The 137,181-nt window shown below is 35.3% G+C and overlaps 22 protein-coding genes, 1 long non-coding RNA gene and 1 pseudogene across 47 annotated transcripts in view; 12 read left to right on the top strand and 12 right to left on the bottom strand.

Annotated features, from left to right (window-relative positions):
- LOC140811668 (protein BPS1, chloroplastic) overlaps positions 1-1,294 on the top strand; it is a 2,444-nt gene extending 1,150 nt beyond the window's left edge. For all 3 annotated transcript variants that reach the window (XM_073169700.1, XM_073169702.1, XM_073169701.1), the window contains exon 2: positions 37-1,294. In XM_073169700.1, the coding sequence (XP_073025801.1) occupies positions 37-1,116 (1,080 nt within the window). In that variant the 3' untranslated portion in view covers positions 1,117-1,294. The remainder of the gene's footprint in view (positions 1-36) is intronic.
- Positions 1,295-2,607: 1,313 nt separating this feature from the next.
- Positions 2,608-10,669, bottom strand: LOC140811586 (mechanosensitive ion channel protein 1, mitochondrial-like). Of its 6 annotated transcripts, none has more exons than XM_073169565.1 (7): positions 10,623-10,669; positions 9,447-10,320; positions 9,092-9,369; positions 8,347-8,447; positions 4,197-4,304; positions 3,568-3,789; positions 2,608-2,880 (listed from the first exon to the last, which is right to left on the bottom strand). In XM_073169565.1, the coding sequence occupies exons 2-7, from the start codon at positions 10,214-10,216 to the stop codon at positions 2,782-2,784; spliced, it is 1,578 nt and encodes a 525-aa protein (XP_073025666.1). In that variant the 5' UTR covers positions 10,217-10,320; positions 10,623-10,669; the 3' UTR covers positions 2,608-2,781. The 6 variants fall into 6 exon arrangements, with proteins under 6 accessions (XP_073025666.1, XP_073025669.1, XP_073025668.1 ...); XM_073169568.1 differs by having other exon boundaries at positions 10,570-10,626; XM_073169567.1 differs by lacking the exon at positions 10,623-10,669 and adding an exon at positions 10,494-10,615.
- A 10,501-nt stretch (positions 10,670-21,170) lies between these two features.
- On the top strand, positions 21,171-23,654 carry LOC140811732 (uncharacterized; annotated as a pseudogene).
- Positions 23,655-23,974: 320 nt separating this feature from the next.
- Positions 23,975-25,393, bottom strand: LOC140811735 (uncharacterized). The gene is made up of 2 exons (XM_073169790.1): positions 24,982-25,393; positions 23,975-24,285 (listed from the first exon to the last, which is right to left on the bottom strand). The coding sequence occupies exons 1-2, from the start codon at positions 25,328-25,330 to the stop codon at positions 24,221-24,223; spliced, it is 414 nt and encodes a 137-aa protein (XP_073025891.1). The 5' UTR covers positions 25,331-25,393; the 3' UTR covers positions 23,975-24,220.
- Positions 25,394-25,547: 154 nt separating this feature from the next.
- On the bottom strand, positions 25,548-29,257 carry LOC140811733 (sphingoid long-chain bases kinase 2, mitochondrial). Of its 2 annotated transcripts, XM_073169789.1 has the most exons (12): positions 29,025-29,257; positions 28,794-28,870; positions 28,299-28,352; positions 28,164-28,223; positions 27,556-27,633; positions 27,387-27,433; positions 27,235-27,275; positions 27,036-27,120; positions 26,819-26,933; positions 26,592-26,714; positions 26,413-26,513; positions 25,548-26,025 (listed from the first exon to the last, which is right to left on the bottom strand). In XM_073169789.1, exons 1-12 carry the CDS (start codon positions 29,170-29,172, stop codon positions 25,896-25,898), a joined length of 1,059 nt encoding a protein of 352 aa, XP_073025890.1. In that variant the 5' UTR covers positions 29,173-29,257; the 3' UTR covers positions 25,548-25,895. The 2 variants fall into 2 exon arrangements, with proteins under 2 accessions (XP_073025890.1, XP_073025889.1); XM_073169788.1 differs by having other exon boundaries at positions 27,036-27,275.
- Positions 29,258-30,210: 953 nt separating this feature from the next.
- On the bottom strand, positions 30,211-34,167 carry LOC140811929 (C-terminal binding protein AN-like). Of its 2 annotated transcripts, XM_073170057.1 has the most exons (8): positions 33,503-34,167; positions 32,723-32,891; positions 32,509-32,639; positions 31,220-32,023; positions 31,014-31,061; positions 30,604-30,717; positions 30,354-30,467; positions 30,211-30,270 (listed from the first exon to the last, which is right to left on the bottom strand). In XM_073170057.1, exons 1-7 carry the CDS (start codon positions 34,073-34,075, stop codon positions 30,396-30,398), a joined length of 1,911 nt encoding a protein of 636 aa, XP_073026158.1. In that variant the 5' UTR covers positions 34,076-34,167; the 3' UTR covers positions 30,211-30,270; positions 30,354-30,395. The 2 variants fall into 2 exon arrangements, with proteins under 2 accessions (XP_073026158.1, XP_073026157.1); XM_073170056.1 differs by having other exon boundaries at positions 30,211-30,467.
- Positions 34,168-37,834: 3,667 nt separating this feature from the next.
- LOC140813263 (heavy metal-associated isoprenylated plant protein 39) lies at positions 37,835-40,357 on the top strand. Its single transcript, XM_073171760.1, has 3 exons — positions 37,835-38,036; positions 38,402-38,477; positions 39,774-40,357. Exons 1-3 carry the CDS (start codon positions 38,031-38,033, stop codon positions 40,160-40,162), a joined length of 471 nt encoding a protein of 156 aa, XP_073027861.1. The 5' UTR covers positions 37,835-38,030; the 3' UTR covers positions 40,163-40,357.
- A 1,635-nt stretch (positions 40,358-41,992) lies between these two features.
- On the bottom strand, positions 41,993-45,006 carry LOC140812505 (1-aminocyclopropane-1-carboxylate synthase-like). The gene is made up of 4 exons (XM_073170783.1): positions 44,748-45,006; positions 44,536-44,667; positions 44,109-44,269; positions 41,993-43,115 (listed from the first exon to the last, which is right to left on the bottom strand). Exons 1-4 carry the CDS (start codon positions 44,907-44,909, stop codon positions 42,107-42,109), a joined length of 1,464 nt encoding a protein of 487 aa, XP_073026884.1. The 5' UTR covers positions 44,910-45,006; the 3' UTR covers positions 41,993-42,106.
- Positions 45,007-52,559: 7,553 nt separating this feature from the next.
- On the top strand, positions 52,560-53,445 carry LOC140812143 (desiccation-related protein PCC27-45). The gene is made up of 2 exons (XM_073170356.1): positions 52,560-52,809; positions 53,029-53,445. Exons 1-2 carry the CDS (start codon positions 52,607-52,609, stop codon positions 53,279-53,281), a joined length of 456 nt encoding a protein of 151 aa, XP_073026457.1. The 5' UTR covers positions 52,560-52,606; the 3' UTR covers positions 53,282-53,445.
- Positions 53,446-59,060: 5,615 nt separating this feature from the next.
- On the top strand, positions 59,061-59,931 carry LOC140812063 (RING-H2 finger protein ATL67). The gene has a single exon (XM_073170244.1). The coding sequence runs from the start codon at positions 59,190-59,192 to the stop codon at positions 59,769-59,771; it is 582 nt and encodes a 193-aa protein (XP_073026345.1). The 5' UTR covers positions 59,061-59,189; the 3' UTR covers positions 59,772-59,931.
- Positions 59,932-62,021: 2,090 nt separating this feature from the next.
- On the bottom strand, positions 62,022-67,032 carry LOC140812639 (U11/U12 small nuclear ribonucleoprotein 59 kDa protein). 2 transcript variants are annotated; one of them, XM_073170960.1, is made up of 8 exons: positions 66,625-67,027; positions 64,831-65,173; positions 64,646-64,729; positions 64,468-64,533; positions 63,628-63,700; positions 63,064-63,449; positions 62,678-62,718; positions 62,022-62,385 (listed from the first exon to the last, which is right to left on the bottom strand). In XM_073170960.1, exons 1-8 carry the CDS (start codon positions 66,822-66,824, stop codon positions 62,301-62,303), a joined length of 1,278 nt encoding a protein of 425 aa, XP_073027061.1. In that variant the 5' UTR covers positions 66,825-67,027; the 3' UTR covers positions 62,022-62,300. The 2 variants fall into 2 exon arrangements, with proteins under 2 accessions (XP_073027061.1, XP_073027062.1); XM_073170961.1 differs by lacking the exons at positions 62,022-62,385; positions 62,678-62,718 and adding an exon at positions 62,743-62,962 and having other exon boundaries at positions 66,625-67,032.
- Positions 67,033-67,841: 809 nt separating this feature from the next.
- LOC140812606 (uncharacterized) lies at positions 67,842-72,501 on the bottom strand. The gene is made up of 11 exons (XM_073170916.1): positions 72,441-72,501; positions 72,168-72,339; positions 71,733-72,041; positions 71,338-71,541; positions 70,650-71,129; positions 70,333-70,533; positions 69,678-69,866; positions 69,188-69,351; positions 68,764-68,916; positions 68,600-68,678; positions 67,842-68,386 (listed from the first exon to the last, which is right to left on the bottom strand). Exons 2-11 carry the CDS (start codon positions 72,333-72,335, stop codon positions 67,961-67,963), a joined length of 2,373 nt encoding a protein of 790 aa, XP_073027017.1. The 5' UTR covers positions 72,336-72,339; positions 72,441-72,501; the 3' UTR covers positions 67,842-67,960.
- A 2,625-nt stretch (positions 72,502-75,126) lies between these two features.
- Positions 75,127-76,253, top strand: LOC140812886 (eukaryotic translation initiation factor 1A-like). The gene is made up of 2 exons (XM_073171263.1): positions 75,127-75,493; positions 75,875-76,253. Exons 1-2 carry the CDS (start codon positions 75,239-75,241, stop codon positions 76,055-76,057), a joined length of 438 nt encoding a protein of 145 aa, XP_073027364.1. The 5' UTR covers positions 75,127-75,238; the 3' UTR covers positions 76,058-76,253.
- A 1,094-nt stretch (positions 76,254-77,347) lies between these two features.
- Positions 77,348-79,349, bottom strand: LOC140811906 (protein CURVATURE THYLAKOID 1A, chloroplastic-like). The gene is made up of 5 exons (XM_073170029.1): positions 79,067-79,349; positions 78,255-78,349; positions 78,041-78,148; positions 77,860-77,931; positions 77,348-77,674 (listed from the first exon to the last, which is right to left on the bottom strand). Exons 1-5 carry the CDS (start codon positions 79,203-79,205, stop codon positions 77,609-77,611), a joined length of 480 nt encoding a protein of 159 aa, XP_073026130.1. The 5' UTR covers positions 79,206-79,349; the 3' UTR covers positions 77,348-77,608.
- A 7,972-nt stretch (positions 79,350-87,321) lies between these two features.
- On the top strand, positions 87,322-91,275 carry LOC140812515 (common plant regulatory factor 1). 6 transcript variants are annotated; one of them, XM_073170798.1, is made up of 13 exons: positions 87,327-87,524; positions 87,590-87,681; positions 88,527-88,657; positions 88,740-88,784; positions 88,889-88,981; positions 89,080-89,160; positions 89,339-89,499; positions 89,787-89,841; positions 89,927-89,975; positions 90,054-90,250; positions 90,364-90,441; positions 90,520-90,645; positions 90,722-91,275. In XM_073170798.1, the coding sequence occupies exons 3-13, from the start codon at positions 88,598-88,600 to the stop codon at positions 90,935-90,937; spliced, it is 1,161 nt and encodes a 386-aa protein (XP_073026899.1). In that variant the 5' UTR covers positions 87,327-87,524; positions 87,590-87,681; positions 88,527-88,597; the 3' UTR covers positions 90,938-91,275. The 6 variants fall into 6 exon arrangements, with proteins under 6 accessions (XP_073026901.1, XP_073026899.1, XP_073026896.1 ...); XM_073170800.1 differs by lacking the exon at positions 87,590-87,681 and having other exon boundaries at positions 87,322-87,524; positions 88,889-89,003; positions 89,038-89,160; XM_073170795.1 differs by lacking the exon at positions 87,590-87,681.
- A 1,717-nt stretch (positions 91,276-92,992) lies between these two features.
- LOC140811477 (ubiquitin-conjugating enzyme E2 28-like) lies at positions 92,993-97,457 on the top strand. Its single transcript, XM_073169377.1, has 5 exons — positions 92,993-93,041; positions 93,194-93,284; positions 94,628-94,755; positions 95,270-95,374; positions 97,090-97,457. The coding sequence occupies exons 2-5, from the start codon at positions 93,215-93,217 to the stop codon at positions 97,231-97,233; spliced, it is 447 nt and encodes a 148-aa protein (XP_073025478.1). The 5' UTR covers positions 92,993-93,041; positions 93,194-93,214; the 3' UTR covers positions 97,234-97,457.
- Positions 97,458-99,364: 1,907 nt separating this feature from the next.
- Positions 99,365-101,179, top strand: LOC140812239 (ethylene-responsive transcription factor CRF1-like). The gene is made up of 2 exons (XM_073170465.1): positions 99,365-99,545; positions 100,001-101,179. Exon 2 carries the CDS (start codon positions 100,014-100,016, stop codon positions 100,974-100,976), a length of 963 nt encoding a protein of 320 aa, XP_073026566.1. The 5' UTR covers positions 99,365-99,545; positions 100,001-100,013; the 3' UTR covers positions 100,977-101,179.
- Positions 101,180-102,814: 1,635 nt separating this feature from the next.
- On the bottom strand, positions 102,815-105,655 carry LOC140811528 (pyruvate dehydrogenase E1 component subunit beta-like). Of its 3 annotated transcripts, none has more exons than XM_073169461.1 (5): positions 105,522-105,655; positions 104,924-105,033; positions 104,526-104,629; positions 104,391-104,434; positions 102,815-103,910 (listed from the first exon to the last, which is right to left on the bottom strand). In XM_073169461.1, the coding sequence occupies exons 2-5, from the start codon at positions 105,018-105,020 to the stop codon at positions 102,938-102,940; spliced, it is 1,218 nt and encodes a 405-aa protein (XP_073025562.1). In that variant the 5' UTR covers positions 105,021-105,033; positions 105,522-105,655; the 3' UTR covers positions 102,815-102,937. The 3 variants fall into 3 exon arrangements, with proteins under 3 accessions (XP_073025562.1, XP_073025565.1, XP_073025564.1); XM_073169464.1 differs by having other exon boundaries at positions 104,924-105,079; positions 105,522-105,650; XM_073169463.1 differs by having other exon boundaries at positions 104,924-105,066; positions 105,522-105,649.
- A 41-nt stretch (positions 105,656-105,696) lies between these two features.
- On the top strand, positions 105,697-107,902 carry LOC140811529 (uncharacterized). Of its 4 annotated transcripts, XM_073169466.1 has the most exons (5): positions 105,697-106,149; positions 106,606-106,717; positions 106,860-106,952; positions 107,079-107,279; positions 107,487-107,894. In XM_073169466.1, exons 1-4 carry the CDS (start codon positions 105,848-105,850, stop codon positions 107,262-107,264), a joined length of 693 nt encoding a protein of 230 aa, XP_073025567.1. In that variant the 5' UTR covers positions 105,697-105,847; the 3' UTR covers positions 107,265-107,279; positions 107,487-107,894. The 4 variants fall into 4 exon arrangements, 3 of the variants coding, with proteins under 3 accessions (XP_073025567.1, XP_073025568.1, XP_073025566.1); XM_073169467.1 differs by having other exon boundaries at positions 107,027-107,901; XM_073169465.1 differs by having other exon boundaries at positions 107,079-107,895.
- Positions 107,150-108,769, bottom strand: LOC140811531 (uncharacterized). Its single transcript, XR_012113476.1, has 2 exons — positions 108,638-108,769; positions 107,150-108,489 (listed from the first exon to the last, which is right to left on the bottom strand). It is a non-coding gene; the product is annotated as an uncharacterized lncRNA (long non-coding RNA).
- On the top strand, positions 108,498-109,608 carry LOC140811530 (uncharacterized). The gene is made up of 2 exons (XM_073169468.1): positions 108,498-108,884; positions 109,094-109,608. The coding sequence occupies exons 1-2, from the start codon at positions 108,648-108,650 to the stop codon at positions 109,511-109,513; spliced, it is 657 nt and encodes a 218-aa protein (XP_073025569.1). The 5' UTR covers positions 108,498-108,647; the 3' UTR covers positions 109,514-109,608.
- A 934-nt stretch (positions 109,609-110,542) lies between these two features.
- LOC140812918 (CMP-sialic acid transporter 1-like) lies at positions 110,543-114,506 on the bottom strand. 5 transcript variants are annotated; one of them, XM_073171303.1, is made up of 9 exons: positions 114,372-114,506; positions 114,148-114,231; positions 113,506-113,720; positions 113,288-113,366; positions 112,810-112,979; positions 112,222-112,408; positions 111,535-111,612; positions 111,255-111,414; positions 110,543-110,792 (listed from the first exon to the last, which is right to left on the bottom strand). In XM_073171303.1, the coding sequence occupies exons 1-8, from the start codon at positions 114,420-114,422 to the stop codon at positions 111,271-111,273; spliced, it is 1,008 nt and encodes a 335-aa protein (XP_073027404.1). In that variant the 5' UTR covers positions 114,423-114,506; the 3' UTR covers positions 110,543-110,792; positions 111,255-111,270. The 5 variants fall into 5 exon arrangements, with proteins under 5 accessions (XP_073027404.1, XP_073027402.1, XP_073027403.1 ...); XM_073171301.1 differs by having other exon boundaries at positions 110,543-110,909; positions 111,262-111,414; XM_073171302.1 differs by having other exon boundaries at positions 110,543-110,813; positions 111,262-111,414.
- Positions 114,507-117,639: 3,133 nt separating this feature from the next.
- LOC140812084 (uncharacterized) lies at positions 117,640-118,712 on the top strand. Its single transcript, XM_073170281.1, has 3 exons — positions 117,640-117,837; positions 117,912-118,274; positions 118,477-118,712. Exons 2-3 carry the CDS (start codon positions 117,928-117,930, stop codon positions 118,493-118,495), a joined length of 366 nt encoding a protein of 121 aa, XP_073026382.1. The 5' UTR covers positions 117,640-117,837; positions 117,912-117,927; the 3' UTR covers positions 118,496-118,712.
- A 910-nt stretch (positions 118,713-119,622) lies between these two features.
- Positions 119,623-125,647, bottom strand: LOC140811689 (mitochondrial adenine nucleotide transporter ADNT1-like). Its single transcript, XM_073169740.1, has 8 exons — positions 125,293-125,647; positions 124,659-124,707; positions 124,306-124,469; positions 122,192-122,229; positions 121,558-121,670; positions 121,348-121,461; positions 120,485-120,829; positions 119,623-120,074 (listed from the first exon to the last, which is right to left on the bottom strand). Exons 1-8 carry the CDS (start codon positions 125,448-125,450, stop codon positions 119,991-119,993), a joined length of 1,065 nt encoding a protein of 354 aa, XP_073025841.1. The 5' UTR covers positions 125,451-125,647; the 3' UTR covers positions 119,623-119,990.
- Between the last annotated feature and the right edge of the window lie 11,534 nt (positions 125,648-137,181).

Below are 137,181 nucleotides of genomic sequence, written 5' to 3'. Positions count from 1 at the left end.
GCTGCATGTAATCCAAGTGTTGCTTTTACTTTGCAGTTAGTTTGTGTGCAAATGAGCCGTGCACAGGAACCACACAGGCCTTTCCTCCCATTTGGAAATCCCTTCCGGATGATTTTACCGAAAGGCACTCACCTTTCCCCAAAGCTCCTCGCTTTGTTGAATAATTTCGAGGACACATTGGCAACGAGGCTTAAAAAGCTCAAGCCAGCTGATAAGGAAGATGTGCTCCGTGTATCATGGATGATTTCTGCAATGGTGGCCTTGTGTGAAATTCATACTGACATAAAAACTCTTATAACATCACTTGAGCTCCCTGTCTCTGATTGGGAGGATAAGTGGATTGACGTTTACTTGGCCAATAGTGTTAAGTTGCTAGATATGTGCATTTCTTTCAGCTCCGAAGTTACCCGACTGAAACAAGGTCACCTTTATCTCCAGTGTGTTTTGCATAATTTGAGCAGTGCTTCATCTAATCAGTTTGTTCGGGCTCGTTCATCCCTCGACGGATGGAGTAAGCATATTGCTTCGAAGAATCAAAGACTTGATAACTGCTTTTCGGTAATGGACAGTCTGGTCAAAATGCTAGATGAACCTAAGGTTAAAAACTCTTCAAAGGGAAAGGTTTTAATGCGAGCTATGTATGGAGTCAAGGTTGTGACCCTTTTCATTTGCAGCATTTTTGCAGCTGCATTCTCCGGTTCTCCTAATAAGTTAATAGACCTTCCAGTTCCCGAGTCTTACTTGTGGGCGGGTGAATTTATGGCGATTCAGGCATTCATAAATACTGAAATAAGAAGCATATATTCCACCAGAAGCTTCACCATATTGAAAGAACTTGAAGCTGTGGACATGGGAGCAAAGAAGCTGTACCCTATTGTGCAAGAAGATGGGGTAGACCCTCCTGAAACTGGAGTATTGAAAGAGTCGACCTTGGATTTGAAAAAATCTGTAGAAATTCTCTCACAAGGACTCGATCACCTTGCAAAGGAGGTAGACCGGTTCTTCCAGATTGTTTTGACTGGACGTGATACTTTGATTTCTAACCTTAGGATTGGTGGCGACGCCTTTGACCAAGTGCGGGGTAGCAACACTGGAAAAGACCAGATGGTAAGGTAAAATAGAAGGTGTAAATCTTCCTTGTATACAAATATGTGTAGTTTAAGGAGTGTTTTTGTTTTCTAGCTCAATATATGTAATATATGGTTGTGCTTTGTGGTACGTTGATGTAATAGTGGTTGACGAAATGTATGGACCCTTATGTAAGGTTAATGGAATGAGTTTGGGAATTTATGTTGTCTCTATGAATGTGTTAATTTTTACATCGGTGGTTTTGTTTTTTTTTTTATCTGAACGCATATCATAGATGGTAAAAAAAGAGAATACAAATATCTTGGATATATTCAGGGATTACATAATCAGTGTTCGAAAATCATAATCGAAAAAAATGGTTATTTAAAAAAATAGATACATCCCAAGAATGAAATCTAAATACGTCAAGGTGGTTTTGTTTTTAGCCTCTATGGTGGAGGATTTTCTCATCTTTCTTCCTTTGCAGCCCCTGGCCCACTCGGCCGGTGAGGAAGGTTAGGGATGCGACTTGATCTGAACAGAGTAATACTCGTGCTTTTGAATTCAAGCTCGAACCCGATTTTTATTGGGTTGAATTGAAGCTGAAGCTAAAGCACTTGGAATGAAATGAATTATTTTTAGCTCTAGCTGAGTGAGTTGGAATTTAATTTATTTTGTTAGAGGTTAATTTTTTGATATATGAAGCTAAAGTTTAGATAAAGTTTTGAGTTTGTGAGTTTCATTTATTTTATATTGATGGTAAACTATTAATAAATATATATTAAAAATCATTTTATTTGCGACTTAATGAGGAATATTAATCTTTTGCTTTGTGTTCAGCTCCAGTCATTGTTTAATACAATACAAGTAATTTTGAATACGAATAAGTTAATTTATTTGCATATTAGGTCGCTCACTCCCAAATGTTCATGTCAAGGACATCCGATGTTTATTTCTAGAGTGAAGAAATTTGTTAGTTCTTTGAATATACGCGTTTTACTCGGTCTACCGAGACTTGGAATGAAATGTGATATTAAAATGATAAGATTATTATTCAATTTTAAGACATTTGGTGATTCTGACAAGTCGCCTCCCGCAGTCTAAGCACGTTATTTTGTCGTTCAACAATGCTGAACAGACGTGCACTTTTAATGAAACCCACAAACACTAATGACCATGGGATATATTAAGGTCCTGCCTTGTAAAAGAATAGAATATGGAAAATTCCACGAAATGAGATTCAATTGATCCTTACTTTAACGATGATGATAGGCACCCTTTGAGTTTGCAATGAAAACTTCAGATAAATCATTGTTAGAAATAAATAAAGCCCCGTAATTTCGATCCAAGAACCCATAAAAAAAATAGCTACCCAAGATAATCGTCAACTACTCACCACCCCACCAAAGTTCATTTGATACAGTTCGAGATCTCAATATCACGATTATGAGTTTCTCAATGTTTTGTTCCCATTGTTTTGATGGATTGACACGCTTTCAGGACAACAAAACCATTGGATTATACAAAAAACGTTAAAAATGTCGACAGCAAATTAATTTCATTCACTCCCAAAATAAACTCGCAGAGTCACGAAGTGTTAAATTCCAAATGCTTTGAAGGGTAAAACACACAGAGGAATCCAAAATGGTCTTTGTGAAAAACATCATTTTGAGTCTTATGTACAAAATGCCAGAGGATGCAACAATCAGTGTGTCAATGTAGAGTGTTTTCCTGAGTTCTGCCTAATGCAGCACCGTGTTGTTGGATTATTCGGACAGCCTGCAGAAGAATATCCTGATCCGCCTCATTGCCCTACAACCATCAACAACGTGAGGACCTTGTCATCAGCTAAACCGAGTTATATATAAAACTTACTCATTATGCAAGATCTTGGAATGTCTGTACGAAAGAGTATCAGGAGAAATGGAAGAACAACGATGACCATTAAGCGATGTCCATCATTCGATTTAAATACGAAACTTATAAATTTAACTTCAATGTTAAAAGATTAAGAGAGTCTGGATTCAACCGACTTGACAAGTGTTATTAAAATTTAAAAGATTCGGAGAATGAGAGAATTCAACCATCACTGAAAACCTATTAGAAAGTGATATGCATCTAGAGTCAATCATGGTATCATGGTTCATCAAAAGAACTGAACTAAATATAAAGTTACATAATGACCAAATCCAATGTCACTAGAAGAAATTCATTAAGTTGGTTGTGAATCAGAACAATAATAAAAATCAGAAAAAGCATAATAAGGTTGGGCTGTTTTATAAAGCGAATCCAGCAAAATCCACCGGTGTTTTCAATTTTATAACTATAATAATTCGAAAATGATAATCACTGTAAAGGCTTTCGGAACTACTCTAAAAGTATAGCTAAATAAAAAACAGATAAAATCTTGTCCAATCAAGTGGTTATGTATGCTTCTTTGTCCAATTAACTTGTTTTCAGATCATAAAATATTTCAAATGACCAAAAACAAGGACATACCACATTTTTGAGATTGCATCCAACGGTCAAAACGGCATATGATCTCTCAATACAAGACAAGAAACAATATGGTGCCTCCTTCTCCAAGAACACATTTGGATTAGATCGGAGCATGCTTTTTATATCCTCTGATATCTGGGAAATCTTGTCTAGGTCATCAACTTGTATCGGGATCTTCGTGGACATGGTACGCCATTTGGCCCGTGATTTATTCACAATGACCTATAATTGGCATAAGGATCTAGTTAACCTCTACCAAACTGAAAAAACTTGAACTCCACCATCGACCTTTGCACTTGCTATATCGACCGAGTAATTTTACAGTTCGCAAACGTACATCTGGAAACGATTCATAAATGCATGCTAATGCAAAGTGTTAAATATAAGAAGCCGGGGAAGCTGATATTAATAGAAATTCTAATCACGATGTTTTCAAGAATGTGACATAAATGATTCATCAACTACAGCTCTATCCATCAATCAATAATAAAATTTGTTGATGTAGACAAGTCAGATGACTGTTAGGATAACCTTTGGTGGTCATTATATAAACTAAAACAATATCCGAAAAAAAAAAACAAAGCAAGTAATTCAACAAACGAAAACGAAAACGAAATAAATATGCATACCTGACTGGAAAACAGAGAATTCGGGACAATAACTGGAAACTTTTCTGCAGTCAGCAACGACGTAGTAGTAAGACCCATATCTACCACTTGACCTTCCACAGATCCAGCCTGCAAAACAAAGCGCAAAAGGATGAAAGGGATATTGAAAAAGATGACAGACTGTCTGATCTGTAGAATGCAATTGAAGTTTGAGCCATAGGGTGCCTGTGGACTCGAGACTGTGAGTCACTAGATGCAAAGTATTTAATTCACTTCCTCCATAGCTCTCAACCACCAGGAAAGGATATGGATAGCCTGCATTAGTTCTAAAAATGTGAAAGAACAAAAACTATTCCCTTTTATAGTGTTTTGTTTTTGACCTTGACAGCAACATAATTTTTCAAGACGGAGGGAATGACAGGGATATTATGCAGGAGGTTCTCTTTTACTACATACTATAAATAATTTGTTGAAATCTCACTTAGAGCATGGAATGAAAATACATGCCATCCGCGATAAATCTGCTGGTATGACTTATTCATTTCTTTCTGGAGACTAACAAGCTCGAATTGAGAAAATGTATTGAGATGATTCATGGAACATGGGAAAAAAATCAAAACATGATCACACATCTATTATCTATTATTATTATATAAGTGAGTTTTCATTTTTTGTTTACTAAATTGTTTCATGCCTTATGTTTGTCTTTTGGTATAATTATGATAATTTTGTCATTTGCCTATTTAGCTTTGACTTTTCTTCTTTCTTTGTTTTTGATTGAGCGATTTAATCCCAGAATTACATCTCGAGGTTCAATCTTTGCATCGCCACTCCCTTTGACAACATCCACTAATCGAAACTTAATTTGAAACCCAAATTTCGACCCAGACGTTTTTGGGATACCGCTAATAACCAACGAATGACAAGTTTTTTTCTTTGTATGGATCATATTTCAATAGAAACTTGATGAGTTGATCCAGTTACATGTATTGCTTTTACTGTTATATCGTACTTTTGTAATTTTGTCATTTATCGGATATTGAACTTTGAATTTTCTTCTTCCTTCATTTTTGGTTGGAAGATTTCAAGTCTCAGAGGTTCAATCTTTTTATTATATCTGTTGCTTTAGAGACTTGGAAGTTTTCCGACTTCTAACTGCTGTGAATTTCAAGACCAAGCATCGGGAGGACGATTGGTCGTGCTAAGGAAAGGTATTGACTCTACTACCTTGACTGACCAGATAATCTCGATTTAGTTCAAAATGATTCTTTCCATTCTGCTTTATTATCAAATAAAGAGGAAATATAGCTTCAACATCGTAGATTTGGACATTCATCCTTCAATCCTCTCGAAGTCGTGTTTTTTAACCTATTTAGAGGATTAGATGTTGAGTTTTTTTTTTCTTGTGATGTATGTGAATTTGCGAAACACGAGGGTGTATTTTTTTCACAAAGCAATTAAAGATGTTCTACTAATTTTTAACTAGTCCATAGTGATGTGTGAGGTCCCTCTAATGTTACAAACATTTCTGGAACTCATTGGTTCATCTCTTTAATTGATGATTACGGTCGAATGTGTTGGATTTATTTGCTCAAAAATAAATCCGATTTAAGTTCTATTATTCCAATCTTTCACACCATGATTCAAAACCATTTTGAGGTCAAATCAAACGGTTTAGGTCCGACAATGCAAAGGATTATTTCAATTCTACTTTACAATTTTATTTTCAAAAGGATTAATAATCCATGAATCTTCTTGTGCTCATACCCCAAGATAAAATGGACTTGCTGAAAAGAAGAATGACTACTTGCTTAACATTCCCTAGCTTTTCTTTTACAACACCATTTACCTAAATCCTATTTGGGGGGATGTTTTAACGGCTACTCATCTTATCAATCGACTCCTTTCTAGAGTCTTAGGCAATAAAAGTCCTCTTGACATGTTGTCAGAGTCATTTCCCAATCTGTACACTAATCAAGTGCCACTAAAAGTGTTCGGGTGTGTCTGTTTTGTTCATGTTCGTAGTCCAAGTAGGAGCAAGTTTGATCCTTGAGCCCTTAAATGTGTATTTCTGCGGTATCTCTTACCCAAAAAGGCTGTAAGTGCTATCATCCACCTTCTAAGAAAATATTTGTTTCTGCTAATGTTACCTTCCATGAAGCTCAATCCTACATCTCAGCCCCTCATCTTCAGGAGAGCCTTCTATTGAAGATGAGGATCCATTTACCCTTCCATTCCTAACCAGCAGCTCTTCCCCAAGTGCTGCCTCTCATCAAGCCCCTCAAGAAACCAACTCAGCCCTTAATGAACCCAATCCTCCTCGGACTAATACGACATTGTTTGGTCAGGTATGTTCAAGGCGGACAGCTCCTTCAATCCCTGAAACTGTGCAAGACCAAGACTCCGAACCAAGTGATGGAACTGAGTTGAACACGACAAACATGCAACTAATATACTTATTGCACTTCACAAAGGAACAAGAGAATGCACTAAAAACCCGTGCTACCCATTGTCTAATGTTGTCTCACCACCACATAGAAGCTACTTAGTAAACTTAAATAATATTCATACCCTTCCAGCTTATCTGAAGCATTGTTCAATGAAAACTGGAAACAAGCAATAAATGAGGAAATGAAAGCATTAGGGAAAAATAACACTTGGGAGATCAATGATTTACCTGTGGGAAAGCAGTCAGTAAGGTGTAAATGGTTATATACGACGAAATATAGATCGGATGACACATTTGAAAGAGATAAGGCAAGATTGTTTCCAAAGGGTACACACAGTCGTATGGTGTTTCCCCAATTGTAAAAATGAACATTTCAAAATATTGTTGTCACATGCAGAGACATGGAAGAGAACATAAAGTCAAGGAAAGAGACAGTTGTAAATTTTATAAAATATTATGTGTTCAACAATACACATAATTAGCAAACCTCCATCGGGTCCAAAAAATTTCACTGCAACTCGTCGGATTTCAAACGAAACCGCTCTTGGGTACACCTGCTATGCTTAAAATTTATTTTTAGATTCATGAATAAAATTTACAGAGATTCAGATTTTACCAGAGTGAGTGATGGAGGCGAGGCCCATGAGAAAAATAAAAAATAAATAAGATAAGAGAGTGATGGGGGCGCATGAGACTTATTTCAATTTTTATATAAAACTTAAAAATGTATAATTCTACATTAATTTGGCGGGCTTTGGCGGGCCAGCCCGTCTCGTTTGGGCCCAACCCGTCTTGGCCCGCAACCCAAACGGGCTCAACCCATTTGGCCCGCCTCCAGACGGGCTGCTATTTTATCAACCCAACCCGCTCAATTTTTATAGCGGGGCGGGCCGGCCCGACGGGCCTAACCCAATTTGACAAGTATACATGCAGCAAATTATAGGTGGATATTACAACAATTTGATGTGAAAAATACCTTTTTTGCATGAAAATCTTGATGAAGAGATCTATATGAACATTCCACTCAGATATGAGAAGAATCTGAGAAAGGGACAAGTTTGTGGATTGAAGAAAGCTCTACATGGACAGTTCCCAAGAGCGTGATTTGGTAGACTCACGAAGGTCAGGCAATCTATCGGGTACAAAGTCAGGGTAACCATACTTTGTTTGTGACACTTGAAATCAGGGTTAATCGGTACATTACTTGTCTATGTTGACGACATAATTATTACAGGCGACGATGAAAAAGAGAAGCAAGGCTTTCGACAACGATTACCAACAGAATTTGACATCAAAGATCTCGGAAGGTAGAAATAATTCCTTGGTATAGAAGAAGCATATTCGAAGCAAGGAATCTTTATCTCTCAACAGAAATACATAACTTATTTACTATGAGAGACATGGAAATTAGCTTCTAAGCCTAATAGCCTATGAGGGGGAATGTCAAAGAGAAGAGATCAAATCAAATTTCATTTAGTATATCTCTATAATTGAGGATATTATTATAGATGATTAAGAAATCAACTAATTTATGAGATTGAATACTCAGCTCTATATGGTGTAGGGTTGTCTATATATTAGGTGATTATTGATTGTAATTATCATTACGAAATAATGGAATTTACGTATTTTTACAACCAAAATATTATGTTCTCTTCCTCCAACACAACCTGCACGCCAAAAATCCATATATTTTCTAAGACTGCCAAATATTTTACGTACTCTGATTGTGTCTCCAATTGAGAATGGTCGTGATATCTGCACGGTAAGACCACTGAGAACATTCCCAAGTATGTCCCTTGCAGCAAAAGCAGTTGCCACTCCTGATAACATATACAAGATGATGCTGTCAGATTTAAATTTATTTATTGACGAGAACAAAATTTTATTCGTAGATATAAATGTAGAATTGAAGATAAGACATCCTTGAAACCAATCTTCCAAAATTATCAATTGACTTATATGATTTGTATAGTACAATTGATTGTTGGAAGAAATCACCAACAAGAACCCCCTCCCAAAGAGAAATATAATATGGAGAATGGAAGACAAAAGAAAGCAGAGGACTAATGGAACCATCCGGCCAGTGGTCTTATTGATAAAACCGTAGCAATTGTCGATTATCTTAATCTGGTAATTGCATCACTTCCGGGCCAAGATATTCAACGAGGTGCTCTTTTAAATTAATTATACCTTCTTGATTAAATGTAAACTGGAGACAGGTCCTAGTTATTCTGATATGATTCTCGCTGTGGAGATTTCATATCATGGCAAATTCGTCTCAATTTTGTTACAGTCATTAACAAAGTCAAAACAATAAAATAATCTGGTGACTAAAATAATTTTAATACAAAAAGATGACATATGATCTATGGACGTTTTATTTTCATAACTCAGAAAAAAGTTATTCCTTGAAATATACTCCATATCATTTCTATCATGAACCATTATCACCAACAAAACTCACCTCCTATTCCTCCTACGGTAATAACTGACTGCACAGCCACTCCACATGCCTCTGCTAAAGCCATCAACCCAACGACAAGGAGTCCAACAGATGAGATTTTGTCCAGAGTTACCAACTTATCCCTGTCGACATGTTCCGTGCTCTTAGTCGCCAAAGCTCGAGTAATAACATTTGTTTTCCAGCGATGCAGGAACCAGACAAGTGAAACAACAAAAGCACTCCTCCAAGCAGGCACGATGTATTGTGAAGCAATAACCGTTGGAGCTACCATTTCACCACTGCGGAAGAAAAGAAGATTAAATCCATTTTTCCTACATAATCAAAAGAACCTCAAACCAAATATAGATACACTAACATTTGCAAAAATGCCATGAACGTGATAAAATATCGAATTGGGTCCTCCATTGCACTCCAAAAGCTTTTCTCATAAGGGACAGAACCCCACAGCGTGTTCCTAGCCAACAAAGCAACCGGATTTTGTATAGAGTATCTGTGAAATCGCCTCAAGATACTCGGCAACAACGACCATGCCAGTAAAGTTCCGACCAAAGTTCCGCCTACTGGTACAATAACATCTCTAAGGTAAGGATTGGTATCAAGAAACTTTTGAACATGAGGAGCAGCTTCATCTGACACCGATTTCGCCTTTTCCCCACTATATTTCACAGCTTCAACCGTCGATTGCCAGATGTCATTTGCTTTACCAATCCAACCATCCTGTCCAACACCACCATCAGTCACACTGCTCCCACTTGCACCCGAATTAGCAATAACATTTGAATCACGAGTAATGCTACCTTTACCCCCGCTAGATGAGGAAAACAGCCTATTACTAGCCAAAGAGCTGATCCCTACAAATGAAAAACTACCTCGAAAAAACGAATTCCCCAATAGCTTGTTTCTATAACAAGCATCAAAGTAACCCCCTCTTGAGCACCGTGCAAAAATAGCAGAGTTCAAACACAGTATTCTATAACTATTGCGCTCAAAATTCTGCACATGCCCAGATTCTCTAGTGTGATAACATTTACTTGTGTATGCAAGAGACGGTTTAATATCAAATCCACAATTAGCTTTTGCAGCAGAACATAAAGGTGTCAGCCAAGAAATTCTCACCGCAGCCATACAATAATTTTCGGCAGAATTTTCTACACAGTCACTTAGTAATCAAAATCTTCACCTAAGCAAAGTCCAAGTCCCAGCACTTTAACATGAATTACACTCCAAATCTGCAATAAGAAAAACAAAGCAAAGTCGTGGAGAAGTGAGAATTTACAAATTCACGTATTACACTAATATCAATAAATCTTACGGAAAAGGTTGAATCAAATTAACACACAAAAAAACAAGAAGAAGAGGAAGAACAATGTTTTTGAATGACCAGCTTTCTAGATTTCAACACCTCAACCAGCTTCTGAACTTTAAATAAGAGAAGAACTATAAATTTTTTTGGAGGAAATGAAGAATCTAAAGAACACCTGTGCAGGGATCAAATTTAAATATTTGGAGATAGGGACATTCGAAAGAACACCTGTGTAGTTTGCTTGGGTTCAGGGGCAAAGCACAAAACAGAGAAAATAGTATATATATAATAAAAATAAAAACAAAGGAAAAAGAAAGGTTAAATTCCATCGACGTCCCTAAACTTTCACTTATTCACAATTAGCCCTTCGGTATTTACCAATCATATTACTCTGTTCCCCGAAATTTAATTTACGACTAATATTGATAAGTACACTCAGAGTTTGTTCACCACGTATAACGCACGTGCTTTGTTATTAGTTTTGATAAAAGTATGGTTGTGTCAAGTGTCTGAGCGATGAAAACAATAAAAGAAAACTGACTTCTAAACAAAGCGTCGTGAATTCCTGAATTTATCTTTTGTTCTAGTCTCTCCAGATTTAGATGCTAAAAAAATGAAAGCGTTTAACAACAATAAAAACAATGAAAAATTGATTCGCAAACAACATGAAAATTAATTATATTATTTCGAACGGCAATAAACATATCTATAAACTGAAATTGAACAAAACAAAGTAAAATGATCATTTATAAACGCCAAGGCCATGTAGAAAAAATAATGGAAATTAAAAAACATGAATTGACAAAATAATAGTTGTTGAAATTTGAGAAATTATTCTGTCGGCAGGACTAGGGGTGCAAACGAACCGAATATGTTCGCGAGCTTTTCGAGCTTGCTCGAAAAATATTTGATTCGTATTCGAACTTATCGAACTCGAGCCGAACTCGAACATGTTCGAACTTTTTTTCGAGCCGAACTCGAGCCCATATTATTTTGTTCGATAGTTCGCGAGCCTTAATATTTTATTAATATAATATAATTATATAATAAATATATATACATTTCGAGTATTTTCGAGCTTTCAAACCTTAATATTCGAGCAATAATTCGAATAGTTCACGAATATATTCGAATATTTCGAGCCGAACTCGAACTCGAACTTCATTTCGAGCCGAGCTCGAGCCCAAATATCTGAAAATTTCGAACTTCGAATCGAGCTCGAACTCGAACACACTAGATTCGAGCCGAACTCGAGCCTGAAATTTTTAGCATTATTCGGTCCGATTCGGTTCGTTTGCACCCCTAGGCAGGACCATGGCAATAAATGCACATGGCTGACAGCAAAGCTGAATGAAATAACAACGTGGGTTGGCCGGAAGCAAAGTTTCGTAAAGAAATTGAATACGCGTTTTTAACGCGTGTTCACACGGTCAGGGGGCTCTATAAATAGAGCTCCTCCCTTCATTCTGAAATCATCCCTTCTTCGAGTTTTCTCTCATCTTATAAGCATTTGAGTGTTTAGTTCTATAATATTTGTGAGGTGTTTGTTCTCCTGTATTAAGAGAGTGTGTGTTCTCTTTGGAAACACAGTGAGTGAGTTGTACACCACAAAATATTATAGTGGAAATTCTTTTCATCTTGCCCGTGGTTTTTACCCTAATAATTTTTAGGGGTTTTCCACGTAAATCTCGGTGTCCAGTTTATTCTTTATTTTCGGGTTTTATTATCTCAAATTCCGCACGTGGGACCAACAAGTGGTATCAGAGCCTTAGTTTAAAATTTCTTAAAATTCTGAGTATGCTCTGTGGTTGCAGCCTAGACTGATCTTCCACATCAGAAAAGATTTTTTGAGATTTTTTATTTAAGGCGGGATTATTTTGTCCGGTCTACTAAAATTGTTGTAGACATAATGGCGGGAAGGTACGAGATAGCAAAGTTCAACGGAAGCAATTTTATGCTGTGGAAAATAAAGATACAAGCAGTTTTAAGAAAGGAGAATTGCTTGGCGGCTATTGGAGATAGACCGGTGGAGATTGCGGATGATGGAAAGTGGAACGAGATGAATGAGAATGCCATTGCCAATTTACACTTGGCTATAGCTGACGAAGTTTTGTCAAGTATCTCTGAGATAAAAACAGCCAAAGTTATCTGGGATACTCTGACAAAGATGTACGAGGTCAAATCGCTACACAATATGATTTTCCTAAAGAGAAGGCTTTATACTCTTCGGATGGCGGAATTCTCATCGATGACCGACCATATCAATACACTAAATACTCTATTTGCCCAACTCACTTCCATGGGGCATAAAATAGGGGAAAATGAACGTGCGGAGCTTCTACTTCAAAGTCTACCAGATTCATATGATCAACTTATCATCAAAATTACCAACAATATTCTTATGGGCTTTCTAAGATTCGACGATGTCTTAACTGCGGTTCTCGGAGAAGAAAGCCGGCGCAAGAATAAGGAAGACAGGTTGGTAACTTCGAAGCAGGCAGAGGCTTTACCGATGATAAGAGGAAGATTCATGGACCGTGACTCCAGTGGGAGCCAAAGACGAGGTAGATCAAAGTCTAGAAGTAAGAAGAAAAATATTTACTGCTTCAAATGTGACGGTAAAGGGCACTTCAAGAAAGAGTGTACGAGTATCGAGAAGAGTTCTCAAGGAAATGTGGCCAGTACTTCAGGCGGTGGTGAAATATTATTCAGCGAAGCGGCAACTGTTGCGGAAGGCAGACACAAATTTTGTGACACATGGATTATGGATTCAGGAGCGACGTGGCACATGACGTCTCGGAGAGAATGGTTTGACCATTATGAACCAATCTCAGGTGGATCTGTATTCATGGGAAATGATCATGCCTTGGAAATCGCTGGGGTCGGTACTATCAAAATTAAAATGTTTGATGGCACCATTCGCACCATACAGGAGGTACGACATGTGAAAGGACTGACGAAAAATCTTTTGTCCTTGGGGCAATTGGATGACATCGGGTGCAAAACTCGGATCGAGAACGGGATCATGAAAATTGTGAAGGGAGCGCTTGTGGTTATGAAGGCGGAAAAGGTTGCTGTAAATCTGTATGTTCTTTTGGGAGAAACACACAAAGAGGCAGAACTAGCTGTTGCATCAATTGGTTCAGGAGAAGAATTAACAGTGTTATGGCATAGAAAGCTCGGGCATATGTCAGAACGAGGGTTGAAAATTCTCTCAGAACGGAAGCTGCTGCCGGGACTTACAAAAGTGTCACTACCTTTTTGTGAGCATTGTGTTACCAGTAAACAACACAGATTAAAGTCTGGCACTTCTACTGTCAGGAGCAAAAGCATATTGGAGCTGATTCATTCGGATGTTTGGCAAGCACCGGTTATATCCCTAGGAGGAGCGAGATACTTTGTCTCGTTCATTGATGATTTCTCTAGGAGATGTTGGGTGTATCCAATCAAGAAGAAATCAGATGTTTTCCAGATCTTCAAAGATTTCAAAGCGCGGGTTGAACTTGATTCAGAAAAGAAAATCAAGTGTCTGAGGACTGACAATGGAGGAGAATATACCAGTGACGAGTTTGATGTATTTTGTCAACATGAGGGCATCAAGAGACAGTTCACGACGGCTTACACACCTCAATAGAATGGAGTGGCGGAGCGGATGAATAGAACCTTGTTGGACAGAACAAGAGCTATGTTGAGGACTGCGGGTCTAGAAAAGTCATTTTGGGCGGAAGCAGTCAAAACCGCTTGTTATATTATCAATCGTTCTCCTTCAGTGGCGATTGATCTGAAGACTCCGACGGAGATGTGGACCGGGAAGCCGACAGATTATTCTCATTTGCATACATTTGGAAGTCCGGTGTACGTTCTGTGCAATGAGCAAGAAAGATCAAAGTTGGATTCGAAATCCAGAAAATGTATCTTCTTGGGTTATGCTGATGGAGTAAAGGGGTTTCGCTTGTGGGATCCTACTGTTCACAAGCTTGTCATCAGCAGGGATGTTATCTTCGAGAAAGATAAAGTAAAGGGAGACAAAGGCACACAAAATTCAGAAACTACTATTTTTCAGTTGGAAAATAAGACAGACGAAAGTCAAGTTTCTTATGAAGCCGTACCAGAGCACGAATAACAAGAACATGTTGAGTCTGAGGTTTTCAATGTGAGGCAGTCAACTCGAGACAGAAGACCACCAGGTTGGCTTTCAGATTATGTCACTGAAAGCAACATTGCATATTGTCTATTATCAGAGGATGGTGAGCCATCGAGTTTCCACGAGGCTACTCAAAGCTCGGATGTATCCTTATGGATGATAGCAATGCAAGAAGAGTTGGAGGCATTAGACATGAATAAAACTTGGGATCTTGTTACAATATCACGAAGGAGGAAAGCCATCGGAAACAGATGGGTCTATAAGATCAAGCGTGATGACAATAACCAAGTAGAGCGGTATCGTGCTAGATTGTTGGTAAAAGGGTATACTCAGAAAGAAGGCATTGACTTCAATGAGATATTTTCTCCTGTGGTTCAGGCTTACAACATTCAGAGTGGTGTTGGCATTGTGTGCGGTGTTTGACCTATATCTAGAACAGCTAGATGTGAAAACGACATTTCTTCATGGAGATCTTGAAGAAGAAATCTATATGCTCCAGCCAGAAGGTTTTGCGGAAAAAGGCAAAGAGAACTTGGTTTGCAGGTTGAAGAAATCTCTGTACGGTCTCAAACAGGCGCCGAGGTGTTGGTACAAGAGATTTGATTCCTATATCATGAGCCTTGGATACAACAGATTGAGTGCAGACCCTTGTACGTATTTCAAGAGGTCTGGTGATGATTATATTATTTTGCTGTTGTATGTGGACGATATGTTGGTAGCAGGCCCCAACAAAGATCATGTCCAAGGATTGAAGGCTCAGTTGGCTAGGAAATTTGATATGAAGGACTTGGGACCAGCAAACAAGATTCTAGGGATGCAAGTTCACCGAGACAGAAGTAACAGAAAGATTTGGCTTTTCCAGAAAAATTATTTGAAGAAAGTCTTGCAACGCTTCAACATGCAAGATAGTAAGCCAATATCGACCCCTCTTCCTGTTAACTTCAAGTTATCCTCCGAGATGTGTCCTAGCAGTGAAGCAGAGAGGGTGGAGATGTCTCGAGTACCGTATGCATCAGCAGTGGGAAGTTTGATGTTCGCTATGATATGTACAAGACCGGACATTGCTCAAGCAGTGGGAGCAGTTAGTCGGTATATGGAGAATCCTGGACGAGAGCATTGGAGCACTGTTAAGAGGATCCTTCGATACATTAAGGGTACCTCGAATGCTGCATTATGTTATGGAGGATCAGATTTTACACTCAGGGGCTATGTCGATTCAGATTATGCAGGTGATCCTGATAAGAGGAAATCTACTACTGGTTATGTGTTTACGCTTGCAGGAGGAGCAGTAAGCTGGGTTTCAAAACTGCAGACAGTTGTGGCGTTATCTACAACAGAGGCAGAATACATGGCAGCTACTCAAGCTTGCAAGGAGGCAATATGGATTAAAAGGTTATAGGAGGAGATCGGGCACAAACAAAAGAATGTTCTTTTGTTTTGTGACAGTCAGAGTGCCTTGCACATCACAAGAAATCCAGCCTTTCATTCCAGGACGAAACACATTGGAGTACAATTTCACTTTGTGCGGGAAGTAGTAGAAGAAGGAAGCGTGGATATGCAGAAGATCCATACAAAGGACAACATAGCTGATTTTCTGACCAAGGCAGTGAACACTGATAAGTTTGAGTGGTGTAGATTCTCAAGTGGTCTAACGGAAACGTAAGCAGCAGGGAATGCCAAGATTGAAAGGATGTGTGGAGATGTGTTTGATTCTCAATCAAATCTCCAAGTGGGAGAAATGTCGGCAGGACCATGGCAATAAATGCACATGGCTGGCAGCAAAGCTGAATGAAATAAAAACGTGGGTTGGCCGGAAGCAAAGTTTCGTAAAGAAATTGAATACGCGTTTTTAACGCGTGTTCACACGGTCAGGGGGCTCTATAAATAGAGCTCCTCCCTTCATTCTGAAATCATCCCTTCTTCGAGTTTTCTCTCATCTTATAAGCATTTGAGTGTTTAGTTCTATAATATTTGTGAGGTGTTTGTTCTCCTGTATTAAGAGAGTGTGTGTTCTCTTTGGAAACACAGTGAGTGAGTTGTACACCACAAAATATTATAGTGGAAATTCTTTTCATCTTGCCCGTGGTTTTTACCCTAATAATTTTTAGGGGTTTTCCACGTAAATCTCGGTGTCCAGTTTATTCTTTATTTTCGGGTTTTATTATCTCAAATTTCGCACGTGGGACCAACATATTCAATATTAGTAATGTTTATTATCTTCTTGATATTTTCATATACACCGTGGAATTCGGTAAATAGAAGCTTGTGTGCTGGACATTTGATCTTTTGTTTGCTGCCATGGGTGATTAAAATCAGTTGAATTCGAGTTTTCTTTTTGGCCGACTCTTTGTATCTTGACTAATTCGGTGTTTTGGTGGGATATGTAGGATCTTTGTTGTGTTGTATCTGGATCTTCATATGTAGACCGACTATATTTCCTTCTCGAAACGTGACACTAACAACATCTTGCATGGTTTGGATTTTTTACCTGTATTTTCATTTGCTCTTGTACATGTGCATTTAAAACATAATTAAGTGTATGAATTAATTGTTAATGAGAAATAATATATGTCTGAATTTTGAAGTGTAATAAATAAAAAATCTGAAAAAAATGGAGTGATGTATATATTGTTGGGTGCAATAATTGTCTTTGCTTGGTAGAGCGATCAAACCGTGGTGCTTGAGTTGCTGTGCAGTTTAAAAGATTTGAGTTGCACCATTACCACCAACTATAGCTTTTGGTAAAGCGGTAAGCGCTCGGTCCTACAATTGGTATCAGAGTCAAGGTCACGGGTTCGATTCTCATTGATTGCAAGGAGTGCAATTATTGGGAGGGAGATTGTTGGGTGCAATAATAGTCCTTGCTTGGTAGAGCGATCGAACCGTGGTGCTTGAGCTGTTGTGCGGTTTAAAATATTTGAGTTGTACCATTACCACCAGCTATAACTTTTACACTCGATCCTACTTATATTAATTTTAAAATTATTGATAAAATTACTTGATAGGCTAAAATACTTTTACATTTATAAAGTTACTTGAAATCCTAAAGAAAAACCATAAGAGTGTACAAAATAAATTGGCATATCATGGTCATGGTTTGGCCAAAAGATTTTTCAAAAAGAGGCTTTGTCACGCCCCGAGCCCAGGCCCGCGCCTGCGTGACTGTACAATAGGGCCCCTATAGCAACTACTTCGTATTCGTCCTCGCTTTACGAAAATGATTAACCCAAGTTGCTATAGAAGTCCATTGTAAGCCATTATAAACTCATTTTAAATCTTGATTTTTTTCGATGTGGGACAAGGATATCACAATCACCCCTCCTTCAGAACGCGACGTCCTCGTCGCGGCCTGACCACTCGATCCACCAGCACCGAGAATCTAGAGGTGGCTCCTACAGGTTCAAGAGGTGGCTCCCGTCATGTAGTACTTTGCCCCGCAGGTTCAAGAGGTGGCTCCCATGCACGTAGCACTTTGCCCCGCATAGCACTTATTTCCCAGTGTTCCATGCCGGTGACCGGCTCTGATACCATTCTGTCACGCCCCGAGCCCAGGCCCGCGCCTGCGTGACTGCACAATGGGCCCCTATAGCAACTACTTCGTATTCGTCCTCGCTTTACGAAAATGATTAACCCAAGTTGCTATAGAAGTCCATTGTAAGCCATTATAAACTCATTTTAAATCTTGATTTCTTTCAATGTGGGACAAAGATATCACAGGCTTATCAGCCTACTTTTGAAAATTAATCGGTCACTTGTAAGAAGAAAAATTCAACCTTGGTTTGGATAATCAACCCCTAATTGAGAGAAAATTTTCTGAACTACCTATGATAGCTACAATGATATTATTTACCATTGCTACATATTTTATGTGGTTAGTGATATATACTGAATAGCCAATATAATTCTCATACAAGCCACAATGAATTTTAAACAGTTCTTCCTAATTGGGAGAAGATTTTCTGAACTAGCGATCCTTTGACCCTACATGTTTCACTATTTTCCAGCCTATATATCTTTTGTATAATTCATTTGTTCTTTATTCTTTTATTTTAACTACGAGCAACCTTTGATTTTTGTAATAATAAAACAATATAAGTTTGCATACTTAACTTCTGACTAGCCACATGATATTCACGAGAAATTTATGGTCCGATCCCAGCAAACGTCACTAGTCCAGACGCGGGTTTCAAAATTACCCTGGGCCTGAAAATCACAAATAAGACCGTTAGAAGAGGGTCAGGAGGGTGTCCTGGCATAGTCCCTCCGACGCTCAAGTCAGAGAATGATGATATATGAGAGGAGCAGCTAAGGGTGCGGCTGAAAACAATATATTGAATTCATCAACTGAACACTCAAACTGGTATTTATAAAAGAATACTTGGGCCCTTGATGGGCCTGTCTTCCATTTAGACTAGAGATGGACCAGAATTAATGGGCTCATCCATGAGGTATCACCACCCTTAACGAGGGGATTACTACCTTCAATGGTAAAATAATATTTTAGCCATAAGACAATTTAAACGGACTAATTTCAGTTGCACTTCTTTTCGACCTTTGATATACCCATAACGTTTCTGACAATAATCTATGTCAATTTATGGGGTTAACTCCATAATCTTTCTCAAGATTTTAATGAAAACTTTGTTTGAAGTCTCGGTTTTTCCATTAATTGTAGAAAATGAGGTGAGGAATTTATCAACTTTATACCATAATCATCTGCAGATTCTTTAACTTTTTATCCTTTGAACATAGTTCCTTGATATGAGGAATTCTGAATTGATGAATAATATGTTATTTAAAGAACTCAATAACATCTTTTTGCTCAACTTTCTTCATGGAATCAGCTTCCACCCATTTAGTGAAAAATCTGTAGTCAATATTATAAAAAAAGTGACCTTTTGATGATGATGGATAAATTTTTCCAATTAAATCCATGGTGTTTACCACCGTCATATTGCCAAAATCCTAAAATTTTTCTTATTCAACAGCATATCCAACATTGGCTGGATACTTGATATCAACTCAGTATTTCAACCATCCTCATGCAACCTTGCCTCATCTATCACACTCTGAACCAATCATACAACATTCACTTTCACGATCCTTGTGCTCTAGATGTCTTTCTTACTCGATTTGACTGTTGGTTCTAACCTCTTCACATTTAAATGCTAAAAAAATGAATTACCGTTTAACAAAAGAAATGACAAAGAATCGACTCGCAAAGAAGACAGAAAATTAATTATGTTAATTTGAATGGATTAAACATATTTATAAACTGGAATTGAGTACAACAAAGTGAAAATATCGTTTATAAACGCCAGGGACTTGTAGAAAAACTATTGGAAATTAAAAACATGAAATTGACAATATAAGAGCTGCTGAAATTTTAGAAACTATTTCTGTAAATTTTAAAAGATGTTGCAGAGAATATTTTAGTTGTTTTTTTTTATGAATTGAATCCATTAAAATAGGTAAAAAGTTAGTAATACAAATACACTGGGCATCCCCAGGAGCTAGACTAATTACCAATCAAAAACATACCATACATCCCTCAGAACCACTACCACATATATCAATCTACATCAACACATTTGTCGCTTCTGGAACACAACGGTATGTATGAATCTTAATCTTCATGAAAATGGCGTCAACATTAGGCTTCTCATTGTCGAAAATTACCTTGTTCCGAAGATTCCAAACCTGGTAAACCGTTGTAGATAGTGCTGTGATTCTCATCTTCGCTAAAGTGGATGTCCCTTTGTAGTTGTTTCGGAAGGCTGTAAGTATTGAATTCGGAGTTGCCATGTTCTTCCTCATGTCAAGCCAATTGCGCACATTGTTCCAAATAATCTTCGAAATTTTGCAAGAGAAGAATAAGTGATGTACCGTTTCAAGATAATCCTTGCAAAGAACACAGCTACGATCTGGAAGAAAGCCCATTCTATCCCGTGTCATAAGCTTCGAGTGGGCAACCAACCAAAGAACAAATCGATGTTTCGATAGGATGCAACTCTTAGCCAACAGTGGTTTCCACGGCCACACACCCTTTTGAGCGCACAAAGTAGTGATATGCTCTTGAGAGGCCCCCACTCTGACCAAACCAACTTTGATGATTGCTTGTGTCGACCTTTTCCTCTCCAGTTTTGTTCAAATTCCATGCAGTGACTGATTTCCATTTCGATCGTGGTCGGTTGAGGGCAAATGGGCCAAAGTGGGTTCAATTCTCTCTGATGGGCTCGGCTTATTTAAATATTTCGGGTCAACAATTTCATATGTAGGATTGTTTCGTTCTCAATCCTGGGCCGTATGCCAATCCGTGCCAAAGTTTTCCAGGCCCAATAAAAAACTGGTATATATAATGGACCAAGCCCAACAAGCAATCCGATTAGAAGAACCTTACAATCCTGATACATTAAGTCTCCTACTTGGACAGTAAAATCTTAAAGCTAATTCCAGATATTTCAAACTTCTTCACTGCAAATCTTCATTGATTTGTTTTTTAATCGTAAAACATCATCTTGAACACTGATTGATTGTGCAAGGAAATCACCTGAATGCAGTTGGATGCAACAATGTCATCAAAACGCCAAAATTGTTCATCAAGGATCATCATATCGTTGATGCTGGCCAACTTCATCGTCTTCTCCTTCGTTTTATTCATCTTCAGATCAGCTTCAATTGTCATGCCCCTTTGTTTAAGAGATCACTACAATAACAACGATGCTTTAATTAGAACAGTGGATTCTCAAAACCTTGTTGATCCCCTTTCGAAAAACCAGACAGAAGTTGCACTTCAAAACCCTGGTTTTCAAGAGAGAACCCAACTCAAACACGTTGTTTTTGGCATTGGAGCTTCTTCTAAACTATGGCACAGGAGGAAAGAGTACATTAAAATATGGTGGAGGCCGGAAGAGATGCGAGGTTTCGCATGGCTTGATAAGCCGGTCGACGGCGATGAGTCTCTTCCTGAAGTGAAGATATCGAGCGATACATCAGAGTTCCCGTATTCCCACATGGGTGGTGACCGTTCCGCTTTAAGAATATCACGTATAGTGTCGGAGATCGTTAGGTTGGAGTTGGATGATGTGAGATGGATCGTGTTGGGAGACGATGATACGGTTTTCGTGGCGGATAATCTTGTTAGGGTTTTGTCCAAATATGATCATACCAAGTTTTATTATATTGGTAGTACAACGGAAAGTCATACACAGAACTTACGTTTTTCATACAATATGGCTTATGGAGGGGGAGGGTTTGCCATAAGTTATCCATTGGCTAAAGAACTTGAAAAATTGCAAGATAGATGCATCGAGAGATACCCTGCAATGTACGGCTCAGATGATAGGATCCACGCCTTGCATGTCTGAACTTGGAGTTCCTCTCACCAAGGAAGTTGGATTTCACCAGGTTTGATTTGGATTTTATCTGCTTCGGATTCGGTGGCTAGTAGCGGGCGGCATACCAACTTATCTCGTGCATTTTTCAAATAATGATGTCAATAATAATTTTAAAAAAATTACAAAAAAGTTTGTTGTTTTTAATTAAAAAAATATTTTTAAAGAAGTAACATAAATTTTTTATACATAATTATATTTGAAGGATGTACAAGAATCTGATTTCTTGATCCTTTCAATATTGAAATTTTGTAGTAGTTAGTTTCATTACAGGATCTCATATGCACAAAAAAAAAAAAAAAAAAAAAAATCTATTTTGTGCTGTAACCTCGTTAAAGCATATCTTTTTGAAACTCTTCTGTTATCACAGACAAACTGTGTGAAACGATCTTATTGTGCGAGGATCTCTTTTGTTCACCATAAAAAGTCAATTTAGGGTATTTTTTTATGTGAATAGGTAGGGTTGACCCGTCTCAAATTATATCGTTCTCATATGAGATCCTAATCACAGCCTATGGCATTACATAGATCATATTTATTTTATGACATATTGTTAAAACGCAAAAACACTGCCAACAGATTTACGTTTGTGATTTAAATATATATTTTAATCGACTGTTTATTTTACATAAAGATGTTTCGAGCTCTTTTAATATACTCGCCATGATAGAGATTCTAATTTTTCTATTGATCTTATTAAATCATGAACCAAAAGATCAAACTATATAGGTATATATAAGAATTATAATTAATATGAAATGCTAATTTGACTCTGACTGCAGCTGGACATCTACGGCAACCCAATGGGCCTACTATCTGCGCATCCAATAGCACCATTAGTTACACTCCACCACCTCGATGTAATGGACCCAATATTCCCAAACGTGGACCAGTCCCATGCCCTTAAACGTCTTAAGATGCCCATGAGACTGGACTCAGCTGGGCTCATGCAGCAGTCCATATGTTACGATAAAACCCGTAACTGGACGATTTCGAACTCATGGGGCTACACAGCCCACATCTATCGCGGCCTTATCAGGGCCATCGACATGGAGATGCCCACAAGAACTTTTCTGGATTGGTACAGAGTAGCTGATGGTTCTGGTTTGATATTCAACACGAGACCGTTGGGAAGGAATGCTTGTGAAAGGCCATCAGTTTACGTGTTATCCAACGCCGTGTTTAACAATGCAACAAACAAAACGGCTAGCGAATACGTCGTGTCGAAGTCGGAGACGAGCTGCAACTGGAAGATGGATCATGATCCTTCTAGTATTTATAGAGTGGAAGTTTATAAGAAGCCTGATCCCAATTTATGGGACAAGGTAAACGGACTATATCTTCAGAACAAAATACATTAACATGGCTAGACAGTGGTATTCTCTCGTTTGCTTCAATTGTACTGATTCTCCATTTTCTTTTTATTTGCAGCCTCCAAGGAGAAATTGCTGCAGAGTGCTTCCAACACAAAAAGAAGGGACGGTCGCAATTGACGTTCATGAATGTAAAGAAGGCGAAACAATAGAAATTTGAAAATCGATTGCAACAATACAGATTATACCTGTCCTTGCTGATTATATTATTTGTTGTAACTTCTTCCGGAGATTTTTCAAATTTATTTCTCTTGGTCTGAAGTTTGCTAGACTTGTTGCTAAATAATCCCTGCTAGGTTTAAAAATTTGCTTCAAAAGTCATTTTGGGTACATTCCAGTGTTCCACATGCCTGAAAAATATCCAAGCAGGATGTTAGTTATTTATATACAAAGATGCAGAATTAAAGCTCGGAGAAGGGTAATCGCTACTTGCAATCTTGACTTCATGGTTTTTCTAAAAAATAAAAAACAAAAACTTGAATTCACACGCACATATGTATCCAGATTGTTCACCAAAGTAATACACATGTGCTATTAAATTATTCAGTAAAATCGCAGTTTTTTTAAAGGATTTTCAACCCTGAAAACAAGGACAAATGGAACAGATTTTCCTTCAGTTTGGTATGATCACAAGCACGTATAAATTTTCAATAATTCACCTGCACTAATACGAAACCTCAAAATCCACCAGCTTTCTATGTACACGGCGTCTCAAAGACAAAAGTATGAAGTGCCAAATTAAAAGGTTATGTAACAACGAAAAGTTGCTGGAACTTAAAAGGGGGAGCGTATTGGGACAAGTTGAGCTGTTTGGTTGTTGACCTGACCTCAAAGTCCTCCCATTTCATGAGTTTATATCTCACTTTTCAAGTAGATAACCAAAATGGTACAGTTTCTTTTGAATTCACTTAGACCTCAAAAGGAACTGGCTGGATCAGCAAATTCACAATTCTCTTCGTAAGCATCAAGTGTCAGTTTTCCTGAAGCATTAAAGAGCAAGATTAGTTTTTCCCTGACTCATTCGTTACCTTTAAAAATGAATAAAGGGATGTCCATAGCTCAGGTGATTTCAAAACACATCCCACAAAGAAGCCAAACATTTTCCAACCCCAAGGTCCCAAACGTTGGTGAACTGCAATCTTTTTAACAGCATACGAAGAGGGATTCAACTTTGTCACCAGGCCATACCATCAAAAGGAAAAAAAAAATATTTATAAATGTCTAAAGCACATATCTGGCTACCAAAAACACACTTCTCCTTGTCAATAAATGATGTGTCAAAATGACAAACTCACTTTCTCGAGGGGAAAAAATGATAAAATTCCCTGTCGCAAAACCTAAAGTCGAGGATTATCCCTGTAAAGGGTTACACTGGGAAAATTCTATGCTACAAGGGGTCAAATTCATCACATTTAGTGTGGCAAGATTTGGACCTTTGAATGATGAAAATAAGTAGTAGATGCTCCAAGAAATATGTGGACTCACATGGTCCAATGACTTTAAATTAGAGGGTGTTTCTACAGGCGTAAGCACAAACGCATACTTACATTGGTGATAACCCACTTATCTAAGTTAAATTTGCACTTTTTTAAGTAGTCCACTAAGACAAATCAAACACCAATCTGCAGATGCAGATATATTCAAGAGCAATTATTTCATAAATATCAGTATTTTACCAGTGACAAAGTATGATCTTTGGACGTCCTCTTTGATGACTGCCACAACCACAGCCCGATCAATCTTTCCTAACCCATCAATAGAAAGCTCTGTGACACCTCCTCCTGCATCCTCGGTCCTCGTTGGAGAACGGAGGAAAGAAGCAGCTATACCAAGAAATTCAGAGCCATACCAGGCGATTTTGAGCAACACATTTTCCGATTCAGAATCTTGATTAGTTTTACTCTTTGCACAGCCTCGGAATTTGTTCACTTTCTGGCAATAGTTAGGACTAAAAATCAGATGGTTAGAATGGAGGTTTGGAGAGGGAGGGATAAGCACAGGTTTGAATGAAAGAAAAGTGTCCATCGCAAAAAGCTTGCAGAAAAGAAGAGCAATATCAGCAGCAGCTTTCTACAAATATTGTCCATAAAATATTATGGGCCAATCAGACGGAAGACTTGGCACTCCTGCTACCAGATGTAGAAGCAAACGAAAAATACGAGGAATTTAAAAATATTCAATATAAAATAAGGTTTTGATAAACAATATTATATTCTGGTTGGCAAGAAAAATCACAGAGAAATGAGGCGAGCTCGCATCGCAATTGATAATCCATACAAGGGTGAGAAATAAATATACACTGATAGAATAATGTCAAAGAAAATGATAACACTACAAAAAGTTCGAACTTTGTTTCACAAGCTCGACCCCATTTTACTCGACCAGCCACGAAACATCATCTTAAATCTAGTCGACAAAATGGATTTGCCAAAAGGACTCCTTTTTTCTTTCTCATGTTGAGCGCATCTTCTTTCTTGTGATGTTGATTCTGGAGAACAGCAATGCGGCAGGCAATAGGAAGCTTGCATTTATTGTTGTGTTACAGAAAGGAGCAGGTTTCTTCACTCATGTTGAGTTATTCGGGAGGAAGTTAGCGTATCATTTCAATAGCGCCAGGTAATATGCTAAATTTCCTTGGAAGGAAGCCTAAATGTTCCCCGTCCGACTGGACAAAGATGTCGCCACTTCTTACAATTTCCTGGACTTCAATTGAACATGCTCTGGAAAATAGAATAAGCGTTAAAGTTGGTATACCAGGTCATATAAAGCCCGAATAAATATACCAAACGAAGCTAAAAAAAATTGTTCTATCAACGTAAATAAATCAAGAAGAAGAAGTCAACGTGCAAGCTTCAAGCAATCTAAATTTCACCAAGTTAAGAACTTTAAAACTGCCACTAAGCCGCTAAGTCGGTTATTAAAAATAATTGTGTTTCATCTTAGTATCAAGTTCAAACATTTCTCAACAGCTTGAAACCTCATTTACTAGCCCGAATTACAACTTTATCAGATACAGAACACTTATCTTCAAAGTCCACGACAGTGACCAATGAGTATACAATACAGAGGAATGTACAAATTATAGTTTTCACGTGAGAGATGGGTACCTTCTTGAAGATACATTGTTCACTGATAAGTGTGTACCATTGTATAGCTTATGCAGTTTGAGAACAAAGTCATACCATTTGAAATCCTGAAGAATGACCACCTGGACAGGTATGCGAAAGTAAAGTTTTTGCGACAAAAAGCTATAGACGTGGATAAATGAATTATGTCAACATTTCACCTCAAAGTCCCCACTAGAGGGGTCGGCATTTGGGGAAATCTTCATTCCACCACCAAAATATTTAGCATTTCCAATGCAAAGAGCGGTTACTTGGGAGAATACTTCCCAATCACCATCATCAACCTTGATGAAATTAACAAAATGTTAGCTTGTCCTAAGACAAGAAAAACTTAAGGCAAATTGTCTAAGATTTTTGTAGAGGTCTTGCACAGGGAATCAAAATAAACCTTAATTCTAAGGTCTTGGTTATGATGACTGAAAAAAGCTTGCAAAGCTCCAATAACGTAACAGAGATTTCCGAACTTTTTGTATCTTGAAGCATAATAACCAGCCTTGGCACTCCTGCAAGTTTAGAAGTACAAGAAAGAAAATCAAGATGGATTTTTTGGTACAAAACCATAGTTTATTACACTCCATAATAGATGCACACAAATTCATCCTTACAAATGAGCATCGGCAACATTTATGAAATAATGTGGTTCGCCTCTTTCTCCACTAATGAATCCAACATCTATGTGAGATCTCATCCCTGAAAAATTACTCAATAGAGGAGAACAAAAGGCACATAATGTGGTAGAGCTGCAACTTATTACAATGTTGACAAGAGTAGAAATCTGGTAAAGCGCTAGCAGACAACATATACCTTTAGCAATTCGGTCAATGGAATCATAAGGATCATTTTTCCTGATAACACCAAAAAAAATAGAACATCTGTTTCTTTCTTCTCATGTGTGCATGAAATTAAAAGTACAGAAAGCCAATCAGAAACAACCAGCTACGGGAGATTGAACTGACCATCCCAATGTTCTTGCAAAATCGGAACCAGTTCCCAAGGGGATAAGCTGCCGAGAGGACAACAGATAAAACTTATATTCCAATGATCAAGTCAAAAGAGATTAACGCATTAACTCAAATCCAAAAGAAACTCTACATGTTAGAATTTAAACACACAAGTATCACTTACACCAAGAGCAGTGGTGTGGAGAGCAGTCGAATCATTATTAGCAACAGGTTTACCTCCCCAGAAAAAGCCATTTACAACCTACAATTTTCAAATTAACCGGGTCATACTTTGTTATTTTGATATTAGAGGCCACTCTTAAAGCAATATACAGGATGTCCTTACAATGAATACATGATGGTTCGTGAGATATGATGTTAAAAGAGTTAAATAGAGAAAAAAATGTGAGATGTCAAAAGCCCATATCCAGGTAAGAGAAGCCATCCATTCACATATTATTAAGACGAAAACAACTATATTTGCATCAACATATGCCACAAATGGTCATACAAATAAGGGCTCGTGGTATGAACTAACAATATGGAACATCGAACAATCTTGCAAGCTCGTCTATTAACCCCTTCAGCTATTTCTTTACTCCAAACCTCTGAGTTATTTCAACACTTAAAGAGGAATTGAAATTCGTGAAGATAATGTCCTGTGAGTTAGTGGCCAAAAGATATCAGAGATAACATGATGATGTCACCTACAATGTAATTATATCGTGGCAGCAAGAAGTCATTTCATGCTGTAGCCAACTAGAATCTATCTGAAGTATAAATAAAATATACCTCGTGAAGAGTTCCATCACCTCCAACAGCAATTATCGCATCAGCACCCTCACGTATAGCCTGGTTATAAAATAAATTTCTATTCAAATAATTGATTATTATGAGCTTATACATACATTAGATAGTATTTCTCACCTCCCTTGTGATGTCTATCGCATGACAAGGACCAGCAGTCAAAGATTCACATATCTGACCATAAGAGGGAAAAACATTCTAAAATTACTCCATGGAAAATTGAAGAAGCACATGAGTAAAGCTATGATAACCCACGCAAAAGTAAGTTACCCTTCTGTCTAAATAAAAATAGCAAACACGACAATATATTAATTTGTATGCTGTGACACAGAGATAGCAAGGGCCACTGAATTTTTTTCCGAATTCATCGACTGAAAGTTTATGGTAAAGCCAACCGGACAGAACCATACCGCAGAAGGGATAGGCTATCTGCCAGATACAAGCTAAACCAGCAGAGTTCAATGTAAACAGAAAAAGAAACTTAAGCGAAAAGAAAGACCAACACCACCATTGATCATTATAGAGGATAGAAATTAAGCTTATCATGAAGCAAATCAGTAGTTAAAATAACTCGGTATTTGAATTAATAGTTTTGAAAAAAAAAATATTTCTCACATTGCATTCAGAACCAAGGCGAGACTGCAGGTAAGGCAACAGCTTTTTCCACTCCTTACCCGTCCTTCCATTAGCTCCTGCTCAGAGTCATCAGTTCTAAATTTCAGATTTCAGAAATTTCAAAACTCAAACTGCAAACAGTGCAACTGTGAGCGAAACAGTGTGTCCAAGCCTACATCCATTTTTTTAGCAAGTCAAAACCTGACAGAGCGTGTGTAAAACACGAGATACCTCGAGGATTTACTACGAATACGATGTCGCGGCGGCGAGAAGCTCGGCCGGTGCGGAGGACTGCACGATCAGCAGCGAGATCTGGAGCCAGAGGCTGTTCTGCGCCGATAAAGGAGGCTTTAGCCATAGGCACGCTTGCCAAGATCATTTCCAGACGCAGCAACTTATACGGTTGTCAACAGATAGATACGTGTAAAACAAAGTGCGCGTTAATTAATTCAATAGAGAGAGATTAATTACGGAGAATTGGATAAGCAAGAGACCGATTCAGCATATTAAATGCACAAGTTTAATGTTCTATATCATAATTTGCAATCAACGCCATGTAACAAGTCACGAGTATTCGCTAAAATTATCGGACAAAAATTTGTGTGAGACGGTCTCACGAGTAGTATTTTATGAGACGGATCTCTTATTTGGATCATCAATGAAAAAATATTAATTTTTATTGTGAATATCGATAGGGTTGACCCTCTTACAGATAAAGATTCGTGAGACTATCTCACAAAAGACCTATTCAAATTATCGAGTATAAATCATTATGATTATTTCAGGTAAATGGATTTAAAAGATTAAATTTTTTTTAATACAAATTTAAAAATTATGAAGCAGAATAATAATAACATATAATCAGTTTTATTAATAAAAAAGAATTTTGATGATCCTTTTAGATTAGGTACTAGTACACTACATTTCAAAGATGTTAAATTACTCAAATAATTAACAATATTAATTAAAACATAATTTTTACCAAGAATATTGAACTTGAATTAAATCGATTCAAAGTTATACAAAGATAATTATTATAATAATTAAATTTTCTTTAACGAAATTTTTAACAATTTATCGAATTATACATACAATCATCCAACAATTTTTATCTTTTGTTGAAACATAAAAATTGATTCTCGCTTTAAAATAATCAACTTTTTTTTTTAGTTTGTAAGATCCAATAAATAAAAAACAAGGAAGGATAAGATTGAAGAAAAATTAGATTTATACCTAATAGTTTTTTTTTTCCTTTTATGAGATCTGATAGGTTTTTGAATGTGAAGAAATGGAGGTGGTTTCATACACAAAGTTCGGTCTTCATGCTTGCATTCGATGGGTAGAGACCCAAAATATTCACCGCAAGTCATGGGTCAAAGCAAAAACTCAGGAGGAATGAATGGCCAACACCCAAAAGTGGAAGAATTAGATATCATTGAAATTGAGCAACATGGCTTTTCCAACAAAGCAGGTGCATCTATCATAAAATTGCATCCGTGATTTCAGCACAAGCATTGAATGCATTACAAATGATAAGATCTTCTCAGACATATTACAAACCTTGATCAAATTGTTAAAACTGATCGTTCCAACTCCAAAGGCCTAGTCAAGCCAGCGGGTGATACCATCTTCGCCTATGGATGCAACAATTTCAACACGCACATCCAATATGGCCTGCAAATCATCGCGAATAGAACATATTTCATGGAAAGTGTGACATAAGAGAAAATATAATACTTCATAAAATCAGGATTTGTATAGCAGCAATTCAAAAATTAATAATACGGGCACCGTCAAAATGAGAACTTACCAAAGGATTTCTGCAGTTCACCAACTTACAATCTTCCAAAGAACCTTCAATTGTCCAACTCTCCCAGACATCGAAGCTGTGGCTAGCAAATACAAATTCCATTCTTCTATTGATCTGCAAAATCCAAGTTAATATTGAAATAATAAATTTTCTAATTATTTCCTAATTGTCATGTCAAGAACCACGCATTATTTGGAAAGAGAACTTGGACAAACTCAATTATACGATAACAAAAGTCAAATATACAGAACTTGATTAACGTTTATGCTTTTAAAACCACATATTTAACCATTGGGAGTAGATTAGTTTATTTTGACAGATCCTAAATATATCATCACATCCTATCCCTTCCATCATTCTTAGACACTCGAGAAGTGCATGACAACATATTTACAACTCAATCGCAATACCTGTAACAGCTTTCCTCCAGTTGTAAATGATCTGAACCCCATTGAATCCTGTAAAGCATGGTTATCAAAGATAAAATAGTTAGATTTCTTACATACCATTCTCATTCACTATGTTCTGTAACTTTTAGCTCTTATACATCAACAACCACAGAAAGCAGATCATATCAAGTACAACAAAAAACAAAAGAAAATCTCAATCTACATACCTTGCTTCTGAATTCAACGAGGAACTGTGCAGCAGGATCTCTTTTTGTGACATTTGGCAATGTGTCAAGGAACCAACCACCACCTTGAATTCTTTGCCTAGAGACATGAAGCGCAAGACGATCTTTGGCATGTAAAGCAATAATACAACCGTCTTTCAGCAGTTCACCAGGTTTTTCACAGAGTTCTAAGTATGGAGTCAGGATAAGCTCTGGAGGTGATTCTGCTTTTGAGTCAATTGATGTCTTCCTGTTCCTTGAATCCTCGGGAGAAGCAAAACGTGAACTGGAGCTCAACACCTGATCTGTGCCACTCATATCAACGTCATCTTCTCTGTAAGAAGTATTTACTTTTTCAAAAGTCAAAGAATCATCCGTTTTATGCTGAGATTTTTGGCGCCCATGCCTCTTTTTAGCCTTCTTACTCGATCTGCTTCGCTTTATTTCAGATCTACTGGAAGTATTTTGAGACAAAACAGAACCTTGGGTATGGGATGATGCCTCTTTTGACGGATTTAAAACCTTTTTCTGGGAGCTTTCAGCTGGTGACTGAATATCTTCAGCCACTCTATCACCAACAGAACCTTGGAATGAAGTTTCATTGCCAAGCAAATGATGGTGTTCATTCACAAACCCCAGATCACTTTCCAATTCCTCCTCATCATCAGATACAGCATTTTTTGGGATGACATTATCCATGAAAAATTTCTGTAAAATGGAAATTGCCTTTTCTCTTATCTCCATCCATACTTCTTCACTATAATCTGCACTTCGAGGAAGTATCAGAACATTGGGCATTTCCCTCACCTGAAATGTGGTGATAAAATTGCAGTAAAATGCTAGAGAAAAGGCAATATGATTATCCTGATTCCTGAGAGATGTCAGGGCTTATATTCTCAGTGGTGGCAGTTACAGTATGCTAACAAATGACCACGGAAACCATATTAGTAATTTGAACCCAAAAAAATGCAATAATGCATCACCCCGTCAAATCCTGTGTACAACCCTTCCTTTGGTTTTCTGAGTACTTATACCAAATTTTAAATGTGATCCCACACATACACCCCAGTATGAAGGACAGTAAAAATCAAAATACACAAGCTTTCAGTTAGAGGGGTTGCTACATTTGATATGGGCAAGATTCGCATTCAAACAAAAGCAATAAAAACCTTTGAGAAAAAAAAAGTGATCATAATAACAATCATACCCAAAAGAAAAATGCAATTTCGTATCTCTCTAAACCACATATTTATTACATCCATAGCCTAACAGGCTAACACTATTTGCCATACCCATGCTTCCATCCACTGTGGCCCTTCAGCACCATCCAGGGCACAGCCAGCAAGCGTGCCATCAATCAACAATTGTTTCACAGCACAATCATCCAGCAGCTGGCTGCTACAAGTATTCACAAGAAATGCCCCTTCCATAGAAATATCATCCTTATAAGACACGGGGTTCAAAAATCAAGGACCACAGAATCTCACAAGCAATTTATTAATTTACCAGGCTTTACTTGTTGCAAACAATCTCCATTGATAATTTGAGTTGTTTCATTAGTCAGAGCACAGTGCAGAGATATGAGGTCGCTTGCAGCAAGCAAGTCATTTAGAGTATCCATTCTTCTCGCTGCAGCTGGGAATGTCAATGAAGATCTACTCATTCTACCATTGTCCTAAATAGGTTCCAGAAACAAACACCTTAATTAGAAGATGATACAAGGAGAATAAACACATGTAACTGTATGAATGTCCTACCAAATATGCAAAATAGCTAAAGTCAATGAAACCAAGACATAATTTTAAAGTACATAACTTTATACTCGAAAAGTTAGCATATTAATCAAAAAAGAACTTTTGGCTCACCGAAATATTGATACAACTGTTGGTAGCCAGCTTAGCTAATATGCGGATTAAGCATGCAACACCTTGAAATTAGCAAAAAAATGTATCTAAAAATAATGTTAAACTAGGTAGAATCAACAAGAACATCACATTGCATAATCGAACTGATTGTAAACTACCAAGTACAATTAATCACAACTATTTAAAGTGAAACGGTAGCTTAACAAAGCAGTGAATGGCTATACTACACAGGGGAAGATATACAAAATTATAAACTGAATAACAGTTTCCAGACCTCCCTTAGCTGTAATCCATGCCGATAAACCAATAATAAACCAAGTAAAACTACAAGAAACAATTACAGTCCGCATAGTTCGGAAATAAAAATACGATAGAGCAATGCAAACTGCCAACACAAATACAATTAAGTAGTTCAGCATACCTCGTGAACATCAAAATAGAGCACACTCATCTTAAACGCCAAGCTCCTATTAGCCAAAGACGTTGCAGAGGCAGATCTACCAACAATCCCCAACACCAGACCACGGCATCGGCGCATTCCACGACAAAGTGGCTGCACTGAGCCGAGCCACCCCGAAGCCGAGAGCGCGCGTCGCGACAACAGATGCGTCCGCCTAAGGAGTCCCAAAATAAGCGCCATCACGGTATCCGCCACCTCCTCCGCGCGGCTGACGTCAACGTGGATCATCCGGCTCAAGCCAAGGTCGGAAGCTAAGGCTGAATCAACAGCACGGTCGGCCGAACCGAGGCAGAGAATCAACTGCCAAGGGCGGAGTCTCCGCTGAGCAGCGCGCGGGAGGAAGGCGAGCGAGTGGAGAAGCACAGCCGCCGCAGATTCGATCCGAGACTCGGCCAACCTGCTGAGAGGCACATGCTCCACGCGCGCGATTCCCGACAAGCATTGCTGTTCAAGTGCAGCGTCCTCGATGCAATTGAGCGTTACCAGCAGAGGGAGGGGATGAGACTGAGCAGTGGAGATGTTGCGATGAGGCATTGCTGCAGGAGATCTCTTACTCTCTGCAAATCTGCGTAACAGCAAGATGTTAACGAAGCCAAAGCATTTCTTTTGTTTGAAATTTTGCACTGGGAGCGCTGAAGTATTTATTTATTTTAATCTCTACTGATTCGTCGTCGTTTTATTTTATTTTTTTACCATAAACAACGCGAACAAATTTCAATATTCTGAGTACAATTTTTTCATAAATTTTCAGTTATTGTTTTCGAGCCATAGTTTAAATAGTTAATAAATATGTTCGAATCTTTTGAGACAAACTCGAACTCGAGCTTTAATTCGAATCGAATTCGAACATAAAGTTTTAGAATTTTCAAACATCAAATCGAACTCGAACACGAATATAATTAATTCGAGCCAATATCGAACCTTCAAATTTTGTATTATTTAATTCGACTCAGTTCGTTTATGCCACTAGTTACAATGATAGCAATGAAGGTTAGGCTCACAACATGGCTTAACATACTCAATAAACAGTAACATGACGGATGACACATGGTATCTCCGAAGTCCTTTGACAAACCAAGGTATGAAATGGCTCAAGTGAAGGTATACCGAGATGGTTGTAAGTTGAAGTAGTTGAAGGAGAACCCCTAGGCCCGGTTCCCAAGTTCGGAGGATTGACGAGCTCAGGCAAAGAGCTAAGAAGTCTAGTGGTCAAAAGAATACTAGATTAGATCCAATAGGGCAGGAACTAGACTTAAGCAAGGGTCCTTGTCTCGAGGATTAGAGTTTTCTTAGTTTGCGATCATGAGCATTTCAGGTAACGCGATAATGAACTAAAGTTGACTTGATAAAGTTAATGATAGGAAAGATCTTTTAGGCTGTAGTACAGAACGTAGCCTTTAATGTGGTATTTAGTGAAAAATTTAACGAGACATTTAAATAAGCATTTAAAGCAATTATGTTTGGATTTCGGGTTATTAGAGACTCTCTCTACGGATTCGTGTAGGATGGTCGGAGTCTTTCTCTACTGATTCATCTCAAGAAAAGCCAAAAACTTGACCGCCCGACGTAGAAGAAGTGGAATCACACATAGTAAGAGGGTATACTTACTTACATATGGCCGATATAAGCTACATGAAAGCGGGATAGCACTGGAATCGAGGAAGCCTTGTAGATGGGAGAAATGTGAAAGAATATAAAGTAGGAAATGGTGGAAGGGACGGTGTATATATAGACAAAGAAAATCAATCTTGGTTGTGGGCCAAGATGAATAGTGGAGATTATCCATAAGCCTGGTGTCATTATTTTTTCAGCCCTAACTCAGTTCATCATCCAATTTAGAGAGCAAAGTACTTGAGGTCTAGGTCATTGGCAAAGACAGTACAGGTCGGGGTAGGGAACTATAATTCTAGCCTGACTAGTAAAGGAGGGTCTAGTGATATCTTGGATAGCTGCTAGGCCCCACTAGGACCTAGACCGAGTTCCTGGAATTGGCTCAGAAAGTGACCTAGATAATCCTTGCTCAAGGAGGAGGTCAAACAATTTATGAGTCATGATGAGGGGATAAACTCGGGGATTTAATGTGCTAGTTCAAGGAGTCAGTAATTTGGATTAAAAGCATGGCAGTGAAGGTTGAGATCACAACATGGATTACCATATACTCAATAAGCAGTAACATGATGGATGACATATCGGGTATCTCCGAAGTCCTTGAACGAACCAAGGGGAGAAATAGCTTAAGCGAAAATATGTCGAGGTGGTTGTAAGCTTAAGTATTCGTAGGTGAACCTCTAGGCCACGTCCCGAATTTGGAGGATTGACGAGCTGGGGCAAGAACTAAAAATTATGATAGTATAATAATGCTAGATTAGACTTAAAAGATGGGAACTAGACCCAAGTAGAAGTACTTGTCAAAAGGGTTGGAGCTTTATATAAGAATCGACCTAGTTTGTAATCATGAGCATGTCAGATGATGAACGAGTCAGTCAAAGTTGACCAGATAAAGCTAGTGATAGGACAGATCTCCTAGACTATAGTACGGATCGTGGCCTTTAATGTGGTACTTGATGCGATATTTAGTGAAACATTTAAAGGAGCATTTAAGAAAGTACTTAATGCAAGCATGGTCAGATGTAAGGTCGTACCAGACTTTCAGATTTTACGACCGAGATCATCATTATTTTTTTCCTATAAATATTCAGGTTTATGTATTCATTTGATCCATTCAGCTCGTATTACATCATGTGTACACTTATATCTTACGAGTTTTCTATCTTCGTTAGCTCAACGGGGACTTGAGCATCAAAATGGTCATGTCGAAAAATTCTTCCGAAATATATTATTCACGAGTTTGTGTTTGAGTGTGTATACGAGTTGTTGCCAGAAGTCTAACTCAAGGAGCTCAGCCATCTTGGCCGAGCTACTGTATATGCATGTATTATGCGACAATATTGACTAGTAACGTATTAATTCTAACAGAAATTGTTAAAAAAATATTTAAATGAAAATTCCATTTCAATTTAAATTCTTTGGGAAATGATTTACATGTTTATATTCAAATGTTGCAAGAATTGCCATCCGTGCACCTTTTCTTTCTAGAAATCTAAGCACTTTGCCAAAATCTGCAAAATCAGAATCCTTCTTCCCGTTTCTATTTAATTGTTCAGATCACATAATTTTACATTTCAGCCGTATTTTATATTGACCAAGTTAATTTCATAATATATTATGAAAAAATTTAATGACATGTACGAGTGTGCTCGACAATTGATTGCCATGTCCAAAATTCATTACGATCGGGAAGGTAGACATCTCCTTGACCATCGTCCAACCTAATACATGTGAATGTCATGGATCTCTGTTTCTTGGATGACTTTTATCACATTAATGTTGTTCCCGCTTTCAACAATCAAATTCACTAGGGTTGTACTATATTAATGGATTTCGATTGTATTTTATGGTTAATAATGAAATAATGTATCAAAATTCTAAATCCATACATTTACTTATAATGTTATTTATTTAGACAACAAAAATATATTTGAATATATTTGAAATCCATTGATTTGAAATATTTCTATCCAGGGACGACCTTAAGTTGGATTCGAATTGATGGATTTTAAATTCATGAATTTCAAATATATCCGAATGCATTTTTGTTTGTTTTAGTTAAGCAATACTATAAACTTCGAATTCACTCATAACATATTTATATAGTTTTTATCTTAATTAAGATGAATTTAGAGTTCAAGAATTTGAAATTTTTCTACGTTGTGTAACTAAAGTGTAAATAAATAATATATGAATTTAAAATTTAATCTATTGTTTAGTCGTAAACAATAAAACTATAATCGAAATTCATAGATTTAGAACATATCTCTCAAATGCTTACTAATATTACTAGTGGATGAGTATATGAATAGCGGAAATTTATATTTGTGTGAAACGATTTTTTTTTATAAGATTTAATCTTTAGAGAAAAATATTCATCACATGGATGGATTTTTCACAGGATGCATTTTGTTTTTGGGATTCTTTGGGACTCGAAAACACATGACAGCAAGTGAAAAATGTCACATTTCTTGAATATATATATATATATATAAATATATAATACTGCTCAATATGATTTTATTTTATGAGTGATAAATAATTGCATTGATTTTTGTGTTTATCCAAAAATACATCAAATACAGCGACTTTGTACCAAAAGTAAATATAAAAAAAACACACGTACGGGCGACAGGACAGGACTGAACAACAATTCTATAACTTTTTAAAAAATTAATTTCATATTCCTCTTCAAATACCCATGATTCTCAGCATCTGTCTTTCTCTGACTCTGATCTCATTCTCTTGATCTATTCTTCTCAACTTTTTAGTTTCACCATCCTACTTTCCCTTGTAAGGCTAACAACAGTGAAATTCTTTATTTTATCTGAGTTCATCTACATTTTGAGGCGGATTCAAGACTCTTGGAACAACCCACAAAATGAAGGTCTGATTCTTAATCCTCTCTCTGTGTTTTCTTGCTGCTGCGCTTCTGACGATCGAGTTTCAGTTTCCCCTTTTGCACATGCGTATCTTTTGGCATTTCTTTTTGTGCTTTTTAATCAGTATTTGATTCTCTAAAATACAAAAAAGGTTGATGTTTTGAATCCAAGTGGGGTATTGATTTCTTGAAGAAAATAGCATAGGTATCCACTTTGGCTCGAGTGGGATTTTTGAAAAGTTGCATTATCTTTTAGTAACGTGTTTTTTCAATTGGTCTGGCTGGATGGTTTTGAACTTGAATGCATAAATTCATTCAGTTTTTTTTTCTGGGTTCAGTTTATTTTTATACGATCTTTGGAAACTTTTCAGAAGTTTGTCTTGAAATTGGACTTACAAGATGGCAAAGACAAGAGGAAGGCTTTAAAAACTGTGTCGACTCTTTCGGGTACGAATGATTTTTTGTGCTGTTTCATTATCGCCATGAGCCAATTGGTCTGATAGTTTATTATACAAATTGAGAATTTTCCCAATTTGGTATAACATTTGTTTGAATTTGTCATTATAGATCTACTAATTATTTATTACATAATTAATTATACCTAAGAAAATAGATGTGCGTTGTTATCCTGCCATTGCTAGTATAATTGCTTTGTTGCTAAATTGCATTGCAAATGCCACACATGCTTCAAAAGGAAGGTAGGGTGATAAATGGTGTGATTTTGGAGGAGAAAAAAAGAGATTATTTTGGAGTATATGGTGTTAAATGTATTTATTGTTGCAAAGAAAAGAAAATAGAAGATTGCCAATATGTGATTGTAGGAAATAAGCAGACAGTTGTGCAATGTCCCTTTTGAGATTACAGTATAATGTATAGATAACAACTTTGGGATAGATAAATCAATTGATTTCACATTCAAGTTCTCTAAGAATGACCTTCGCTTTTATCTTGACTCTAATAAGTAAACAGTAAGTTTATGCTACAACAGTGAAGAACACGAGTAGGATTTATTGAAATAGCCATGTTTGTTTATTTCACCGTGATTTATGCATTTGTGGATCAAAAATTGAAATTTTTATTTAATACAAAACTTTTTTTTTTTAATTTGAGGGGTGATTGCCCCCATCTTGCCAAGTCTACTGCCTTAGTAGTCTGTAAGCAAAGTAGACATGTATTCACATGTGAAAGAACGAAGTCGCATGCTTGTAAATATCTGTCGTTCTGTCCAGAAGTGTACTAGTAGATAACTAAATCATAAGAGTTAAAAAGATTTGTAAGATCATTGATTTAAATTCTTTTTCTTGTAGAACTTTACGTGATGGTGTTTATTATGATGCAAACGTCGTGGATTGAGTCGAACTAATTCGTCAAAGTAGCGTGTCTTTCATCTTTCTTATGAAATGCATAAACTTCAAAACAAATTTGTTCAAGGAGACATTTTCTGGTTGGCGTGTTGTTTTCCCCTTTCGTCGGATGCCTAGCCAAAAGATGATGGTGTTCAAGATGATTCTCACACAGACCGTTACTTGTCACATCAATTTCACTGGCAGTTGTTGATTTGTTCATTAGTTTAAGAGACACTATTACTTAGACGCATTATTTAACATAGATAGGTTAGTGTGTTGGTACTCTTCTCTTGGTTTTTATCCTAACTCCGACTTAGAGACTGACAGCCATTGCATGTTATATACGTCGATTAATCATGCTGAACTTGATAATATTTATAATTCCATTTTGTTGTAGGAATTGATGAAATCGCTATTGATGTGAAAGGAAAAAAACTAACAGTAATTGGATCGGTTGATCCCGTGAGTGTGGTGAGCAAATTACGAAAAAAGAATTGGCCAACCGACATCATCTCCGTTGGACCAGCCAAAGAACCTGAGAAGAAAGAGGAGCCAAAGAAAGAACAACCCAAAAAAGATGAGCTGAAGAAAGAAGAACCCAAGAAAGAGGAGCCAAAGAAAGAAGAGCCGAAAAAAGAAGAAGCCAAGAAGGACGAGAAAAAGACCGAACCGGAGGTATTAGTCTGGCCAGTAATGCCACACAAGGCATACTACCCTCCGATGAACACCTACTACTACGTGCATCACAGCATGGAAGAGAACCCGAACGCCTGCGCTATCTGTTAAAATGGGAAAAAAATAAGTAAAGGAGAGGTTCTATTCCTTTTCTATTGATCATGGTTTTGGTTTAAAACCAATGCAAATACCAAGAAAAACTTCTTTAACAGACCAATTCTACTCTCATGTTGTCATCAAAGGACGTTAGATTATCAAGGACCTTTTTATATATGTGTATAGAATTGAATAAAGTTTGGATTATTATTCTTGGTGCATTGTTTACGTGGAACTTGTGCACGTAATTTTCTTAGTTTCTTTCTTGTTCAAGACAAAAATTGAAGGGGCACTTACCACTGAGGCGGCTTTGTATGAAAAAATCGCTCTTTGACCTTAGGTGCCTATATTTGTTGGATTTTGACTTGAAAAATATATGGCGCAGCGGTTTTTTGATGTTGTCGCATTTACATTTAATAATTTGGCGAGAAATGATAAAAAAAAAATAGTCAAATTATGATATAAGAATGTATATATGTTATATTAAAGATCAATTAAGCTAAAACTCCATATTTACTTGAAAATTTCAGTTAAAATTGATTTGAATATTTAATGAAGTAGCCTATATAGAGACTTGTGTGTCTGTGTCATAAGAGAAAATCTTTCAATAAGAGTAAATACTTTCGATATTTGTATATAAAGACAATACATTATTCAAGTGTAATTATTTACTTTATAAATTTACTAGTATTTACTTACTAAATTATTATTTAGAATAATGTTTGGACAAAAATGGGGAGAAATTGAAATTATATGAATATAATGTTACATGTATTTTTAGAAGCTATTATAACCATATAAAATTAATGGAAGGAGAATGTGAACTTTTTTTTTCCCTTTTTACATAAAATCTTACAAACATAATTAAGGTTGTGTTTAGATTGAATCATTTGAAATCGTTGTTTAAACCCATTATATAGTTGTCTGGATGATTTTTGTTTGGGATAAACTAAAGAGTGGATCTCATGTGAGACCGTCTCACGGATTTTAATCTGTGAGACGGGTCAAACCTAACCATATTCATAATAAAAAGTGATACTATTAGCATAAAAAATAATATTTTTCATGAATAACCCAAATAAAATATTCGTCTCGCGAATACGACCCATGAGACCGTCTCACACAAGTTATTAGCTAAACTAAAACTCATCCATCATTAACTTAAACTGTTAAATATCATTGTCGGGAATACAATAGCTTGCTTATAGCTAGTCCATCAGACACGTAAATATCAAGTTTAGGACGAAGTCTCAGGTCTATTATCGACCCTCTTCCAACTCAAAAATTATTTAATAATAATTTAAAATATATGATCAAAAATCCTTTTTAAATCAAACCACCTAACCTTCTCCGGATTTTTATACTTTCCAAATGAAACTGGGCCCGGAAGACGAGACTTGTAAATGTGAACGATGTACCGAGTGAGCGTGGAGGAGCCAGGGCCCAGGGCCCAGGGGGCTATTCAAAAAAAACTTGCGCATAAAATTTTTACAAAACGAGTCATTCGCCGACTCCCATTGGTTCTGTTCCTTGACGGCTTGGGTGGTGTATAAAAATTGCATATTGCATTATATATAAATCAAGAATAAAATAACATTTTATTTCCACGTATTAGCTAGTACACATTTAATATACATCGATATTAATTTATTCAACAATATATATATATATATATATATATATATATATATCGAGAATGTGTACGGTACAATCATCTTGTAAAAATGATATATCGTCCCTACGTCCAAACCTCCGATTACCAAAAAAAATATTACATATGATAGCGACGTACAATGAGGTAATAATACTTCAAAAACACAACCGCGCCCATAAACCTTTCGTTGGCATACAAAGAACCAATTTTCGAAGGCAAAAAAACAATTTTTTGGTTACTTTATTTTAAATAATACATGACGATTAATAGTTATATAGTAGAAATGGTAGTTTCAGTGTGGATAGCTAGGTCCTTGCACGAAGGAGGGGAGATTGAGGGAGTGGAGAGTGAGGGGACAGCAGACGAGGTGACGAAACCACCCAAGTTTCATCATACATTTGTGAAGAAAAACTTAGGGTGAGGTGTCCTTCGCTGGCCTTCTTTTGCTTCTTCAATTGTCGTACTTGATCATTTTCTTGAACTACAAACTTCTTAATTCTCCCAAGAGCGATTCTCATCGTTTTGATGTCCATATTCGCGAAGCAAACCCTAAACCAACCTGGCTCGTGGCAGTGAAACGACGACCCTGGCGACACGTTAAGCTTCACGTCGCTTATGATAACTCTCCAAAGATCCATTTCACCTTCAAATGTTGCCTCTTTTAATAATGGCCTCAAGTCCATCCAAACGTATAACCCTGCATTGCTTTCTAAACACTTGATCCCAATTTCATCCAACCCTCGGGTGAACAAGTCATGCTGGTTCGCTAGTCTTATCGCGCTCTCCGAGAGATATTTCTCGATAAATTCCTCGTCTGATAGCATGGATGCTAGAAAATATTGAGTCTGTGACGAGATTAGCCCAAAGCTCGACATCTTACGAGCACAGCTCACAACTTTGTCATTGTAGGAGTACACTATGCCGACCCTGAATCCCGGAAGCCCCATGTCTTTAGACAAACTGTACACGATGTGTATCAGGTCACGATCACATTCCATTTCTTCGATTATCTCAGAAACGCTGACCAATTTTGGGCCGCAAAAGACTGTGGCCGAGTATATTTCGTCGCACACGAGGTGGATTTTCTTGTCATTTATGAACTTCACCAGCATTTTGAAGGTTGCCTTATCCATTGTTGTGCCTAATGGGTTGGAGGGATTTGCTATGATTAGGCCTTTCACCTTGATGTTTGCTTTCCGTGCATTTTCATATGCGTTTTCCAGGGACTGTTGGGTTAGCTGGAAATTGTTGCTGCTTTTGCAGTCTACATACAGTAGTTGCACCCCAGTTCTCCATCGTAAATCCCTATCAAATCTGTTCAAAATTCAACCGGAGGGTTATTAGTACAAAATAATTCTAACTAAATTATAAAAATATACAATTTATTTTGTAAAAATTATATATATTCGTATATTAAATATATAATTTGGATCCAACAAAAAAGTGACACCTCAATGAAAGATACGAAGATATGCACTATGCATGGTTAAACAACATAATATATATATATATATAAGAATTCAAGAATATTGACACATTTGACTATTTTGTGACGTGGTAATAGATCATGAGTCAAGGCCACGTAATGTGGTTGACATTGCTCCTATGGATAGTATAGGCGTTGAAATTTGGACTTTTATATTAGTCTAGTCAACTCCTTTAGTTCCTTTAGTTGATTGGACTTTTGGTGAATTTGAACACGCGATTTAATTGTCCGAAATTCACAGCTGTATGAGATGGTAGGGCCAATGACAGACAGTAGTGCCTTTTGTCTAAAAAACATTCTTAAAATCGACATTTCCCCGTCCAATTACGGCTTTGTCTATCTAATACATCTAAACAGTATGGCCTTTTTAAAGATCACAAATGTGGATGAGAATGTATGACTAAATCGTGTTACTAAAAATTTACGTTTTTGATTTTAAATATATATCTATTTTATATTCGGTTAATAACAAATTTCAATTTTAGTCCGATTTCTTTTCTGCAATTTTAGTTACATTTTCGGTGTACTGTGGATGTGGCGTCGATATGATTCTAACGTCTGCAATATCACATGATCACCCCCAATAAAAAATACTATTAACTAAAACTGTAATTTGATAATATATAAGACTTAAAATGCAAAGAAGCAGGCATAAAATACCTAAATTGCAATCTTCACATGTATTATAAAAATGGTGATATTTAGTTTATAACATACTATAAAAAGAAAAAATTTACTAAAGGGCATTTTTCAATATTTTCTGCAAATAATTTAATGATAAATAATAATATTCAAGAACCATGTAAAACGATGAAACATACGCCGGATAACAAGGCGAGGGGACCAAGAATCCGTCTCCTGGATCGGCCAAGCAGAACATTAGCAGCTCACTGGCTCCGGTGGCTCCACCAGCCATTACTATGCGTTCTGGATCAAAGTCGGCTAGTCCCCCTCTCACTTTCCACATGAACTTCGCCACCGCCTGTATATACAAAAAACAAAAACAAATGAATATATATACATATCGAACCAAATCTGCTCTATATAAAAATTTGACAGAGTTCAACATGCCCTGATGGAAGGTTACTGAGAATTCCGAAGCATATAACGGGGAAAAACTGATCGTTAAAATGTTAAAATTTTATGGGGAAAACATGAATTTTTTTAATTCCACATACCAATATCTCAGAAGATAACATGTAAAAACTGATCATATTATTATTAAGTTTGTGTGATAGCTGCTCATACATTTCTAAATTGAGGCAAGCCATGATAATCTTGAAAATTTGCAATATCCTTGAATGCAAGAATTCCTTTAGGAGTACAGATTGAAGCTCCGGGATTTTTCTTGATCCAATCCTCAATCAACTCCACAGAAAGCTGCAAATTAAAAATGCTGAAGAATTGGACAAACAAATAACGGACATTGGATTTAATCGAAGATATTAATTTACAGATACCTGATTTTCAGAAAGTCCCATCTGTATAACTCCTTTAGGATTTCTTGTGGGGTGGAAGGGATCATTGTCATAAGCTTTCCATCCTTCGAAATACAAAGAGTTTTCACCATGATCGTTGCCAGTGGCTAGCTTTGACAAATTTGAACTACCCTTTAGCTCCATTTCACTTAGTCAATATTTTTATTAATTAAAGTGCGTGTTTTGTGTGTGAAAAGCTTGCTGCTCTGGCGCTTGAAGAGATATGAAAAAAGAGGTGACAAATATGGCTATTTATTTATAGGGAAAGATACCAGTGGGAAATTTAGAAGAAAATGGCTTAATTTAACCTAGGGAATTTTGAGGACGGAATAAGGAACGTACATACTCGGTTTCACTGTTCAAAAGACGTGATAAGTGCGTGTAATCTGTCAAATGCTTAGGTAATTGCTTTGTTGGCAAGCATGCGTACGTACATGAGATTCAACGATGAAATGGACGTACAATTCCCTTCTTTTTTTTTCTTTTTTTTTTTTTTTCTGTTGTCTTGATTTTACCTTAATTCAAATAGAGAGATCGTGTGACTGTGTGAGGAAAGATATTTATTTTCTATTTTTAATAGAAATATATAAATAGAAGACTTAATTCTATTTATCATATTTTTCAGGCCTCATCTTTGTTAATTCATGACTACGACATGCATCACATCTAATAGGAGAATTTAACTCAAGGATGCACCACTTAGATGTAACATGAGAAAAATTTACAATTTTGTTAAAGTAACAGATTGTCAAATTAAACTTCAAATTTAGTCAAATAAGTTCTATTTTAGTTAATTTTAGTCCATTTTGGCTTGGCATATGCTACTCACGTACATAGATAGTGCTCTCAATCACTAAGTACATGACATCATTGACACGTGCACTGAGTGATGAATCATGACCATTCATTCATACATTATGGTTGAATGAGTTGAATGAGTGATATTTGGATGAATGGTCATGATTTATCCACTCAACATAATATCACGTCAGCACTTTAACGAAAAATTAATAAAATAGAAAGAAAACAAGACCCACTGATTGGGCTAACATCGACTATATTTTAACGATTTATATGATTTAAAATGGAAACCGACTAAATTATATTTAAAATTATATAAATTTTCCATATATTTAGAATCCTACAATATGTTTGCTCATTCCTTCACAGTATTACGCTTCCCACCGCAAGCTAATTACGCGAGGAGCCCACGATTTGCCCCTATCAAATCCGTTCGTACGCGAGTCCAATTTTATATTACACGAATCATTAAAGATGATTAAATAATCTAAGCCATACCGACCAGGTCACAAAATTCAAATCCTAGCAATCCGAAATTTCAAAATATCGAATCGAGTGCGATGTTTAACTTACGCTGAGGAGGAGAATGGGTGCCAAGACCTATCAATAATTGAGAAATAATGGTTGAGGTATCCAAAAATGGAATATAAATGTGCAGAAAGGACATAAAAGCAATGACTGATCATCGAATGTTTGAAGAGATAGGTCATAGGACGTTACAATTTTCAACACTTTTCTTGCATTAATTATTTATTAACCATGGAACTTGGAATTTCGTGAAATTTGAGTTCACATCCATTCGTAGCCATACATGTTGCTGCGCCTCCAACATTGAGCTAACTGTTTCTTCTTTTGCGGCTACTGTTCACAAATCTTGCCGGTTGTATTGTGAAAAAACTAAATTAAACTTCGCGTATATGATCGGGGGAATGCTTTTAGATTTGGAGCAGGTCTCTTGTGAGACAGTCTCGCGAATCTTTATCTGGGAGACGGATCAACCCTATGTACCGATATTCACAATAAAAAGTAATACTCTTAGCATAAAAAGTAATATTTTTTTATGGATGACCAAAATAAGAGACATGTATCACAAAATACGACATGTGTGACTGTCTCGCACAAATTTTTACCTTAGATTTGAATAATATATTTTCGAAATGACTTCATGTTTAGAAGAATTTGAAATCCATTACAATAACTCAAAAAATAACCGATCAAGTCCATCATAAATCACTGATAATTCTTCTAGTGAAAGTGTGAGAATCGGAAAGGATGCATCTCCATTCTATATACATACAATATATTATATATATTGACACGTTATTGCTCTTTTTTTTCCCAACAATTTGAATGTGTCTTATAATTAGTTCATGGTTTCCATATATGTGTACGTATATCCACCGCGTAACAAGATTCAACAATAAAAGTTTTCTATTTGGAGTACTTCTGGTTTGATTTTGAAAGGACACACATGCAGTGTTTATTACCGCTGCATGTATCATGAGTGTGCTCGTCAATCGGGCTGTGCACCGGCCACGTACTGTCACTTGATTATCTTTACGATATCGACAGTTGAGCAACTCTTCATTGACCAGAAACTACAAATTTTATGGGTTAATAATAATAAGTGAAGTTGAACTAAAACAAAAGTACGTGGCTTCTTCTGCAATTTTAGTGCTCGATCGATCTCTTTTCTTCATATCCACCACTGTTAGTAATACTCGGCATGCATCTTGTCACAGCAATGATCGGCTCACCGCTCATGTCAGTAATATTTGGTACAACTCAGTGCTCGAAAGACGAAAAGTTGTCGAGCCAAGACTTAAATTTGACTAGCGTTGGAGAACCAAAATCACAATTAACACCTATTCATAGATTAGAAACTACATATTCATGTATCACTAAGTGAAGTTAAACTAAAATGAGAGTTACTTCTTTTGAAATTTTAGTTTTTCTCCGCCCTTCAAACCGACCATGTTTATAATATTTTGACATCTTGTCAGCAATATTCGGTACCACTCCCGAGAAAAAATAATTAAATTTGCAAAAACAGTACAAATTCGTCGATGTACTTACTTAGTTGGAGTTTTCGAAATCAAAATTAGCACCTATCTTCATCGGCTCTAAACTACATTATTTCATGAATTTTGGAACTCGCATGTCTCTTAATTAATTAAACGTAATGTGATGGTTGACTTTATTTCTTTTTAAGAAGAGATTCACTCATTATTCGATAAAGATCCGAAGGGCTAATTGTTTAGGCAAAAACTTGTGTGCATGAGACGGTCTCACACGTCGTATTTTGTGAGACAGATATTTTATTTGGATCATTCATAAAAAAAATATTACTTTTTATGCTAAGAGTATTACTTTTTATTGTGAATATTGGTAGAGTTCACTCGTCTCACAGATAAAGATTCGTGAGATCGTATCACAAGAAACCTACTCAATTGTTTAATTTTTTGAGAAAAGTAATTGCTAGTCTCTTTTTTTAAGGACTTAAATACGATCGATTGGTGGTCCCTTTAAATCTTTCCCAATAAAGAGATTAATTTAGCCAATAAATATTTAGTTTTAGTGATCACGTTAAAACAAGGACATATATCGAGTGTATATAATTTAATGATCGAGAGTCAAATTAATCGATTGATTTAAAATCGAATGATAATTATGTGATTTAGCTGTAAATCTAAGACATTATATTTAGCGCGTAGGAAGAATTAATCAACTATTAATAAATAGATTAATAATGGAGTTAGTTAGTTTCTTGTCTATTTTGTGAAATACAATAATTAGCTTAATTATGATGGGGAAATATAATTACGATCGATTAACAAGCATTTACATTTAAAAGTTCATTAATTATTAAATTTAATACAACATTTTAATTTCCATAGTATTACTTTACGTGCGAATGATATATTTTTTGTTTATCTTACGATTTTCGATAATGTTTAAAATGACTTCGGTTAAGATTGGAACTTGGACCTAACTCAACCCCAAAAGCTAGTTCAATGAGAAATTGTCCAAGCTATGTATGCAATTCTCAGGTATTTTATTCAACCGATGAAGAACAACTAACACACTCATCTTGCCCAAAATGAACATCTAGAGCGTTACGTTTACAAATGACCCAACTATGAGCAGAACAGGTGACCTAACTATGGACAATCCAATACATAACACTGGAACCTGATTCTGATACCATGTTAAGATTAGAACTTGGACCTAGCTCAACTCCAAAAGCTAGCTCAAGGAGAAAGGTTGTCCAAGTTTCAATCTTTAACAGTTTCACTTACAAACATGTATCAAAAATTACTTTTAAAATTTTAACTTATACTCTCTATGAATCAAGAATTGCATAAAAACTCTAGATTGCGATTCTGTTTCACTTTCAAGTGTGATTTCATTGTTCTTAGTTAAAGAAAATTTGTCCCTCACTGTGTTGTTGCTGGATTTAATGTCAAATTACTTTCACGATACTTGAAAACAAACATAATTTTTAAACAACAAATATATAAATTCACACAAAATAGTTTAGATAGCAAACATGGTTTATCATGAAGAAAATTGAATAAGACTATTACATCAAAAAAACTTATATTTATAATGACAAAAATTGCAATTTTAGTTTTGTAAGTTGGTTTGTTTTTGGTTTTAGTCATATAACTTGTCAAAAATTTGTTTTCTTCCAGTAATTGGGACATTTTTTTTTGTTTTGTTAGTTTTTTCTCGAAATCACTAAATTCATCTGATAGTACATATTTGACATTGATAGTACTCTCATACGTGGCTGTGTGATAATAGTAAAGTTTATATTGCACACCTTAAAATATACATAAACAAAAAATAAAAAAGAAACGACAAACTACTTTCCTCTCATTTTGAAGAAATTGAGGTTGGTTTACTTTATTTTTTTATTAGATGAATTTTAAAGTGGGTAATATGAGTTTGTTCTCGTCACTCGAGTCACGTAGGAGAAACTAGATATCAAATAATCCATATTCGGTTGATTAAAACTCAAAACATCTTAACTTACACGACTAAAATTGCAAATTTTCTTTTATAATTCATTTAAAAAAATTGGGAAAAAACGTGATGTAGGACCGAGTGCTTACCGCTTTACCAAAAGCTATAGCTAGTGGTAATGGTGCAACTCAAATCTTTTAAACCGCACAGCAGCACAAGTATCATGGTTCGATCGCTCTACCAAGCAAGGACAATTATTGCACCCAACAATCTCCCTCCCAATAATTGCACTCCTTGCAATCAATGAGAATCGAACCCATGACCTTGGCTCCGATACCAATTGTAGGACCGAGTGCTTACCGCTTTACCAAAAGCTATAGCTAGTGGTAATGGTGCAACTCAAATCTTTTAAACCGCACAGCAGTACAAGCACCATGGTTCGATCGCTCTACCAAGTAAGGACATTATTGCACCCAACACGTGACTTCTCGAATAACCATAAATCCTCAACGTAGGATACAGATAATCAGATAGTCATCACTAACTTAACTGTATCCAACATCAGGTTTATAAAAGTGTGAAAAAAAATGTGATTTTCTCATAATGCGTGCTATTTGTCCGCTTGAGTTAGAAGTTAACGTCAAGAATCAAATCAAAATAGAGAGGAAGGCATAGGAGATTTCGTGGTGTCATATTTCAAACTTGTACAAAATTAATGTGTAGTCGGAACTCAATACGTTTGAAATTTACAATAAGTCAAACAAGGTATGTATTTTCACATGAAAGTGCAAGATGTAAAACTTTATCTACGTAGAACAAAGTCTATTAGGATAGGATTTAGGTTTACATTTAAAACATGGCTTGAAGCTCAAATCGTTCATGGGTTTGGTGTGGAAATTAGTAAGCTTAAATTCTTTGCTTAAAAACCATGTCCACATTAGTCTTAGTTTGGATACAATTTGGGTTACCAACATATATTATATATATATATATATATATATATATATATATATATATATATATATATAGAAGATGCATGCAGAAAGATTTAATTAGAGCTTGTTTGACTAAGTTATTAAAATGTCTAGTAAATTTATAGAATTTTATAGGATGTTTAGAAGTATTGGTCAAAAATAATTTTAGAAAAGCTTATAATTTTGTTTTTTAATAAAAATAAGCTGTCGAGAATTTTTTTTAGAAAGAAAGTACCAACTTAGTTTTACATTAATATTTGAAGGGTTTATTATTATTTGTATATGAATGGATGATGTTTTTAAAATTTTAATTGGTATATATATAATGTATCTTTTACTAGCATAAGAATACAATTATTAATATAGTTTCCTCTTCATTAATACATATAATGAAATTTATTGGTAAATGAATTTCAAGAAAAGGCAATAAAAATTTGGTATTTCAAGTAAATTTCACCAACGTCCAAGTTCCAACGCGATATAAATGCAGCTAGATCATAATATATGGACGATATATCATTTACTTTTTTTACATATTTTTAACCAAACGATATAATTTTTAATAAAAGCATTGTTTTTTTTAAAAAAATATTTTTTTCAGTTACATACTTACATTCTCCAACCAAATGAAGTATTATTCCACTAACTCTAGGTTTAAAGTTATTCCTAATGCTAGTGATTTATTTTATCCAAGTATTTCAAGAAATTAATTTTGAAATAAGTTATAATAGTTAATAAATTATTAAGTTATAAGTTAATAAATTACTAAAATATATCCTTTAATATGATGATTAGTGATATACTCTATATTTGTAGGACAACGTTTTAATTTTAAAAGAAACATGAAAAATTTGTTTCCGGCCCACACGGACGGCTCTCCTAAGTCCAAACTCTAGCGCTTGAGCTAAAAAATATAAATAAATAAATAAAATAGTCAGCACACATTTATGATCCACGAGTGTTTGCAACATGATTAACATGAAAAAAAAAAAAAAAAAAAAAAAGATTTTCATCATCTATATTGAGAAATCAGAGGCCAAAATTTCAATTAATTCTTCGTCAAATGTTTTAAGAGATGCAAAAATACAATCTCAAATCACAATTGAAAAATTATTCAAAAAATCAAAATGCATATTTGTAGCTAATGTGGTTCTCTCATTTATTTCATTGCAGCCGATGGATAATATATCCCAACATCACTGGCCGCCTAATTATTTTCAGTGCCGGACCTCCGGTATCCCAATCTCCATCTTTTAATTTACATGAATTTATTAAAAGTTGATAGTAGGTGTCTTGTGAAACGATATCACATAGTTTTATCTGTGAGACAAGTCAATCATCTCTATATTTATAATAAAAAGTAATATTTTTCATGGATAACTCAAATATAATATATATCTTTGAAATAAAAAATATATATGACAATTCATTGCCTTTCTCAACGTTAGTGCAAAAATTTGTCGATGGTCCCGTGGAAATCTCTCGTTGGAACGCTAAAAAATTATATGGGTTTTGATCAATAGAAAAAAAACATATTGGGATTACCCCTAATCTGCCCTAAGCCCTCTTCCCTTCAAACTAAGCATTCATCATGCTCTCACACACGCATATTTCTTATCTTCTAGACCATATTTTCAAGATGAAAGCGAAATCCTGTTCGTCCACGCCGAGTGTTCCAATTATTTGGCTAAGATATTATATGATTGATGGATTAGAATTTGTGCTTATCCTTAATTTCGAACAACAATTAAAATCTGTATATAGTCTATTCGTATGAAGCAAATGCAAGATGCTAGAGGAATCGATTTTTATTTTTTTGAATAAAAATTAACTAGCTCCACCTATGTTGTGGGAATTGATTTTTATTTCTTTGTCTAAATGACAATGCTTGGTGACCCATTAACACGCGTTTGCATCACCGAATTCCTCGCATTTCTGTCCCAACAATTTTACACAGATGTCGCTACATGGACCAGGTGCCCAGAATCCAACACGTGTCCTTTTTACCCCCTTCACTATAAATTCATAAACCCCACATTCAGAGTTTCTGTAACTATAATTATTATCATATTTTAATCGAAAAAAAAAAATTTGAAAATGAATTTGGTGGACAAGGCTAAGAATTTTGTAGCAGACAAAGTGGCTGACGTTAAGAAGCCTGAAGCTTCGATAACGGACGTCGATCTGAAGGACGTCGGCAGTCAGGGAATCACTTATTTGGCGAAGGTCTGCGTCAAGAATCCTTACGGCGTCTCCGTTCCCATCTGCGACATCAAGTACTCACTCAAAAGCGTCGACAGGTTTTTTCTTCTTTCGTATAATTTCGCTCAATCAGAACGAACATAGTTCGAATTCATTTTAAATTTCACTCGAATCTATGTTGACGATCATTCGACTAATTGAATCGATTTATAGAATTCACAAGTAATTAACATTACCGACCAAAATAAGTTAGAACAAAATCTAATGGTGTTGAAACATGAATTTATTTAACTAGAATCTGGTTGTGATACATGTAGGATAATAGCTTCGGGTGATGTACCGGATCCAGGATCTTTGAAAGGGAACGACGATACGATGCTAGACGTAGGCATAAAGGTGCCACACAGTGTGCTAGTGAGCTTGATAAAGGACATCGGCGCAGATTGGGATGTGGACTACTTGCTCGAAATCAAGCTCATCGTGGATCTTCCTGTCGTCGGAAACATAACCATTCCCCTTTCTCAGAAGGGGGAGATGAAGCTTCCCTCTTTCTCCGACTTCTTTAAATAAGATTTCCGCCGGAGGAACTGTGATGTTTCATGATTGAAGACTCGCTTCTTTGCCACATCTCATGTCCGATCGACTAATTAAATACTACTGAAAGCTTTACTTGTTGTATTTTAAATATATGAATAATAATAATAATAAATCCCGCGAGTTTATTGAGATTTTTACATTCGGTGTGCACCGTGAATTGATTCTATATCTATTGGACGAATCTGAGTGAATATTAGTAAAAAAAATTAACATTTTTAAATGTTTGAGCTTATTTGTCTACATTTAATATATAATTATATAATATTAATAAATTATTAAAACTCATAAAATTTTATTCAAATTTGAGTAAGAAAAAAGTTCGTATGCGTATAGTTGAAACAAATATCTCGAAACAATATCTATATATAAAATCAACTCGAAAAACTTGTGTGTTCGGTTTCAATAAGATATCTTCGACAAGATTGTGAAACATTTTTTATTTTTTATTTTCATATTGTTTGGTTGATTATTTTCCCGAATTTTACTTTTTATTATTAATAAGAAAATATAATATAATATAATAATTTTTCATCTCAATTTTTACTTTAAATAATGTTTTACTTGTCAAAAGCAATATTGCAAATCACGGTTTTTTTTTAAAATAATTTAAATTTTAAAATTAATTTCAAAACTAATTTAAAAAAAGAAAGTGTTGCAAAACTAATGTAATCAAGCTGCTCCAGCAGCGTCCTTGCTTGCAGTGATCGTGCGATGGAATTTTTAGCGACGGAATATATTCAACAACTGTTGCTAAAATCAAATCCGCAACGGTTTTTATTAACCGTCGTTAAAATTAAATTGCGACAGTTTTATTACCGTCGCTAAATTTTGCGACTATTAATAACTGTCGTTAAAATGGAGAACACCGTCGCTAATATACAAACCGTCGGGGTTTCGAAATTTTGGTATTGTTGTTTATTTAATTAATTTAGACATTATATTTAAATATTTCACTAAAAAAACACGTAAAAAGTTAATATATTATATTTTACAATATATTTATATTATTAATTTATGTGAAACAGTCTCACGAGTCTTATTTTCTGAGATATGACAAAAATTCATGGGAAACAGTCTCACGAGTCTTATTTTCTGAGACATCTATCTTATTTGGGTCGTCAGTTAAAAATAAAAAATATTATTTTTTATGCTAATAATATTATTTTTTATTGTAAATATCGATAGGGTTGACGCGTCTCATAGATAAAAATTCGTGAGACCGTCTCACAAGACCCTACTCTAGAGATATTATGAACGAACTTTATTATGTTTCTTATTATTATTATTTAAAAAAATTTAAGTTTTTAAATATGAAATTATATCTTATATCTATAGAATAATTACCTTCGAAACACAATCGTTTTTATCATCGAATTAATCTCTTTTTGAGAAAATAAAATAAAAGAAAACATTACTATTCAAACCGGTATTTTCAAGAACCTCTACTATTTGATATAGAAAAAAACAGAAAAGAAATTCAGTCATCCCTGAATCACTGAAAGAACTAGTAGAGGTTCCTGAAAAATATTTTCGTGATGAATTTTTCTTTGTTTTTTTCCTCTCTCTTCACTACTACAAAAATAGTTTTTCGCAGTGCGCAAATTCATTTTCCGCAGCGCACATTGCATGCTGCAAAGATGCAAGCCGTTGAAAGTTCAAGATTATCCGCGGCGAACATGTGCACGCTGTTAATACTATTATCTGCGGCATGCATATGCACGCTGTTAATACAATTATCGATAGCGTTCAATGTAGTGACCCGTTCCAGGATCACCTACTAAGCAAGAACTTAAGCATGCACTTTACTTAATAACAGTAATCAGAGATAACAGCGGAAATAGTCAACAATCTATAAATATACAATCCAATCGAAGTCTATAATAACTCAACTAAAAAAACAAGTACAACCATATCGAATAGAACAATACCGAAAACTAAACCAACCAGCTACTCAACGTCCTCCTCCTGCTCCTCCTGAGCTGTCCAACCTGAGGCCTGCCCCTTGGGAATGGGGTGTCCAAGAATAAACAAAACCGAGGACGTGAGCGATAAGAACGCCCAGTACAAAAGTATGAGTATACAGACCTATATGAAATGCACATGCTATGATCATGATACCGGGGTAGTCAAGAAACAGGAATCACAAAAGGATCTCAACAATGCTCAGTCTAGAGGCGCCAAGTGGATAGTGCCGCGCGGTCCAACCTCTGGGTCACTGCATCCACTACAAGACAGACGTGGACCTAAAATGTCCCGGACCACCGAAGCCCTCCCGACCCGTCGGCCACTGTGTACTCTCGGTGTCCATGCGTCCACAAGACAGGGCTGAGCGGCCCCAAGATATAGCTTATCTCGAAAGAGATACAGCTCAACAGCAAAGGCTATCTCAAAGGAGAATACGGCTCAACGTGAAATGCAACGTGCAGTAATAAACGTGACATAATAGCATGCATCATATGACATATATCAATGCACCACATAATCATGCAACACATATATGAATGTATACTCAACCAGGATATCTCGGATAGTACTTTCGTACCTCTATCACTGCAATCCTAATCCACTGGAACAACCAGACAACAGGTCTAATCCAAGCCTATTCATCAAAAGCATACCCAATGAACAATACTACCATGCTCGGCTAGCAAAACCAGTACTCCCTAGTACTACCAAAGGTTTAGGGTTTACCTTCGTCCGACGACAGCCCTTTGATGCCGCTATCTCCCAACTAGAGCACAGCTCTGCTACAAGACCAGCAGCTCCCCGCTAGTGCCCAAATCTCGGAAATAAGACTAGAACCTGTCAGAAACGACTGAAATGCTATGGAATTCTCTGAATTGGCGAGTCAAAATGAGGAAATCCGACCACTATTTATAGGCCATGTTCGGATCGTCCGAACCCTCTTCGGAACGTCCGAACTCTTACGTGTCCATTGGCTCTTGACAGCTCATGTTCGGATCCACCGAACATACACTTCGGACCGTCCGAACTTGCACGTGTCCAGCTGCTCTTGACACCTCATGATCGGATCCACCGAACCTACACTTCGGAACGTCCGAACTCCCACGTGTCGATCAACTCTTGACACCTAATGATCGGATCCACCGAACTCACTTCGGACCTTCCGAACTCTTCGGTGCTTCCGAACCATCTTCGGACCTTCCGATCATAATTAATCACCATTAATCCGTTAATTACCCAATTTGGAATTCGGGCTACTACATTCAATGTACCAAAATACCAAAATTTCGAAACCGCGACGGTTTACAAACCGTCGCTAATATTAACGACGGTGTTTCCCATTATAGCGACGGTTATAAACCGTCGCAAATGTAGCGACCGTAATAAAACCGTCGCAAATATAATTTTAGCGACGATTAGCAAAAACCGTCGCGGATGTGATTGTAGCGACGGTTAGCCAAAACTGTCGCGGATGTGATTTTAGCGACGATGTTTGGAAAATATTCCGTAACTAAAATTTCCGTCGCGCAGACGTGGCTCCAGCTGTGCAGCATCCGCGCTGACGAAGCACGGACGCTGCTCCACGTGAGCAGCGTCCCCGCTTTGTAAGCGCGTATTGCATTAGTTTTGCTACATTTTTTTTTTAAAATTAGTTTTGAAATTAATTTTAAAATTTAAATTATTTTCTAAAAAAAACCTTGCAAATCACATATTTGAAAAATATAATAATTACACTTATATAACATCTAATTGCAATATTATAGAACACATAAATCTAGTTCGTCGTAATGTTGTGAATAGTTTGTCTCGTATAGAAAAATTAAGTATATTGTGTTATATTTTATGAAAGAGTAAGAATAATTGGTCAAAATATTTTCTCGCGCACGCCGACGTGAGAGATGCAAATCAAGAGTTCGATTTGAATAGGAAAAATCTTGACTCGTGTCCAAAGATATGAGTGTGATATGGGTACATCGAATGCCAAACCGGGCAAGACAAAAATCGGCTAGTTAGGCTATGTCACCTTTCACATTCCATCTCACAGACTGTTGATTGTTGGTGCTTCGTACGACTGTCTATTGATGGCAACTTTTGGCTTTTTCGTGTATGAATGATATCATCTTGTATAAATAAAAAATGTGCCAAGCTTGAAATAAAACACAAGAAACATCCACTTTTTCTCTCGTCTCGTTCATGCTTTCCGCCTACTGATTATTCCCTACGCAAACACCAGAAAGATCCACTTAGGTTCTATGTGCTCTTCTGATAAAGTTCAGGTATTATTTCGTTCGTCAGTGTGGTGATTTGTGAAATATCGTTACAGATATGCTTGTTGTATCGTGGAAAACAGTCGTCTGGTTCAATCCTCGAAGTACATACCCAATGAGACGAATTTGTTTTAAGAAAATTGTACTCGCTACATAGCTTGGTTTGATTTTGTTATAAGATAAACAATACTCGTACTTTCAAGTGTACTACTTTGTCTTTTTTACTAGTTTACTTCTATTAGCAATTTAGCCAACATAAGATTCATAATTCACGTGAAAATAAAAAAAATTAAAAACAAAAATTGACCACTGGATGCGAGTATAGGATAATACCTTCGTTTTAGGATCATTTAATACCATCGCTTCTTAAACGTGGATATGATTAATTCCTTACATGGGGTTAATCTTTCAACAAATAACATCTCAATAGTCTTACATTATAAATCTAAAATTAATTTTTAATAAAGTCATATAAACAATTAAACGCCATATTAAAATTCATTAAAATTTTATGATCAATTGATTATATTAACGAATCATGCGTGAATTGTTATCTAATTTTACACATATTTATTAAATCTTATCAATATACAAAACATAAATTTAATTAAATTATAGCTATTAATTTATAATAATTTCATATAATATTTTGGATGTTCGTTTGACGTGAAAGTAAGGTGCTTGAATGTCTTTGTCTATATAATGAAATTATAGTTAATATTTATGGTGGTTATTGGTCCATTCGATATTTTTTAAATACATTTTCTACAAATTTTGTTTTAATCCGTCTCTTAGTTTTCACCACTTTAATTGACATTTAATATTGATCCGTTTGTGAAAATGAATACCAAAATTGATGTTTTATAATAAGCAAAAATTTGTGTGAGACGGTCTCACGGATAGTATTTTGTGAGACGAGTCTTTTATTTGGGTAATCAATGAAAAATTATTATTTTCTATGATAATATTATAATTTTTTTTTGTAAATATCGATATGATTGACCCGTCTCATAAATAAAAATTCGTAAGATCATTTCACAAAAGACATACTTTTTATAATATGATTCGTGGCCCAAATCTATTTGAATTCCCACTTCAAATTTCAAAATCCATAAGGAAATCCAAAACGACACTCGAAACTCTCGAAGTCTCGGTCAATGTTCCTCTACCATTTATTGGACTGATATTTCCTTCACATATGAGTACGTTCCTCCACAAAATTTGGATATCAATTATAATTTTGGTATTTCGATTTTTCGTAAATTGTTTTTATTATTATTATCTCAATTCAAAATGTAATATAAATATTTTTATTAATAACAGTTTTATCTACACAAAATAAAGAATTCAATTTAACGACGTTATTTTTATTGATGATATTTTTTTTATATAATAATATTTAAAATTTAAATATATTCATTAAATTATATAAATAATTATAAATAATAAACAAATATTTATTAATTTTAATATAATTAATAAAAAATCCAAGTTGTATATAAATGAGGAGGTTGATGTGAATTAAATGCTGCAACAAAGCACCTCACCCACTATCTCCGTTATAGCCCATTCTACCCCTGTTATCCCTTGAATTCTTCTTCCTTCCGGATGGCCCTTTTCTTCCCCACCACCACTTTCCTCCTCTCCCAATGTCCGCCACCACTCCTCCTGTCAAATCCTCCTTCTCTCAGAACTTCAGCTCCATAGGACTTGGCTACGCCATCGCAATTGCCTTCGGCTTCCTCGTCCTCTTCTCCACCATCCTTCTCGCATCCTATATCTGCTGCCGTTCAGCAACCGCACGCCGACGCCGCCGACATCATCGCTCCCTGTCTTCCACAAACCCCGCTCCCTCCACTGAGAACAGCGTCTACCTCCCTCGGATAATCTTCGTCGCCGAGGATGACGAGAGCGACTCACAAAACGTGGTCGTCGGGCTCGATCAGGCGGTCATCGACTCTTACCCAAAGTTCGTATTCTCGAAGAGAAACGGAAACGGGGGAAACGAAACCGTCTGCTCGATCTGTTTGTGTGAGTATAGGGAAACGGAAATGCTGAGGATGCTACCAGATTGTAGGCACTACTTTCACGTTATGTGTGTTGATGCCTGGCTTAAGCTGAATGCGTCGTGTCCCGTTTGCCGTAACTCTCCGTTGCCGACGCCGTTATCCACGCCGTTGCAGGAAGTGGTACCGCTCTCTCAATACTCCGATGGCCGGAGGAGAGCATAATTAGGGGTGAATTGGTAACTGATTAATTATTAAAGGGTAGATTGCCATGTTTTAGGATAGGTGTGGGGCGTTTTTTAAAACTGTAAAAAAGTTTTGGGTTGCTTTGGGGATTATTTATTTTTAGCCTTTTCTTGTGTTAATTAATAATTAATTTTAGATATGTCTTTTTGAGATAATGGAATTATATATATATATATATATATATATATATATATATATATATTATTATATATAAAGTGTGAGGACCTCATAGTAACTACTTAGAGAGGACATTAACTTTTTTTTTTCACTTTTACCCTTATGTGATATTAATATTATACTTTTGTTTTTTGTTTTTTTTTTTTAATTTCAACACGCTTTTATTTTTTATTTTTTTTATTTCAATCATTAAATATAAATATAGTCCCTCCAAAATTTGTCAAATTTCATTTTAGTACATTGATAATAATAAAAAAGATTGTAACTACACGCAACGCGTGTGCATAATAACTAGTATATATTTATGAGTGTTGATATGCTACATAGCTATCGTACACACTTATATAAGCACCGATGAGGTGTCACTCATCTATTGGATGTGCAATTTTTCTATATTTTATCACGTCCAATGGTTGAGTGACACTTCATTGATGCTCACATAGGTATGTACTGTACGGTAGGTGTCTAGTATATCAAAATTTATATATATATATATATATATATATATATATATATATATATAATTTTGATGGATATTATAAATTTGAAGATAGGATATGCAAAAGCTCTCTTTCTTTCTTATGTACTTCTCTTTTTGTTACTAATTTTTCGGAGTAGTGTTTTTCTGATAATGAATCGAAGTTCGTGTCTGACTGATAATCAAACTCAATCAAATAGAGCTGAACTCAAATGTGCGTTGAGTTCTCACTCATTTTAAAATTTTCGATTAATGGATTTTAGAACTTCAAATTCATGTAATTTATTCGATAATTTTCATTTATATATAGATTTTAAATTCACAATATATCACTGTTTAAATATTTATTAATGTTAGCTTAATGAAAATATATATATATATATATATATATATATATATATATATATGTATATTGATGATTACAATCCATCTAAAATATAAATTTGAAACATCCACCATGCAAAAGTTATATTTTTAATTTTGTAATTTTGAATATTTTTCATTTTTATTATGTTATACAATTTAGTACACTCGTTTGTATTTCTTTCAACTTTAGTCTTTTTTCCACCAAAAAATATTCACTTTGACCATTCGAAAATACTTATCTGTTAAATATCAATATGAAAATAATTAAACATGGAAAAATTACAAATTAGTCGATATATATTAATTCTATTTATGGACAAATCTAACGCTGGGACACAAACAGTTCTTTTAATACAAAACACAAAAAGATGATGCAAGCCAATATTGACGATGGAGAAAATAAATATAGTTATCCAGCAAAATGTATGAGGAAAAACTGGTGAGACGGTCTCCGGGTCATATTGAGTTATTTGGGTCACAAATATTCCGTTTAAATAGGTGGTGATCTCACGATTTATAGACGTCTCATTATATATTATTAATAACTATGTATAGAGAAGACACTAATTTTTTTTTTCAATTTTACCTTTATATGATATTAATATTATATTTTTGGTTTTTTTTTAAATTTCAACACACACTTTTATTTTTATTTTTTTTATTTCAATAATTCAAATATCAATTAGTCTCTCTATAATTTTTCAAATTTCAGTACATCGATAATGATAAAAAAGATTGTATACACACGCATCGCGAGTAATTAGTATTTTATTAAAATTGAGGAGATGATAGTAACCACCTAGGATAAACACAATTTTTTTTCAGCTTTACACTTATATGATACTAATATTATATTTTTGTTTTTTTTTTTTAAAAAAAAATCTCACACTTTTATTTTTTTATTTTAACAATTCAAATATCAATTTAGTCCTTCTATAATTTGTCAAATTTCACTTTAGTTCGTCGATAATGATACAAAAGATTGTACACACACCACACATTACAGCACAAATTTTCTGTAGAAAAATTATAATGATTTTATAACAAAATATTAAGAAATTTTATAACAAACACATTGTTTGGAACGTCCATGCAAATTAATTTTCGAATCGAACAAATATAAATTTTTCATTAAAACCATATTATGTCTCGGTATGTTTTGTAAACCAGTTCGTGTGATACATAATTCATTCCGCTTTTAACATTCAATTTGCTGCTAATTTATATACAATGATTTCATCAAAATATTTGTCACCGTCCTTTCTATAATCAAAATTTCGAGAACGAAATATAATTTAAAAATGGGATGGAACTATTTATTCTATGTTAACCAGTAAGACTGTTCTTTCTGTACTAACTGATTACAAATACAAGATGATTTGGCAGCTTTCTTGTTCGCAAAATCACCCATGTCTCTGCCTGATTCAGTTAATTGAACCTCGTTATCTACTACTCTCCGGAATTAAGCTAAGATATCCGTGGCTCGTTCAAGAATCGGGTCTCTTCATCAGGTAGGATGCCCATATCTCATCTGCTGGAGGGGGAGGTTGAACCCAATGCCCCGGTATTCGGCTGCAATAAAGTTAAGTACAATTAAGGAAGCGTAACACAGGAATAAATCAGTGCTGTAAAGAATAATGAAATGTGGAAGATATCAAGTAAAATGAATGATGAGCGATAATGCAAGCATTGAAAACATTCTGCGACAAACTCAGCGGTGTAAAGGATAATGAAATGTGGAGCTCTTTAATCTCGTGAATATTGATGCTTTTGGTTAGATCCAGTGTTTCCCATTCTTATCCCATCACGACGCACATAAACGAGAATTCAAAAAGAAAGTCAAACATGGTTAAGGGGTGAATACCTTCCTCCAGGCCTTATATATGCATCCCATGTTCTTCTTACCTGCATAGAATCATAAAATTACAGGGATCAGCCGATACATGGAGATGTCAGCCTGTCATAAATCATGAATAAGGTAATATTTTGACTTGCTATTGTGAAGCAATAAAGAAAATATGTAATCATTTCAAGTGAAAAGCCTCCAACAGACGAATAATCTCACGGTTATACATGTACTTCAGTACTCACTTGTATCCTGTCAAGAAACATATAGCTTCTGCACGACAAAGGAAAAGGGAAGAAAGCCCTAAAGTAAAAGAGGACATTGCAGCTACATCAAATCTCCAGCCATGTGAGGGGAAAGGTACAAGAAAAAGTAAAGGAACTCAAAAGGACAATGGAGATCACCTCGATAAGTGTGCCCATATCAGTATTGCTGCCATGATAGTAATGGTAAAATTCCAATGGCAAATTAGCAACCGAATCATAGGCACTGCCAGAACCAGGTTCTTTGGATCCATGGCTTGATTCTTTCTTAGCAACCGACATTGGAACTAAGTTGTTTGTGCTCTCATTGTTCTGGTCTTGATTTTCCCTACCTCCAGTATGACTGCGTTCATGTTCTTCTGAATCTGGTGCATGACTCTGGATATGTCTTCTTGATTCCTCAGCAGTAGCTATGGCATCTTTAGCAGCATCTGTGTCAGCTGCAGCTATTGCTTGACGCTCCTCTTCCTCAACCTCAGCTCTCACTCGTTCAAGAAACTTATCATCCTCTTCAGGAAGAAAATGACCTGTATGATAATATCATTTGATCAAATAGGCTCTCTCCTCTGTGATGCTAAGATCTCGACATGACTCAGCTCAAACTAGTAAAACAGAGCATTTTAGTCAACAAGAAGTCTGTAAGTACTCGGTATTGCAGAGCTACTATAGGCTTTATCTAGGAACCAGATTGTTGATGTAATTTACCTTGTTTTTTCAATTTCTGTATCCTGATAGAACGTAGTTCCTGTAGCTTTTCAACAATCAACACCATCTCAAGCTGAAATTAGATTATAGTAGGGTAAATTAATTTGGTTGACGAGCTTAAGGGAAATAGGCAAAAAGCAGGAATAAAATATTCAGTCAGAGCAGCATAAACAACAGTCTACCAGTATGGAGCAAACGAGCATCCTCAAAGCAATGACAGCAAATAAAGGTATGTGACTCAATTATCAGGACATTTAGCATAGCAAAAAGGATGTAAACAGGATGAATTTGCAAGTGGTAACAACCACCTAGTTGTTTCGAAGTATATGGGACCTTTGACGTGTTTGATGGATGGATCATGACGAGGACAGCCAAAAGTAAACAATAAACATAAGGCAACATGCTCATGTTGTGACTCCAAATCATTAAAGCAGTATGCAAGTTATGGTTCTCTTAAAATGAACTATAGCGAGAATGAATAATAGGTTAGAACTTTCTGCCTGTTTGTTATGTTTCTATCCATGCGTCAGATGAGAAACTATAACATGTATGAAGGGTGATGAACACAATTCAAACTAATGGCAAAATAATTTAAAAGTGAGCAATCCCCTATATTTCCACAAGAAAAAGGTCGGTGATAATATTTAACTTCCGAATATGAAAATATCACTTTTTACATTTATCATGGAGATGGACAAGACAGTTTAAGAAAGAGCATAAAGTTAGAAAGACATCTGTCACACAAGGAACATATCTGTCGAGAGGCAATCGATGTTTTTAAATGATTCAGATTACAATAACCTACTAAAACAAAGTAAAATGTATCCTAAGCACCCTCACCTCAGACTCCAGCCTCTTTTTCTCCTCTTTCGCCTTAAGCTTGGCTATTTCCTTCATCTTTTCTACCTGCAAAATAATATGACTTCTTTACTTAGTCAAAGGGACAATAAGGGGCAGTGAAAATTCAAACACACTATAAATAACATAATTAAGAAGTAAATATTATGCAAGTCAGTACCTTGCGCTGTGCTATATCTTTGGCAATCTCCCTGGCCCTCCATTCATCAGCTTTTTTATCTATTTGATCGAATTTCTCTCTCTCCTGAGACCATGAAAGTTTTAAAGACAAATCATGAGCTAAATTACATACTGAAAAAATAAAGACTAAAAAATGACATAAGAAAGTCTATTACATTATGCTACCTTGGCTATGTGCTCGGCAATTTTCCTTCTCTTCCGTTTCCGCCAAAGTTTATTTCTCTTGTACTTCATTATGTTATTGGCAAACCTTTCAACAGAAGATTTTTCTTCCCATGGACTGTTCTTGTCTGTGGCAACCCTGAATGGCTCCAGCTGAAATCTTAGTTTTGACATTATGGCATTTGTAGCATTCAATGACATTGATTCTTGGAACTCAACCCCAATCCGATTATCTTTCACAAATTTAGAAAAACTATCAATTGACAAGTTGATATCCATTCTATCTTCACCTTCGACGAGTCCTTCCTTCTCTTTCATCAAAATCATAATGTCCAACTCTTTTTTCCTGTTCGAATAAGCATTGCAATCAAAAACCAAACGATAAATTAAAAATGGTTTCTAGACCAGCAATATGTCAAGGAAGTATTAAATATTGGCGGCCCTTGTTGCCATTTGAAGGACTGAAATTCCAAACTATTCTATGAATGTATCTTTTTCGGTTTCAAGAACTTCCATTCAAAAGTAGGGGCTTTAACCACGAGGCCGTTCACCATATTGAATCTAGAACATTTACTGCAGTACATGTTTTGAATTATACTAGCACCTTGCCAGGTGTCTGCTACAAAGCCGCAAAAAGAACCTAGCTAAAAGTACCTAACCTACAGTTTCAACTTTGTAATCCTTTTCTCAAAGCTCATTTAAGATCACCTCACTGAAACAGTTTCCAGCTGAAAGACCATTACAAACTTGGAAAGAAATTATAAATTTGAAACCGAACTGAGAGCAATATGTCGTTTTTTTTCCGGAATAAACGTGTTTAAGCTTAAATCACTATTAGGGCATCTCCAACCCTATTCTCCATTTTTTCATTCTCTATACTAATGGAGTATTGCATTCTCTATTTAAAAAATCTTCTCCAACCCATATTCTCTAAATTTTATAAATTCTTTATTTTTTATATTTTTTATTCCAAATTATTTAATATAAAAATAGTAATTATGTAATATGATATTAAACAAATTATGGAGCCGAAGGATCTTCTAATCTGTTGGGCCAGTTCTTCGGCGGAACTTCTCCATACGGGTCCGATCTAGGAGAGTACTAGTGTTTAGTCATCATTGCAGTGGAATAAAAATATGTCAATGTTTATTGCTTGTGAGTGTTTGTTTTAAGTTGTTGGTTTGTTTTATGATCGTCTATTTTATATGTTTTAATGTGAACTGTTTTTTATGTTTTAATGTGTATACATGTTTGATTTATCTCAAGTTAACTAATTCGATTTGTGTTGAAAAAAAACATGTAATGTATCATTTCACAATCTTATTTAATTATTATTTTCATTTGTTTTTTTCATCAAAATAATTCAATTACAATAAATAAATAAATAATAAAAAATGAGAAAACTTGAAATAAATTAAATAATACCAAAAAATCATTAAAATTTAGTAAAAGTATTGAAATAAACATTTAAATATATGAAATTAATAAAAAAAAAAATTAAAGGGTGTATTTGTAATTTTGGAGAATGGCATTTTCGTAAATAATGTCATTCTCCAAAATACATGGAGATGGAGTTGAGATTCTCCACAAATGGAGAATCACTATTCATCATTTCAAAATGGAGTAGGTATATGGAGAATGATTGGAGCAAGATTGATACCCTATTTTGGAGAAAATCTCGAGTAGCTCTACAACATCACATTTAAAGGCACACTGAAGCCTACAAATCTCTAATCACGCATACCAAATCGTTGATTCAAATTGAAGAGAACATAAATCAAGTTGATGCTTTCTTACAATGCTTTGGCGAGGTTCAAGGAATCGTGAACTTCCTTGAGACGGCTGCGGACATTGGCGTGTGTCCAGAAGGAAGCCGACGGAGGTGGAAAAGGAGGCAGCGCAGGCGGCAAGGGAGGAGGCATCGGTACAGGCGGAGCCCAAGGCGGAGGACCCATATTGAAAAAAGGAACCTGACCCATTGGATTCATCGGATTCATTCAGTTTCCGGTCTGTGATCAATCACCGGCGACTTTGTCGGGCCAATCGGGCGATTTGTACGAAAATTGGAGTGTACGCTGTATTAAAGTGGACTGCGTTTCTAAAACAAAAGGTGATTGGGCTGGCCCAAACAAATTTATATACGGGCAACATTTTTTACGTCACTTGGAATTGATTTTTTGAAGATGGGAAAAGTGAAGAAATCCCCGAAACATGAAAGCATGTATGTTTGCTGATTCTGTATGTGTGCTTTTATTCCGCACTCATTCTGTTTTTCTCCAAAAGGTGAAATCGCTCACCTTAGGCCGCTCCTCATCTCCGGCCCGACAGAAATGTGAGAAGAGATAAATCATGGCGACTCAGCCAACCAACAGCAATTAGACCTTATGCTACGCCGCGCACAAGAAGCTCCCCCTCATTGGAGGGAATTTAACTCCCGGGATGACATATTGTCTCATGCACGAGATTGCATGTTTTTTTCAAATGAGAAGGCAATGAAGATTCTAAAACAAAAAATTATTTGACCGAAATTATATATCTGACTGGTTTATTTCACATTTTATAGAGAACACGTGTCAATTTTTAGGCCCAATCAAAAAGGCAAACCAAAAAACAAGTGTGGCATAAAATTGAAGTGCAGAAAAACAACAGGTAACAATCACACAAAAGATGTCATCCTTTTACATACAAGTTTAGTAGCAGTTAGATGCCGATGCCCAACTTATTTCCTAGAATAATTCGGGAAGAGATTGTTTGAGCGCTCACCTTGTAATAACATGATATGTCTCATTCATTAGTTAGCGCTTATTTTAGCACACGAAACTCGCAACCACTATCTTTTCGGGGTGTATCTGTTTTTTTACTATTTTTTACTCACGTCAGTGAAATCGCCAAACAACCTCGATTTCACTGTAAAATCATGGAGAGAATATAGTCTGCATATCAAACTATACACAAAAAAATATACTGAAATTTGCATGTGCTGTTACTTGTTAGAGGTCACTACATAATTTTGGAACTTGTTCTTAAACATACCAGTAGTTCATTTCCAGAAGAAAGCAACCTGCTAACAAAACTGAAAGCTTTCCCATCTGGATTTACGGGGTACATATTTAATGCCAATTCAAAGTAGTCGTCAGTAAGATTTAGTCGAGTTTTTTGACTCATCTGGATTAACATACTTTCCCAAGGCTTTCTGACGGGGTCGTTGCTTCAGCCGCTGTATTCTTTCTCTAATTCGTTGCCGCCTCCTTTCTTTTTCTTTATACCTCAATATTTTCTCCTTTTCGTGTATACCCTTCCAAAACACTTCACCAGTTGACGGCCATAGCCAGTGTCTTTCTGGGTTTTCATAATCAAACTCCTCTGCCAAGTCCTGATCCATGCTCTTAAGAGTGCTCAACTCGAACCACTCAATCAACATTCGACCTCTTCGACTTTCTAGCATGTGTTGTTCTTGCATTGAACCCGTCTTGGGGTCTACATACACCATTCTTCTACCGCTATGATATGCCCAAACGTTTATCAGTAATTCAAGGATACGGGAGTAGCAATGGTTTCCCTGCTAGTCATGCAATAGGCATATGTTACAGAACAACCTCATAGTTGAGAGAATAGCAAAAACAAAGAATCTCCAGAATTTGAATTTGACATATCTTTTGAAATTGAAGCTAGCTGCGACAATCTACTTACAGTTTAAAACTAGTAAAAAAATTAAGTTTCAAATGGCATAATGCGGTATATACTCGTGAATGAGGATCGAGAAAAGAGTTACCTTAGATAAACTGAGATAACAATGTCCAGTCTTCTGGTGATTGTCGTAGAATAGTGCATCAAGCGCGTCTACGAACATTCTACAAAGGGAAATATGTTCCGTGTTAACAATATACTGGCAAATAAATAATCTTGGCGGGCATTAGGCTTTATAGAAGTTCAAACCTTGAAAACATAACAAACTCCATGAATGACTTAGTCGGTAATACCCAACAGTGCATGACAGAAAAAGTGCTTTTCTCCAAGGGCATAGGGGGGAGAATATCCAAGTTCTGCTTTACGCCATACATTCTTTTCATAGCCTCCGAGAAAGCAATCCTTTGTGTAATCAGACAAAATAATTCAGGGTTAAGATAAACCCCGAGAAACAAATTTTGATAAGGTTTCAAAACCTTGTGGAATGTATGTGATTCTAAATTATGAATTTTTTAAGATTATATGGCAAATTTGTTATTCCTTTCATACGTCGGATTCATGGCCTTGTCAACCAGCTATAATAGCCAACTGACTGAAATGACCAAGTTAGATTGACAAGTAGGAGCACTTAGCTCGTGAATGATTCGATCAAGATTAATATAATAACCCGTACCGGCAATTCCCAGCATTTATAACATCACAGAAAGTCCAGAAATCCTGTATCATTGAGGATCTTGGATCCTTATCTATACGAGCCCAGAAGTACAGTGTGTCCCCATGTCTTTGTGCTTCGATATCTTCCACCAGTGATTTTTCAGCTGCCTTACTCAATGATTCCTGTTAAAGGTGGTCAGCATAACTTGAGGGAAAATCATATACTTTACTAGAGTAATGCATCATATTGCAAATTTCAAAGTATGATAAGTGTCAACGGTCAAAATGGCACAGAATGAAGCCAAATTACAAGGGTATGCAAATTCTACTTTTCAGTTAGGTTAGATTTGTTTTCTATATGTTGTGATGTTCTTGCGTGGGACTATGAATATGCATTTCTTTGATTACCATATGGCTCTGAACGTTGCAAAGGCTGACCTGGTAGTGGACAGGGATAGCATGTGAAATGAGGAGAGGTTTTAGCAATGACCAATGAATGACGTAGTTACCTTTCTTGCTGTGACTCTCCAAGATTGAAATCCTATCCAAGCATTTTTATGTATTCGGTCAGTCCTATTTGCAATAGCTAAGAAGGCACCAAAATCTCCCATGGCATCTCGATAGTATGAGTTGTTTAACAGTGGAAGGCGAGTAGGTGCATCAACATCATCAGCTCCAGGTCTTTTACCTTTTGTCGACTACAAACACCAGTTCACATCAGATAAAGAGCCTTATAGCCTTAAAAAGTCAATGGCAAATATAAAACCTTTGCTGTATTTAGAATTCAAAGACAGATACACAGAACAAAAGATAGCTACTGGCCACAGATGCTACAAAATGACATTCATTTAAGTCAGATGGATCCAAGATTTAAGCCAGATGGATCCTGTGGGATCTGATCAGGCCACCAGACTGGCTGCAGAATGAGTCGTAAAGATCAAATGTGCATTACATACAGCAAGATCAGAAGCATTCTAATATGGACTCTGGTTTTCAAGGGGTCTTTTTATGTCATTGTCGTGCAAAAGACATTGCTTGAAGGGACAGAGAGGAATGGTAGCAAGAAATAGAAATCTGGGAAATAATAAGCCTGAATCCAGACAACCAGGAAACAAAAGAACTTGAGGAAAATGTAGGGTTCAGCCGATGAAGCAGATTACTTACTAGTCGAAGACCTCTATAGAGCGAAGTACGGTGCAAAAAGCGCCAGGCTCCTTCTCCAAAGTAAGGTTCGTAAATACACAGTGGCTGACCTGTCCTTTCAAGTTCTTCGCCATTTCTTTCGTGCAAGGATTGATCTGACCTTCTGACATTTCTATATACTTCTTCCCATAGTCCTTCCAGTAGATCAGTTCTCTCCATTAACTGCATGTTTAGTTAATTAAATTAAATAGACTTCATTTCAAAGCCGAAGTAGGACTCAAATCCCATATTAACTCATGATTAATCTTGTTAAAAGAGACAATACAAAAACCATTCACCTCTTCCTCTTCTATGCTATTTATCATTTTATCTGTGTCACTTTGCTTTTGCTCTTCCCAGATGACTCGCAAAACCGAATCATTTGCTGCAATTGAAACCAGTGTATTCTCCTTATGTTTGCTGTCGAATTGTTTCTCAACCTCATCTAAAAACCTCTTCGTAGCTTCATTTGTAGGATCGGTATATTCAGTAGATTCAGAACTGTCAAAAATCCATTCAATTTGTATTTCTGTTGGAATGTCTTCGACAGCACGTGAAACGGCAACCTCTGATGGGAGAATGATAATTCTTTCCAAGAGTGAAGCATATCCTCGAATGCCTTCTGAAACCATTATGTGTTTAGCAGTCTGTTTTCCATTCAATGCAGCTTTGAGAGCTAAAAGTGAGAGGTTTCCATTTGAGACCATTTGAAACATGATCTCTGTCAGACCCTTGATATCTTCCGTGAGAAAAAGATAGCCATTCACGCTGTCCCAAACCTAGTGTTTATTTAGAATCAGTTAAAGTCCACTTTTAAGGTCCTTAAAATGCTGTCATGCACGAATTTCCATTAAAATTTCGTGCAGTGATAGCTGATTAAGATGTAGGGAAATAAAGCTACATCTGGACCTGTTGCTGAACACGTAAAGCAGATAACATGGAAAATGAATGCAAGAGATTTGAAGGAAAAATTGTGAAGATACGTACATATTTCCTTATCCTTGGTAGATCTGGGGCTATTATAGGTTTTCCTAAGAACATGGCTTTCAGCAAAATGCCTGGAAAAGTATGTTCTTCAAGAAAGGATCCATATATAACAATATCTGCGGTCCTCAGTACATTGTCCGTGTCTTCGTCAACAGAAACACATTTCACCGTTTCCTTTGGATAATTCAAGTTTTGCGCAATAGTCTGTGGCAACAGATTTTCATTAGTAACTAAGGGCAAAACGGCTCTCCCTCCGTCTTGCAATATTAATTTATAGGTAAACCCACGCATAGAGACTATGTTTCTAAAAAGTAAATTTGCCTATTTAACACTAGAAAAGAGATAGTGTGATGTGCTATTTTTATGAAAGCACGAAGCAGAGCATATATTCTTACCTCCACAGCTTTCTTATAGTTACTAGCAGAATCCCCAACCAAGATGACGATTTTAAGAGAAGAACTCGAATTGCTAAAGCCTGTAAGAAGAGGATATAAAGCCTGCAAAACTAAGGCATGTTCAAGCCAGATACCTTTATATAAGAGCTGGCATCCCACAACTGCTATAACAAAATCATCTGTCCCAGACTCCACTGGCAGAGGTGCGTAATCATTGTATGAAAGCATTAGCTTCTCAGCTTTCCAAGCTTCTTGAGGAGAACCCGGGATAACCAAGTAATTTCCAGGATCACATATCGAATAAGCCATCTGAATCATAGGGAGAGAAATATTAGTTAGGACAGCAGTATGTGTTAGTGTCATTATATGGTTTTCTTCATCAAACACCTGTATACCGATGCATAACATTCCATTAACAAGTAAATAAATCAGTACCGGTAAAATGTAGTTTGGGAAGACAACGACAGTGGCCCGGCTGAAGACTTTTCTCCAGTTATCGATCATTTTACTCTGGTTTTTTGAGGCGTACTCTTTTAATTGAGCAGCTAGCATTTGTTCGTGTATAGTCCATACAAGAGGTATGTTTTTAAAAGGTTCCTGCATCAGACTGCGACAAGTCTAATCTTTAATCTTTACAATTGTGCATGATACAGATGAAAAGGGATTAATCATTAATTTAATTTGCATTATATGTTTATTTACACTAACCAATATATGACACCCGCTGCTTTAAGAGAACTCGCTAGTATTCCATCGTAGCTGCAAAGAAGAAGCACCGAACTCACTAGTCAATTCCTAGTCAATGCTTTTGGGCTTCCTGATTCTCATTTTTTCAAGTGTTCTTAAAATTATAAAAAGTGGTCAAAATCAACTCTAAAAAGTGGTGAAAAAGAAAAGTGTCTATATGAGAAGTTGAGCGAGTGTTCCTACTTTAGCCAATCCACGTTAAACTTCATGTTTTCATCTGCTGAGATAACATTGACATTAACTTCAAGCTCACTCCAGTTTTCGGAAGCAGCAGCGCCGTATTCCTCCAGTGTCAATACCTGCAAAAACGCCAATTCCAGTATATCCCCTTAAAATCAGAACATTGATATTGATGTCGATATTTATAAACCAAAATGTCTCAAAAATTGCATTAATTTGACCATCTGAAATTCTACGTGTCAAAGGCACGTAATCGCCTTCTCAGTGTTAGTGGCGTGCAACAAAAACAATCTATATTTTCATCTTTAAGATTCAAACGCAATGTTGTAGGGGAGATAGAAAGTTGATCAAGAAAAAGAAAAGACGATAGAAATTAAGAACAGTAAAAACACTATGATGGGCCATAAAAAATGATAACTGGAGAATAAGAGTAAGAAGAAATAAAATGCGCGCGGCTAATCAGTAAAGTCATGCACCTCAATTTCATAACCAACATGTTGCAATGCAGTTGCTACAGTTGCCATCTGTATCTGATGTGAATCAATCCGCAAGTCGGCAAAGACCTAAAAAGATATATATGTGTAAACAACAGAGACATAAAGTCAAGCTATGAAACCAAGAAAATCTTCAAAATGCGTACCATTGCAAGCCTAGGTTTTCTATGTTTATATCTTGTAACTTTTCTTGAATCAATAACACTTCCATTCACCAGATTACCATTCCTCTCAAAAATTTCCAAGATCTTGAAGGGCTCTAGTCTGAAATCTTCACCAAAATCCAGCTCTTTCAAGAAAGATAACCCCTCTAAATCGATATCGCTGCTGCCCTTGAAGAACCCAAGGGTTTTACGAGAAATCCTTTCACCATCCCTGACATAGCCAGGCAAGTGAAGCAGCTGGATGATGAAAAAACAAAAGAACAAAGAGCACGTCGCGCAAATGCATTGCGAATATCTGATCTTCAATAAACACGGCCAGATTGAAAATCTTATTCTCCTTCTCTGCAGTAACCTGACAGGTGAAGAACGCATCAAAAGGCTATCCCTCGTCAATGGCAGTACACTTTGGAGTGAACCCATCAAGGAAACAAGAATATTTTCAATCTTTTAAACGGTAAACGACTTTTATATATGATATCTGTACGGTTTTCAAGAACGAATGCTACGCATGCATGTTTATATGGATCGTTTATATATACGGCAGGAGAAGGATTGAAATCGCGAAGAAGTTTCTGTTATTCCCTTTTTCTTTCCAATTTATATCATTTTCTTCTTTTTTTAACAAATTTAAATCAGTTTTTTACGTTCAAGAATTCAACTACAATCTACATTGTTCTGTGGAGCAGCTAAAAAATGGTCAAAGTATATATAAGTAATTATTTATGCTATTTTTTAAGATTGTAAACATTTTATTAAGTGAAATTTTATAATAAAAAATCCAGAAGAGTCTTTATTATCCACCCTAAAGTATAACAAAGCATTTTCTGATTTAACATTTTTCTAGAGTAAACAGTAGTCTATAATTTTATTTTTCTTATGTATATTTGATTTAATTCGTTTTGTTACTTTCAACCAATGTCAGTATCTATTATATAATAGCAAAAATTTGTGTGAGACGATCTCACGGTTCGTATTTTGCAAGACAGATATCTTATTTGGGTCATCCATGAAAGAGTATTACTTTTTATGCTAAGAGTATTACTTTTTATTGTGAATATTATCGTATTAATCAATTTTGAAGAATAAATTAAATATTTAGATTATATGAGTGAACAACCACTATGCAGATTTTAAAAATTCAAAACATTTGAAAATTAATTAAAATAAACTAAAAAACAACATTTATATTGAGTAGGTTTCTTGTGAGACGTTCTTACGAATCTTTATCCGTGATATGGGTCAACTCCACCGATATTCATAATAAAAAGTAATATTCTTAGTATAAAAAATAATATTTTTTCATGGATGACCCAATAAAAGACTCGCCTCACAAAATATAACTCGTGAGACCGTCGTCTCACATGAGTTTTTGCCATTTATATTTTACTATTTTGTTGTTCCAAAATATTTTCTTTCCACGTAACTTTGTTGAATGTCAATAGTTAATCAAAATGCTTTCACAAATATTTTCTAACATATGTTTGCTTTTAAATTATATTGTTCTTTTTGGGGGGTAAAAATGATCTTTTTAATGAAATTATTATTATTTGTGCAAATATCTTTGTCATAGAGATATTTTGATATTTAAAAGATTGAGATTTTGAAAAGAAAAATCAAAATTGATCGTCGAAACATTTTTAAACTGAAAAACCAATGTTGTAAATCCGATTTCGAATTTGATGGGTTTATATGAGGTGAACCGGCCCATCTGATCTTGGACCAAAGCTCGCCCAGTTCATTTCGATCACTTGGACCAACCGGGAATGTAAGAAGCCCAAATCCGAAAGAAGGAAAGAAAGGAAAGTCCACTCTCCAGTCTCCTCGAGAGGCAAGGAAACAAAGAATAGGGAAATTGGGGAAAATAATAATTCAGAGGAAAAAGAAGAGCCGTCGGATCTAGGGTTTCTCTTTCTGCGCCGCCATGCCGAAGAACAAGGGTAAGGGAGGTAAGAATCGTAAGAGGGGAAAGAACGAAGCAGACGATGAGAAGCGAGAGCTGGTATTCAAGGAGGATGGGCAAGAGTATGCCCAGGTGCAGCGGATGCTCGGGAACGGCAGATGCGAAGCCACCTGCATAGACGGCGTTAAGCGCCTTTGCCATATCCGTGGAAAGATGCACAAAAAGGTCTGGATCGCTGCCGGTGATATTATTCTGGTCGGGCTTCGTGATTATCAGGTATCATTCTATCTTTTATATTTCTTTCAAAAATTTATTTTTGGTCTTAATATCGATGGTTCCTCATTGTAATTCGCGCAGTTAGCTCGTTTATCTCTTGGTTGGGGATGTGGGTGCCCTGTTCTTTTATGCTTGTTATTCGAGTTTTCAGGATTTTAGCTGGATTGCGTGAATCGGGATTTAAGAAAACTTAATCTAAAAAAGTAAATTTTATGTTTCCCATGTAAAAGATTTCAGCTTACTCTTAACTTTTTAAACAGATTGAAATTTGTAGCAACTTCTCTTTGAAAGCTCATATAAATTACGTATAAGTTTCATTTTATGTATGAGTTATCTATGTTTCGAATGGTTTGATATTGGCCCCTTCATGGGTGTTGATAGGATGACAAGGCAGATGTAATTCTGAAGTACATGCCGGACGAAGCGAGATTATTGAAGGCTTATGGTGAGTTGCCCGAAAACACAAGGCTTAACGAAGGTATTGCTGGTGGGCTCGATGAGGAAGATGACGGCCCTGGTGATGATTATATTGAATTCGAGGATGAGGACATTGACAAACTATAAGGTGCTTGTGAGTGTTGGGACCTTGATTTGAATTGTCAGTATGTTACCTCTTTTCTTTGTTAAGCGTCTCTATGAATACAAATTGTGGGGATTTATATGTGTGTGATAGATATGATGAAGGTTTTTCAAGTGTGGGTGTTTATGTATGACGATATATGCAAGATGCAATAATGAGGAGATACCTTCTCTGTGGTAACATTCTTGTTTTGCAACTCATTTTACTGGCATTTTGAATTTGTCGAATCTAAATTCTTCTTCCTTGAGTTCTTGTGTAATATATGTGCACAAGGTGCTACTTACTCCACGCATTTCTGGTATATTACACATATTCCTTCTCTTTATCTTGCAAAGTTCGAGAAATTCAAATCCATATTTGATATGCGGTAAGTGCACTTGATGTGCGTGCATATTGTCCGTGATACTCAGGAAACAAATAAATCTCATATTTTGGTAGGAGAGGCATCCTAAAATTCCCATCTTCAACATTCATCTCATGCTTTGGTATCTTAGCAGCATCATCCAAGCCAATGCTGATCAATCCACAACTGGAATATCGTGTCCCTACTGCTTCGGGTTCTCTTTAGCCTGTTAAGAGTCCACTCGCCGAGCTTAACATTAGCCCAACGGATTGATCAATTCTAAAATGAATATTATTTGTGAATAATATATTATTTTTTATTTATTCTTAATATATACTTTCTGCCCTTATTTTTTAAATAATTTACGCCACTTTTTTATTAATTATGTTTATCTCACAAGCCTAGATATAAGATCATAAATAGGATACCGTCTCAAAAATGAAGTGGCTATTGATTCAATGACATGTTAAACGATTATTTTAGAGCCACCATCATGTATGGTTATCCAAATTAAATTTTAAGACATTTTTATTTAAAGGAGCCAAATGACACCAATTTTTATTATTATATCATAATTCGTAAACTATCATTCCAATTTCCAATATCAAATTTTTTTCCTATCGGGTTCCTTTCTTTTTTACCCTCTTTTCTTTCAAGGATGACTTTTAAACGAATCAAACATGTTCGTGATCAATAAACCAACTCGAAAAATATTTTATCCGTATTTAAAATTATCAAATCAAAACATACTGGTTATATTATTCGAAAATTCACAAACCACTCGCGAGCTTTAACATTTTATTAAAAGAACACAATTATATGTTAAATCATAGTATCTTTATTTTCAAATAACTCACAAATACATTTGCATGTCCCGAGCTGAAACCAAACTCGACTAGAGCGTCGAATCAAACCGAACTTGAGCATAAAATATTACAATTTTCGAGCTTGAATCAAACTCGAGCTCAAGTACATTTATTCGAGCCTTAAAACTTTGGTGATATGGCTCAATTCAGTTCATTGACGACCACAAACATACATAAATATAATTTATCTATTTTTTCACTAAAAATTTATTATCGATATATTTCCATTATAGCACAACAAAAGAAGTATCGGGTACAAAAACACTGAGTGTATAGATCAAATTGTTTCCGAGGCCTTGAGCATCCGATTACATTGATAGATTCATTCATTCGGCTCCAGAAATCTTCTTCTTTAACTCTTCAACGTCTGTTGCAAGTTCTTTTCTACTTGACTGCAAGAACATAAAATGGTTAAACAGATCCAACTTCTAACTTTTATAAGATCGATTAACAAGTGAAAGGAGTTTCTTTAAGAATTACAGCACAAGAAGGCAGATTAATTGTTTCTACTGTTAATGATCTTAAACTGTAGGGCTGTTGGAACCAATGTTAGTGGCGAACATTCTTGAAAGGGTACCTTGAAAAGAAGGTAACGATACACAAACCATCCAGTATATCCAAGACCTACCAACTCCATGATCTTTGGAAGCTGAAAATAATGAAAATAATATTTTGTTCTGTCAAGAATAGCATAAGCACAAAACACTAGAATTTTACAAGACGTGTGCGTTACAAGTTTGATGACGAGAAAAACTTACCAAAGGTACCGAGTTGACAGCACTCACAACGATAGAGGCTAACCAAACACCTAAAATTGCACCACCTCCATAAAGTAGTACTGTAGACTTGTTTTCGAGGCCATCCCACTGTAAAGTACGTAGGAGAGACAAGAGTTCGGAGTTCCCCAAGAACGAGATACGAGACTACAAATTACATGAAGCAAGTTTTTACCCTGATTTAAGCATTACTTACCTTCTCCTTAAGGTCTGTGAACAATTCATTGGCATCTAGTGAACTCTCCTCTGATGAAGTTGCCTTCACCATCTGCTGAGAAGACCTCCCCTTCTCTGTTCCGAGTAACACAACCGATATTAGCTCAAACATATTAGTAGAGAATCAACAGGACTGTCTAATTCCTGTAAGTGGAGGTGTGCAAGATTTTAAACAATAGAAATATATTAATCAAATTGCCTATTTCTACTTGAAACTCGATGGGTCAATGAATATATTACGTCAACAATTATGCCACGCATATACTTTTCAGTCCATAATTTCCCTTTATAATCGTTCAAGATTACTAAAGAAAGAATCTATCACCAAGCAATCCTGTTCTTCTTGTGAGCCAGAAATTTAATGCAGTGCTGCATTCCTTGGTTCATGCTAACTATTTTAGTTCACAAGGCATTAAAAATGTCAGAATAACCGAAACTCTTGATAAAATTTGAACTCCTTAGATAATAGCTTCGAATGGAACCATGACTTCAAGAGCCGCATATATCCCAAGAAGAACACCAGTGACAGGGTGACTTAGCACTGTTGAAAACTGTAAGTTTTTCCCAGTAAAATAAAAAATAACGGCGTCAAGAAACCATAATTGGCAGCACAGAACAAAAGTCAAACTCAAACTCAGTAAATTCTATAGCCCATTAATCACATAGATTTGTTTACACCAACACAAGAACCCTAAAATCACTCCAAGAAATAACACGTCCAAATCCATTAAAAGTTCAATGCCAAAAAAATCGATTGCAAAATAAGAAAAAAAAAAGAGTAAAAGTTTGTACCTTTGAGTTGCTTGAATGTAGTGGAGCACAAGGATGGACGGATAGGCAAGGGAGAGAAGACGGCCGTCCGGTTGGTGGCCGGGAGTCGGTGCATCAGGACGGTGGCCGTCGCAATAGGATTCGAAGCTGCCGCTGCCATTTTTTACAGAAAGATAAACCGAAATGACGACTGGATTCTTGAAATGCTTCTCACAAAACAAATCCGGATTCTGGGGATGAAGCCTCTTCGTGTAAAAGACACTTTTTGAAAAGATCTTGCGATGATCTCATCCTGACGCGTGGAAGAATTTCATTTCCTTATTTGTGGATTTTATTAATATTTTAAATATTATTATAGTTCTGTCGCCAGACGTGTAACGAATTTTTGTACAGAACGTCGTCATTTCTTCGAGGAGGAAATCTAGAGAAGATTGTAGAATGGTACACATGCCGCTCAAAGTTAAACCAAATATACATATAAAATATAAATATATAATTTTGATACGATATTTATATCTCGTATATATTTTTACATGGACACTGATAATATGATATTCATTTACTAAATATGTAATTTTTCTATGTTTTATCACATTCAATATATAAATGTCACATCATCAAAGAAAAATTGTGAATTTTGTATTTCAAAAGAATCAGTAAAATGTAATTGTTATTTAACAAAAACTATATAAATTATGCCATGAAAATCTAAAATTAACTATCAAAATTACCGCTTGAAATACAGCATAAGATTCGTACACTGAAAATCAAGGGCCCAAAGATAATGTAAAGCCTCATATGTGATTTTAAAGAGCACTAGATTGGGCTGCGGCCCAATACCAAACCACATCTACTTCTTGGACTGATGTCACAATTTTGATCATCCCGAAAATAACTGCATACGTTCACTTCCATAACAAAAAATTTATCATATATTTCTATAAACTAGCAAGAAGCACGTGCGATGCACGTAAATATTAATTATTTAATAAAAATTAAAATTTGATTTTTTTTAAAAATAATTTGATTCATTTTTTTTTATTTATATTGATTTAGTCTTTTGTCATATTAGACGAATAAATTAATTAAGAACTTATATACTTTACTTTCAAAATTGTTTCTCAAATTGAAATTCAAGTCATTAATTTTATGTTATATAATAAATTATAATTAGCATAATATATAGAATGAATTGAACTGAAACAAATTTTGAAAATATATATATCTAAGAACCACATATAAGGTATATTAACCTAAAGAACCACGTATAAGGTATAATAACCTAAAAATCAACCAGATTATGGATTTTATAAATGCATAAATCATAATTTATATAAGTGAAGCACACTAAGGACAAATAATTGTCAATTTAAAATATTTATGACTAACTCGTCAAAATATTATCAAAATTAATGAAATAATAATAATTGATAATAAAATATAACCTATAATACTCAAAATTTGCTTTTAAAATTTGTTTTCAATCATTTTTACACGGTTGAAATATTTTCTCAAACGGTTATAAATACTAACCACGTGAAAAGTGTGAAAGACGGTTCAATATTTCTAATGATATTTTCAACCAGTTGACAATCTAAACAACAAGATATAGTTTGAAAAGTTAGTCTCATGTGAGACCGTCTCACGGATCTTAATTCGTGAGACGGGTCAACGCTACCCATATTCAAATAAAAAGTAATATTCTTAGCATAAAAAGTAATACTTTTTCATGGATGATCCAAATAAGGGATCCGTCTCACAAATACGACCCGTGAGACCGTTTCATACAAGTTTTTGCCTAGTTTGAAATGTAAAAACTTGTGAATAGTAAAGACACGGGAATTTTATGGATGTAAAACACTCACACGTCACTCCTTCCTCTGTAAAAAGAATTCCAATAAAAGACTTTGTCTTATATATATATATATAAATATATATATTTATAAATGCGACTAAAATATTTAAACTTCTTATTATAACTAACTATTTTAATTTTACTATCAGATTCGTATTTTATGATATTATTAGTATATTAAAATTCATAATTATTGATATAAATTCTAATAAATAATTTATTAAATTCTTTACTTTCAATTCTTAGTTAAAAAATAATAAAATATATTAGTATTAAATTTCATATTATTATATTATTATATACTTATCATGTAATTGTACTATTGCATATATAATTATTTTTTTCTTATATCTTCATGTGATACTATAATTTATTACTTAATTAGAAACTACACTAAAATATAATTACAAAATTGCATTACAATAATAAAATAACATGTAGAAAGAAAATTAAAAGGATAAAATATTTAAACTTAGTATAAAGATGAATTATTTGAGAAAGTTAATTTAGGAATTACATTTTATTCTTGAAGTGATATAAATTATTACAATCAATGTATATTGTAGTGATAATTCTTTAGCAATTGTTAGACTATTAATTATATATGATGTGGAATAATTAGGCTACTAATTAATTATATATTAGGTGGAATAAATAAAAAAAATTGATATTTTTTTTTACACTTACAACAATTAGAAATTTACAAATATATCTTTATTGAATTTTTGGATTTGTATTGATGAGGATGTCATTTTTATCTTTTGACAATTGAAAAAATTGTCAATTATCTACACTTACGTAGGTTTATAGATAAAAAAAATATATTTTTATTATCAAACATATATTCATTTTTAATGCATAGATTTCTCATAAATTATGTAGAAAATTTCCATGCAATTAATCTAACAACACACAATTTAAGGGGATGGTAGAAAATTTACAATGAAAATCTTTGTTATTATTTTTACACTTTTATAAGTATAATAGTTAAATATATATTCTTTTAATATTTTTAATGATTTTTTAAAATTAAAAAAAACTATTGTTTTAATATTTTTTCTAAGAATTATGTATCAAGAAAATATTATTTCTCTAATGTATTTTTATTATAAAATATTTATTCAATTTTTATGTAACATTATTTTCAAAGATTCTTATGTTGCAATTTTTTATTAAAAAATAAAAACACTATTTTAATCTTTATGTATTTAATGATTGTGTAATTTTCATACAATTAATCTGACAATACACAATTTATGAGAATAGTAGAAAATTTACAAGGAAAATTTTGTTATTCTTTTTGTAATTTTATAAGTATAATAGTTAAATATATATTCTTTTTAATATTTTTTGTAAGAATTATATATGAAGAAAATATTATTTTTCTAATATATTTTTTATTATCGAATATCGATTCAATTTTTATGTAATATTATTTTCAAAATTTCTTATTTTACAATTTTCTATTAAAAAAATAAAAACACTATGATCCTCATGTGTTTAATGAGTTCAAAAAAATAAATACCTCAATTAAATACATAATCAATACATTACAAATCCATTATCCCAAATTTGTCCCTAAATTTTATATATTTTTTCCACCAATGCCCATGCAATTAATACAAACAATGCATAGTTTTTGGGCAATGTAGTAAAATCACAATCAAAAAACTTTGCCCATCATCCACACTTTTATAAGTATATAGATTTATTGAAGTAATTTACGTTTACCTAAGGATGGTGACGGGACGGGACGGGTTCTGAGTGGGTTTGGCCAAACTCGAGATATATCACTGCCAGAGAAAATTAGGATCCGATACCCAAACTCGCTTCGCATCAAAATCCGACGAATCTAACCGAGTTGGACCATAACACACACATATATATATCCATCTCGAATTCTTCATTGAACTCATTGGCTCAGCCCTGCCCTTAACATATGTTTTGATGTCTCGATTTTTGTAGATATATTTTTCTTAAATTAAAGAAAACCCAAAAAAAATTAAATACTGTACTTTTAATATTTTTGTGGGCTTGTATGGAAAAAGACAAGGAACACGTGCTCTAAACCATGTGGAAGACACGCGGGCCACAACATCATTCATCTAGAAGGTCGTGCGCGTGAGCTGGCTCACGCCGATGTGTGCGTCTTGGGTTTATTTCACCCTATCTTGTGAGGCACTGTCCCATGAGGTGATCAAAGGTCCAGATTTAAATACACATACACTCCATGAAGTGATCAAAGGCCCAAATTTAATCACCATGTAAAATCAATGGCTAAGATCCTGTGAAGGCACTGCCCCCACAGGTAGCATCTACTCTATCTGGGTCCTGTTTATCGCGCAGCCTTTCACGGAGTGACACGTAAGCTACGGGAGTGCCCTTTGGAAAATGAGACTCGACCTTTTTGCAACACCGTGGCGTGGATTATCTCTAGCCGTTGGATTGCTCGTAGTCATATGAACTTTTCTTTTTACTTTTTTAATATATTATTATTTAATTACACTAATTTTACAGGAACGATTTCTTTTGCTTCAAAATACACCTAAAATTAATTTTGAAAAAAACAGAGATTTTTAACTTTATTCTTATAATTGATGTTTATAAAATAAATCTTACAGAAATATAATTTTTTTCAAAGAATTTGATTTTGTTTAAATATTAATAATATAAATTCATATATCCATCAATTTAATTCAATAAATTCTAAATGTTTTAGTATTCATATATCAAACTATTTATAATTATATCACCTAATCAACAATTTTATAAATCAATTTTAAAATATTTTAATTTACATTGGGATTGAGTCATCTGAAATTCAAGATTTTGAATTTATTTTCATTACTAAACAAGTTAATTAGAAGAAACTCAAATATATCTTCAATTTATTTACCCTATAATTATACATATCACAATGGGTTTTAAATCGTGAAATTTTGCAACTATTTCGTGATATTTTGTATTGAATTTATCATGAGATTTTGATAAATAAAATTTTGATACTAAATTTATTGTATGATAAGAAATGATGTTCAAATCTAGTTGTACATATAACATTAATATATATATATATAAGGTAGATTTTGTAGCACGCGGGTAATGTAAGGTGGTGCATCTCCAGTTTTCCTATAAGCTTCAATTCCACCCACCAAACAAGCCTTTAGATGCCGAGTCAACACGTGGGGACCTGGGAATTAATTTGTTAGAGATAGATTGGTCGTGGTTGACACGTACCCCTTTTTATTAAAGTCTTTCCAAGATCGAAATAATTACATTATTCTGACGTTGTCAAGTCCTTTTTACCCATAAAATAAAATATATAATTAGTTTTTATGCATTGTAATTTATGGCATCGATGTCAAATATTTAAGAGTCTTTGCTTTTTTCACATAAATTTTAAAATTATATAAAAAAAGTTAGAATAAAATTTGTATTTTATTCTTATTTAATGTGACATATATGTATATGTATAAATTTCGCATGAACTTCTTTACTTAGAAATATCAAACGAGCCGACTGACTCCGCCCCACCTCGACCCGGCATCAAAGAGGATGGACAGGCTGACCCGCCAACTCGGAGATTAGGAACACCCCAACTGGCCCTGAGTTGGACAGCTCAACTAGCCGATTATTTTTTTAAATCTTAAACATTTATATAAATGATATAAAATTTTCAAAATCATCAATCTTATATATAAATCATTATGAATGATATAAAACTTTCAAATTTCATTAAATATACATAAATAATTATAATTATTAAACTATATAAATATTTTAAAACTCATCTACTGTATATAAGTCATTGAAGAAAATTTTTTTAAAAAAATGGTGCGCCTCCCCACTCACCAAATAGATCAACCCGTTTTCAAACGGGTGGCTCGAATCACAGCTCAATTTGCTTTTTTTTTTTTTCCTTTTTTTTGGGTACGAAGAAACGGATTGACTCGACGGGCTTGAACCAATATGACTGGTCTACTTTTATTGGAAAAATTGAGACTTAATCTAACTCAACCCCAAAAATTAGCTCATCAAAACCATATACATAACTCACAGGGATTTATCCAACCGATGTAGGATAACTAATACACCATCTCATGCATAGGAATGCACGTCTGAAGTTTACAAATGACCCAATTAAACGGGTAATCCAACACCTAAAGGTAGAACCCGATCTCTAATATCATGTTAAGATTGAAAATTGTACTTAATTTTACCTCAAAAACTAGCTCAAGGAAGAAGAATTGTTCAAGTCTATATATTCAATTCTCAAATATATTATACAATCAATGTGAAACAACTGACTTTTATAAACCTCATAAGTTTCACCGGTGAGAAATTGACATTTTAAATCTTTAAGTCGAGTCGTAATTATTGGACAATGTTGCTCATTTCACAATCCTCGTATTAAATTTCGATATACACGTAGTTAAAATGAATATATATTTCGATATACGAAAGTTGATGTACTAATCTCTTCACAGTTGACGACATAAGAAGGTAATTGATTGTTCAATCCTCACGCCACTTAAAACGCTAAACATAAGTAGGTTTTATTTTGAGATAGTTTCACGTATTTTTATCCGTGAAATAAATTAATTCTATTTATATTTACAATAATAAATAATATTTTCGACATAAAAATCAATACTTTTCGTAAGTGACCCAATTAAAAAAGTCGTCTTACAAAATTTACTGGTGAAACATCTAATTTTTTTTCGAAACATCATATAATTAATCACATTATATAATTACTTATGTAACCCAAGTTACATCTCAGCTTGACAAAATTCCGTAGAGCTCGTTCCGGATTCCAAAGGCTCCATCAAATCCAGTTAATTTTCTAGTTATATTAATCGTGTAATGTAATAAATTAGTTATTCCTAAAAATGAACACGTCAGTCACATGCGTGGTGTTATAGCTGACCAACGGTGGCCCGCGTAGATCGACCGAGATTCGAACACGTGTACGGCGAACGATGACGCTGGAATAAATATGATTCAGGCACCACCATCTTTTCGTGCCAACTCACCACCCACCTCCCTATTTTCTACCCATGCTTTTCCACATTTTGACTCCCACTCCCTTTTATTCTTACCACATGCCTATTGCGTGTCCATACAATTTTTTTATTGTTAATTATATTTATATTGAAATAACCATAATATTATAATTATAAACCAATATAGTTACAAATTTAATGCGTTATAACTGAAGAACTATGAATTTAATAATTTTAGTCCACTATTTACACGAAGACAAAAACTTGTGTAAGACGGTCTCACGAGTCGTATTTTATAAGACATATATTTTATTTGTGTTATCCATGAAAAATTATTACTTTTTATGCTAAGAATATTATTTTTTATTGTGAATATCGGTAAGTTGACTCGTATCACAGATAAAGATTCGTAAGACCGTCTCACAAGAAACCTCCTCATAAAGACCAAAACTTGTCTGACACGGTCTCACAGGTCATATTTGTGAGACAGATCTATTATTGGGTCACCCATGAAAAAGTATTATTTTTTATGCAAATAGTATTATTTTTTATTTTGAATATGAGTAGGGTTGACCCGTCTCACAGATTATGATCCGTCAGACGGTCTCACATGAAATTCATTCTATAATAAATAATTATATATTATATGATGTAATTGATAAAATAAATACGACTTGTTAAACTCATATGTCAAATATCATATAATAAGTACCTATATTAAATATTTTTTTTACATATGTATTATTTTTTATGTTATTTATATCAATATTTTCATAATCGAACTGATTATTAAACCGATTTATTTTATAAAAATAGTTCAATCCATCAGTTTGAAAAAATATTATATTATCTAAAAAATAATATAATATAATAAATAATACATTTTAAATTCTAAAAAAAATCTTAAATATGTATATAAATAATAAAATATATATTTATCAAAGTTTAAAATTAAAATATCATCAATATAATCAAATAATAATTATATCTATATTTTTTCAACCAAAAATTAAAATATGATCTAATCCTATTAAAATAATATTTTTACTAATTGCAAAATCCAAAAAATTATAATTATAACTAAAAGAAAACTTTAAATATAAAAAAAAAATATTAAAAAGAAATCTAAGGAAAAAATTAAATTCTTAAAAATATTTTTAAAAGGTAAAAATATGAACCGATTGGACCAGTATTTTAATCGGTTCACAAGTTCATGAATTATTTGATTGATTTTGACTGTCTAGTCTGATTTTTTAAAAAAAGTTAAAATTTGTGTAAGATATTCTCACAAAATTTACTGTTTAAAAATACGGATTTACATCAAACATCCGTATTAATATTTGATGGGAATTGGGAGAACTAAAAATCCATTAGAATTGTATTTGTCACACGACAATGCATCAATGTATACGGACAGGATATACAAAGTTGACACGTGTTGGATGACGTGGTCGTGTGCCTTGGCGCTCCACTTTTCCCGGTTTCCTTCAGCGTCTCTTCTTCTTCTCTCCCCAAACGTGTTTATTCACAACACTCCGACTTAGAGAGAGAAAATGTGCAGCCCGGTTTAGCAGCCGCATAATCCATGATTTGGCCGTCCAGCTGTTTGGTAATCGAGGTCAGTAAACTTCCGAGTATATTTTTTATTTGATGTGCATGAATTGTTCTGTTTTTTGTTTTCAGACGAAGATTGTTCGCAGATCAGTTAATTTATTGGTCATGCTATCTGATTACTGCGAGTTTCGTTAAATTAGGGGATTAGGAGAAGTTTAAATGTATGAAATCTAACTTTCTTTCTCGAAATTAGCCCTTTGTAAGTGGTTAGAGACATCTTTATTGAGTTTTGATGAGAAACGTGAATGATTCAGCTTCGCCTTCCGGGGTGTTGAATATCTTGTTTGGTTTTGAAGATTTCAGGGTGGTAAATCTTTTTGCAGTTTTTCAGATGATGGCCATTTATTTGTCAACTCGGGTACAGCGTGTGGGGGGCTTGGGTGGGGATGAGAAAGTACAAGGAAGCCCCTGTGGAGTCTTTTCGTCTTTACTACATTTGGTGGCTGCATTTTCACCAATTAATTCACTTAATTATCAATATTCAATCATTTGTACTTTTTTTTCCGTACGGATCTGGAGTTGCAACATGATAAAACTTCTTCTGTAGTCGTTTTCTTTTTTAATTGGAAGTGTTCACCTGAATTCCTTCATTTTTTGTAAAGAAAAATGGTTAAGAAATTTCAGCGATTACGACAGAGACCAGATATGGCTTATTTTGATTAATTGCAATTCTTTAGAAACCAATTTTCTTACCCTTGCTTGGTCTTCAGATTTGATACTATCAAGCTTATGATATATATCTGATTTAATTTTGAAGTTGGTAAAGATTTATTACCGTATTAATTTTAATTTTAATATTATAATTCAAGATCTAAGAGAAATCAACAACATTTTAGCTTTCCGGGCATTATTTTATGGATGTAGGCATTCATGATCAAGGCATGTTAAATCTTGTGTGGAGTTGCTTTCTCTTTGCACTATATTTACACTACTTTGTAATGTTCGGGCCTCGGGGACTTGAAATTTAAGGTATTGTTAAAGTGCAGAAACATTTATTACCATTCAGGCTTTTCAAAGGCGTTCCTCCCTCGCTGTTTGATACTTTGATTTAGTCCGCGGTCTCTTTTGGCACGCACCATGGGAAACAGTGAAGAAGAGAAGCCTTGCAAGACTGAAGCATTATCATCACCTGCTGTGGTGCGTATATCTATTGCTGGGAACTGAACGTATTGATTTGGTGATTATTGCTTAGTACTTTTTCAATATCTTGCTTTTGCAGGACCAGAATAGCATTCATGTCTATCCTGATTGGGCAGCAATGCAGGTGATCGGCTTGAAAAGCTCTTACCGTAAATTGACATTAATTGTAAAATTCTTGTGACCATGTTTGAGAATTTACCGATGTTAACTAGTGGAGTTAATCGTCAGGCTTATTATGGCCCTCGACTTGCTGTACCGCCATATCATAACTCCGTTGCTGCCTCTCATGCTCCTCCACCTTATATGTGGGGACCACCACAGGTATTTATACTGTCATAGTGGTGTTGAGGTGTCTCCTAGTTTTGAAGGACTGGTAGAGTGAAAAGAATGAAATGTTGATTAAATCTTTTTATTTTCAGTCGATGATACCTCCTTATGGGGCTCCGTATGCTGCATTTTATGCTCATGGAGGCGTTTACGCACATCCTGGAGTCCATATAGTAAGTTTCATATACATTGGGCTCAAAATATTGGCTTTTGATGTCTCAAATAAAAAAAACAAGTATTGGCTTCTTGAGATCAGGGGCACATCCAACTTATGTGTGACGACCAAACAAGATAGCAAAATAAAATTTGTATCTAAGAACTATATTTTTGCTTATATAATATGGTTTGCAGGCTGGTACTACTTTGAGCATGGAGACCCCAGTCAAATCACCTGGAAATTCTGATGGGGGATTTGTAAAGAAGTTGAAAGAATTTGATGGACTTGCAATGTCGATAGGCAATGGAAATGGCGACAGTGCTGATGATGCAGCTGACAATGAAGTCACACAAAGGTTTAGGAACTATCAATGACTATGAATTCCCCTTCTGAGTTTCTAATTCAGTAGTGTAGATTTTTTCATGGAGAACGCCACCCGGCCAGTGGTGGACCTAGGAATTTGGAGGGACGAAATGTGAATTTCTATAAACATCATATGCAAAATTTCAGTGTTTTTTCCATGGGGGTTGATCTCTCTCCTCGCCTCCCTATAGGATCTGGCCCTGATTTTGGCTTTTATCCTTATGGTGTCGCTTAGCTTTTATGTAAACTAAAACACCAAATATTATTTGCTATGAACAGTGAGGATACTGGCGGCAGTGATGGAAGTAACGTAAGTAATGGAGTTACAGCTGCGGTGAGGATTCCTTTCTCTGTTCTTTGCTTGTTTTTGTCGTCTGAAAGGTTTTTACTATAATAAGAATTCACTCGTAATTTACTAGATTGGTCAGAGTGGCAAGAAAAGAAGTCGAACAGGATCTCCTAACAGCAGTAAGTTTGTGCTACATGTATAAAATCACAAAACATATTGTATGTTGTTCTGCATTAGTTTCTTTGACTCTGTTGCAGCTGGAAATGGCAAGGGTAAAAGATTGGGTCAGGATTCTGTGAAGGTGGTTAATGCGATTCCTCTCGCTAATATATCTGCAAAAACATCAGAGAAAACGAGTGCTGCATTGGTGCTAAAAGAGCCGTCAGATTTCGATGTGAAGTTGAGTCCAACCAGTGTTCCACAGACTTTGAAGCCAAGTGAAGTCTGGTCGCAGGTATGTTTAGAGCGTATCTCGGACTATCATCATTATTCCATTCTTTTCACTTCACATGGTACTTCAATTTTTGTCAAGATATATATGACTAGCAAGTTTAAATTTTATTGCAGAATGAGCGAGAGCTGAAACGGGAGAGGAGGAAACAATCCAACAGAGAATCTGCTAGAAGATCAAGACTAAGAAAACAGGTCAACTTCCACATTGGTAAATTAGTAATTATTATTTCACATTTCCAGTTTTTGCTTTTTAACATCTTATTTGTCCAGGCTGAGCACGAGGAACTAACAATTAAAGTTCAAGCACTGACTTCTGAGAATATGACTATCAAATCTGAGATCAATAAACTAATCAACAACTCTGAGAAACTGAAGATTGAAAACGCTACGTTAATGGTAATTGTCTTACTCTTTTAATTCTGTTCCTTTCACATTTCTATTCCTCGCTGATCGGTTGATTTTAAATTCACAGGAAAAACTAAAAGATGCTCAACTAGCGCAGACAGAGGATGCAACAGTACACAAGATTGATGATTTTAGCCCAAAACCGGATGGCACCGTGAACCTACTTGCTAGAGTTAACAATAATTCTGATGACGGTGAGGCGTATGAAAATAGTAGTCCCGGAGCTAAGCTTCATGAGCTTCTTGATAAAAGCCCCAGGACTGACGCTGTAGCCGCAATCTGACCGCCGAGAGAGTCGCTGCGATCCTCTGGCATAATTTCAAGTCCAAAATTGCTTTTTTAACCATAGTATTGAAACACAATAGTATTACTGTAATAGCTCAAAAATCTAATTTATTGACCATTAATCTCAGCAAAGATGGAGAGCATTTTAAAGTTCAGATTTGCTGGGTTCTACAGATTATTCGATGTATATTGGAGGGAGAACGACTTTAACTTGGGAGTGTTTAGCCGCAGATGTATTAATATGGTGTCTAATTTGTATGTTTTTGTGTGTGAGCTCTGAAAACAAACGGACTTTATTCCTATAGCTTGGATTTATTCGTCATCTCCCTTTCTTTTTTCATGTAGCTTTGCGACTTATCTTTGTATTTTTCTTTTCATAAATGAAAGGTAGGAAGAAGGGAATGGTGTCATCATTTGACGAGCAAGTCACTGCCGTGCATGGAGCTGTGTCAAAATTTCAAGATTTTACTTATTTTCTTGCAACGAAAGAGTGCAAAGGCAATTAAAGCCAAAACATTACCACAATTGTTTAACGTAATCAAAATATATTCATGTTTATTACACAATCAAAATGAGATTCGTTATGAGATACAAAATGAAATCTAAACATGAATACAACAACAATCAAGAATCTCCTTTAGGAAAACACTAAACAACAGTTATAATAACTATTAATAATTTTTTATTTGTATAATCAATGTTAATTGTCCCACATCGGTTGGATAAATAACCTTTGAGTAATATATATTGGATTGGACAATCATCCCCCTTGAGCTAGCTTTTGGGGTTGAGTTAGGTTCAAGTTCCAATCTTAACATGGTATCAGAGCCCGAGTTCCACCGTTATGTGTTGGATTTCCTATAATTAGGCCACCCGTTCTGCCCATAATTGGGTCATTTGTAAACTCCACTGAGAGGGGTGTGTTAATTGTCCCACATCGGTTAGATAAATAACCTTTGAGTGGTATATATTGGATTGGACAATCATCCCCCTTGAGCTAGCTTTTGGGGTTGACTTAGATTCAAGTTCCAATCTTAACAATCGAATTAATCAAATAAATTATTTCTTCCTTTGGAGAAATATTGAAAAAAAAATTGTCTCAGATGGTCGTCAAGTTACGTTTACGCAATTTACACATGCTCATCTTTTTTCCCTCATAATAATAATATACAAATTTGCTTATCGAAAAGTATTATTTATAAAAACGTCGAAAAACTCGGGAACTTTGAAATTCTTTCTTGGCATTGAAGGTGGCTCGATCCAAGCAAGAATGTACCTAAATCGAAGGAAATAAATAACATTACAGTTACTGTCAGAATCTGTAGTATATAAGGAGCAAAGCCTTGTGACACACTAATTGGGGACGGAGCCAGAAATGGGGGGCAAAAACAAATAGTAGAGAGGGAAAGTGAACAAATATAATGATTGTGATGAAATTAAAAAATTAAGGAGATAAGTCGAATAGAAGAGCAGCATGCAGACATATTTACAAAAGCTTTGGGGAAGAGTCAACATAAATATTTATTGAACAAGCTTGGTGTGATATATCTTTACCAAGCATTAGAGGAGCGTAAAGAAGTCACATTTTAATTTTATAAAAGCGTGTTTCTTACTTTGTAGCTGTTAGCACGGTAAAATTTGTGTAGATATCGAAGAAGAAAGACAAAAATTTGTGTGAGATGGTTTTACGAATCGTATTTTGTGAGATATATATTTTATTTGAGTAATCAATGAAAAAATATTACTTTTATGCTAAGAATATTATTTTTTATTGTGAATATCGGTATGTTTGACAAGTCTCACAGATAAAGATTCGTGAGATATATGCATGGCTCAACATTTTTTAAAAGTTTAATTTTTATCATGAAAATAATAAAATTATTATTAATGTTATCAGGATCCTTGAAACATAAAGAATAAGATCTGAATTATGTTTTATTCAAGAACATTAAATCTTTCTTAAAATAATTATTAACATTAAATCTTTCTTAAAATAATTATTAAAATTGAAAAAGGTAAATAAAAGTCTGCCCTAAGTCGTCGGCGTCAAGAAACAGCAGAGCAGCTGCAGCGAAAGGAGAAAACCAAGGAAAAGCTAAAGCGTAATCGCCTCCCATTTTCTACTTTCCTCAGTAAGTATTCATAAGTATAAAATATATAATCTCCTTACATTTCATTTGTAACAAACAAATTGTTTGGTCATCGACATTTTACATTTACGGGGTCTTTTTTTCTTGGTGAAATTTTACATTAGATCGGACGATTTTTTGGGTCGATGGCTTCGAAACGGATCTTGAAGGAGCTCAAGGATTTGCAGAAAGACCCTCCTACTTCTTGCAGCGCTGGTAAATCGTTGACCCTTTTCATTTTTGTTGCTGGTATTTTTTTAAGCGTCTGGATGTGTCTGTATCTCGTTTCTTAGTTGTGTTTTTTTGACTTTATTGGCATTTTTTTTTATCTGGGTTAGTTCGATTTTCGTTCGTCCGTGTGTAGATTGGTGTTTGTTTATTTAGTGTGGGTAGCCGTGGTTTGTTGTTTAGACTGTTGTTTGCAGGTAAAATGTTGGCCTAGCCATGAATAAGGGTAATTTATTTTGTACATTTGGGTGCGCAGATTAGCATTATTTTGTGAGTCTGCCTACTTTTTTTTTTGTTTCGACTGTTTCAGCGAGTAAGAATGTGATTTTGGCTGTAAAGTTCAAGGCGGGGTGTTATTGGTCCTCGTTGCAGCTTGTCAATGAATACGATCAAGAAAAAAAGCAGTAGTTTGTGCTTATGAACTTGTTGGTTAACGATTTTATTTGAGGGACTGCGTGATTTTATGGTTAAAATCAATTGCTGCTGGTAAAAGTTATCTCGGTTGAGGAAATTTTGTAGGCCCACATGTTGATGTTAGTGGAATAGTGGAGCATTTTAAGAGAGAATAATATATTTTGTGAGTTTTATGTTAATTTTGAAGTTGGTGTAGTTCTCTCAATGATCATAGGTCCATAAAGCCTCTCAAATTACGCACCTTGAGGTGAAAATGAATTTTCTACGATTGACGATCTGCGCCTTGGAGCTAAGCCATAAAATATTTGATGTTTGTCATGAATTTATAGTATTTGTGCACAAATATTCTTTTGTTATATACAAAACTATGAATTATATTTTGTAACCAAAAGTTGAGCACCGTATTTGCTATGTGCCCCTAGGTAAAAGTCTTCAATCTATTTACTTATTTGTAGTAACTCTGTTCTCTGGCCAACAGACTGAATCTCATAATTAATTGGGTAAAAGATTCTATTGCAAGTATATATGCATTGTTTTACGTCTGCATAACTTTTATCACATAAAAACCTGGAGAACTTCAAACATGTTAATGGACTGCGTTCTATATGCATGCCCTTTATCCATATAAACCAACTGCAAAGTTTTTACCTGCCTCCTTTTTGTCCTGAATGGTGCAAACACTTACATCGACTATAGTGGTATACTGGTATTTTAAAGGAAATTAAATCATAATCTGCAAGTATCCACAGTTATTCTCGCAATATTTTGTTTTTTATTATAAAAAAATGTTGCTATGACACCACTACTGCAGGACTTGCTTTTGACACTTGAACTCTACTCGATTGGTAATTGTTCCCGTTTTTTCACCCTTTTTCCTTGTTTTGAATGAAAACGTGATATACCTTTTGTTGTAACAGGACCTGTTGGTGAGGACATGTTTCACTGGCAAGCAACAATAATGGGACCACAGGATAGTCCCTACGCAGGCGGAGTGTTTTTAGTCACTATTCATTTTCCCCCTGATTACCCTTTCAAGCCTCCAAAGGTCTGAATTCATGATATAATATTTGTGAATTTTGACTCTTTATTTACTGGCTCATCGTTGTAAAAAAATATTAATACTTCAACGTTTGTCCTTGATAGCATGTGATTCTGATTTCTGTTGAAATGATTTTGTTTTCATTTCTTTTTGAATGCAACTTCACAGCGCATTTATTTGCAGTCTTGTATCGAGTAAGTTTCTTAAAAACTCAAGTTTTTTTTGTGTGACTCCTATGGATATGAATGACATCATTCCAGCACTTATTTTTTTAAAAATACATCTGATTTCTTGCAATTTTTAGCCTGAATCTGGTGGAAAAAACTTGATACTTAGTTTCAATTTCCCCTACAAGTGTCGATAAATTAATTAGAAAACCAAAAAACTTCAAATTCTATTTTCCATGTATATATTATTATGTACGTGTTAATTTGGTTCTTGCAGACTATTATGATCAAATTCTTTCAGCTCTTTAACATTGTTGAAATTGTAGTGTGCTTTTCTAATTAAACTTTTGCAGGTTGCATTCCGGACTAAAGTTTTTCACCCAAACATTAACAGCAATGGTAGCATTTGCCTTGACATCTTGAAGGAGCAGTGGAGCCCAGCCTTGACAATTTCCAAGGTTGTGACTTGTTATCGCTTGGATGCTTTCTCGTAATTTAATCTGTGTGAGGTTCACATTTACATCTCAAAACCAACTGTGGCTTTGATTGAGTAGATTAAAGGTGAATTAGCTGTCATATTTGTGTTTTGGAATGAGGTGGAACACTTTTACTGTAGATAATTTTATTTTTCCAATGGTTCCCAAATTTTCCACAATCTATAATCTTCAACTTAACGAACAAAAACGCTTTAAAATGTATTTCAGACTGAATCTTTCCATTCATCTCTTCTATAAGTCCTCCCCCATCAATTCGTCAGCACAGTAAGTAGTTTCCAAGAACTCGCCATTCTTCTCTACTTCTAAAGTCATATTTGGGGGTGTAAGATGAGTTGGGTTGGCTCGCAAGCCTGATGAGCCATCTTGTGTGGAGCTCAATCAAGCTAAGGTTTTCTTAAGCTTCCAATTTTATTTGCTCTTGAGCTTTATGTAAATCTTAAAGATTATTTATAAGAATTTAAAATTAATTAATATTATAATATTATTATTAGATAAAAATACTGTTATTAATTTTACGTATGAAGTTCGTTAACATGTTCTTGAGTTCAAGTTTACTAGCCAAACTCGTGATATGAGCTCGCTAACATGTTCATGAACAATTTTTTTGAACTCGAGCTTCTTTATTAAGAGCTCGAACGGCTTGAACTAGAGTTCAAGATTATACCTTTATAGTCTAGCTCAAGGTGGAACTTGATTCATACACCCTTGACGGTAGTAGTGTATTCTCATGTACAATAGTAGTATGAAGTAATATGTAGGTGATGCATTGTTGCATTAGTTTTTCCTGCCATGTTGTCTTTGGAATCGCGGCATTTTACCATTGTCATCCCTCGGTGTGTCCTGTGCTAGTGGATACCCATCTTTCCGTTGGTTGTTTCCTTTGAAAATTCTGAAGTGGAGAAACCCCTCTCTTGGACTTGAGGTGGTTGCTTTAGAGTTCCTATGTTACAATGAAGGCCCACCTGGTTTTCTAGCTGGCTACATGTGGATTCTGCGATTGTCAAAGATGACTGCTTTTGGACCCTACGGTTGCGTTTGAAGATCCACCTTCAATTTTCATGGTAGCTGTGTTACTTGTGGACCTTTTTCTTTTGTTTCATGGAGATCCTTTGGTAAGAATTGGCATGTGTATATATACAGAAGATAAAATATATTAACAGAAAAAAATTACCCAATACTCAGAACATTCAGTGTGGACTCAGGCTTGTACGTTTAAGAAAATAAATTTAACCACCACCAACCTTCACAGGGCTGATATGTAGAGATTTTGCAGCTAAAGCTGAGCTTGGATCGAACAAAAATTATTAAAAAAATAAAATGCTTGACGATTTTACATGGAGTATCTTAGCCGTGAGGAGGAAAAACATGTGCATCACTTTTGGAGGTCTCTTTGTTCCTTGCTGCCTGAGGCCCTGAGCATTGACTTGAAATTAATGAAAATGAAAATGCTCAATGACTTTACACAGTCTCTTAACCGTGAGGAGGAAAAACATGTGCAACTCTTATGGAATTAGACATTCGAAAAGGTAGGAGTGAAGGGTTCAAGGGAATAAGCTATGAGCTCAATGTTGTGCAGCTTATCAACTTACATTATTAAGCTCTTGCAACATGTTATATCTGTTTCTTGAAATTAAAGTCCTATCTGTTCCTCGACAATTGATTAGTGTGGTTTCTAGGTGCTGCTCTCAATATGTTCCCTTTTGACGGATCCAAATCCTGATGACCCTCTGGTGCCAGAAATTGCTCATATGTATAAGACTGACAAAGCCAAGTACGAGCAAACAGCAAGGAGCTGGACTCAGAAATATGCTATGGGTTAGTATTATTTGTGGCCATTATAAAATGTGCATGTGCTCTACGTTCTTATAGTTGAAGAAATCCTGGAACTGATGCAATGGTGTCTTGAATTGTTTATGTGGAATGATTGTTGAAAAATACCGGGCACGTTCTATTGACCATGTTTGATCTGTAACATTGAGTAACTTCTATCATCTATAATATACTATTTTTAACTTTATAAATAAGTTAACTTCACAGTTTCTGATCTAGGAAACAAACTCAACTATGAATCGTTATATGGAGTGGAGTGTATGTACGTTGCCTATCAAATACATTGATGGGATGTTCGCAAATACTGTTGTGAGGTCTGAGTGTATATTTGCATCGGTTGAGTACCTTTATGGATAAGAATCAAACCATGAATATGTTCTCCACTGTCTTTAAATTTCTTCATGGATCAAATATGCCAACGTGAAGATCATCAGTTCTATTAAGGGACACCTACCGAGAATCCTGTGTGGATAATAGGTAGATCTGCACTGGAATGAGTACCTCGGTAAAAAAAAAAATCGTAACCATGAATCTATTACATACATGGTTTGTATATAATTTGTGTCTCGAATATGTTGATGGGATAATAATCCATCCGATTATGGGACAGTCCGTAATCTGAGAATTGATGATGTACCACCCAACGTGGGTTTGCATAAGATTGTGTAGCTTATAGCCACATTACCAGTGACAGAAGGCATTCTAAACTCTGAAATGCACATGAAATATTTACTGAAATTGGCAGTTGTTGCGTCAGTTTCTTAAAATTGGAATGTCTCTAAATGAACCTGTTTATGCAAACTTTGAAAACAAACAAAACATGTAAATTGTGATCTCATCTCTTTTTTTAAAAAAAAATCGAAGAATTGATCTTTCTTGAAATAAAATTTGGATATTTTACTATTATATGTGATTGTTGACTCTTTAGTTTCCGTTTTGAATAATTTTTTTTAAAGTTTTGTTGCGACAAAAGCCCTGAAAGGTGTATCAGAAGCAACTTTTTGATCTGGGTAACTTTTGCTGTCGGATTTGGAAATTTATATTATGGGGAAACTTGGTGGCAAGTAATAATGTTTTATTTGTTTGTATTCAACTTTAGAGCTACCATTCAACAACAATGGATACGATCCTAGTTATGAATCTTTATGATTCATGGCCCATCGCAGTACTACGACCCCCTTTGCAATGCCAGATAACATAATTTTAAGTGGAGGATGATCGTTCGTCTTCCCTATATATATATAACAATATTTAATTACCACTTTTTAATATATAAATTATAAATTGGCGTATATATATATTAATTGTCTTTATATGGTTCATTTATATAATGGACAAATCCATCCAAATTTTTAAGATGAATGAGCACACAAACCTGATGAAGAATGAAGTGCGGTTAAGTTTCGAACTCGATTCTTTTATCTGAAATTCTAAGATTTTGGTTTAAGATGAGTTACGAGACATCGAAGTTCATGGAAACAAGTGATGACGACATTGCGGAAAGAAAAATGACACCAATCATTTAAAAATACATATGAATATTATTTGAAGTGAAAGTTGAAACTCATGTTGTTTTACACTATTTGATCTATGAAAATATATTAATTTTTACATCAATTACGAGAAATTATTTTAAATATTTTGATAATAATGTTTTAATACGTACAGTAGTAATCAATCTTAATAAAATCTGACGAACCAACTTTCGAGCTTTAAGGTAAAACCTTATCCATTTTCAAACGACCCAAGTGATGGTCTACGTATCTTGAGGCGAAAACAATCAGTTCGTTTGGGATGCAGGTTGAATTATTCTTGCAATATATATATATATATATATATATATATATATATATATATATATATATATATATATATATATATATATATATATATATATATATATATAGTTTTGATATCCTGCACACCTACCGTGTACACCTTTGTGACCATCGATGAGGTGTCACTCATCCATTGGATGTGATGAAATATAGAAAAATTGTGCATCCAATAGGTGAGTGACACTTCATCGGTGCTCACAAAGGTGTGCACGGTAGGTATGCAGGATATCAAAACTATATATATATATATATTGTTTTTTTTTTTTTTTTATCTTAGAAAAGGACTGTTTTAAGTGAATATTTGATTCAACGCATTTTGTGGGTGACGAGGTGTCAAGAGTTTCTGTTGCTTGAAGGCCAAGTTCAGAAGTTGTACTTCCTCGTAATTCACGTTCCAATGAGTCCGTGCGTGTTGGATGCGGCGAGTCGCTTGGGATCTCCCGTGTTACAGGGATCTGCTTCCGGTTGGAATTTCGTTGCAATAATTATGGTGGCATAAATATATATATTTATTTATTTATTTAAATAAAATTTACCCTTGATTGGAAGTTGAAATCTTGAATTATTTTCAATATAAGACTGTCCATTTATGTCTATATCTATTATACACAATTTTCATTTTTGTTTTAATTTTTAATTCAATAACGCAGACAACAAATAAAGAAAATCCAATATTTAATAAATTATTTTAAATTTGTCTACTTTTTGGTTAAATAAAATTTGATTCCAAGATTTATGGGGTCTCCACCTACTTAAATGGATTCTCAAAGCACATTTTCTCCTTCACTCACTGGCACACCTTCTATTTTCCATAATTTGCCATCAGTTGCTCCACTTTTTCTCTCCTATGATCCTGTTTTATACTGTAACTCACTCTGATTTTCACTCCTCTCGTTAATATTTACCATTTACTACTCAGAAAATTTTGATGAATGGATTCGAAAGACTCGAAACCCGTCAAGTTTTCGGTCCACAAGACCACCACCACCGTGCTGCTTCCTCCCCTGCCGGGTAAAAAGGCATGTAGAAGGAGTTTCAGCTCAAACACGCCGCGTTTAGTGACGATTTCTGTCACTGACTGTGATGCTACTGATTCTTCAGGTGATGAATGTGAGATGGAGAGTTTCCGGCGAGTGAGGAAGCATGTGAGTGAGGTTAGAATGGAGACAAGGAGTAGGTTCAGCAAGAGAACTACGGAAGAAAAGAGTCTTGCGGATGCGAAGAAGAAAAAGAGGCCAGCTGCGGAGCAGAGGGTGGTGGGAGCGCCGGGGAAGAAGTTTCGTGGCGTCAGGCAGCGCCCGTGGGGGAAATGGGCGGCTGAAATACGTGATCCAACGAGGAGGACCAGGGTTTGGCTCGGGACATACGACACGGCGGAGGAGGCGGCGCTAGTTTACGACAGGGCTGCAATTCAGATACGCGGCCCGGATGCTCAGACAAATTTCATAAAGCCGCCGGTTAGGGTGTCTCCTTCGACGTCTCCGGCGGCGGAGGCCGTTTTGACATCGGTCTCCGGCTATGATTCAGGCAAAGAGGAGTCTTGTGAGAATCTCTGCTCACCCACCTCTGTTTTAAGGTATAGCAAAAACAACAAAACTCCGGTTCGGTCTAACACATCCGTGGTTCGATCCGAGTTCATAAAAATTGGAACAACTTTGTTCGAACCGGTCTTGCTAGATAACAAGGATTTCTTGGTTGATGAATGTTTACCGTTGGATCAATGTTTTTTGAAGGATTATTTTGATTTCCGGTCTCCTCCCCCATTGATTTACGACGAAATCACCCCGCCGGACCAAAATATAGACATGGCTGCGATCGACGACATGAGATGTGATTTCGAGTCTTTGACATGGGATGTTAACGAATTTTTTGAAGACCAAATCTTGGCGACTTAAAACGGCAAGTGGGATTCGGACCTTTCGGATTGGCGACTTAGGATCTCAAATTTGAATCTTTGGTAGGCTACGGAATAATTCTTCTGATGACAATGGTACATAATAATTTTGGTAGCATTGGTATTTTCTTGGAAAAAATCTTGTAAATTGCATGTAGTGATGATTCTGTGGGTAAGTTAATGAGACCTAATATCCTTAATTAATTTGTTTGTGGTATGAATAATCAAACATTTGAATGAAGACTACTAATAGACAGTGTTGCGCGCATTGTCCGAGCCAACAAGAATGAATGTTTGCCTCTTTAATACAAAACATTTCATATTAAAGGTATAAATTTTTTCAATTTTCTTTGATCTCGTTTTATAGCTCACCATAATCCTTATTTAATTTTGTTCTACCAATGACAAATATCAAATCCAAAATTAATTCAAATATCTTAGCTTCATCGTATTTTAAATTATCTTATAGTTTCGTGAGGCGACGGGTCTAGACGAAAATATATACTTAATAAATATTACATATTTCAGCATGTAATTCAAATTGACGAAATTTATAATAACAAACAAGAAATTTGTTTTTTTTTCCAAAACTAAGTATGATGTGAGATTCCATATAATTATTTAATAATTTTTTTCTTTCTTTAAATACTTTTTAGACAATTATAAATTATTTCGTTCCAAGCAAAAACATGAATTGAGATGTGAAGTGCGAACTTGTGTACGGTTATCGTACCTCTCTCTGGTCTGTAACATACAATCTATGTCGATTTGTCGGCTTTCACAAACGCCGAAAAGCACACATTTATTATTTGTTTTTGGAAAAAATCTTATAAAATCATAACTGATATCACAAAAACTTACATCACGGATCAATTTTATCATCAAAAAATGTAAAAATATTAATTATTTTTCAATTTAAATATAAATCATACCATATCATAAGATAAATACTCAATTAATCTTCGATGAGGTTTCATAACACGAATTATTAATGATTTTACTTTCATGAAATTTATATTAAGGCAAAAGTTTGTGTGAGACGGTCTCACGAGTCGTATTTTGTGAGACATATACCTTATTTGGATAATTCATGAAAAATAATTACTTTTTTTATGCTAAGAGTATTACTTTTTATGATGAAGATCGGTAAGGTTAACTCATCTCACAGATAAAAATTCGTGAGACCGTCCATTTTTTTAATACAAGAGGACTGGGAAGGACGCACCTCTGGTGTACCAGTTATCGTGGCCACCGTAAACTTTGGGTAGCCAAGTGCGGAGCGGATAACTGCTGAAAGCATCTAAATAGTAAGCCCACCCTAAAATGAATGCTCTCCTATTCTAACTTTCCTAGAGCTTCCGGTAGCACAACCGATTGCACCATTTCATTTCTCTTGCTTTGACTGAACTTTTTGTATAATATAAAACGAAATTTTCAATCTTGTAAAATGAAAGTTTAATTTATGATTATTTGAGGAAGAGGGGGAGGATATTTTGTAAAATTATTGGTATCATATATCAGAAGGGGGAGGATATTTTGTAAAATTATTGGTATTATAATGATATATCTATCTATAAAATAAAAGAAGCCTTGGCCAGAGAAGCTTGATTGGCTTTAAGATAGTCATGTGATTGTTCGAGAAAAAGTGAGACATATTGCACTATTTCACATTTATGTGATACATTTATATATTACTTTATTATTTTGTATTATTTTGACTGATAAGACGTTTGATTCATCCAACTTAATTATTTATACACAAAATAAAATCCCATTTTATTGTTTGAAAATGAAATAATATCTAATACTTTTTGGCCCCGGAGAAAAAAAAAAAGAAAGGAAAAGAAAAGAAAATTTAAATATTCTAAAATCACACATCTCAAATTTCTCCATTAATTGAACAAGTTTTGTAAAAGGCGAGGTGTTAAGTTACTGGAAAGCACAAGGAAACGGCACTGTTTGCTACTGGCAAAGCTGCTCGAATGCAGCAACAATCTGTGCCGGTTGAACCACAGTCCACTCCTCTAACACACCTGCGTATGGAGTCGGCACATCCTGTGATGACAAACACAGGATTGGAGCGTCCAGATAGTCGTGGAAATTTTCGTTTATTGATGCTGTCAAGCTCGCGCCAATGCCACCGGTTCTCATACACTCCTCCACGATCAGAACACGATGAGTTTTCTTCACAGAATTCCCGATGGTGTGAAGATCAAAGGGTTTCAATGATCTGATATCGATAACCTCAGGGTCATATCCTTTGTTCACCAGAGTTTTGGCAGCCTGCATGACATGATACCTCATTCTAGAGTAGGTTAGAATTGTAGCGTGCTCCCCCTTTCTAACCATCTCGGCTTCTTCAAGATTCAATATGTATTCTTCATCCGGGATCCTCTCTTTGATATTGTAGAGCAAAACATGCTCAAAGAGAATCACCGGATTATCACTTCTAATAGCAGCTTTCATCAAACCCTTGGCATTGTAGGGTGTTGAGCAAGCAACCATTTGAATCCCAGGAATTGATTGGAAATATGACTCGAGACGCTGAGAGTGCTCTGCTCCAAGCTGTTTACCAACTCCACCAGGTCCTCGGATGACAACTGGTATCTTGAACTGACCACCAGATGTGTAATGGAGCATGCCACAGTTATTGGAGATTTGATTGAAAGCAAGAAGGAGAAAGCCCATGTTCATTCCCTCGACAATGGGGCGTAGGCCGGTCATGGCAGCTCCAATAGCCATGCCAGTAAATGAGTTTTCAGCAATGGGAGTATCGAGAACCCTGAGATCTCCATACTTAGTCGCCAAGCCCTTCGTCACCTTGTATGAACCTCCATAGTGGCCAACATCTTCTCCCATTATACAAACATTTGGATCTCTGTCCATTTCTTCTTCAAGGCCTTCACGAAGAGCTTCAAAAAGCAAAACTTCATGGCTGGGAATGAAAAATTATCCCATTAAGCGATCATGTAATCTCAATCGGAATTAAGGCAGATAAAAATTATTATTTGTCACTAAAATACCAAATACGATCAAGAAATTATCCTTTTTCACCAACTTCTACAACAATCAGAGACAAATTACAGTAAAAACCTAGAGGATTCACCACGTTGTTTGTTTGGTTTAAAGTATGTAATATGACAACTCTAACATTTGACAGAGTGAGAGTCCACCTTGCTGGTATCATAAATACTCTCGGGTTTTTTTCGTCTTTGAGGTAAGATTGTTACTACAGAATAACAGTAAAATCAGTGACCCGATAAATCAATCCAAATGACAATATTCTAGATCAAATTATTAACAGACAGAAAGCATGCTACGAGTTAAGACCAATGTCGATAAGAGGAAAAAGTAAAAATGAGCATTCAAATTTTAAGCCAGAAAAGTTTACAATAGATAAATTGTTGAAGCGTACCCGGGATTGGAAGCAGTAGAAGTCGCTGCCTTTTCTTGCTTTGTCTACAACATAGAGAAGTAAAATATACAATAAGAGAAATCAAACAAGCAGATGAGAGTGTTCCACGCACAAGGAGAAAGAAGCGAAAATTACTGCAACCGCATTAGTTGTGAGCCCTCCCCTTCTATTCTTGTCTCCATTTAAGACAGAGGGCAAACTTCCATCAGATCTAATGACAAAGAAGCCAACTCTCCTCTCTGGAAAATTTGATTCGTAGACAGAACAAAGAGCAAGCTTATAGAACATAAAATGTAACTTGTTTAGTGCAGTTTGTTACGCTCATTATGAGACATAACGAAAAGCAATCAAACATAGAAATGTATAAATTTAAAATACTGTGAAAAAAGAAACACCTTAGTAAATTCTACTATGCCAAATACGGAACCAGCTTTGGCATCAAATTATTACAAATGTAATTCAAGGGGGAAACAGAAATCTTTAACATAACTAACAAATTCAGTTCGAACAAAAAAAACCAAGAAAATAAAAACCTGGGAGAGTTCTGCGGGAGCCCGGATGAAGGATTTTGCAATTGGCAGACGAAAAAACACTTGCCAATCCAATCCCTTGCATGATCACAGTCGCCATTGAGAAACAATTTCTGGAATCCAAGAAATAACGAGTGATTATTCTCCTGCAAACAGATCCTTGAAACATAAAATCATTGCAGCAAATTATTTTCTATCCCCCTCAAAGTACTCATCACAAATAATCCTAGAAATGAAATATTACCCAATTCAACTTAAAAATATGCTTAAAAGTTAGACAATACACTAATTCTTTTTTCTCCCTTGGAACAAAAACCACTGATTATCCTCTTCAATACGTAAAATACAAAATCTAACCAACAAAAAACCGTTAAATTTTTCATGTTCAGTTCTACGTTCATTTCACAACAATTATCCAAAATTAGTCAAAAATGTCCAAACCAAGATCATAATGTCAGAAGACTGAATCATTCACAGGGTTTTATGCCCGAACAAAATTCTACAAACCCACATCCCCAAAATCGAAAATTTTCAATCTTTCAGGTATTAAACTCTTTAGAAAAAGAAAAAAAAAACATAAAAAAAGCAAGAAATTACTTACAGATTTCCATAGAGAGATTGCTCCGAAAATTTTACGCAAAGCGAGGTCAAAAGGATACTTTTTCTTTACAAGCTCAACTCAGTTGAATTTTTTTTTTTTTTTGGCCAAAGGAAGATTCACAGTTTGAATGTGTGGTGCTGCGTTTTTCTACTTATATAAAGCCTGAATTTTTTTTTTGTCATAGTGTTCAAATGATGATTATTCAAAAAATGTTTTTTTTTACAGTAAAAAACGACGATTATTTAAAAATTATGATTATAATAAACATAGCATGCATACTTTGAAAAATATATTTTTTACGCACCCAGGATAGTTGAAAACCAAGAATGGAGCTGCTTCACCTGCTGATTTCCATTCTCTCCACCACTTTCACTTCTCTTACCCTTTCACTGCTCCTCCCCTTCCGCTATCTTCTCCGCCGCGTTTCCGACCCACGCGTCACCGCAGATCCTGTCAATGTCATCCTCTACCAAGGCACAGTCTGGCACGAGCGCCGCCGGCCTGTGCACCACTCTTTCCGCTACCCGGTTCGCTATGCTCTCTTTGACCTCGACGGTGCCTCCCACGCGCCGACTAACAATCTTTCCGCTGATGAAGCCCGCCGTGTCGCCAACACCAACGGACCAGTGTGAGTTTCCACTTCCTCCCCTTATTACGGAGATTGGTAGCGATCTAATATATTCATCATCTATATAAACTGCTCATTGCATATGAAAAAAAACATTCTTTTACAATCAAATTGTTGTGAAATCGTGTTTCACTTGATTTAAATTTGTATTGAATATAGACATTTGCTAATTTTCAAGTGGTTAAGTGGGGATTGACCATAGATGAATTTGCTTGACGCCATTGGCAACTACAAAGTGAAGTCCATTGACTTGAAGTCAGACTGATTTTATTGAAATGTACCGTGGGGTGTGGTGTGGTGTGGTGATACTCTACTATGGGGTATATTGAACTTCTGATTGGACTGAATAAATCTAGATCATCTTTATTATTAATCTACGTACTTTTCTTGAATAGGCATTTAGTTTGTATTACTGGTTGAAGTTGAATTGGACTGATGATTTAATGGATTCCCCAGTTTTCTGTTGACAATACCTCCTAGCGTGGGATATGAACGAACCCCATTGAGTTTGTACTATTGTTACGATTTCGAAGCCTCCAAGAAGACTCTGAGGAAATGCATTGCCGAGGTGAGTTGCGCGAGCCGTGCACACACAGACCCAAAAAAAAATAAAATATTAGTCCACTCCAAAGAAAAATGAAGGGTGCCTGTGCCTTTTAATTGTTTCTCTGGAATTAGATAGTTTCTGACATGATATTGTATTGCATCAGGTTACTAATACACCATGGGGTGAAAGAGCATCATTTTTGTTCAATCCGAGCTCGGACTTGGTGGCAAAATCTCTTCATGTCAGCCCTTTCATGGTTGGTGGTTGATTTATCTCCTTAACCAGCGATTACTTGCCTGAATCCATGCTGAATGTTTGAGTATTGTGTAGTTTCTTTGTTACATATTTCATCTTGTGTACATGTTACTGGTAACTACAACAGGATATGCTTGGGAACTGGAGCATGAAAACAAATGACCCCGGCTACAATTTCCATGTAGTAATTTCAGTACATCACACCAAGCTCGGCAACTACTTCACTGCCTCGTTGACGGCCAAGAGAGTGACCCCCTTTATGTCCGGGGATAATACTGGTTTTTTCTGGCTGATGCCCCATGAAGTTGCATAATGGATATATTGGCACGTAAGCTTCATTAGTAATTATCGGTTTAAAATTGATATTTGACTCGATGAAAGCAATATGTTTCCAAGCAGCCACAGAATGAGAAAAAAATTATTTTTGATACGGATGCTTGTGTTTTTTTTTATATTTTAGACAGAATATATATGTTGGGTTGCTCATTTTATTGTTTCAAATTGATGTGTATTTCACTTCACGTGTTTGTTCTAGTCTCTTAAACTTCGGTGGAAAAAGGTTTCCTTGATTCAACATCCAAAGCAGCAAAATCCGGCGTACAAGGAAGAAGCATTGTTGCGGGATGAAACTATATGATGTCGTCAGGCATATGGAGGTAACCACCAAACAAGCAGTGTTCGAGAACTGGGGCCAACAATCGATCAAGTGTCTATAACAGAGAAGATCCGTTGCTGTACTTGGACAGATACTTCGTGGCCATGGTGCTGAAGATATGCACGTAGGATCGATCATCGGTCTGTTAAAAAATGTAATGGATGATAAGCTTCTGAAGCTTGTGATCACATTTTTCTGCTGTGTGCAATAAAATATTCATTTTTAACATTAATTTTGCATGGATGAGCATTGTATTTAGCTGGCTCTAGATAAACTCATCACATTTCACCTGGGGATTACAAGTCTTTTGTAACTGAATTCATAAGTATAATCGTTTTATTTTCCTAAATAGATAAATAAATATTTTTTGGACCCGTATCAGGTACAGCTATGGGTGGTTGCGGTTGTACTTGATATACCAACAAAGAATTGGGCCTCTAAAAATCTGAGGAGATTCACCAAATTTGATGGCCAAGATTTATAGAATCACGTGAACAGCACACTACCATCATTATCATTTACTCGAAAATAATGGGCCTCAACAGCGACTTGTCCTTAAATTTTAAAAAGACATAAATATAGACACGAGTCTAAAAAATATTTTTGAAAAATTTGTGATTGAACTATCACCCTCCCCCCCCCTCGATCCCGTGTGTCCATCCCTCAGTAGTGTGACAAATATATAACATTGTATTTATTCGGAACAAAGTCACAATGGTGTAAAAGTGGGGCATGGAACAGCTAAGTTTGCAAAGCAATGAATGATCGCTTGCAAACAAAACGTGGCTTTGAAGTAACACCACATGAAAGGAAAAAGGAGAAGTTCTTGGTTCCAAATTTTCTTTCGAAAAAAGAAAAGGCCGGGGATCAAGACACGAAGTCCCTGATAAAGAAGTAAATGGTCGTTAGAAAATCTGAAAAATAATAATTTTGATGGAAAAAGATAATCCTAAAGTAATAATATATGAACCAGACTGATAAAACTTCCATATAAAATAAAATGATTGATGGGATAAGAGATTGGTTCTTACATAGAATATAATGGAGGTTGTCATGAGCAGCAATGACCTGCAAATCCTGACTGATAAAAGTAGGGATTTGTTTGGCAAAATCAGCGAGATTATTGATGAAGATGGGTTTAGTTTCTGCTGCCATTGCTCGAACCAAGGCCGGTATTGCGTGGTGGCAAACAACACCTTGGATGAGAGGGAGAAGCAGCATATGATTGCTATCAGGGATTGTATCCACGATTTTCATACTATTCTTGTCTCTTTACAGGTGACGAATTATGCTGTTTCTAGATGCTTCTAATCTTTGTATCATAATGGAAATCCAGAGATTAGCTAGCTAGATCGAACTTGGAATGTTCCTCCTTCTTCAAAAGCTGTTCTTTTGTCTTTTTTATATTTGATGTAGCAAATTGTTCATTCTGAATCAACTGAAGAGATTTCTAGAACTAGCTTTCATTCTTCTTGATTCAAATTCAGGCACGAAAGTCGAGCGAAAAGAGACAAAGAGATGAAGCTCTGTCCCGTCTGGAAGAAAGTAGAATACATCTGACAGACAGAATAAACCGATGCTCGGAGAGGGAGAGGAAGCTCGAGGTTCTCGAAGAGCTGATCACATTTCTTGAAAATTGTAATTTCGAAGGGGAAATAATAGAGGACAAAACTGATGAGAAAATTGTGAATGGGGTCTCGAGTTTTCTTGGTAATGCAACCAAATTTGCATTCGAATTCGTCGTTGCGTTCGCAGGTATTTATTCGACAATTCAATTCTATAATAACAGACATCATCGGAAACAGGTGGCTGCGGCTCCAGTAGAATCAAGAACAATAGGAAAACTCAAACGGTCTGCAAATGACAACTTGAATATACATTTAGATGTGTTACGTGGCAGAGGTTGAAGTTTTTTTTTTTTTTTAATGTAATTGTTCAAGAATTTTTTCCTTATTTTTTTGGTTAAAAATTAGTATTGTACATAAATGTTAAAATGACAATTTGTTCAGAGACACGAAATTATTCTATTATAGCAAAATGATCGATCTATTATCAAATGAGCAAACGTTGGTTCGTTCTTTGACAACTTTTTGATATATGATGTGATTTAAAATTATGTTAATAATTTTACCATTATATGTTTACAAAAATTATTGATATTAATTAGCTCATTTGAAAATATCACATTATAAATAAATAAATGATGATTTTTAGATGAGATATTTGCTTTTAAATATCCATCAACGTAATTGTATTTGTATTCAGTATTTGTCAGATCAAAAAAATTTCAGCAATCTCTGATTCATATAAAAAAATGTCTATGCACTCGATAGGTCAACATGTACTTTTTCGGATGAAAGTCGATATAAAACATTGCAAATCTTGAAATAACGTATAATTTTTTAGTACTAACGATTTTCTAATACAAAAGACAAAATTTGGAATATAAACTTAAAATATATTAATATATAAACTTGGTGCACTCGTTTATGTGCTCAAATATCATATATCACTTAATACAAGATATCAAAGAGTTGATATTGGAATATCATATATTAGTACTATATTTTCAAGAGTGATGACCGATCCGGCATGAAACTAGAAAGCATAATATAGCCAAGAGACAATAATATTTAAATATAATATTTTAAAAAAATATATAAATTTTATATCTTAAATTTCGAAACATGTTTACTTCGACAAACTTCTGGAGAGTTTGATTCAACTTACGTTTATGCTCATTTCCAAAAACTTAACGTCCTTAAACTTGATTTGATTCCTAGACTAGATAGTAACAATGACAGCTATTGTAACTTTGTCGATTTCTTGGTGAATTTCTATGAACCAAGAAATGCCTGTGATCAATATTATATATTTAATGGCTGAAAGGTCTAATACAGTTTCAACATGCTACGTTACTTGTTCCCATTGCTATGTAGTCCACAAATTTATCCAGCAAGCAGTACAAGAATCCAAATTATCTGATCATTGGACTTGACATATATTTGTCTGAATAATTGAGTTAAACAATGAACAACCACACAGTTCTGGGTAAAAGCCATCAATAATGCAGCAAATATGTCTGTGTAAATTGTATGTCAAAATGAAGATCAAGTCCAGGGCCAAGCTGTCGGCAGGTGTGCCGGTATCATCAGTGGTGACTGCGATTTTCCCTGAATGGACGTTCTCTTCTGATGAATAAGTTATCTAACATAAATAACCTAACTGTTAAGATCAATGTGAAACTACATTTGTTCTGTGCCGCTCGAAAATACTAACACTATCTGATCTGGCAAGGATTACCTTGAGGAAGCAGGAAAAAAACAAGAAATTATATAGAGCAAAGACTTTGCGTGACTATGCTATGTACAATGAAACATATTTAATATAGCACATTTTGATAAATTGCCAAAAAATGACATGGTTTGCATATTACATAGCACACTTGCCGAAAAGAAACACAACAAATTTAAAAATATAAAAAAGGAAACTATTGAAGAACTACTCTGATTTCAACTTAACAGAGTATTTTACACAGTAAGTTTCACTTGTATTATGTTCGAACAAAATTTCTAACCTACTCCTGATAGAATTTGTGGGCCTTTTTGTGATCATACATCTCAAAAAATTTCAACAACAGAAAAGCACGACGTACCAAAGTTGTTCAGGAATCCGTAGAACGGTCAACAGAAACTTCGAGTACACTTTGAGGTGGTGGTTTTGTCGTCAAAGGCAAATCAACGAGCATGTTCGGAGGAGCGAAATACATGTGCAATGACATCATGCAAATTATAATTCCCAGATATAGCTGCACGTGCATGATGAAATTACACACCACACAGAAAAGCAAGGGACATATCAAAGGGGGAGAATCAGCTAAAATAGAAAACAATGTTTCCATGTTTTGCAAGAGATACAATAAAGTCACCTGAATTGTTGGCTTGAAGTTGAAAAGGAACACAGATAGTACCATAGTTAACAACATGGCCATGGACGTAGAATACACCTGTCGAAATTAAAAGAAAAAATAGGACTTCAGAATATATGAAATAGGGGGATTTATTACAGCAGAACCATAGAAAGGTTAAGGAATTAGGAACTTTACATGACAAAAACACGCATTGACCAACAAAGTAAGTTACATAATGTCAGCACAAATGCCTTACAAGTGCTTGGATCATATCTTTGGCTTGGTTCAAAGGTGTTTAACGTATTGGGCCCAAGAAACGTAGAAAAACACTTAAACAAGGGGAAGGTAGAACTAGTTATGCTTAAGGGCACTGAAGTACTGGTGTATATTTAAGTTTGATTCCCTTAATGATGTGTGAAAATTATAGCTCAACAAGATCATGGTCGTTTAAGAAATTGAACATGATTGCATTTCTAGGAGCACAGGTTTGACGATATTTGTACTATACATGGAAAATTTTTGTTGGTAACATTGACGGGTTTTCACACAGGCACACACGATTAATATAATCTGCTTTTTTGGGAATACTTTTCTTGTTCAAACTTCAACATTCAAATAAAGATGCATATACACATTATAGTAAGCGGACACTGAAGGTTAGAATTCATCAAAGAGAAATTAGTTAAAAAGTGTAAGATACCTCACCTTCACGATATTGTCTGCATACTTCATTAACCACGAAACTAACAGCCCAGTGGAACCCAGATTTAAAACCACCAACCAAGTTGTGAGGTTGTATCCATGGAAAAGGTGTTGCCACCATGGTCCATTCTCAAATCCACTTCTGAAATCATCCAAGACGAGCCGTGCCATGTTGAATATCGCACCAAATCTGAAAGTAAAGCCATAATCATCACAGTGCTTAATCCAAGTTAATCATGCTAATCTAATAGCTAGCCTAAACAAATAACATTCTAGTTCCTCCTCAAGATATGTTCACTGGTGCACATATATTCACACATATAAAATTGAGTGTTTTGCCCCTAAAAACAGTAGCTGATGTTAACTGCATAGTTAAAATCTTTCAACATGCAGCAGGGTGCTACTTTTCAACTGGTATGTCATATGGATGGTATGTGGGATAAATGTGGCCATTATTAATCCCTAACAATATTCTAAACAAGCGCATGGATAAGAATTACATGTTCGCAAGGTATCACAAATTTACAGCTGTAGTCAAGTAATATAAGAAAGGGCAGAGGTGAGGGAGTGAGATTACAAAAAAAGACTCACGTATATAGTTGAATATTTTGCCAGTATAAGCTATCGTTGTTCTTCTTCATCAAAAATTCTGTATAGACGCCAGCCAATGCTGAAAGGCAAGCAGATACTAGGCCCAACATATAGCCCTGAATCGGTGACGAAAAAAGCGAGTCACAAGAAGCTTCCCCACAGCTCTTTACCTGCATCAACATAAAATACGTATTAATATGTTCAAATATTAATATTTTAAACTGAAAACTTTACCAAGAGTGTAACATAAATGATTTACTAGAATCTTATTGATTTTAAGCCACTTATATATTGATATTTCTATGCATACTAAAACGAAGAATTTCATGTCTAAGGCCCATCTAAGAGAGGGTAGAAATGTGCCTCAGAAAGAATTACCAACAAATCGTACACCCGTTATTTTTTTCATACATAAATAACTGGCATAGTACCACAAGATATAAAATCAAAAGAGCTATTAAAAAGATCTCTGCAGCACCTGACTTGTGGTCGTTCCAATAGCCAATAGGCCAATCGCCATCCACTGCAAATTAGAGAGCTTCCTCTTCAAAAACAGCCTAGAACAAAAAATATAAAAACATTTCATAATTCTTCTCAAATAGAAAAAAAACATTTATCAGGTTCATTAAGTCCCGAGTAAAGAATTCTGCATGAACTATTATAATGAATGAAAATGAAAATGAAAATATGCATCACCTGAATAGAATTCCGGTAGTCACAATCTTTAAATTGCCCATTATTTGATATGTGGAGGTATCGACATAAGTCAATGTAGCAAACTGAACATTATTGTGAATCAGGTATATAATTGATGGAATAGGGTATAAACGGACACTCTTCCATTCTGTTGTCATTTTAGGAGGAGGTGACCTCTGGCATTCCCTCCACAGTAATACACTAGATACAATAAGCTGCAATTCAATTAAGGCTTTTTAGTAGCAAAAGAAGTTGATGCAAGTTTACATCAATAAAAAACGCATCGTCCAAAATAACTATACATGAAACACTGCCTCTTAGTTCTATTATTTTATTGAAAGATATCCGATTCTTCATCTAAGATTCTTGTTTGAATACAATGGCTCATATTTTTCAACAACATAGTACATTTGTTCTATCTGAATTTGAAAAAACCAGAAGCTTAATCCTAACTACGTTAAACGAAGCTACCACAAGATAAGATACAAAAGGGGTCATATTTATCAAAGATAACGAATTAAAAACTATATTTCAGCTGGAACCAAGAAAAAAGGATTAAAAAATAATTAAGGAAACATGTTAGTTTCGAGTGAAATAATGTAATTATTATACAAAACCACATCATACAAATTAGTAAAGTACCTTGAAAACTTCAGCAAGAAATGGCACAGTGGCATAGTCATATTTATATCCCCCATTACTCTGTGATAATGTCGTCAATATTCCCTACCAAAATGATACAAAATCGACACCCTTTACTCCAAATATCATAAATTTAAAAGAATCAATCACATATTTTCACACAAACACCTCTCTAATGAATCAAGATTCAAAATTTGAGTAGTGGATTCGAAGTGAGGAGAAACCTGAGAACTTGTAAGAATCGTAAGAATCGAAGCGACGACGTACCACTGCATCTTCGCCTCAAGGTATGCACATCTCACGGAACCGTATGATTGTTACACTTGAAAATCAGACTAACCCCTGTACTTTCACTTACACCGGAAGGTAGCCCCACGTTTATAAAAAAGTATTCATATATTTTTCCCCGATTATTATTTTTAATCTAAATATGGGACAATTTCTCTTGAGCCCCTCATTTTATCACAATTTTCGATTCAATTACCAATGTTTCATTTTGTCTCGATTTAATCCTTCATTTTATGTATTTTTTCTCAACTTAGTCCTCTCGTTACACACAATTAAAAGTTACGGAGGAAAAGAACATTAGAAGAAATAATAATAATAATTCCTCTTATTCCCCTGCGACTCTGAAGTTTCAACATGAGCGAAAATTTTGACAAAAAATAAGTTCATACTTCTTGTAATTGCTAGTTTTCAATTTAAGGATAATGTATTGAATTATGACAAAAAACTTGTGTGAGACGGTCTCACAGGTCATATTTGTGAGACGGATATCTTATTTGGGTTATCCATGAAAAAGTATTATTTTTTATGCAAAGTGTATTACTTTTTATTGTGAATATGGGTAGGATTGACCCGTCTCACAGATTAAGATCCGTGAGACGGTCTTACATGAGACTCACTTCTTGAATTATTGTCAATTGAGAAAGAATCAGATAATTAAATATATTAAATCAAGAAGAGTGTACGAAACCACTCTATTGAGATCAATTTCAACAGTTCTATTTTAGCAAATTGAATAATTGATCAAGACAGCTTCACGTGTAATGAGATTAAGGTTAAAAGTATTGTCAAGACTTTAATGAAGTGATTTCGTATAGTAGAAAAATAAAAGGGAAGAAAAGGAAAATAATGATTGTGGTTATATTTTATAAATAATAATAGTGGATTAGATAAATTATCAATCATGTTCATAAGCCTTTTTTTTTTTTTTTTTTTGAATGAATAGACAAATTACGATTGAATTTAAATTTATTGAAACTAAGTATTAATGAATAAAAAAGAGTGGTAATTGAATTGTTAGTATTAATATATAAATTGAATTGCAGCATCGAATATTGGTCGACTCAATTGAAAGACATCGAGAGCAGACAAAGAAAAATAAGGTATGTTGTGACTGAGTAACATAAGACATGCTGCGTCATATGATATATTCTTGATTGATTTGACTGAAAATATGTGTCTATGTTTCTTATTTATTTAGTTGACGTGGCATACATAACATTCATGATTGATATATCGATGTATAAAATTAATATTTTTTTAATACACGTTATTTTATAGATACATCGATACATGACATACACGTTGAGGTAGGATCCTTAGATACTTTTATATTATTGGATTTTGATTATGAGATTTTGAGCACGATGCTATTCTTGGCATTATATGGCCCTTAAAAACATAATCATTCGTGCCCTTATGATTCATTGGTTGAGATTTAGGATTTGATGGCACTTTGCTGACGCTATTATACGGATATTCCCTTATACTTGACTGAAGCCGGTGTGCCAGCTCGAACATTGATTTGATAGCGATTCGATTGGTTCCGATACTTGCTCAGTGGATGCGCATTTGACCTGATATCTCTACGACATGCATGCATTGTATATCATATATTATTGTGTAGATAAATGTTTTATATATTATGGTTATTACATACGGAGCATTTGCTCAAACCCCAAGGGGGCTATTGTTGTCTTTGTGTGTGTACAAAGGTAGGTACTCCAGATTATCAGGAGACCAGAGATGGTACTTCTGGAAAAAGTCACATCTGATTTGAAGTTGAGTGGTCTATCCTAGTGTATATATGTATTTATATACCGGAGCATGTTCCGGAGATATGAGTTGTTTGTATGTAGTGATTTCTGTCATGTGTGAGCTTATTTTATGATATAGTGTGTTTAGAGAAGACTTTATTATATACTAATTTTAGTATTATAATTATAGTTGACATATTTTGTGCTCATTGTAAAGAAAATTTTACTCGTTTCTGTTGTAATTAATTAAATCTAATCAAATTGCATTGAAATAACAATTAGGAGTTAAAAACACCACATACATTATGAATTTATGATGATATATGTATTTTTTTTAATAAAAGTTGGGAATTTTTTTGTATTAATTAATTCTTATAAATGTATGAGTATGAAATCAATAATTATAAAATTTATTTATTTTTTTATAAATGTTTATTTATGAAATGAAATTTTTAATTATTTATGATGATTTTTTATTTTTCTATTTTTATTTTTATTTTTTGTAGACTCGCGTGCGATCTGTCCCGCCTAACCAACAACCCACCTTGGGTTGGGGATTTCTAGCCCGTCGGGATGGCGGGATAGACTTCTGACAGACAAATCATGAGTTGGCATGTTTGAAACCTATAGTAATTCAGTTGAAGCTGACAAGAATATTGTTCGGTGTAATCACATATTGAGCACAACTCATGAATGTATGAGAGACTCACTTCATAACTAAGTTTGGCAACAGATAATTTTGAAAATTCATAAAATCAAGAGAAGCGATATTTGTTCAATAGAGTTTTTCTGATAAATCGAGTTACCAACTTATTGATAGATTCATTACCTCCTGTGCATATATAGGCATATTTTTGGGTCGAACCACGTAAAATCTTGTGTCATTTCGATTCTGATTTGTTACTGTGCACTTCTTGATTGTGTGTTCGCGTGTATGTTTGAAAAGCTTTGGTAAAATCTTGGCACCTTTATATTGAAAGGGATCGATTTTCACTACAATTATTTTTACTCTGTAATGTTTTTATCGTTTTAATTTGGCCCCAATTAGTAATCTAGCTCTTTCACAGTTGGTGAAGAGTGAAGACGTGTCCCATAATAATAATAACTAGCTACTCTGCATACGCGGTGCGTGTGTGTACAAGTTTTTTTTATAATTATTTATGGAATAAAATGAAATTTGATAAATTAGCGAGGTATTAAAGTGCTATTTGAATAATTATAATAAAAAAAATAAAAACAAAAATGTTTTTGAAATTAAAAAAAAACAAAAATGTAATTTTGATATCAAATAGGGGCAAAATAGGAAAACCAAAAAACAGACCAAAGACACCAAAAACAGTTATTCTAATATGCTTAAACTTAATAAATAGTAAAAGACAATGACAAATGATGAAACCAAGAAAATTTGAACGGCATCCCACATTTGCAACTCGTCGTTGCCCTGATCTATGGCAGAAATGAATTCGATTTACTCGTGTTGCAAGCCCTGTGACCCTTAATATCTTTGTCAAGAAAGTATACACAAATATATAAAACAAAGAAAAATCAAGCCCAATAAATATATTATCCTCCGTGCTTCAAAATCATTGACATCCTCAGATATCATTTCTTGATTGCCTTGATCGCAGCCAGCCACGATTTCTCAGATGTAATTATTCGAATTTTCTTATACTTTTTGTGTTTCTGTGAAATACCCTTTAAGAAACTGATTGCACTCGGCAGATTCCGAGCTGAAAAAATGGCGGAAACAGTGGGGGATACATCCCAGGAAACAGAAAAGGTTGAAGATGGAAAATATGAAGAAAAGAGTGAAGAGAACAGGGATGAAAATGGGAATCTTGAGACGGATTCATCTGTTATCTGTGGGCTTAATATTGTTGTGATCCTTTCGTATCTGTCATTATCCGCAGAAGAAAGCTCCAATTTCGAGGAAATTAATGTAAGGGAGATGGGAAATTGCGACCATAAATTGAAGCACGGTGTGAGTAGATCGAATGTTGTTTCGAGAAAGCGAGAATCTAATGAATTTCGAAGCGTTGTTGGAAAACAAACATGGAAGGATCACACGAAGATAAGAGACTGCAGGTAATTTAGTTTATTTTGTCATAAATTCACTGAAATGAACCATTAATCCTTTTGCATATAATAATATTTAGACGCCGTTTGACTAAATTTTCAAGCAGCAAACAAATTTCAGTATTTGTTGTTGATGTTTTGCGACTGCCCTCGAAAACGTCGTGGCTTCTTTCCATGAATCAGTTAACCCATGTTTGCATTTTGTTCTCAGACACTGCAGAAGATTGTGAATTATTGAAGGTAACGTGGAAGAAAAGCATGATCCCCAACAAGGCCAAGAACTCATATCGCCAGCTCGGAGAAATATTTCGAACTTAGATAGGGTATGAGTTTTCTTGGTTCAATTTTACTTATTTCAGTGTATGAAACATAGGCTTAGAAATGGTCGACCAGTTTTAGACTCCGTATGTATTTATTTGGAATATATATATTATAGTCTTGAGACAATTGTGTGAATCAAGCACCAAAGTGAGGTTATTACATGGTATTGCCAAAGTGATGGAGGAGCCACGGATCAATTACAGCTAAGGATGTAAATAAATTAAACCGTTCGTGAGTTATTCGGAGCTCGGCTCGATAAAAAGCTTGTTTGAGTTCGTTTGTTAATCATATCAAACCAAGCTAAAGCTCGATTTTCAGCTCGACAACTTAATCAAACCAAGCTCAAGCCTAAAGCGTATTCGGCTCGTGAGCTCGCAAACATGTTCGTTAATAGGCTCACGAGCTCGAACTCGACTCGTTTAGGTGGCTCGTAAGCTCGAAATTGACTCATTTATTGAGTTGACAAATAAAAATATTTGTACTAATAAAAGTTAAACTTTTATGTCTAATATAAAATTAGTTCATAGATATATTTAATTTGAACAAACTCGAATCAAGCTCAAATTCGAGCTCAATTATATGTTTTACGAGCTCGAAAACGAGCCGAGCTCAAGTCAGGCTTGTTAAATATGATAAACGAGCTATTAATAAACCAAGCTCGAACCCAGCTTGATTAACATTAAAAACGAGCTTTTAACGAATCGAACTCGAGCTTTTCACAAGCTTGGTAATTTCAAGACAAGCCAAATTCTAGCTTGATGATAAAAGCTCGAATAAAGCTCGAGCTTGAGCTCGAGCTCTATCAATCTTAAACGAGCCAAACTCAAGCCAGATGATAAAAGCTCGAATCAAGCTCGAGCTCGAGCTTGAATTAATCTTAAACGAGCCAAGCTCAAACCTCATACTGTTCGGCTTGATTTGGATCATTTACATATTTACAGCAAGTCTTCTGCTATATTTAATGTTATATTTTCTTCACTGCACGATCCTTAGTAATCTATAGACATGATGCAATACGACGGTTGATGCAACATAATAACGGAACATGACATTAGATCAGCGTACATCGGTCCATGGAAATCTCAGTTCACATAATGCATCAGTTCAATTCCTGTATAGGCAGATTATGTCCATGTGAGGTACAAAGTACGTATAAAAGCTATTTAATTACAAAGCGACCTCAGAAGGCTATTTTATTGAATTATTATTCTTACTTGCCTCTAACTCTGCACACCCAGGGGAAAAAACATACACTTCCAAACGCGTAAAAAAGACATCAACAAACGGATGTTAGACCGTCTCCAGCTTCTCTATGCAGAAGAGGATGTAATATTGACCTTCTTTCTTCAGTCAATCAAAATCACACAAAGAACAAACGTCATGGCTCTCCTCTCCCTGCCTGCCTCAGTCAGATATTCTAATCTCTACCCCAAGAAGTTCCTTCACTTGTTCGTACGTCACAAAGGCAATGGCTATTGAAGGGACAACCTGAACATGAAATGTGATGCCCAGTAAGACAACTCGACTAATTCAAGTACTCAAATGCAGCCTATTTTCGCAAATTATAATGGTTACAAGATTTACTACTACTAGGAGCAGCAAGTTGCACATGGAAAAAAAAACAAGGATTGCTATAAGGCACTTGATTGATTATAGAGTGCATTAGGATGAAGAAGCTTTTATAAGAAAAATATTACTTCATAAAAAATGTGGTTCAGTTAAGCGTCACTGGTATTTACCCAAAATAAATCGGCTTCTGCTTCTTTTTCAAAAAATAACAATTTCTCCAGCCTGGTAGTTTCGTATCCAAACTTGTCCACGATCTTATTTGGCCTTAAAAATGTTATTCTATTTTAAAATTCTCCACTAATACAAAATGTATATATTAGAAGACAAACCTTCACCGAATTGGGGATCAAACCCCGGTATAATGCTCTGAAACCCTCGTGCCTCACAGTTTTCCTGAAAGCATCAAGCATGCCAGTATATTCAAGAGAGGTTCTGCTTCTCCCATCACCAGTAACAATTGAAGAAGCATTATGCCATCCCACCATCTGCATTCGTCTACGAATCACATCTAGTGGGTAAGCAACGGTTTGTCCAACAGTCCCAGCCGCAGCACCACAAGCGAGCCTAGTTACAATGCCCAATTCATTATCTTCCACAAGCCCAAGGGATTTAGATTTAATCAACCAATCTTTCAGAGATTCATACACAGCAAAGTTAAGACCCACATAAGGAACCTACAAACAGCAGGAGAGAATAAGTTTCCCGAACAAGATAAGACAAAGATGTGATTTCACACTCATGATGAAAATCTTACCTTTCAGAAGCTGGTAGAATTCACTCACCAAGAATCATTTTGATCTTAGTGTTAAAATTGGTTTCACGAGGCCTTACCAGCAACATTAATTCATGTAGATTCAATCAGTATAAAAGAATTAATAATATCGATGGAATTTAATTTTTTTAAAGAATGACAAAAGTAAATTAAGCATGTGGCTGACTGTCAGAACACTAAATATTCAGTTCACAGCATCAGTAAATCAAGTCATAAAAGCTAAAGATAGTCATTCAAGCGCAATGATAGTTATAATCTGTTGTCTTTTCAGGGTGTTAACGAGATGGGTATCTGGCCATTGGGTTTCTTTATGGATAAAACAGCATTTTTAACTCACTTCATCGGGACCAGAAAAAGATCACCGACAATTATCACAGTGACCAACAGATACTAAAATTAAGACAGAATATAAGGACTTACTACACCAATGACAGAAGGAAGCCAACCCTTGTATAAAGCACGGAAACCTTCCTCACGAAGCACAGTAGATAAAGCATGAAACATGCCTCTGTACTGATAAGGCGATTTCTCGGTCTGCAAAAGTCAGAAAGTACTAGAAACTTTAGGAGAATAATTTTATGGTAATCCTAAAGAAATCGAGAAGGCTCATCTTCGAGAGGCTTGCAATACCTGAACAGTAATCCTGCCTCGAACCATGTCCATTGGGTAGGTCGCAGACATGGCAATGATTCCAGCACAAGCCCCCGCTCCCAGCCGTAATAAAGGAGTCAATTCAGCGTCCTCTGCAAAAGGAAATAACAATTACATGCATTGCACCATAATCAAATGTACCTCATGTCTCTTAAAAAAATAAAACGAAAATCATAGGCGTTACTTTTAGAAAATGCAGCATAATCACCATGTGAAATAATTAGAGAATGTCCAAGTTATTTTAATTCAGGATATCATCCTTTGCAATAAAAACACAGATTTCTGAGCAAATGAAACACTGTGCTATTCAGCGGAATTTCATTAAATTTTTAGTGAAGCTCCTCATTTGAAAGTTGAAACTCATTTGCTTACAGGCTCCCAGGGCTGAGAGGTTGCTTCTGCGACTTTACAATTTTCGGTGATTTTCCCTGAAGTATGTAGTGTTTATGTAAGGATAGAAAGCACCCAACAAGCAAAAGATGTTGCAACAAGATAAAGCTCAACTTGCTTCTCATGGTGATAACCCACTTTACCAACATGAACTATTGATCAAATGGTATGCACTTCTATAAAATGTTGTGCATGTGTTGTATGTACAATGATAGTGGCATACCATTTCCAGTTTGTTGCTGATACATATATAATATACCCCTGTAACAAATCAAAAAAATATAACTTAATCAAAAGATGGAAAATGTCAGACTCATCTCACGTGAAAGAGCAATCAAAATAGTTTTTTTTAATACTTATTTATGTAACAGACCGACACATCATTATCCAATTTGAGTCGACCACAATCTAGATAAGAGAGACTCCATTCAAGAAAATGACTTGGGAGTGCAAGAAAATCAAGCTACTCGTGAGTAACTCATGAGCATTTCAGTCAAATCAAGCTATCGGTCAAAACTCGACTCGACCTTGATCTGACCGAACTCGAATCGAATTTGAGTAACTCGATTATTCACTTGAGTAGAGTGAGTTTTATCATTTCCAAGGTTGTAAATGACGGGAGGCTGTGGCGGGGCGGTCGATGACCGCCTACGGCCTCGGCAGTGCCTAGGCGGTTAAATTTTGTTTAAGTAATTTTTTTTTATAGATAATCATGCAATATAATCACAAATAGTCATCATTTTTTATGTAAAATGTGCAATTAAATAATGTTTAGGCACAAAGAAGCTTCATACAATATAATATCATCTAGATAATGTGTAATTAATAAAGATTCATCATCATATTAATGCTATTATGCTAACAAAGTAATATAATTACTTTTACAAAAAAACTAAGTTTAAATTTCAAAGTTTCAATCAATTATCCATCATTAGAACAAGTAGTAGACTAAACATAACTAATGTGTGGTGGTTGAGACTTGAGAGTGAAAACCAAAAATAAAATAAAGAAAGTGAGGTGTGGTAGGGTTTTGATATTTAAAATTTGTTGACTTTGACTAGGTTTTTAAAATTGTTGACTACGTTTTTAAATTGTTGACTACAACTTAAAAATTTTGACTGCCCTCTTGCCCTCCTGCTCGCGCCTCGACCCGCCTCCCCAACGCCGTATAGCTTGGGCCGCCTAAAACACCCGCCTCATGCATAGACGGTACAGTCGAGGGGCGCCTACTGCCTAGGTGGTGCCTAGGCGGCCGCCCCCCTCGACCGTCATTTAGAACACTGATCATTTCTACTCAAGTAGCTCACGAGTTTTAATTGTCCCTGCTCAATAGCTCGCAAGCGACCCAAATAAATATATATATATATATATATATATATATATATATATATATATATTATATATATAATATATATATATTATATATATAATCTAAGGGTAATTTTGTTCGAATAAATACAAAACTTAAACTCTAAAATTATGATACAAACATTTTCAAGCTTTTAGAGCACGATCTCGAGTAACATTTAAATTACATGAGTCGAGCTCAAGCTTGAAATTGAAAACTCGATCAAGTTAGAGTCGAGCTCGAGCTGGAAATTGAAAACTAGATCAAGTTAGAGTCGAGCTCGATCTGATTTAAATCGAGTCAAGCTCCAGTAGTATGATACTCGAGCTTGACTCGGCTCGTGTGCACCCCTAATATGACTAGACAACATCCTCATTGTCATTAAAATGCAAACCCTCATTGTCATCAAAGCACAATTTTTGTACGGTTATAGTTGTTCGAGTGATGTACCTTCTTTTAGTGCTGGGACAGCCTAGAAAGGATGCTATCTTCTTCAGAAAAAATAGATAATAGAAAAGATGATGCCCTCGAACAACCATAACCACATAGATCAAATCAATTTCTCAAAAATATCGAAAGTAATGGTCTAACAGAATGATCTTTCCATGTTTCCATGAAAGAGATATATTCCATGTCAATCAAAATAAATTATTAAACATGTGCCTAAATCATCAATGCCTTATTATCTAGAGCAATTTTTGGAGCTCACAAAGCAAGACTGGGATATTGTTCCTCTTCAAACGCTATCAAATTATTCCTGTAATATTTTGATATTTTTCACACACATGACAAATCTAACCATCGAGGACATATCTATCATCATCTATGACGGGTAGCATTTCAATTTTCAATGATAAGAAAATGAGGGATGTATGATTTCCTTGAAAGCGCTGGAAGCAAAAACTCTTAAAGACATTGTGAAAGTTAAAAAAAAAAGCAAAAAAAAAAAGAAATGTCTTCTGTACATTCTATCATTTCTAGGACCATACTTTGATGCTTGCTCGTAGCTGAAGAACTTTACTGCCGAGTTTGGGACGATCCTGGCACAATTAGTGCCATTGCCTTTGAACATTCCTCGAAAACCCTCAGTTCTCCATATATATTTCAAGCCTTGAACAGTTCCACGGTATTTTATGCTGTGTGGATTCTGAACCTGAAACATAGGTAAAGGAATGAGAGCACATGAAGCTAAATACTGGCGATTTTCTAAATCAAAGCACGGCTCGCCAATATTTACTATTCAGGCCACAAAGGTCATAGCTTCTGGGAGGTTACAACTTCACTTTTAACTACAACAGTTAAGAAATATAGGAGTATGCCACTAGATTTAAACATAACTAACCTGGAGCAAAATTTTCAGTCGTTCCAATGGAGCTACAGCAGTCCGCGACCTGCAATGTTCATGCAACAAGAACAAGTCAACCACGCGCCAACGGTTTACCCATAATCGGAACACCCGCAGCCAGAAGTTTTTACAACGCACAGCTCATTTGCAGAAAATGTTCATTTATTGTATTCTGCCTTCCCTAAAATTATTCTTCAGATGTTCAACCAAATTTGGTTCTTTTTTGAACGCCTTTTTCCAATTCTCTTTCAAAAATGCAATCTTCTAGTTCAATCAACGCAAGGGTTATTCAATCTTTTCATGCCCAATTGAATAGAAACCATTCCCACAGCATTTATATCAATCAAAGAGCAAAACTTACGAAGAGACAGATTTTCCAAAAAAATTCAGGAACAGTATCAAATTCAAGACTAAAAAGAAACATGTTCGATAGATTTGCTAATGCATATAAAATTCGTAGCTTCAACCCGTGAATGGATTATAACTATAATTAGATACATGTTCAATAAATTTGAACACAACAAACACCATTATCCACCAATTTTTTTTTTTTAAAAGTGATCAATGAAAATCAGTGCATGCTCAGACAAGCAGAGAAAACACTAAAAAAACCTTAAAAGCAAACACTTACACGCCTCCTGCAACACCGCCGGCAACGAGAGATTTGCAAATACTATAAACTTGATACTTGGTAGGCTTTATATCTTCCTTGGCGAGCTTCGCCTCCTCCGCCAAATTCACAATCTTTGTCACCGCCGATTCGCTCGTCTTCACGTCCTCTGATGCCATCAAATCCCCGAATAAGTTAAATAAATTCAATCAAAAATTTTGAATTTGACCATCAAATTCAAGCTATAATTGTACATGAAACTGCCCTTCTCGTGGCGGATGAGGCGGGAGGCGGCGGAAAGAGAGACAGAAAGGGAGCGGTACGCGTAAGCAAGCGTGTTTCTGTGCCGGGGTAATTTTTTTTTTTAGAGAACCGGATTCTGACTGATTCCCATTTTGGAAACAATAATCTCTCCAATCGGTTGTACATTGAGGTACCACCTTCGTCGATGAGATTTATTTTGGTCTCATGAATTTATCTCTGACACAGATAACTCTACGGATATTTTACGATTAAAAATAATATTCTTATGCTGCGTTTGATAGGGGTGATAAGCTTGGTTTATTTTTTTTAACCCACCTTATCACTCGTTTGATACGCGTGATTATTTAACCAAGTTAATACCTCCTATGAATGATTAGGTTATATTAGGTGGGTTAAAATAATACCCCCTCACCCCCTAGGATTATTTATCCAACTCTTAATCCTTCCTATTTTTCCAATTTTACCCTTCTCCTATATTCAAACTCACCACCACTTCCCGCCACGACCGCCGCCGCCACCGTCGGCCGACCACCGACCGCAACCGCCGGCCGACCCCCGACCGTCGCCGCAACCGCCGACCGACCGGCGCCTCCAGCCGACGACCGCCGTCGCAACCGCTGGCCGACCGGCGCCTCCAGCCGACGTCCGCCGCCGGTTGCCGCCCAGAATCAGTCGCTGACCGATAACTTCCGGCCGGCCGGCCGCCAACGCCGCCGTCGGAGTGGAAGAAGAAAAAAAAAAGAAGAAAGGTTAATTTTGTCATTTCATCAAAAAATTTAAAATTATCCCACACTTAAAAATCATACCAAACATAACACCGTATATTACATTCCTATAACAATCATTTTCTTTATCATTTACTTACTAATCATTAGTTTATTTTATCCTCCAAACCAAACGCAGCCTTAACATAAAATGTAATATTTTTTCATAGATACTCAAATAAGATATTTTTCTCACAAAATACGACCCGTGAAACCACACTCAAATTCTTATGGCCTACCGTCTATGGGAGAGATTATATTTAATTAAATGGACTTCATTATATCTGAATTTGAAATCTAACTTTTTTATTTTATATTTTTAATATATATATATATAGTTTTTATATCTTGCACACTTACCGTGCACACTTTTGTGAGCACCGACGATGTGTCACTCATCCATTGGAGGCACAATTTTTCTAGAATTCATCACATCTAATAGGTGAGTGACATCTCATCGGTGCTCATAAAAATGTTCACGGTAGGTGTGCAAGATATCAAAACTATATTAATATATATGTAAAGATATAGATATATAATATCATAATATATTGATATAATATTTAAATTTATATAAAAAATGCATAACATTATAAACACTGATTATAGCATTTTTTGAAGAAATTGATTATAGCATTTATACTAACTAATACAATTATTATGAATATAATTTAGGTACTTGTAAACAGTGGTTTAATTCTTCCATTATTTTCGTGTTATATATATATATATATATATATATATATATATATATATATATATATATATATATATATATATATATATATATTAAATTAACCAATTAATTCGAAATAATAATGTAATATAATATAATGGGAGAATTTGTTTTAAAAAAAATAAAGAAAATTTTTAGGATTGGAGGAAACTTTTGCCTTTGAATCGAAGAAAGACTGTATCATTTGAATTTAACGTGGGAGTAAATATTTGTGGTAGTCAGATGGAACATGTAGGTGGGCTGGGCCATCCTCGGCCCACAATATGTACATGATCATTAATTGTTCGCACAATTATCATATGCCAATAAGAAATTAGACACACACCATTTGCACCACAAACAACATGTTGGTTGAGATTCTCCAAAAACCATTTCTATGGATCAAATGTTTCTTCATCCACAATGGTGAAAGCTAGTGATAGAACTTGATTGTTTGCAACCATAGTGAAAACAATCAACATTTTGTACTTATATTTTGCGTACAAATATGTATCATCTCCATTAATGATTATACGGTAATGTCGAAACCCATCTAATGCAAGATTCGAAATCCCAAAAAACACAATTCATTGTATTTATCGCTCGGTTGTTCGATATGAAATGATTAAACTTCACATCTGTTCTCGGATTACATTTGGACATGGCACCAATATCTTTGGATAATTAGGTTAGTTAGGCCTCTTGGGCTTCCCTCGGAAGTGGCCTCTGCCTCAGGTCCAGACATGACTAGATTACACCAAAACAAAAATTAACCATGTACCCTGTTAATTAGTATGGTTATTAGTTAATGATAGTTAGCATGGTAAATGATAGTTAGCTAAAGGTAGTTAGTGGGTTACAGCTGTCAATTGAGAGTTGGACTTTTATTCTTGTATAAGTACTCTGTGAACTTTGATATACAAACAATGCATATTACGAGATATAATATCTCTGCAATTTCTTGAAGCTTCCATCAATGGCTTCCACATGAGTATCTTTTATGCGCAATTTAACATGGTATCAGAGCGTTTCTTCCGCATATAGCTGCATACAGATTCTCGTGTTTTATGGCGAATCACACTACTACTATTGGATTCAGCGATCCTCTGTATCTGCATCCATCGGATTCTCCAGGTGTTCCTCTTGTTCAGGATCCACTTGTTGGCTCAGAAAATTACAATGTTTGGAGTCGAGCGATGCTAATTTCTCTGCAGGCGAAGAACAAATTAGGCTTCATCAATGGATCATGTTCTCGTCCAGCAGCTGCGCACCAAAATCTTCATCAGTGGGAGCGCTGTAATGCCATTGTTCTTTCATGGATTATGAACTCAGTATCCAAGGAAATTTTCAGTGGAATCATATATTGCACTGAAGCATCCAAAGTTTGGGCGGATCTGAAAGAAAGATTTGATAAGATTTGTGGATCTCGGATTTTCTCGATCCATCGAGATATTGCTCATCTCACTCAAGGTTCTTCTTCAATCTCTGTATATTTCTCTAATCTCAAACGTCTATGGGATGAGTTCAACTCGTTGGTGACACTTCCATCTTGTGAGTGTGCAAGTGCTAAGGCTTATGTCGAACACGAACAGCAACAACGACTTCTACAATTTCTTATGGGATTGAATGATAGTTATGGGCACATTAGGAGTCAAGTTCTTATGATGAATCCATTACCTTCGGTCAATCAAGCATACTCGATTATCAGTCATGAGGAATCCACTCGACATGTATTGTCTTCGCAGCCGATTGTTGAGATTCCTACAGCTGCTTTCTATTCCTCATCTACAAAAAGGAATGATCCAGTAAGATGTGAAAATTGCAACATTCCAGGTCACACCAAGGAGAATTGTTTTCGGTTAGTTGGATATCCTCCGGGACACAAATTACACAAAAGATTTCCTCAAGGGAAAGGATTAAAGCATAATCACCAACATTCCAAAATTGCTGCTCAATCTTCTGTTGAAAATGCAGTTCCACAGACTCATTCACATGAAGAAACACGAGTGTCTAATGTTCTGCCTCGACAGTTTACTGATGCTCAATATCAGCAAATATTGCAGCTCTTGGATCAAAATGCAATGCCAACACATGAGGTTACAGCAAACCTTGCAGGTAAACTTACCAGCTTGATGACTATTAGTGATGCTAATGCATGGATTTTAGACAGTGGAGCGAATGCCCATATTACAGGTTCTTCGAATGGCATAAAAGGCTCGCAACCATGTGCATCCACTGCTGGATCTGTGAGGCTGCCAAATGGTAACACAACTCCAATTTTTTCAAGTGGTTCTGTACAAATCTCTCCTTCTTGTACCTTAGACCGTGTGTTGCATGTGCCTGAGTTCAACTTCAATCTTTTATCCATTTCTCAATTCACTAAAGATCATCAATGTTCTATCTGTTTCTATCCTCACTTTTGTCTATTCCAGGACCTTTTGACTGGGAGGATCATGGGGATTGGTAGGCAAAACCATGGTCTATATTACCTACATCAGTTATCTTCTGCCGTGGTTTCCTCTTCATCTACCAAAGCTAAGCACAAACCAAACTCTACACCAGTTGTTTCTTCATTGAATACTTGTAATTTTTCTCAGTGTAAAGACATTGGTATTGATATATGGCATAAAAGACTTGGTCACATGTCAGTGTCTCGCTTACAATTCTTACCATTTGTTAAACAAAAATCTCTCGCACATCACTGTGCAGTATGTCCTCTTTCCAAGCAAACAAGGAATATATTTCCCACAACTGAGAGGTCCTCATCTCCTCATGCTTTCCATATTTTACACATTGACATATGGGGTCCCTACCGAACACCAACCCACAACGGTTTCAAGTATTTTCTTACTGTGGTTGATGATTTCTCAAGATGTACTTGGGTTTTTCCTTATGCATTTCAAATACTTAAACAATTCTTTGCATTCATTTTGAACCATTTCACTGTGTCAGTTAAAACCATTCGCACAGACAATGGCTGTGAGTTCTTTGGCACAGAATGCAAAGAATATTTCTCCTCCATGGGCATAATTCATCAAAGTTCATGCCCATACAGCCCACAACAAAATGGTTTAGTCGAGCGTAAGCACAGGCACATACTTAATGTTGCTCGAGCCATAAAATTTCAGGCTTCTATTCCTGATCCATATTGGGGTGAATGTGTTCTTCATGCAGCTTATTTAATCAATCGAACACCAACTCCTTTGCTTTCTAACAAAACCCCATTTGAATCCTTATACAACAAAACACCTACATACTCACATTTGAAAGTATTTGGTTGTTTATGTTATGCCTCTAATCTCAAACCTAGTCACAAGTTTGAGGTTCGAGCCAAGCCATATGTGTTTTTGGGATATCCCGTCAATCAAAAAGGTTTTAAGCTTCTTGACTTATCATCTCAAGAATTCATTGTTTCTCGGGATGTTGTCTTTCATGAAGACATCTTTCCATTTGCCTCACACAAACCTGATTGTGTTCCTTTTCCCTTTCCCTCAACGGCTGTGCTAGATGATTTTCCTGCCATCAACATTTCTAGCCCCTCTATTCCACAAGTTTCTGCTTCAACACCTCAACCCACAAATGAAATGCTCCCAACTTCTTCTAGAACCACGCGACCTTCCAGATCATATCGCCCTCCTAATTGGACAAAAGATTATGTGTGCTCAAATATTTGCTCTACTCCATACAGCCTTCATGCTTATCTTTCCTATAACAATCTCTCACCCTCACACCAGGCCTTTTTGGCTTCTATCTCCCACACAACTGAACCCAAGAGTTACCTTGAGGCAGCTTCTGATCCTCATTGGCGTGCAGCAATGGAAGCAGAAATTTCTGCCCTCGAAGCCAACCAAACTTGGGCTATTGTTCCTCTGCCCCCAGGAAAGAAGACCATAGGCTGCAAATGGGTCTACAAAATCAAACACAAGGCAGATGGCAGCATTGACAGGTTCAAGGCCCGTCTTGTCGCCAAAGGTTATACCCAACAATATGGTGTTGACTACCTTGATACATTCTCACCGGTTGCAAAAATAGTTACGGTTCGGTGTGCCCTCGCTGTGGCTGCAGCCAAGAATTGGTCTCTACATCAAATGGACGTAACCAACGCCTTTCTTCAAGGAGATTTACATGAGGAAATCTACATGTCCATTCCTCAAGGGTTTGACAAGCAACTGCCAAATCATGCTTGTAAACTTCTCAAATCTTTATATGGCTTGAAGCAAGCATCCCGCCAATGGAACTTTAAATTTTGTCAAGTTATGCAACTTGCTGGATTTTCGCAGTCCCTTCATGACCACTCACTGTTTTACAAGCGAGAAGGAAAATCTATCACTTTGCTCCTCCTTTATGTAGATGATATAGTCATCACTGGGAATGATTCTCTTGCCATCATAACCTTAAAAGAGTATTTACATGCTCATCTTGCCATCAAAGATCTTGGCCCTCTGAAATATTTTCTGGGGATTGAGGTTGCTAGATCAAAGACTGGTATATGTTTAAATCAACGTAAATACACGCTGGAATTACTCACCGATGCAGGCATGATTGGTTGCAAACCATTTGATACTCCAATGGAACAACACTTGAAGCTTACTACACTTGAATATGATCAGCTTGCCAAGACTACTGATTCTGATCCTTTGTTGCTTGATCCCTCATCATACCAACGTTTAGTTGGGCGCTTGATTTATCTCACAATTACTCGTCCAGACATATGTTTTTCTGTTCAACATCTCAGTCAATTTATGAAATCCCCAAAGCAATCACATATGAATGCAGCTCTTCGAGTTCTTGGATATCTTAAAGGGTCTCCAGGTTTGGGCATATTCCTGTCTGCCAATAGTAATCTGCAACTCTCTGCTTATTGTGACTCCGATTGGGGATCTTGCCCTATGAGTCGACGATCATTGACTGGTTATGTTATTCAACTTGGTCCCTCGGTAGTTTCTTGGAAAACAAAGAAGCAGAACACAGTCTCTCGCTCTTCGGCAGAGGCTGAATACCGTTCCATGGCCACAACAGCTTGTGAGATAACTTGGCTTCGAAATCTTTTAACAGACATGGGTTTGGTTATACAGCAACCTACTCCTCTCTTTTGTGACAACCAGGCTGCCATCCACATTGCAGCAAACCCGTTATATCATGAGCGCACGAAACACATTGAAATTGACTGCCACTTTGTGCGTGAAAAGGTTCGCTCCAACATAATTTCCACCTCTCATATCCACACTCGCCATCAACCAGCTGATCTCTTCACCAAGGCTTTGAGTTCCAATCAGCATCATTACCTGTTGTCCAAGCTTGACATGCTAAACCTCCTGCAAGCTTGAAGGGGGTGTGTTAATTAGTATGGTTATTAGTTAATGATAGTTAGCATGGTAAATGATAGTTAGCTAAAGGTAGTTAGTGGGTTACAGCTGTCAATTGAGAGTTGGACTTTTATTCTTGTATAAGTACTCTGTGAACTCTGATATACAAACAATGCATATTACGAGATATAATATCTCTGCAATTTCTTGAAGCTTCCATCAATGGCTTCCACATGAGTATCTTTTATGCGCAATTTAACATACCCCCTCACAACTGTCATTTCTTTCCAATGGTTCTGGCCAAAGAGGTGAAAATCATTCCTTCTAGTTCTGAAAAACGCAAGGCAATTTACCAGGTTCTCTCAATGCCTAAATTTTAAGTCTATTGATGGAGTGATTAGCAATTAACTTGTTTAATCAATAAATCTCTAACCTTGTAGGAATTTTCTTTGCTAACCAAAAGCGTGGCTTCATTGTGAAAGTAAAGGTTTTGAAACCCAATTTTTTTATTTATTGTTTAGTGGCTATCTTTCTACGAAATTTTTAGTTACTTGTTTGCTTTTGGAGAAATGAATACAATTTGTTGTGTTTAGTTAAATTATGAGTTACATATGTTTTCTGTAAGCTGCTTTTAATTATCTACGTACAATTATTTATTTTTTTTCACATTATTTGACAAAATACGTCAAAAGATGTTTATTTTTCTTACATGACCATGCCAGAAATTTTTTCCTTACATGACCATGCGGGGATCAAATCTTTATCATTGCACTCATATCTGTTTCAAAAATATTAACAGAACAAGACGAGAAAATCTTCGAACCAAAACTTATTATTATCTATCATTATTAGTAATAATATAAATTTTGTCAATATGCTGAGAATCCTCGGTATTCAAAATTCAAAAGTATCCGATGAATTAGATGTAAAAGCATCATAATTTTTAATTTAATTTGTTGTGGGTAGCTTTTAAACGTGACAACAATACGTTAAATCAATAATTTATTGTATGCATGGCAAATATGTCGTGAAAACCTTGAAACGAGATTGCGGTTGTTTTTCACTTTTTTGGTCGGAGGATTATATAAAGCTAAGTTGTACAAAATGGCAAAAACTTGTGTGAGACGGTCTCACGGGTCGTATTTGTGAGACGAATCTCTTATTTGGGTCATCCATGAAAATATATTACCTTTTATGCTAAGAGTATTACTTTTTATTGTGAATATGAGTAGGGTTGACCCGTCTCACATATTAAGATCCGTTAGACGGTCTCACATAAGACTTACTCGTACAAAATCTATTAAAATGATTAATGAATATATATAATTAACAGTAATATATTTGATTTAAAATTATAATTATACATAATAAGCAAATTATATTTTTACTCTTAATTAGACGTTTCAACTAATACTACGTGTAGCTTAATTGAGTAAATCTGAAATCGAAATTAAAATTAAAATTAAAATTAAAATAGAAAGATAAATTATGTATCTACGTTTCAGAATGACTCATCCTCAAATTGATTGTATACTCAACATGATCTCCATAATACACCGAATATTTGATATTTGTCAAAAAATTCAAACCCTAAACTATTTTGTCAATATGCTGTGAAAACTTTCGAGTTTTTCGAGCACGAGCTCGAGAATTTCAACATGTATATAAGTCAAGCTCGAGATCGAAATTGTTTATTCGCTGAAGTTCGAATTTGCGTTTGAGCATATATAATTTAAATGGAATCGAGATCAAGTAATAAATTTGATTTGACTCGTGTGCACCACAATTTGTAATCTAGAAGTTATATTTATTTTCCAAGATGTAATTTATAATCTCGAACAGCACATTTTTATTAAATTATTAAATCATTTTACTAAAATTGATTAGATTTTATTCCTAAATATGTGACCTTTTCAATATCCAAAAATGAAATCAAAGTGAAATTTTCACTAAAAAAAACGGTCAATTAGCAACAGAATTCATAAAACCGACGCTAATTTTAACGAAGATATACAATTTAATCAAATTTCGCCTCTAAATTGTAATTGGCGACTATTGTATACGAAAAGTAGCTAAATTTACCAACGAGTATTACAAAACTTCGCTAAAATTAGCGACGTTTTTATGACGATGTTTCTATACAACCATAGATAAATTTATCGAAAGTTTTTTTTTAAAATTGTCGCTAAAAGTAACAGCGATTTTTTAAACCGCCGCACTTAAATATATAGCGATAGTTTTTGTATGATTTTCGTCGCTAATTGCAACGAAATTTCTAAATTAAAAAATTTGAAATTTAAAAACTGACATTGTGATAGTTTTTAAAAAAAACCATTTTTAGTTGCTTACATATTCCTCTCAGCTCATTTTTCATCGATTTTGACCTGTTGCACGCGAGGCCGAATAACTTAATCAAACAACGATTAAAAAACGTGATTAAAAAATTTTCAATACTGATTTTAGTTTGGCAAAAACTTGTGTGAGACGGTCTCACGGGTCATATTTGTGAGACGGATCTCTTATTTGGGTCATCAATGAATAAGTATTACTTTTTATGCTAAGAGTATTACTTTTTATTGTGAATATGGGTAGGGTTGACCCGTCTCACAGATTACTCTTTTGGTTTTTCCATATTTAATTATGTTTTGCTTTGATTAAAATAATTGATTGTTGTCTTTTTAAAAAGGTTACTTATGCGCTAATTGAATTTAAATGAGTTGGGAAATATAAAAGATTTTTAACCTACTCTAATCTAACCTAAAATAAGGGGAGTTAGAAGTCGTTTTTGCAATTAAACTAAACCACATAAATTTTGTGCTACGATTTCTTCGAATTTCGACGTCGACGACGCAACTTGTCTGAGTTTTCAATCCATGGATTTATTAAAGTTTAATTAAATCAAAGCAGTTATGCATATGCAATCACATTATTCATTAAGCAATCAATTTTTATATATTTTCTGATCATCGTGTTCACCAATGAGATATCATTTATCTACTAGATATACAATTTGGATATGTATAGAATCGATAGCTTGTGGTTTTACAAAAACACTATAGTTGGTGGTAATTACGCAATTCAAATAATTTAAATTTCATAGTAGCTCGAGAGAAATGGTTCGATCGCTCTACCCAACTTGGACAATTATTGAATATCAATAATCTTCCTTACAATAATTGCACCTATTGCATCAATGAAAATTGAATTAATGACTATGGCCCTAATACCAATTATATGACTGGACGTTGCCGCTTTACCAAAAGTTATAGCCGATGGTAATTATGCAACTTAAATCATTTCAAATGTACAGCAGCTGAAGCCTCATAGTTCAATCTCTCATAGTTCGATCTCTCTATCCAAAGAGACAATTATTACACCTCATTCATATACTTAATATAAACATAAATAAATATATAAAAGTAATATTTTTTTTTTAAAAACAAAAGCCTGCAAGTTATTATCGTAGTAACTATGCTTACTCGAGTTTTCATTTTAATTTTTGTCTGATGTGCACCGTTTATTGAAATGTACCAATTTAATACTTTATTAACAATTCATATGCCGAAATAAGTTTGTACACTATAATTAAATTAAATTACATAAAAACTATTCATAACAAGAGACTTAGGATGGATGGGGACAAACATTTAGCACTAATAGTTCGGTTCTTGAAATACCGAATATCGAGAAATTAAATCAAGTTTGATTTTCAAATCAAATGGAAGATAATAAAAATAATATCTCTAAAACTGATTAAATATATTTTAAAAAATTTAAAAGATATGTAAGTTGAATGTATAAAAACAGTTTGGCTAAAACATTTTATTAATCATTTTGTGTGCAACATTTGATATTTTATTGAACACATAAAATGCTTCAACAATACCTATCAATACAAAAACAATAAGTAAGTACGATAAAGTAAAGATATACAAATTTGTTTATGGAAGTTCGAAGGTTTCTACTACATTTATCCTTCTCCCGTTGTCGGAAAGATTCCATTAAAAACTTTAATCTATACAAGTCATTTGTATAAACCCAATCCAACCAATGTCACCCTCTCGAGTATAACTCTTAGCACACTCTCAATGTTCTTGACAACAAGTCAATAGCCAAATTCACATTTAAAATTCTTTGTGAATATATTATTACTCAACTATTCTATCAAACTCATCTATTTTGAGTGAGTGATTTGTGTGTGAAATCCATTACAATATAATTCTCTCAATTGTAACCACACACAAGGGGATACCTCTCAATCTACCGATATATCTATTGTGCAAATTCTGATATGATCTTCAAATAATTTTATTTATAGACTCTAAGAATGATATGAACGTCAGAAATAAGAATATGACCGTTTGGAAATGTATTATACATTTTTTTACATTGAACCCTTTCTAATCGGGGATAAAACCCCCGAAAAAAAAATGCCAAAATGGGAATAAGACTTGGGTGAGCAATACAAGCGTCGTGCTGCTAGGCGAAGCAGCCATAATGCTGCACCCTAGATGTCGGGCAGTGCTCCTCCTCACCCGAGGATTAGAACACAGAGAAGAGGCCCGCATAGACATAGAGAGATACGCGCGAGAAAGGCATGAAACAATCACATTCGCTTTGATTGTCATTTTCTAAGATCAAACTGATTTTTCTGTTGACTGGGTTGGTTTGACCTGCTGATTTGGTATGATGGTTCTACTATGTCTGCTAAGTTGAATCAAGTGTTGTCTTGTATGCTGAATCTGCTACGTTGAATTTTCTACTATGCTGAATTCGAGTTTCACCTTCCCAAAACTTTCAAATTATAATTTATCAACTACACACTTGATAAAATAGGTTAACAATATAATAAAAAGTTTTG

The sequence above is a fragment of the Primulina eburnea genome, chromosome 14 (genome assembly GCF_022965805.1).
Source record: "Primulina eburnea isolate SZY01 chromosome 14, ASM2296580v1, whole genome shotgun sequence".
NCBI lineage: Eukaryota > Viridiplantae > Streptophyta > Magnoliopsida > Lamiales > Gesneriaceae > Primulina > Primulina eburnea.
Note: the sequence above shows the minus strand (reverse complement) of the source record. Positions and strands in the feature narration are given on the sequence as shown.

What these genes read in the sequence shown, in the direction of transcription:
- LOC140812918 (XM_073171303.1), bottom strand. Translation starts at nt 114,422, where the DNA reads ATGCAGTGGTACGTCGTCGCTTCGATTCTTACGATTCTTACAAGTTCT. An exon ending in CGATTCTTACAAGTTCTCAG is followed by an intron (nt 114,232 to 114,371) that starts GTTTCTCCTCAC and finishes TCATTTTGGTAG; the next exon opens with GGAATATTGACGACATTATC. An exon ending in CAAAATATTCAACTATATAC is followed by an intron (nt 112,409 to 112,809) that starts GTGAGTCTTTTT and finishes CTTTACTTTCAG; the next exon opens with ATTTGGTGCGATATTCAACA.
- LOC140811528 (XM_073169461.1), bottom strand. Translation starts at nt 105,020, where the DNA reads ATGGCGACTGTGATCATGCAAGGGATTGGATTGGCAAGTGTTTTTTCG. An exon ending in CTCCCGCAGAACTCTCCCAG is followed by an intron (nt 104,630 to 104,923) that starts GTTTTTATTTTC and finishes CAAATTTTCCAG; the next exon opens with AGAGGAGAGTTGGCTTCTTT. An exon ending in TCACAACTAATGCGGTTGCA is followed by an intron (nt 104,435 to 104,525) that starts GTAATTTTCGCT and finishes TCTATGTTGTAG; the next exon opens with ACAAAGCAAGAAAAGGCAGC.
- LOC140811586 (XM_073169565.1), bottom strand. Translation starts at nt 10,216, where the DNA reads ATGGCTGCGGTGAGAATTTCTTGGCTGACACCTTTATGTTCTGCTGCA. An exon ending in ATTCTCTGTTTTCCAGTCAG is followed by an intron (nt 3,790 to 4,196) that starts GTATGCATATTT and finishes TGCCAATTATAG; the next exon opens with GTCATTGTGAATAAATCACG. An exon ending in GATGCAATCTCAAAAATGTG is followed by an intron (nt 2,881 to 3,567) that starts GTATGTCCTTGT and finishes TGATGGTTGTAG; the next exon opens with GGCAATGAGGCGGATCAGGA.
- LOC140812886 (XM_073171263.1), top strand. Translation starts at nt 75,239, where the DNA reads ATGCCGAAGAACAAGGGTAAGGGAGGTAAGAATCGTAAGAGGGGAAAG. An exon ending in TCGGGCTTCGTGATTATCAG is followed by an intron (nt 75,494 to 75,874) that starts GTATCATTCTAT and finishes GGGTGTTGATAG; the next exon opens with GATGACAAGGCAGATGTAAT.
- LOC140812639 (XM_073170960.1), bottom strand. Translation starts at nt 66,824, where the DNA reads ATGAATCCGATGAATCCAATGGGTCAGGTTCCTTTTTTCAATATGGGT. An exon ending in ATATGGGCACACTTATCGAG is followed by an intron (nt 62,719 to 63,063) that starts GTGATCTCCATT and finishes GATTCTATGCAG; the next exon opens with GTAAGAAGAACATGGGATGC. An exon ending in TATATAAGGCCTGGAGGAAG is followed by an intron (nt 62,386 to 62,677) that starts GTATTCACCCCT and finishes ACTTTATTGCAG; the next exon opens with CCGAATACCGGGGCATTGGG.
- LOC140812606 (XM_073170916.1), bottom strand. Translation starts at nt 72,335, where the DNA reads ATGCAGGAACCTTTTAAAAACATACCTCTTGTATGGACTATACACGAA. An exon ending in TCCCAAACTACATTTTACCG is followed by an intron (nt 72,042 to 72,167) that starts GTACTGATTTAT and finishes CCTATGATTCAG; the next exon opens with ATGGCTTATTCGATATGTGA. An exon ending in GGAGAGTCACAGCAAGAAAG is followed by an intron (nt 69,352 to 69,677) that starts GTAACTACGTCA and finishes CACCTTTAACAG; the next exon opens with GAATCATTGAGTAAGGCAGC.
- LOC140811477 (XM_073169377.1), top strand. Translation starts at nt 93,215, where the DNA reads ATGGCTTCGAAACGGATCTTGAAGGAGCTCAAGGATTTGCAGAAAGAC. An exon ending in TCCTACTTCTTGCAGCGCTG is followed by an intron (nt 93,285 to 94,627) that starts GTAAATCGTTGA and finishes TTGTTGTAACAG; the next exon opens with GACCTGTTGGTGAGGACATG. An exon ending in CAGCCTTGACAATTTCCAAG is followed by an intron (nt 95,375 to 97,089) that starts GTTGTGACTTGT and finishes TGTGGTTTCTAG; the next exon opens with GTGCTGCTCTCAATATGTTC.
- LOC140811733 (XM_073169788.1), bottom strand. Translation starts at nt 29,172, where the DNA reads ATGATCTTGGCAAGCGTGCCTATGGCTAAAGCCTCCTTTATCGGCGCA. An exon ending in GTGATGGAACTCTTCACGAG is followed by an intron (nt 27,634 to 28,163) that starts GTATATTTTATT and finishes TGAAAATTGTAG; the next exon opens with GTTGTAAATGGCTTTTTCTG. An exon ending in AATGTTGCCGATGCTCATTT is followed by an intron (nt 26,934 to 27,035) that starts GTAAGGATGAAT and finishes CTAAACTTGCAG; the next exon opens with GAGTGCCAAGGCTGGTTATT.
- LOC140811906 (XM_073170029.1), bottom strand. Translation starts at nt 79,205, where the DNA reads ATGGCAGCGGCAGCTTCGAATCCTATTGCGACGGCCACCGTCCTGATG. An exon ending in TCACAGACCTTAAGGAGAAG is followed by an intron (nt 78,149 to 78,254) that starts GTAAGTAATGCT and finishes CGTACTTTACAG; the next exon opens with TGGGATGGCCTCGAAAACAA. An exon ending in CTGTCAACTCGGTACCTTTG is followed by an intron (nt 77,932 to 78,040) that starts GTAAGTTTTTCT and finishes CATTATTTTCAG; the next exon opens with CTTCCAAAGATCATGGAGTT.
- LOC140812239 (XM_073170465.1), top strand. Translation starts at nt 100,014, where the DNA reads ATGGATTCGAAAGACTCGAAACCCGTCAAGTTTTCGGTCCACAAGACC.
- LOC140812084 (XM_073170281.1), top strand. Translation starts at nt 117,928, where the DNA reads ATGGCGGAAACAGTGGGGGATACATCCCAGGAAACAGAAAAGGTTGAA.
- LOC140812063 (XM_073170244.1), top strand. Translation starts at nt 59,190, where the DNA reads ATGTCCGCCACCACTCCTCCTGTCAAATCCTCCTTCTCTCAGAACTTC.
- LOC140811929 (XM_073170056.1), bottom strand. Translation starts at nt 34,075, where the DNA reads ATGCCTCATCGCAACATCTCCACTGCTCAGTCTCATCCCCTCCCTCTG. An exon ending in TCGTTGAATTCAGAAGCAAG is followed by an intron (nt 31,062 to 31,219) that starts GTATGTAGATTG and finishes CATGCTTTACAG; the next exon opens with GATTCAATGGGGTTCAGATC. An exon ending in CTGGAGGAAAGCTGTTACAG is followed by an intron (nt 30,718 to 31,013) that starts GTATTGCGATTG and finishes TGGATTTTGCAG; the next exon opens with ATCAATAGAAGAATGGAATT.
- LOC140812515 (XM_073170795.1), top strand. Translation starts at nt 88,598, where the DNA reads ATGGGAAACAGTGAAGAAGAGAAGCCTTGCAAGACTGAAGCATTATCA. An exon ending in CTGATTGGGCAGCAATGCAG is followed by an intron (nt 88,785 to 88,888) that starts GTGATCGGCTTG and finishes GTTAATCGTCAG; the next exon opens with GCTTATTATGGCCCTCGACT. An exon ending in CACATCCTGGAGTCCATATA is followed by an intron (nt 89,161 to 89,338) that starts GTAAGTTTCATA and finishes TATGGTTTGCAG; the next exon opens with GCTGGTACTACTTTGAGCAT.
- LOC140813263 (XM_073171760.1), top strand. An exon ending in AACTGTGTCGACTCTTTCGG is followed by an intron (nt 38,478 to 39,773) that starts GTACGAATGATT and finishes ATTTTGTTGTAG; the next exon opens with GAATTGATGAAATCGCTATT.
- LOC140811529 (XM_073169465.1), top strand. Translation starts at nt 105,848, where the DNA reads ATGGAGCTGCTTCACCTGCTGATTTCCATTCTCTCCACCACTTTCACT. An exon ending in GCCAACACCAACGGACCAGT is followed by an intron (nt 106,150 to 106,605) that starts GTGAGTTTCCAC and finishes TGGATTCCCCAG; the next exon opens with TTTTCTGTTGACAATACCTC. An exon ending in TGAGGAAATGCATTGCCGAG is followed by an intron (nt 106,718 to 106,859) that starts GTGAGTTGCGCG and finishes GTATTGCATCAG; the next exon opens with GTTACTAATACACCATGGGG.
- LOC140811735 (XM_073169790.1), bottom strand. Translation starts at nt 25,330, where the DNA reads ATGGACACTTTTCTTTCATTCAAACCTGTGCTTATCCCTCCCTCTCCA. An exon ending in AAGATCATACTTTGTCACTG is followed by an intron (nt 24,286 to 24,981) that starts GTAAAATACTGA and finishes TTAATGCTTCAG; the next exon opens with GAAAACTGACACTTGATGCT.
- LOC140812143 (XM_073170356.1), top strand. Translation starts at nt 52,607, where the DNA reads ATGAATTTGGTGGACAAGGCTAAGAATTTTGTAGCAGACAAAGTGGCT. An exon ending in TCACTCAAAAGCGTCGACAG is followed by an intron (nt 52,810 to 53,028) that starts GTTTTTTCTTCT and finishes TGATACATGTAG; the next exon opens with GATAATAGCTTCGGGTGATG.
- LOC140811689 (XM_073169740.1), bottom strand. Translation starts at nt 125,450, where the DNA reads ATGGCATCAGAGGACGTGAAGACGAGCGAATCGGCGGTGACAAAGATT. An exon ending in AGCTACGAGCAAGCATCAAA is followed by an intron (nt 122,230 to 124,305) that starts GTATGGTCCTAG and finishes GATTTGTTACAG; the next exon opens with GGGTATATTATATATGTATC. An exon ending in TGATCCCCAATTCGGTGAAG is followed by an intron (nt 120,075 to 120,484) that starts GTTTGTCTTCTA and finishes TTTCATGTTCAG; the next exon opens with GTTGTCCCTTCAATAGCCAT.
- LOC140811530 (XM_073169468.1), top strand. Translation starts at nt 108,648, where the DNA reads ATGGAGGTTGTCATGAGCAGCAATGACCTGCAAATCCTGACTGATAAA. An exon ending in CTATTCTTGTCTCTTTACAG is followed by an intron (nt 108,885 to 109,093) that starts GTGACGAATTAT and finishes ATTCAAATTCAG; the next exon opens with GCACGAAAGTCGAGCGAAAA.
- LOC140812505 (XM_073170783.1), bottom strand. Translation starts at nt 44,909, where the DNA reads ATGGAGCTAAAGGGTAGTTCAAATTTGTCAAAGCTAGCCACTGGCAAC. An exon ending in TGGGACTTTCTGAAAATCAG is followed by an intron (nt 44,668 to 44,747) that starts GTATCTGTAAAT and finishes TTTAATTTGCAG; the next exon opens with CTTTCTGTGGAGTTGATTGA. An exon ending in CCCTCGCCTTGTTATCCGGC is followed by an intron (nt 43,116 to 44,108) that starts GTATGTTTCATC and finishes AATTTTGAACAG; the next exon opens with ATTTGATAGGGATTTACGAT.